The sequence below is a fragment of the Magnolia sinica genome, chromosome 15, assembly GCF_029962835.1.
Source record: "Magnolia sinica isolate HGM2019 chromosome 15, MsV1, whole genome shotgun sequence".
Lineage (NCBI taxonomy): Eukaryota > Viridiplantae > Streptophyta > Magnoliopsida > Magnoliales > Magnoliaceae > Magnolia > Magnolia sinica.
The window spans coordinates 19,098,517-19,242,695 of NC_080587.1; the positions used below are offsets into that span (position 1 = coordinate 19,098,517).

The 144,179-nt window shown below is 38.7% G+C and overlaps 2 protein-coding genes, 3 long non-coding RNA genes and 1 pseudogene across 6 annotated transcripts; 3 read left to right on the top strand and 3 right to left on the bottom strand.

Moving 5' to 3' along the window:
* Positions 1–40,219: 40,219 nt before the first annotated feature.
* LOC131227452 (uncharacterized) lies at positions 40,220–66,955 on the bottom strand. The gene is made up of 2 exons (XR_009162288.1): positions 66,747–66,955; positions 40,220–40,909 (listed from the first exon to the last, which is right to left on the bottom strand). It is a non-coding gene; the product is annotated as an uncharacterized LOC131227452 (long non-coding RNA).
* Positions 66,956–67,027: 72 nt separating this feature from the next.
* On the bottom strand, positions 67,028–94,313 carry LOC131227451 (uncharacterized). 2 transcript variants are annotated; one of them, XR_009162287.1, is made up of 3 exons: positions 94,008–94,313; positions 84,317–84,435; positions 67,028–67,451 (listed from the first exon to the last, which is right to left on the bottom strand). It is a non-coding gene; the product is annotated as an uncharacterized LOC131227451 (long non-coding RNA). The 2 variants fall into 2 exon arrangements; XR_009162286.1 differs by having other exon boundaries at positions 84,317–84,431; positions 94,008–94,309.
* Positions 94,314–99,198: 4,885 nt separating this feature from the next.
* LOC131226845 (26S proteasome regulatory subunit 7 homolog B-like) lies at positions 99,199–121,056 on the bottom strand (annotated as a pseudogene).
* Positions 121,057–126,060: 5,004 nt separating this feature from the next.
* On the top strand, positions 126,061–134,955 carry LOC131227873 (uncharacterized). Its single transcript, XR_009162556.1, has 3 exons — positions 126,061–126,264; positions 133,539–133,681; positions 134,536–134,955. It is a non-coding gene; the product is annotated as an uncharacterized LOC131227873 (long non-coding RNA).
* LOC131227872 (uncharacterized protein At2g29880-like) lies at positions 131,483–133,018 on the top strand. Its single transcript, XM_058223704.1, has 2 exons — positions 131,483–131,939; positions 132,010–133,018. The coding sequence occupies exons 1-2, from the start codon at positions 131,745–131,747 to the stop codon at positions 132,571–132,573; spliced, it is 759 nt and encodes a 252-aa protein (XP_058079687.1). The 5' UTR covers positions 131,483–131,744; the 3' UTR covers positions 132,574–133,018.
* A 2,600-nt stretch (positions 134,956–137,555) lies between the features above and the next one.
* LOC131226846 (uncharacterized) lies at positions 137,556–138,203 on the top strand. Its single transcript, XM_058222565.1, has 2 exons — positions 137,556–137,960; positions 138,066–138,203. The coding sequence occupies exons 1-2, from the start codon at positions 137,556–137,558 to the stop codon at positions 138,201–138,203; spliced, it is 543 nt and encodes a 180-aa protein (XP_058078548.1).
* The last annotated feature ends 5,976 nt before the right edge of the window (positions 138,204–144,179 follow it).

Below are 144,179 nucleotides of genomic sequence, written 5' to 3' on the forward strand. Positions count from 1 at the left end.
ACCATTGATATATATTCTCAAGCGTCAGTGATTTTAAGAATTCAATATCAATGAGATAATGAAAATCAAAGAAATATAACAGGTTGATAACCTCTCTTATCTAGAACCTCTCCTATCTAGGAAATCTGATTGATCTAGGGTAAGCCTATCCATTAATGTGGATCTCACAAGAAGATAAAAAACAAAACCTAAATAATAGATACCATGCATACACCATTTTTCTCATCATTAAAACAATCAATCATCATAATCTTAAAGAATTATGAAACCCATGTGCTTCCCTTCTATCTTGGGCTAGAAAGAATTTAAAAAAACATAACTAGAATAGAGGAAAAAAGAAATAAGAAAGAATAAATGCAAATAGAAAAGATCTAAAAGAAAAAAATAAATTATAAAACTTAAATAAAATTGAAAACCCATTAAAAACCCTAAATATTGCTCTTGAATGCTTTGAATAATGTTTAGGAATGCCTTAGGAAGCCCTATTTATAAGTAGGGAACTCCAATTTTCATACAAAGTTGAAAAATCCTAGAAATCGCTTCAAATATACATATTTTTTCAAAATAGACTTCTTACTGCATAGTTCATTTAAAACAGACTTCCTGCTGCGCAGTTTTCAAAAATAAACTTCAAAGCTTCAGAATACACTTTTTCAGGACGATTCCAGGATTCTTCAATTCAAATCTTCGATTCTTTTCATTCCTCACTTGGTTTTCTTGGATCTTTGGTATGTGAATTCTTCAATCTTGGTCTCCTAAGATTCATCCCTTACCTTAGTGATTCTTAAGCATCAAATCCATGCTTTTAGCACCATTTTTCAATCCAAGCTCTTAAATTCACCTTGCAACACATACATGAGTAAAATAAAATATTAAGATGATTTATATTCATAAAACTAAGATATAAATGGGAAAAATTATGCAATATTTGAGTCTCAACACACCCCCCAACCAGCATTTTGCTAGTCCCGAGCAAAATAAGTGAAGAAAAATAAAAATAAAATGAAAATGAAAAAAATTCTAACTACACTTTCACAGGTAATCTCGATTGCATTTTGCATATGCAACAAGCCTTTAAACCCCTAGGTTTTTCCTAGTGGATGAGTTATAGTCTCGTGAGGGTTTTCAGAAATGTTACCCACAAATATTGAAAACAAGAAAAATATTTCAACACTAAAAAATTTATACAATTATACCCCCATTCATCATATGAATTCCAAAACAAAACAATACTTAACCTAAGTCTGAAGTTAGTTAGAATCTCAATTTTCTAATCCATTACATCCTTGAGTTTAAAGACCTAATCAAAATTTAGAATAGTTATGATCTAATATCCTTAGGTGCTCCGTGACACTAGTCTAACTTTGAGAAATATGCATGTTCCCTATCCTAACTCCTTTCAATCATCCCAAGAATATGAAATCTCTAGTTATCTCATTTTCTTCATGTCATTTCTTCTTTTATCATCATATCCTCATTATTATAGACCACCCTTAGATGAAGATTCCCACCGGGTTTGCTTCATAACATAAGGTATCGTACTTGTAATGGTAACAGTAATGGATACTTAGGTATCCTTACTCCGGATTACTGACACGATTGTTATGGTCATTGCATTCATGCTCTATAATAAAATTTTCTTTTTCCATCATTTTTTTCTTCAATATTCTCTCTTTTAAGCATATATCAATGGTACTAGTTCATTCAACCTTGTTTGAATTAAAATTTGTTATTCTAGTTCACATATCATATTCCTCACTTAGTTAGCTAGGGTGTATTGTGAATTCAGTACATCAAATTACAACTCACTTTAAACTAGTGATTAGATAATTGAACTCAAGTTTATAATTTTCAGTTGTCAGAATTCTGACTACTATCAACCTAGAATAAATATTAACTTTGCCTTTGGAATTCGCATAATATCATGTTTACATTCTTGTATATAAATATATTATTTTGAAAATGTTGAATTTTTTTTTTCTATAAACCTTAAAAAAAAAACAAAGAAAAAAAAAAAAATAATAATAAAATAAACTGAAACCCCCCAAAAAAAAAACCTTCACATGAATCGATGACTATCCACACCCCCCCAACCTAAAATCTACATTGTCCCCAATGTAATGCAAAGAACATAAAAATAAAAGAAAGGGTGGATAGTACCTACCATGAAAAACTTACCTGTTATGTGACACTTAAAAAATTGAATATGATATAAATCCTATACAAATGTTCCGTCAGACTAGGAGTATCAATCTAAATATTCTGGCTCATGAAGAGGAAAGGACTCCTCTCCCAAATGAAAGTTTTTCACATAAGGCTTCAATCTCTGACCATTAACCTTATACACATTGCCATTACGTGGATTCTCAATTTCAACAGCCCCATGAGTATAAACATTCTTCACAATGAAGGATCCTTTCCATCTTGATCTTAACTTTTTCGGAAAGAACTGGAGACAGGAATTGTACAATAAGACCTTTTGCTGAGGTTTAAAATTTTTCCTCAAGATATTTTTGTCATGAAAAGCTTTGGTCATCTCTTTGTAAAATTTAGAATTTTCATAGGAGTCTCTCCTCAGCTCCTCTAATTCATTCAAATCTAATTTTCTTTGTCCACTTACTTGATCCATATCAAAGTTTAATTTCTTTATTCCTCATTATACTCTATGTTCCAATTCCATAGGCAAGTGGCAAGCCTTCCCATACACCAATCTGTATGGAGACATTCCAATCGGGGTCTTATAAGCAGTCTTATAAGCCCATAAAGCGTCGGATAGTCTGAGGGACCAATCCTTCCTATCTGGCCTTATAGTTTTCTCTAAAATGTGTTTGATTTTTCGATTAGAAATCTCAGCTTGCCCACTCATTTGTGGGTGGTATGGGGTGCTCACTTTATGCTTGATGTCATATTTCTTCATCAAAGCCTCAAATGTCCTATTACAAAAGTGAGACCCGCCACATTAATGATGGCCTTTAGAATTCCAAATCTAGCAAAAATATTTTTCTTGAGGAATCGTATGACCACTTTATTATCATTGGTTCTACTTGGAACTGCTTCAATTCACTTTGAAACATAGTCCACACCAACAAATATATAAAGAAATCCAAAAGATAATGGAAATTGGCCCATAAAATCAATACCCCAACAATCAAAAATCTCCAATGGTAAAATTGAGGATAAAGGCATCATGTTGCGTCGGGACACTCTTCCCAACCTTTGACATTTATCACAAGCAACACAGAAAGCATGGATGTCTTTAAACATGGTGGGCTAGTAAAAACTACACTGTAGGATATTTGCAGTGGTTTTCTTAGCAGAAAAATAACCACCATATATATGCTTTCATGTGGACAAAGAAAATAACACTCTGAACTGGGAAACAACGTCTAAAAATCTGATCAGTCCCATATTTATATAAATACGGGTCATCCCAAAAGAAGTTCCTAACCTCGATTTCAAAACGCTTCCTATCTTGTGACTTCCAATGATATGACATTTTTTTTTTCATTACAAGATAGTTCATTATATCCGCATACCAAGGTAAATTGGAGATCGTAAATAATTCTTCATCAAGAAAAGTGTCCTGGATATGCATCTCCTCAATGGAATCATCTAACCAATTTGTAAAGGTAATCGGCCACTACGTTTCTACTCATTTCTTATCTTTTATCTCTAAGTCAAATTATTTGAGTAGGAGGATCCATCTCAAAAGTCTAGACTTTGCATCCTTCTTAGATAGTAATTATTTTAGAGCCGAGTGGTCCGTGAAAATGACTACTTTGGATCCCAGCAAGTACGACCTAAAGTTATCCAAAACAAAAATTACTACAAGTAACTCCTTTTCAGTTGTTGAGTAGTTCACTTGAGCCGAGTTTAGAGTTCTACTCATATAGTAAATAACGTAGGGTCGTTTATCTTTCTTTTGGCCCAAAACAGCCCCTATGGCATAATCACTTGCATCGCACATTATTTCAAAAGGAAGTGTCCAATCTGATGGACGCATGATAGGTATAGTGGTAAGGGATGATTTAATTTTTTTTATGTTTTCAAGGGAATTAGTCTAATCATGTCGGGCTAAAACTCTTAACTAAGGCTAAGAAGTGAAGCTTATAGCGTGATGGGAGACTTTTTGCTTATGCCTTTTGTTTAGATTGGACTGATGTTGATTTTGGTTTAATTAAGGAAATGTTTTTAGTTTTTAATGGTCTGTTGTGACTAAAATTACAATGGGTCTGTGATAGCTTTGAGCATGTTCCTTTCCTTTTTATGTTTATGACGTCAGGAAGCCCTGTTGTTTACCATCATCTCCTGAGCATGGTCGGATGACGGTATCCTTCCTAACCTTCATACATTGTTGATTGGTTGGTAATTAGTTTAATTCTGTTGTTTAATTTGTCTCTTGGGCATGGTTTGGTGATGAAATCCATTCTAATTCATATACATTTCATCTCTTAAAAACTATATCAAAGGAAGTTCAGATTTGATTTTCATGGTATATCTTCCAACTGGATGAAAATGGGACTCTAAGTCCAGTTAAGTTCTTGAAGCAGGCATAAGATCTCTCTGATCTCTACAAGTGGATCTTCTGAATCCCTAGTTTCCTTTCGCTGAATTCTTTAAGTTTTAGATAATTATTTCATCATTATTTCTCAAATTACAGTCGAGTTAGATTTCATCTTAGTTAGTTCTAGTTCTACTTAGTTTTAGATTACGTACAAGTTTCAGTCCCTTGGAATTCGACTTCAGTCTCACCGAGTTTATTATTACATCACAACCCTATACTTGGGGAGTGAACAATAACGGAATATGAAGCTTTATTGCTCGGCCTTCGACTCGCAGCCAGTTTGGGTGTTACTCATCTTAGTATTTTCAACGATTCACAATTGGTCGTCAATCAAGTTACCGATATATATCAGACACGTAAAGAGCAATTGAAAGCTTACATGGAGAAAGCCAAAGAATTAATCGGTAGATTTCAATAGTGTGTGGTTACTCGGATACGTCAGATAGAAAACGTCAAAACCGATCTACTAGCAAAGCTTGCCTCTACCGACGAGGACGACATACCCAGGTTCGTCCCGATCGAGTACGTTGTGCAACTAAGTATCAAGAAGTCAGTTTGCTCGATCATACATGCAATCAATTCGGAACCTACTTGGCTTGACCCGATCATTCTGTATCTCGGCAGTGGAGAGTTGCCCGACGATCGCGCCGAAGCCCGTCTGTTGAAGATCCGAACATCTCGTTATACCATACTCAATGGAGTATTGTATAAAAAAGGATTTTTCGCTCCTCTGCTATGATGCCTGAATCCCAATGAAGCTGATTATGTATTACGGGAGATCCACAAAGGTATTTGCGGAAATCACTCAGGAAGACGATCACTCACGCACAAGGTCTTACGTCAGGGATACTACTTGTTGACCATCCAGCACGACGCTCATAAGCTCGTCCAGAGATGCGATAAATGCCAACGGTTCACGGCCATTCCGAGGCAAACCCCAGAGGAGCTAACTCCTATGACTGGTCCCTAACCCTTTGCGCAATGGAGAATCACATCATTGGACCACTCCCTATGGGAAAAGGTCAGACCAAGTTTGTTGTTGTGGCAGTGGACTACTTCACAAAGTGAGCCGAGGCAGAGCCATTGGCGAAGATAACTGAACAAAAGATCACGAACTTTGCATGGAAAAACATTATTTGTCAGTTTGGGATACCCCGAACTATTATTACTGACAATGGGAAGCAGTTCGACAATAAGAGCTATCGAGAGATGTGCGATAATCTTGAGATTAGAAATGTATACTCATCGCCCCATCATCCTCAGACCAACGGACAGGTTAAGGCGGTCAATAAGATCATCAAGCAGCATCTCCGAACTAAGCTCGACCGAGCCAAAGGAACATGGGCTAAAGAGCTCTCGAAGATCTTGTGGGCATACCGAACCACGGCTCGAACTGCTATGGGAGAGACTCCCTTCTCCCTTGCTTATGGCTTTGAAGCCGTCACCCCAGTCGAGATCGGATTGCCTTCAGCCTAAATCAGTTTGTTTAATGAGGAGGATAATGAAGAACTCTTAGCCCTTGGACTCGATCTTGTCGAAGAATAAAAAGAAAGAGCTCAACTATGAATGGAGGCTCGACAGCAACAAGTAACTTGGTTCTACAATGCCCGAGTCAAGGTCAGGTATTTCCGAGTCGGAGACATGGTTCTCTGAAAAACATTCCTAAATACCAAGGAAGTTGGTGCAGGCACACTGGGACCCAATTGGGAAGGACCCTATGTCGTTTCAAGAACCATCCGACCTGGAACGTATCGGCTGGAAAACCTAAATGGGCAGTTACTACCTCATCCCTAGAACGCCGAGCATCTCAAAATCTATCACCCTTAGGTCGGCTAGTCGAGTGTTAGGAAAGGTTCAAAAGAGTAAATAATGAAAAAACATGTAAACCGAGTCAGTTGAATAAAATCAAGTATATTCATTTATCACTCCAAGTGATTTAGATCGGGTTACATCACGCTCTACTATAGCATTACATTGAGGAAGTAACAAAAATAAAGGGAGAGTTGTTGACTTCAACATAAGGAATCCTCTCTCGGTTGCAGATGCTCTCGAGTCAGCGCTGAAGATTGGTGTGCTTGAAGGGCTGGTGTGAGTGCCAAAACCAAGTGTTGGTGTGAGTGTTAAAACTAAGTACTGGTGTGAGTGCAAAAAATGGAGCTAACTCGGTAGGTGGCCCATATTCAGCTACTGCCACCACTTGGAGCAACCTCTGGAGCCGCCTCGGATTCGACCTCGGTACCAGCCACAGCATTAGCAAACCCGAAAACCTTGGCCTCCGGCCCCTCGGATCCAAATGCACCTTTATCAAATCCCAAAAGATCAAAGTCGGGAAAAGACCGCTTCATCGGGTGAATACAAGCTATATATCCACTCTGATACAAGCGATCCCTCTCTTCTTCAAACTCTTTGGACTCGAGGAAAGCCATTACGGCTTGGTCCTTGGCCTGCTAGGCCTGATCTTTGGCCTGCTCAATGGCTGCCTCAACCTGAACCTTGACCCGCTTTAGCCTATCTTCGCAAGGAGCATGAGCCATACAAAGTCGCCGACTCTCCTCCTGAGCCTCTTTCAGTAGCAAGACTACGTGGGCACACTCGGCCTTGGCATTCTCGGCAGCTTTTCTGGTAAGACCCAGGTCGCCCAACAGTATGCCGACCCAAGTCAGAGCGCCTTCGAGCTGCGTTTCCAACTCCGCAACTCATTTCTCAGCATCAGCAAACTCCGAGCTTGCCCTAAGAATGCAAGGGACAAACTGCAAAAAGAAAACTTGAGGTCAGAACTAAGTCGCCGAGACAAAAGGGAATCCACTTAAGACGATAAAGATAAGAGACCTTACCTCAAGCAGCACCTTCGAAAGAGAGTGGTACCGAAAGCCTGTACAAGTGGGGTCTATTTTTAAGTCATCGCGACTGTTGATATTAGACCTTGATTTGTATTATTTATGCACTAAAAATCACCCGAATAGGGGAAAAAAAGATTCTCAGGCCTTCCCACAGGTGGTCAACTAAGACATCCATTGCCAAGAAAGCAAGGCTATGGTTTATAATCAACCAATAAAATCCAATTATTCTATGGCTAGGATCTTCAAAACAGGAGGAATTTTGGTTCACAGGCCATCCAATCCGACGCCCATGATACCAACGGTTTGGATTATCAATCCTGGAACGTGTAGCCCACTGTGATTTATGTTTCTTACACCACCCCGTCCATCCATTTTGTCAGATCATTTTAGGGCATGATCCTAAAAGTGAAGATGATCCAAATCTAGAATGGACCACACCACAGGAAACAGTGGTGATTGAACTCCCACCATTAAAAACGTCTTAAGGCTACAAAAGTTTCGGATCAAACATATTGTATTTTACCTTCATTTAAGTCCGTGTGATCTTATCAATAGATTGGATGCCCAAAAAGCATTATAGTATCCTTAAAAAGTTTTAATGGTAAGTGTTCAATTACTGGGTCCTTACACTGGCTGTGGTGGTAGACTTTAAGGAGTTTCAACGCCTGGTCAAGAGTTCGAGTACCCATAGGTCGTGAAATTCATCTAGCGTGAGTGTGTGGGGGTGTGTGTGTAAGTAAAATAAATAAATAAATAAGTGTTCAATTATTGTTTCCTATGGTGTGTTCCACCTTAGATTTGGATCTGCTTTTTCAGTTCATGATTTTTTTTATTTTTTATTTTTAAATGATCTGAAAAATTGGATGGATGACTTAAGTATAGAACCCAAACATAATGATAGGCTCACAATAATGAATCCACCTAAGTTCTACAGTCCTGTTCACAGTATATGGCTCGATTTGATGGGGCCATGTGCTGTTGTCAAAGATAAGCCCATGCCTTGTGTGTTTGAAAGTTGTTAGAACACAGAAATGCATCCTACCCATTCTAAAACCGAAAATCAGTCCCATCCTTGGCTCAAGGGATCAGGGGACTGGAAACATGAGTGTGTGAGCATTTCCTGTATATACACAACTTCAGAGGATTGTCTAACCCATTGCTTATACCTCAGGAAGAGATTGGTCATTCTCCCTTAGCCTGATATGCCGAGCGATACAAGCATGTTATGTTGGCACTTGTACCCATATGTAGAGATGCTTGTGGGGATAGAAGAAATTAATTTCATTTGAGTGCATTTGGCACACATCATTGTATTATTTATATGAGAATGGTACTGTTCTTGAACTGTTTATCCCGTCACATCAACAGGTCATACTCATAGCATCGTTATCAATCAGACTCTGTGCCTTTTATGTGATCTATAATACATGCACGTATTGTCAGCCCCACTGGGAGCGGACCATAACAAGTACATAGCATGATGTGGCCCATAATTAGGAAAAGTAGTTTGGTTGGTTCAACTACACAGTGGTAGTTTACTTCCGTATGAATTTAATAGGATACTAATCTGAGTCTTTGACAAAGATCAAACGGGGCAGACAAGTGATCTAATGCATGTGCCACCACAAGTACCAGCATGACAGATGGGTGTAATATCAAAGCCATCCATCATCACATGGGCTTTGCCCTCTGAATATGACTGCCCAAAGATAAAGATGGTCCATCTGGTAGGTTAAAGGTGATCTATCCAGTAGGTGAGACATGACGTTAGATATAATTTGACAGTTCAGAAAATTTTCATATGATTTTTCACAACAGTCATTCAAAGCCAACTTAGTCCGTGGAAAAAAATGATGAAAAAGAAGTAGGATATGGAAGAGACAGAAACAGAAATATAGGTTTAAAGTGTATAAAAGTATACTTGTTATCTTTAAGCAATATTCATGATGGCCCTAAGAAGTGGATCGTTGAAAATCGTTGGCTTGACCTAGTTTTTCATGTGTTATTTTAACCAGGGGCTTTAACAAGTATACACAATTATAGAGAGAGAAAATTAGAAAAGGAGAGAGAGACCAAGGAAAAGGGTGTAAAAGATTACACGCAGGCTATGCAGAGTGAGAAGGAGAGATGTCTAAGAAGTCTTCAAACATTTTAGGGCCACCAGTTTGGGTTCTAGTAACCACACGGGCTGATCCAGAAGGAACCCCTTTAAGAAATTTAACTTATTGATCTGAAGGATCTCATTACCTTGATGATGTAGAGTGTTGGAAGAAATACATGAACAAGATCCCATCACATCAAAATCTTGAAGACCTTTGATTGGTGATTGGTTGAACTAAACTTTGAATCTAGTTCTTTTTATTCTCTTGATTCCAATTAAAGTATGGGGAGAAAGTTCTGACTGTACCAATACATTTATCTCTTCCGATTTTCGTCCAAGTTGTAGTTAGATTCACTTGGACATTGATCATTTTTTGGAATCTTCTTCAATGTTATAATCCCTCTTAACGACTCTAGGAAGATATCCTATTTTGGAAGGACCGTAAAAGACAACTTTCGAGAAAATTATTACTAGATTTGTGTTAAGAATTGTTATTTTCAGCAAGTCTCATATGGATGTGGTAGGCACATTGCCTCATTAACAGACATAGTAATTGTGGTTACTTAGCATGTCATGATTCACTCCCATGGAAGCAAGCCTTGGTGCTCATGTTTTCACACTTCTATTAATAAAATGCATATTGTCGGAGGAAGAGTGAACAGCAACTGTTAGTCGAGAGTATGTCTTACGTCAGTTGCAATTACATGACGTTGACATGTGGTAGCCTGTGATTAGCCCACGTGGGGGCACTAAATATAGGTGTAAACAACATATGGGCTATGCATGAAGAATATTAGGAGCAGACGACTTGTATTACAAAGAAGAAAAGTCGTACCATAGAAGTTAAAGATGAAAATACCCTCACTCGATAGGCAGGTCCATTCTAAAACTCAATATTAATCTGTCACCCACGTCCAACTGCGGCAGTAAGTTTGGCGAAATGCTAACCGTGTTGTATGCATAAAGATGGCAAGGTTTTGTATTTGTGTGGTTTTTACAGGATAAACCATAAAATTTGTGATGGATATAATAGACGGTCCAGATCAGTCAACTGGACTGTGCAACTGTCCCAATGCTGCTTCACTATAACTTGTAGTGCCACCTGAGCATTGCATCATTTCTATTTAAAATAATGTCCAATTTAATAACTTAAGTGCTTTGAACTTAGATGTGGTAGGTAACGAGAACCCAAAAAAATCAATTCCTATACAGGTCATTGCGGACCAAACGCAATTCTTATACTTAAATAAAGAATTTTGGAGCGTGACAACGATGGCAGCTATTTTAAATATAGACCATAGATTTCCTTAGCCCTTTCCTGTGATAGTATCTCAGCCATTAGCAGCTATTATACAATGCTCCTGCGAGAGATTATACAGTGCGGTAAGTGGGGCCAATTTTTAAGTCATTGAGACCGTTGTTTTTATGACCCTGATTTCTATTATTTATGCACTAAAAATCATCCCAAATAAAAAATAAAAAATAAAAAAATCTTAAGCCTTCGCACAAATGGTCAACTAAGACATCTTTGGGAAAGAAATCACGGCTGTGGTTTATAATCAATCATTAAAATCCAAGTATTCTATAGCTAGGATCTTAACATGAGTAATTTTGGTTCACAGGCGTCCAATCCAAGGGCCCATGATACCAACGGTTTGGATTGCCAAGTAGCTGGTCCCACTAGTACAAAATAAAAGCCTAAGCACATTGTACAATCTTCCTAGCCTAAGCATTGCATAAAATACCGCATGTTAGGTGTGCACCTAAATTCGTGGACTCAGACGCTATCTGTTGCTTAAAAATAATGACTATTCCTGTAATAGCCTCACGTGCTTTTGTATTCCACACGCACCTGCCTAACCGACCAATTTATGCCGACCATATTATTTTCGCATGACTTATTAGGTGGGACCCGCAATCAAGATCATTAAAAAAATAATGATAAATAAATAAATAAACCTTAGGACATGCGCCTTGGATTTCTGTGTCGTACGTGTACGGCCAGCTGATCTGTGCTATCTATATTCACCTATATGGTACACATCAGTAGGCATTTTTTACCCTGAGTGAGAATAAATATGTACTGAAATCCCCTCAAACATGATGTTCAAATATACATTATGATTTTCCGTCTTTGGAATTTGAATGCCATGTGGTGCACTCAGAGATGGACCCACATAAAACAAGTTTGAAGGGTACTTGGATTTTCTGCAAAAGCCTTGAGCATAAAGTTTTTGTGATGGGAGCATAGGCAAGGCTCATGGGGATGTTTGTGAGAAATCCAATTCATCCATCTGTTTTGCGAACTTATTTTAATATATGCCATAAAAAATTGGCCAAATCCAAGACTCAAGTGAGCGACGCAAACCAAAACAGTAGGTAAAGAAATGTCTATAATTGAAACATTCTTAGGTTCCACCTTGATGTTTATATGCCATCCAAACTATTTATAGGGTCATTTACATTGCATGAACTGAAAACACAAAATACTTAGCTTGACATAAAACTTTTGTGCCCATGAGAAATGAATAAATCAGAGGTGTTAGAAAAGTTGCAAAAGTCTGCATCACATAAGGGTGTAGTTAGGGGTGCACATGGGTCGGTTCGATCCGGTTCTGGGGTGAAACTGGAATCGAACCGTTCCTAACGGTTTTAGAATTTTCAGAACTAGAACCGGACAGTTAGCACCCTAGAACCGAATCGGAACCGTAACGTGAAAACCGGTTCGGTTCTGAATCGGTTCCATGGTTCCGGGTTTTGTAAATCCAGCCCAAAAACTTTGTAAAATGGATATATTCATGCAAGCCCATTTAGCCTAAAGAGGCCTAAAAACCCGGTCCATTTGTTCACTCCCCAAGTATAGGGTTGCGATGTAGTAACAAACTTGGTGAGACCGAGGTCGAATCCTAAGGGACTGATACTTATACGTTATCTGAAACTAGGTAGAAATAGAACTAGCTTAAGATGAAATCTAAATCCAATATAAAGTGATGAATAATGGTGAGAGATTAATCTAAGACTTAAGAAAAATCAGAGATAGGAAACTAAGGATTCAGAAGATCCACTTGTAGAGATCAGGGAGATCTTATGCCTACATCAAGAATCATGAAAATTAAACTGAACTCACTTGAACTAGTTTTAAAGAAATAAAAGGTATATGAATTAAAATGGATTACATCACCAAACCATGCCCAGGAGACAAAGTCAACAAAAGAATTAAACTAATTACCAACCAATCAGATGATTATGAAGGTTAAGAAGGGTACCGCCATCCAACCATGCCCAGGAGACGATGGTGAACAACAAGGCTTCCTGACGTCATAATCAAAATAAGAAAAAAGAAATACTCAAAGCCATTGTAAACCCATTGTAATTTCAGTCATAACAGGCCATTAAAAACTGAAAACATTCCTTTAATAATCAAACCACAATCAAGTTCAATTCACAATTAAATAGTTAAATCAACAAATAGAGTCTCCCATCTCACTACAAGCTTCACCTCTTAGCCCTAGCTAAGAGGTTCAGCCCAACATGATTGGACTAGCTCTCGAGAGAAATTATGCAAAGATACAGTTAAAAAATAATAATATAAAATTACACTTACTTTCTCTGCTCCACGTCCCAGCTCCAATTCCTCTGCTGCTCTCCTCCTCCCCTCCCTCTCTCTTCTCTCTTCTATTTTATACACGTCAGGGGCCACTTGCGTGCGTAGCCTTTACGCACAGAAGAAAAAGGTGCGGAGGTTTTACGCACTGTAACAGAAAGTGCGAAATAGAACTTATGCTGGATACTTGGTGGGGTCATGCTTGGTGTTACTTAACAAATCCAGTCCGTTCATTGGATTATGCATGGAAAACCAGCTGGACCTGATCGATTTTGGATCTGATTCGTGGTGGTTCACGAATAATCTTAATTCACCGTCAGTCGTCTATTTGGATGATCGAGGACTGATCTTCTGTGGTTTCCTAAATGTGTTACCTAGGTTAGGGAAATAGAGACCTTGGGCTCTTAATGGACAGTCCAGATCTAACCGATGAAGTACGGTGGTGGCCCACAAGATTCGTCCGCAAGCTCTGTTGCGAAACAGAGCCGCGTTTTATTGCTGTAATAGTCGGTGGACCCACAACTGATATCAGTTAAAAAATCCACACTGATCATTAAACTCTACTCGAAAAACCAATTGGAAATGGCTAGTTTTTTTATTAGAATCGGTGTGGCCCACGTCGTTTTCTATTCCGCCATCCATTCTGCAATTGACGGTTGGGAATATGCATACGCTTGCATGGTGGAAAAAGGAAACCTAGGCATTGGTCTTGGTCGTCTCCTACGATAATTTAACGGTTCAGATCATCTAAACGATGATGAGTGGGGCCCACAAGGATCAACCGACCGTTGGCGTGGAAGACGCTGGCTGATTTTGAACTTCTTTTTAAAGAAGAATCGGTCAGCACCTTCTAACCGATTTCTCGAGTTGCAGTGCACGGCTGGAGCATATACGCTATGCACATGCAATGTATAGGTGGGTCTCATGGTGATGTATATGAGAAATCCACACCATTCATCTTGTTTCTCTTATAATTTAATGGGTTAAGACCAAAATTGAAGCATATCCAAAGATCAGGTGGGCCCCACTTAAGGATTTAAGGGGCTGATCTGTCCGTTGGGACACTTTCATAAGGATCCAATGGCTGAATTTCGATGTGTACGGTAACTTGTGGTCCTCAAGCCATATATGAAGTTTCGAGCTGAACGGATGATGAAAACCCTGTGATCTTGCATCCTGGCTGACTTTCAGGCCCGTTTGAGCTTCAGTTTCTCAATTTTCAGAAATCTCTAGCATGTAAATCTGTCGATCTTGGTCCCCTGGAGTCCGTCGCTTGCCTTGGTGACTTCAGAGCATTAAATCTATGCTTTATCATCTTTTTTTTCAGTCTAAGCTCGTACGTACACTCTGCATCACAAACACGATTAAATCAGCCATTAAACGGTATTATGCTTATAGATCCAGGCAATAATTGGGGTCTAATATGCAATATTTGACCTTCAACACCATTATCCATTTCTACTTGATCTCACTCTCCTTTACTAGGCCTACTTATTGTCTTTGTTTGCACTTGTACAATGGCTAAAACCTCACTCTATCAGGCTTTTAAACGAGACAAACCATAGGCCCTTCATCCAAGCCCATTTTCATAAACATAACGCCATCTCTCACATATAGGGTTTTTGTTTTTTTTTTTTTTTTTTTTTTTTTTTAATGTTTTAATCACAATGGTTCGGATCCACGATTTGGATCGGTTCTACAAGCTCATAAACCGGAACTGAACCGTATCCAACGGTTCTTGAATTTTTGGAACCGGAACCGGTGCAGTCTAGAACCGGACCAAACCGGACCGTTGGATCGGTTCCGGTCCGGTTCCACGGTTCTATCGGTTCATTGTGCACCCCTAGGTGTAGTCTTTGGTCTGTAGGTGTAAGCTCATATTTTAGTATTTCAGATAATGAGGTTTAATGTATCCTGAAAGCAAAACAGATTTATTGAAACTCTGTTATAAATTGATTTAAATATTGAGAATGCGTGAATGTTGTTTTAAAGAGAATGACACTATAATGACTTTAAACCTATTTTTAATTTTATTTTAACTTGACCTAGTACATATATTTCTTCTCTTTCATTATTTTATACCGTAGCTAAATTTGCTTTAATTGAGTAAATGCTGGTTGTGAAAATTTAGCAAAAGTTTTCGATTTTGTCAAGGTATTTCTAATATCATGGCTCACCTATTAAATGAACCACCTTCATCTTTGGACAGGGGACATCAAAGAGATCAAAGTCCATGCGATGAATGGATTCGATATTTCAACCATCTAGCATGCTTAGTACAGGCTTCCATATTTCAACCATCTACCATTTATATAGGCGACGGCCCATGCATTAAATCACTTGGTTTGCCCGATTTGGAACTGAATTGCTTGAAATTGGAATTTTACATATTTTAGTTCTATATTTTTTGCATATTTTTAATAAATGACTCAAAATAATTAAATTACAGAGATATTTCCAAAAGTTGAAATTTATAAAAATAAAAGAGACTTTGAATCTCACACATAAAACCACGTAAGCCCTTTTATAGTGTTTTTCGTTAATTAAAACTACTCACCATAATTTATATGGAGACAGATTGGATATTGATGTATGTGTTGTATCCATACCGTCCATACATTTGGAGAGGTCATTTTAGGGCATGGTCCAAAGAATGAGGCAGATCCGAGGCTGGGGTGAACCCCCACCACAGAAAACAGTGGGGAGAATGACACCCACTGTTGAAGCCTTCCGAAGGTCCACCATGATGTTTCTTTGAAATCCAACCAGTTTATGCGTTCATGTGTTAACAAAGGCATGAAAGAAGTGAAAACACAAATATCAGCTTGATTGAGAACTTTTGCAACCCTGAAACTTTTTCATGACATGCATCACTCTCCCCCCACAGTTTTCTCTGGTGGGGTCCAGTACTTGAGCTTTGGATATGACTCACTCTTTAAATAATTCCCTAATATGATCTCTCCAAATGGATGGACTATGGATATAAAACATGCATCATGGTAGCCTTCACAAAACCTGATGACGCCATTTCGGTAACAAGTCTCCCTACTCGACCTGTCATGGTTAATCCGCGCCCAATTCATATTCAAAGTTGGTCCATTTTACTAGAGTGACCAAAATTTCAAACAATAATCACCGAGAAATACTAAGAGCCACAAATGGATTTTATTTTATTTTTTAAAAATTATATCAGAAAAACACAACAAATATTGCGGATCCCCACCACTGCCTTTGATAACGAACATGTGGTGAACATTGGGTAGCATCACATGTTGGTTATCAAAGGCAAATCTCAGCCATTGTATAATATAACCCACAAGTCAAGTTTGAGAACTGATTGAGGGAGTAGCATCGTTCCGTACAACTCTAATGTGGTTGTCCATTCAATCTTATGGCCCACCTGATGAAAACTCCGATTCGTAGAGGTTGATTAGCCGGATTTTTTTTTTTTTATCATCATAATACACGCACACCCCACACACTCACGCTGGTGGAATTTCACCACCTATGGGTACTCGATCCCTTTACCAGGAGTTGAAACTCCTGAGAGTCTACCATCCGAGCAAGAGTAAGGACCCTTGATTAGCCACCAAGTTATGTGGGCTAAACTATGATGTAAGTTTTGTATTCACACCGTTCATCCATTTGGAGAGACCATATTAAGGCAGGATCCAAAGAATGAATCAGATCGAAGTCTCGGGTGGACCTCACCACAGAAAACAGTGGGGAGAGTGACACCCACCATTAAAAAGTTCTAACCGCTGCAAAAGTTACCAATCAAGTTGATATTTGTGTCTTCCCTCATTTGATGTACGTTAACACATGAACAGGTTGGATCTCAAAAAAACATCACGGTGGACCTTTGGAAGGTTTCAACGGTGGGCGTCACTCTCTCTCCACTGTTTTCTGTGGTAGGGTCCACTCCAGACTTTGATCTGTATCATTCTTTGGTTCGTACCCTAAAATGATCTCTACAAATGTATTTGTATGAACGGTGTGATACAAAACATACATCATGGTGAGGCCCACGTAACCTAGTGACGTCACTTCAGTAACGAGTCTCGCTACGCAACCTGTCTGTAGCTTATCCGCGTCCGTAGAGCGTCTGCCACGTGCCCACCGCCTCTGGAACAGTAACATATCCTATAGCATCAGCATGACACGTTCGCCGCAAAGACAATCGCTAGATAACTGATCACGTACAGCCGGCTTCATCCAGATCACTTGGGCAGGACATTGGAGGCATGGAAACGGTGGCCCCACCGTGCCTGAAAATCAGGTGGTCCAATCATGGACGAACCACATTGTCTAAGTCAATGTATGTCTCATCAACATATATATGTGGCCCACCTAATGAGTACATTGGCCTGATTATCAGGACAGGTGATTTTGAATATTGGGGCCGGACCATTTCCACGGTTCAGATATCGTACACATGTGACACGTGGGCTGCTGCTAATTTAGCATGCAGCCAGCTCAACAGGAACGTCACCAGATTTTCTTTTAAGAAAAAATTGATACTTTGGGAGAGGATGATGGATTGTATACAGCCACATAAAAATTACATAGAACTTGCATACGTGGCACATCAGTAAATTGAAGCTAAACCGTCCGAATTATGTATCTCAGCTTATATGTATCATGAACCATTAATTAAGTTCATTTGATTATCTGACCATCAAATTACCGGACATTTATTGGACGGTCAAAATTGAAAATGAAACATATTCATTCGACTTCTTTCTGCAAATAAGCGTCAACAAATCAGATAGGATTGTTAAACCCACCAAGTAAATTCTTGTACTCAAGGTGACCCATTGAAATTCGTTTGGGTCTTAAAAAGCTTCGCATCAAGCTAATATTTGTATTACCCGGGTGTCAGACTCCCAGGAGTTTCAACACCGGGTCAAGGGTTCGAGTACCCACTAGTGTGAAATCCCACGGCGTGCGTGTGTGGGGTGTGTGTGTGTGTAAGCGTGTGTGTGGGGTGTGCGTGTGTAAAAACACACAAAAAAAAAAAAAAAAAAAAGGCTAATATTGTATTTTCCCTTCATCCAAGTTCATATGTCCTTAAGATGACAAAAATAAAAATAAAAAAATCATGGTGGCCCTGGAAAGGTTTCAACGGTGGGTATCAATGTCCTCACTGTTTCGTGTGATGTGGCCCACTTAAGCTTTGGATTTTTCCACTGGTAAAACGGATGAACAAAGTGTATATAAAACATAAAACACGTTCATCACCGTGGCCCCACAACGCCTGCCATCAGGGAATCCGCTTCCTCTGCAGTTTAGCAGGTTTAGTTTGAGCCATTTGTCCTACGTGTATCATTTTGAAATGCTTGTGCATCAAGCTTCACATGTAGCCAGAGTATCAAAGCTTTTCCTTCGTGCGTTCGTTGAATTGACCGTGATTGGAAAGGAATTATATCACACGGAACCGGCATCTTTTGCCCACGCATTTTGGACCGGAATCCTCTCCAAAGTTCTACGCAACGCCTAAAAGACGTGGGCCCCACACCAGTTGTACAAGTCCACCAGGTTCTGTCGGGAAAAAATTATCACTGTATACGCTTACCTTTTTTGCTTTTTTTGTTTTCACGGAAAAAACGGCCGAAACTAATGTTACAAAAGTAAATTTTTTAGGTACGAAAAAAGAGCTTTGGATCAAAATACCCTAATTTTTGAGTAATTTAGATTGGTAAGGTAGGTTTCATTATGGTCAAAAAGAAAGAGGTGAATAGAAAGCCAAGTTTATACTAAAAAAATTACCCAGTCGGCATCTATAGATATCATTGATAAAAAAAGGCCAATCCACGATACCAAGGAGAACAATGGGAATTTTGATGCCAACGGGAGATTCGCATGTGGGATCACCGTCGTGAGTATATTTCATCAAATTCGTTAATTGGCGTAACTCACTAGATGAAATCGGAGACAAAAATCAATCTTTTTAAAACTCAGGAAGACGACGCCGCATGAATTTATGGGTTTTAATAACAATTTTAATTTTTTTTAATTATTAAGGCCCATAAGAATTTTTATCAGTCTGATCTTTTTTCTGTACCGTTAAAATAAGGGTTAAAATAAGGGTCCCCACCTGTTGGACAGAGTGGATTTACATGTACAACAAGGTGATATCCAAAGAGCTGAGATGTTTTAGGCAGCTGCATAGGTATTGTCGACGATTCCGTTTTCAATTCTGCCAAATGGCACATGTAAAACAGACCATTTGTATTTTTAGGAGAACGTCAATATCTAATGACCTCAGATCTTTCATATTAAAATAATCTGCCGAAGAGTATTACATCTTTTTCATCGGAATGCGGACTGTTTATGTATTTGTCTTTTGACCGGACATCTGTCGCCCACAGTAAGAACACAATTCTTTAATCTTTCTTCAATATTTTCGAGGATTATGACATCTTTATAGCACTTGGTTGTTGACGCACAGGGGTCGCGGACACTTTCATGGCCAGCATGGATGCAAAATTGCCCGTTCGGTGACAAAAGTGATTCGAACTGTCAGGACTGAAAGCCGACATATCTGGAATGAAATTTTAGGTAGGATGAGCTACTTTAGCCACCCAAGCCTGCTATGACCGATTACCCACTACGAATTTGTGAGATTCCTTCATATCAACCGTTAAATTTCTGTTTTAATGCAGACTCATTTTTCATAATTGATTAAATTATTTCAAAATTTTTAAAATTATTTCTATTTTACTCTTCCTGGTGGAATCACAGATCCTTTGTGATGAGTCCGAACAGTTATCCCTTTAAGGAAGATGGTGGTCGATGAGTAAAAAGCTTCATCAGCCCAAATATGATGTGTGTTTTATCATAGCTGTTTATTCATTTTACCAAGTCATTTTAGGGCATGAGCCCAAAAATAAAACTTATTTAAATATTAAGTAGACCACACCATGGGAAATAGTGTTAATTGAAGGCTTATTGTTAAGAACCATTAAAAACTTACTAAAGCAAACGGTAATATTTATTTGCCATCCAACCAACCAACCCATTATTACGTTATATAAACATATATAAAAGAAAGACACAAATATCAACTTGATCAAAAACTTTTGTAGCTCTCAAAAAAGTTTTAATAATGGATATTCAATCACCAATGCTTCCTATGGTGGGGTTGCCATCTCATAAATTATACTTTTTTTATTAATGGGATTTGCTTATTTTTGTGAGCACATATATATTATAAAATTTGAATACTGATTGCTCATTTTTATGAACACATTTTAAAATTCGAATAGAATTTTCTACTCTAATATCATGTTAAAAATCACTTTAAAAGGTAAAACAGTTAGAAAATGATATACCACGGTATATCAAAATTAAAGAAAGTGGACGTTTATTGAACGGTTGATAATGAAATATATCCAACTGTCCTATTTCAATAAACATCTGTCAACGACTAGGAGGTTAGGTTTGTTAACCAATCGAAGGTTTGGACTATAGCCTAAGCGGCACAAACTAGTCCGACTAGTTTGAGTTAACGTATGCCGCGTGTATAATTTTTAAGTGCATGCGTATCCAGCTTCATACACAGCCAGCACATCAAATCTACCACCTACCATATGTGCGTGTAATGGCGATCGTGGATGAGGCGCCACTACCAAAAGTCAGCCCTAATTTTCAAGTAGTCCGCACCAACACCTGAAATTATAGTGCTGCTTCGGTTGAAACTGTTCTTGTATTTCCCAAGATGGAAAATTTTAATCAATCTAACGATCTTGCCCGTCCATTTCATCATTGGATTGATCTACAAGATGAACGGTTCTGATCAATGAGCGTTGGACTTTCAATTGTAAATTTTGTAAATCAATCCAACGATCTTGCTCGTCCAGTTAAATTTCATGAGGTGTGGCCCGCCTTAGTTTTGGATCATTTCCCTATCGCCCCTTCATCCTACTGAGTTACATCTGATTAACGGATTAGATAAATGATACAAACCAAGGTGGCCCCACAGACAACCTATGGTCGGCATCCCATTCCCAGTGTTGTTGTGGTGTGGTCCACCTAAGTTTTGGATCTGAATAAATCTTTCCCCCAATTACCAGAATAAAGGGTAAAAGCTGATGGACGGAGTGGGCCCCAGGGCAAACCTGACGTGATGGCTTCACAGAGTTTAGATGGTTTAAGTGCTGCGTTAAACAGGTGTAGCTGAGAAATCCGGTCCGTTAACATAGAAACAACGAGATTTTTACGCGGAAAATCTCTCTAAGAAATGAATGCAAGAATGAAGAAAATTCATTCATGGATTCTTCCCGATGGATTTACGGTAGATCCGCAATATGTTACAGCCATCTCTCCACAGTACACGTGGCAGGAGGATGTATCAATCGGAGCCCTATAATTGATGGCTTATTTTCTAATATATTGCCTATTAGACAATCCTATCTACTACTTTATTCAAAATTTCTCCACTGACCGTTAATCATTTTGGTTTTCTACATGGCTAGGATCATCCGATCCATGTGTATAGGGTCAGTCAAGAATCATTACAATGTCATTGATCTGAACCGGCCAACTAGTTGGAATGTAGATATTTATGGTATTTTCATTCATCCTTTAGTGTAAAGGAGAGCAAGTCAAGTAAAAAAAGTGCCCTCCCTTGTAAGCACTCGAAGAAAGTAACCAGCAGCTTCCTTTAGACCCTGTTTCAATTTGTGGAATTTTTTTTATAGAGAAAATGGTGTTTAAATATAAATGCCATTTCTAAAAAGCATACGACAAGCTGATTCTCTTTATTGTTTTTCAAGAAAAATTTCATGATTTTTATTTCATTGCCAAAATTATTATTTAGAAGGAAAAGAAAAAAAAAAAAAAAGAAGGAATTTTTCATGAAGATTTTACTCAAAGGCATTAGATGACATATCTCATAGAGCTTGTAATGTTATTCTTCAATTATTGTGCTTTAGAAGGGCTAATTTCATTTACCTCTATGTTATATGACAATTCAGATCTCTTTTCATTTTTAATTTTTGTTAAAGTCCTTTTATATACATTGTTACACCATTTTCTAATTGCGAATTTTTTTTTAGAGAAGGTGATTGTTTTACATTATATTAGAGCATATCTTAACAAAGAAGATATGCATCTAATTAACCTCAATTGTGATTGAGTGGTTAAAACACCGTGTTCTTGTACTGAGTTGGAGCACCCGTGTCTAAAATATTTCAACTTGCAAGGTCCTTGTTCTAGTCCATCCACCATTAAATACCTAAAGTGATGTAAGAAAAATCATCAAAGTGGGCTCCATCTAACTCTTGAAATTTCAGACATCAAGTGATGAGTGCTGTACAATTTTTTATTTTTTTTCTGATCGGTGCAGTCCGCTAAGAACTGCATAAACAACAATGACAGTACAAGAAGGCAACCCTCCCAACTCCTCGAGACTCACCGAGGCACCAGGCCTCCTAACCGACCATTGACCCCTAGAGGACAGTCTAGTCCTGGGCTTGAATAGGCTAGGGGACCTTTTGACCTGTCTTCTCCAGGTAGGAGTCACATTATCCATCCATAGTCCACAGTAGCCTAACATCTAGGTACACCTCTTCGGCCCAACTATCAACCAACTCTAACCCATCCCCCTTATTCAACCCGACTATCAACCAACTCTAACCCATCCCCCTTATTCAACCCGACTATCAACCAACTCTAACCCATTTTCCTTAATGGAACAGGTACACTTTCAAAACCCTCCAATCACAGCAATACTAACACATCCTCACCTTAACAAGAGTCAACGATAGGTCCTGGCAGAGAGCCAGTTTCCAGTCCACTTCCCTCCCCTTAACGGGAACCAACGAATGCTTCAGCCAATGCATTCCATTTAATCTCAATCCAATCAATCTCAACATCCTCCCCTTAACAAGAATTCTTTATTTTAATCCAGTCAACCACCACACATGCTCTAGTCCACAATAACCTGTACCTTTTATCCTTGTATATCCTTCTAATCAATCTCGTCCCCCTCTCGGGACTGCTTTCTAACTCCCTCATCCTACACATTGGTGATTGACCATCCACCATTAAATACCTAAAGTGATGTAAGAAAAATCATCAAAGTGGGCTCCATCTAACTCTTGAAATTTCAGACATCAAGTGATGAGTGCTGTACAATTTTATTTTATTTTTCTGATCAGTGCGGTCCGCTAAGAACTGGATCAAACTAGAACAAGGGCCTAGTAAGTTACACCAGAACAAGGACCTTGCAAGTCGAAACATTTTAGATACGGGTGCTCCAACTCAGTACAAGAACACGGTGTTTTAACCCCTCAATCACAATTGAGGTTAATTAGATGCATATCTTCTTTGTTAAGATATGCTCTAATATGATGTAAAACAATCACTTTCTCTATAAAAAAAAAAAATCGAGCCATTAGAAAATGGTGTAACAATGTATATAAAAGAACTTTAACAAAAATTAAAAACTGAAAAGAGATCTGAAATTGTCATATAACATAGAGGTAAATGCAATTAGCCCTTCTAAAGCACAATAATTGAAGAATAACATTACAAGCTCTATGAGATATGTCATCTAATGCCTTTGAGAGATGAAAATGAAAGCGCACAAGGGAACGGTGTTCCCGTTGTAACGCCTTGGTGGGTGTTATCCTTGCCATGGAGCCCACCTTGATGATTTTTTCCTGCATCCCCTTTAGGTTTTTAATGGTGGAATGCCAATCACTGTTGTTTCTTGTGGTGTGGTCCACCCGAGATTTGGATCTCCTTGTTTTTGGAAACACATCTTAAAATGGGCTGTAGAAATGGATGAACGGTGTTGATATACAGTATTACCCAGCTAACACCTAATCTGCTCCCTCATGGTGTGCACACACCTTGGTGGTGGTGTGTCGTGGCAAAGTTCTATTGGCCCCTCATATCCAAACTATTTTTTGAGTTCATATCAGTGCATGATCCCAAAAAAAAAATGAATCCAAACCTCAAGTGGACCACATCTCAGAAAACAGTGGAGATTAAAAGCCAACCACTGAAAAATTCTCATGGGCCATTGAAATTTAAGATCAGGCTGATGTTAGTGTTTTCGCTTCATCCATGTATATTTGACCAAATGAATATAGGTTGGAAGGAAAATAAACTTTATGGTGGACCCTAGAAAGGCTTCAACAGTGGGTGTCACTATCTCCATTGCTTTCTATGGTGTGGTCTATTCGCAACCCCAAGTGTAGGGCTGCGATGTAGTAATAATCTCGGTAAGACCGAGGTCGAATTCACAGGGACTGAACCTTGTACGTATTATGAAAGTAACCAGAACTAGAACTAGGAGAAGATGTAATATAAATCAGAGAGAATTAAGGGAATAATTGTAAATTTAATTGACTAAAATTTGTAAAATTCAAAGGTGGGAAACAAGGGTGCCAAGGATCCACTTGTAAAGATCAAGGAGATCTATGATTGATATAACCTTAAAAATCAAATCTGAACTTCCTTTAATCTAGTTTTCAAGAGATGAGAATGATGTGAGAATTAGACTTGATTCCATCACAAGACCATGCCCATGAGACAAAGTAAACAACATAATTTAACCAATCCATTTCCAATCTGAGATAATTATGAATGTTAGGAAGGGTACCATCATTCAACCATGCCCAGGAGACAATAGTGAACAACATGGCCTTCTGACTTCATAATCTCAATAATGAAAAGAACATGCTTAAAGCTATCGTAGATCTATTGTAATTTAAGTCACAACAAACCATTAAAAACTAAAGGCATTCCTTATAATCAAACTAGAATCAAAATCAGTTCAGTTTAAACACGAATCAAAAGCCATAAACAAAAAGTCTCCCATCACACTATAAGCCTCACCTCTTAGCCCCAGCTAAGAGGCTTAGCTAAAGTCTCTAAAAAATAACATCAAAAGGAAGAAAAAAAATCGATGAAGCAGGAAGAAAAGCTGAGGAAGGCCACGATCTCTCTCTTTCTCTCTTTGCTCCACCGTTTCCACGCCCTTTGATGATTTCTAAGCATTAAATCCATGCTTTTGGTATCCTTTTTCAGTCCAGGTTCCTAAATACACCTTGCAGCACAAACATGATTAAAATAGGGCGTTAAACAGTATCATGTTCGTAAAATTAGGTAATAACTAGGGTCTAATATGCAATATTTGACCCTCAACATGGTCCACTTGAGTTTTGGATCCAACTCATTTTTTTGGCTCATGCCCACATACATCATGGCGGGCTCAACTTAGATAGATGGTGCATGGTGGGCTACATAAGTACTTCCTAAAAATATCTTGTTAGCTGGATGGCAGCCACCTCTAACTCTTAAAATTTCAAACATTAAGTGACGAGTGTTGTATAAAATTTTTCTGGTCGGTGCGGTCCACTAAGAATTGGATCAAACCAAAACAATTGCCTTGCAAGTTATACCAGAACAAGGACCTTGCAAGTTGCAACATTTTAGATAGGGTGTTCCGATTTAGTACAAGAATAAGGTGTTTTAACCCCTCAATCACAATTGAGGTTAATTAGAGGCACATCTTCTTTGTTAGGATTTGAAGACTTGACCCTCCACTCTGATATCATGTAAAACAATCTCTTTCTCTAAAAATCAGCCATCAGAAAATGGTGTAGCTATGTATATAAAAGGACTTTAACAAAAATTAAAAACAGAAAGGAGATCTGAAATTGTCATATAACATAGAGTTAAATGCGTTTGGCCCTTCTAAAACACAATAATTAAAGAACAACCTTGTAAGTAAAATCTACATGAAAAATTCTTTTTCGTTTTCTTTTCCTTCCAAACAATAATTTTGGCAATGAAATAAAAATCAAGAAATTTTTCTTGAAAAACAATAAAGAGAAACAGTTTTCATTTGTTTTTTAGAAATGACATTTTCCTGGAAACACCATTTTCTCTATAATAATAAAAAAATTCCACAAATTCAAACAGGGTATAAAGGAAGCTGCTGGTTACTTTCTTTTGAGTACTACAGGGAGGGCACATTGTTTACTTGACTTTCTGTCCTTTACATGAAAGGATGAATGAAAATACCATGAATATCTACATGTCTGTCATTTAAATTAAAGGAATGAAATTTAAAAAAAAAAATTGAAAAAAAAAAAAAAAACAACTACCTACTTATAATAAAATTTACCTTCACGGTACCTTTCTAAAATGGTTTTCATGTTTAAAGGAACTTGGCAAGCAAAGAATGGTGGTTCAGATAGGAACCACCGTGATGTTTATGTGAAATCCACCTCAACTAACAAGTGCATCACCCCAAGTTAGGCCCAGGGCTCAGAAATTGGTCCCAATCGACTCAGGTGGACTATACATTGGAAATTGCAGACAGAGCAAGGCTTAGTATCCAAACTGTTTCCTTTGGTGTGGCTCATCTGAATCACAAATAAACTTAATTTTTGAGCCCCATTCCTAATTTTGGTGTGGCATCTAATAGTTGGAGTAGATTTCATATAATCATCATAGTGGCGGCCGTGTAAAAATAAACGGCGGACATCTCTCTCGCAATTCCCTTAAAAAGTAATCCAGAACTGTAACCTTGCCAGACCCACAGCAGCTGGGATATGAAAATATCTTGCTGGTTGTATGACACCACACCTTTGAATCTTGAATTTTATCAGCACCGCACGATGATTGCTGCACATTTTTTGCTGATCGGTACAGTCCCCAGATGGACAGACTGGATCACCATTTGCATTGTTGATTACCAGAATAGGGACCTTGCAAGTTACAATATTTTATTTGGGATAGGTGCATGGCATAAATCCTAAGGTTTTAAACACGCTTGTATAAATGGACCAAATGGTCTGTTTGAGTAGGGGATCAGCTGGGCACAATCAAGATACTGCCCTGATGCCAATTCAGGTGGGCCCCATATCTCCATGACAGATGCTGCACAAGAAAGTAGCATTTTAAACCCTTAATTACGATTACACAAAGAGGCTGTTTGGTATCTCTATTAATAAGTTTTTTTTTTTCTTTGAAAAAAGCTTGCTTGATAATAGTTTATTATGAAAATCTGACTTGAAAGGAAAGGGGCCCACCAAAATTGTGATTAAGGCTTAATCCTTAATAGTGATTTTGTGGAATCCCCTATATTCTTGAAACTAGTTATTTTAGAGATGACATTCGTTTTAAGAGTCTGATTCAAACTCTTAGAGAAGCAGAGAATTCAACTCCCCCAGCATTGTTTTAACAAAAGCAGAGAGAAATGCTTCTGCCATCTTTTCTTGTTTCCGTGAAAATCCCTAACAACTGAAAATGATGATAATGTGAAATGGAAAATATTGCCTATATGCTATTTTCGATCAAGTGAGAGAAAAAGTAGCCACGGGAGGAGGATAAAGAAAGCACATGGAAGGCGCCAAGAAGCTGCCAATGCTGTCACTTTCCTAACACCAATAGGGTGGACCACTTCCTTGAAAATGCACAATACTTTTGAATGCTCATGTTTCAATAGAAAAGGAAGAGGGCACCTCAAATTGTGTTCACTCCAATCTCCACCGTAGACATGTATGGTGATCGTGATTGCAACTAGTCACTTGATGGGGCCCATGTGGTTTGATTTTTGTTCCATGGGTTTGGTGATGGGATACAATTCAAGGTATCACCATAGACAAGTTTGCTTCATCTCATAGGCCCTCAAAGGGATGGGCCACAGCCCAAAAGCCTCAATGATCAAACAATCCTAACAATATGATTTTAGCCTCTCTTCAATGTAAATGGGTAATCTTGTTCTTTTTTTCTAATGCAGAACTGAGGACGGCTGATCAGATGATTAGAAACGTCCAATTACCAAGTACATAAACACTGGTCCACAGAAACTTGCAACAATTAAAAAAGTAATTCAAATATCCATCATCAAACTTAACAGGGCCCACGTGGTCAGGAGATGAAAATATCTTTCTAGCTGGACAGCACCACACCACTTGACTCCTGGAATACCTGACATTGCATGACAACTGCAGCATATCTTTTCGCTGATTGGTGCAGTCCATCAGATAGACCATCTGGATTGCCACCACATGCATTTTGAGTACCAGAACAGAAGCCTTATAGGTTACAATCTTTCTGAGAGATGCTTGACATACATCATAAGGTTTTAAACACATGTATAAATGGAACGAGTGGTCATTTGATAGGAGATCACGCCGGGCACAATCAAGATCGTCCCCTGATTCCAATTCAAGTGGGCCCCATATCTCCATTTGATTACTTGTAACAAGCATAACAGTTAAAACTGAAGATTTGGGCAGCTGCTTACATTATTGCCTTCGATCTCATGAGCATCTACCGCACAAAAAGTAAGAAGTTGATCATTTTAACTGAGTGGTGCCTAAGATGGCACCCTATTGTGAAGAGGACAATATATGGTGTAAGGAAGCTAATCAACGGTTCATATCCAACACGTATGTGTGGCCCATCTGATGATTGGAATTGCAGGATTTGTACATCTGGTTGTTCTTCACCTTTCAAACATATCGACACATAAGGATTCAAAAAAGACAACTATCCACATCTTGCTTTCAGAAGCCAATGGCACCCATGGCACCCATGGCTGAAGTTGCATTAGTTCATGGATACTTGAATCCTCATGTTCTGGTCAAGGAGGGTTGTTTGGCAGCTTAAATTTTCGGCCTTTTGGATTTGGATTTCAAATGGTTATCTTGCTCTTTCTATAATTCAAGTTGCCTAACACAACTTACATAATGAAAACCTCCATAATTTAAAATCTTGGATTTAGATTCTTTGTGAGTAGAATCTTTATGATTGTTTTTAAAACTTTTTTCTAACAATAATAATTTTGGCAATAAAATAAAATTCAAGAAAATCTTCTTTAAAAACAATAAAGGGAAATTGCTTTTCATTTAGATTTTAGAAATGGCATTTTCCACGAAACACCTTTTCCTCTAATTCTTTTCCACAAATCTAAGCAGGGTCTAAAGGAAGCTGCTACTTAATTTCTTTAAGTACCACGGGGAAGGGAACATTGTTGACTTGACTTGCTGCCGTTTACATGAAAGGATGAATAAAAATACCTTGAAAATCTATATTCATGTCATTTAAATTAAAGGAAGGGAATTTTATAAAAACTACCTGCTTAATATCAAATTTACCTTCAATTACTTGTTTTAAATGGTTTTTACGTATAAGGGAACTTGGCAAGCAAAGAGGGGTGGTTCACAAAGGACCTACCATGATGTTTATGTGAAATCCACTCCCCAACTAACAAGTCCTCACCCCATCTTGGGCCCAGGTCTCAGAAATCAGTCGTATCCATTATTCAAGTTGACTACTCAATTGGAAACGGTGTAAAGGGGGCAACACTCAACCCCCAAAATATTTCCCTTGGTATGGCCCACTTAAATTATAGATAGACTTAATTTTTGGGCTTCATTCTTAATTTTGGTGTGGCAGCTAATAATTAGAGTGTATTTCATATAACCATCATGGTGGACCCTATGAAAATAAAAATAAAGGGCAGAAATCTCTCTCCCAATTGTTTCCTTTGGTATGTCCCATCTGAATGACATGTCAGCTTGATTTTTAGGCCCTGGGCCTAACATAGAACTCCGCATCCAATGGCGGAGTGGATCTCACATATACATTATGGTGTGCCGCTTCAAAATCAAAGGTGTGCCTAGTAATTTTTTAATATATCAGAATCTAAGAACAATTGGATGCACATCAATTTTATACGGACTCACAAAATATTGTGTTAATTAAATCCACTCTGATCATTAAATGTGTAATCTCACTTTAGTACTAAGACTAAAAACTCAGGTTTACCAAAGAAAACAGACGTTCAATTTTAATTTTTGTTTGGCCCACCATGATATTATATAAAAGCCACTCCAACTGTTAGATGCCAAATCAAATTTAGGTATGGTGTCAAACATCCGTCCCATCTATGATTTATGTGAGCCACACTAAGGGAAACAGTTAGGAGGGTGAGTGTTCAACTGTATACTGTTTTTAATCATGCCGTCCACCTCAATCAGATTCACATGGGATGATGTTTGTGCCTTGGGTAACTTAGGGTATGTACCTGGTGGCAGGGATGAATTTGACATAAATATAAGCAGGCCCCACCTGAGCCTGCACCCCTTTGTTCGCCTATTTTCCTTTAACCAAATCTAACTTTTGATGATGATAATTACTTAATGGTGTAGTTTATTAAAAATCTTTTAGCAAAAGGCATGGCAATGCAGGTTTTGTATCAAGTAGTTAGTAATTTATAAAATTCCTTTAACTAATCCAGACAGTCACCAACCCTACGATGCCTACTGCAGTTGTGAGATGAAAATATTTTGCAAGCTGTATAGAACCACATGACTGCTGGAATTTCCAACATGACATGATGACTGCTGCTCTTTTTTACTGACCCATGCGGTCCCCTAGATGGATGTACAGGATCAACACATGCATGTCAAGTACTGGAACAGGGACCTCGCAGGTTACAACATTTCGGATAGGTGCATGGCATAAATCCTAACGTTTTAAACACACGTGTATAAATGCAACATAGTGTCAGAATGCGTTTTTGGTTTTTTGGTTCTTAATAAAATAGAGTACGTTAATGCATCTGGGGGGAAATGTGAGTAACCACCCTGAAGTAAAAAAACAGGGCACTTTTGTCATTTTTTAATGGATACTTTTGGCACATAATTCGCAGAAATAGCTCCAATATTGGCCATGTGATCTTTCAAAACCAATCAAATCCATTTCACTAAATTGAAATGGAAAGGAGTTCATGATGTTGACATGTAATATGATATGGAATAGGACTACTTGTTATCATCCAGGTTGTGTTTGGACAAATGATGAATTGGATTTTGAACATCCATTTAATTGCAGTGGAATTGGACATACAGTTCAATATATATGCTAAGAAACACAATCATGGTTTGATTATTTCCACTTTATTAGGCCAGTCTTTGTAATCAACTCTATGGTGCATAGCTAAGATTGATTGTGAAATTAGAAGGAAAAGATTGATTGTGAAATTAGAAGCATAGCTAAGATGCAATGACGAACCAATGGACGTCCAAGTCTTAGGAGTCTTCAAAAACCATATTAGCTCCTATATGAATCTTATATTGGAGGCCAAAGAGGGGTGCTTGTGAAGGATGTCAAAGAAGAAGTTTTGTGCTTTTCCAATTTTCTTTTACTTGTGTGTGATTTTGGTAGGGTTTTCAATTTTCAATGATGCATTTGTTTGTCGTCATCGTTGTTGTTGTTATTCTATGGATTTGTTGTTGGATTTCTAAGATCTCATTTGGATGCATTATGGAATTAAATTGCATTATTTTTAGTTATAAATAAAGTGGAAATGATCAGATTGTAGTTGCCTTATTACTCGTGTCAAGGGAATTACAATTTCAGTACTTTAAGCTGGACATTGTAGCAATGTAACTACAGTTTGAGGGCAACATGGTCTCTCTTTTTTATTTTATTTTATTTTTATTAGTTAAAAAGTATGGTGTTGTGAAGTGAAAATGGTGATAGGAAAGTGTAATTGTGTCGGGTTGGTGGATACACAGTGGAGTAGAAGGGAGACATATCACTAGTGACAGTGAAGAGGAGCAGGAAAAAATAAAAATAAAGCTAGGATGTTCTATTACTATCTAATATTTGCACAAGACCTTTTTCATTCTTAAACATTATTCTCTTTCTTGAATTATCAGTCCATCTGTTTTTACTAGGCTGCAGTTAATTGGTTTTCTATGTTAGGTTACTTCCTACTTTTGAATCTATTCCTAGATGAAGATCATATATTCTCTTAGTGCACTTGAATTCCAAATTTTATACATAGGCCAAATCCTATAAATTTCAGCTTTTGGGTTTTGGCTATAGGTTTCTAAATTGTCTTATGTGATGCTTTTATGTTAGTTTGTATGATTTATTTATTTTTTTAATGCAGCACGTCGTCGTGTTGTTCCGTAGAATGGATAATTTTCTTTATTTTCGCTTGCTTTCATGCCAATACCATAACAATGGAAAAAGAATAGTAAAATATGATGGGTTTGATGCAAAAGTGACACCTATTTTACTATTCATTTTTTATCCTCACCACTTCATAAAATGTCTACCATGTTTTTCTGCTAGGCTCAAGATGGGGCTGATGTTTCAGGTGTCTTGACAGTAATGACTCTAGGGATGTAAGTTAAAACTGCTCTTGTGTAATTTCCAACATTCACTGGATGTATACAATCTGGCGATAATACACTTTATGGACAGGTTTTATGCAGCAGTCGCTAAAACAGCTTTCAAGGGTGACCTATGGCTAGAACTTCATATCTTTTCGTCTTGTACTTGAAATATGATTCTTTTTTTCTTTTCTTTTCTTTTTTTCAATATTAATTGTTGTCGGCCTTAAACACAGGTTGTTACTCTTATGCAGGTTTCAAAAGATGGCTCAAATTGAGCAGGCTAGAGATTATGAGATCTACTATTTTTTCCTTCCACTTCTCATTCACTTGTTATTGGGAAGAATAGAGGGAGGGAGAAAATTCATATAAGGTAATGGCGTTAGATTTTAAATTCAAATTTCTCCCTGGAGCTGAATCTAGTACTTGGTTCATGGTTTTTTAGCATTTGTTGGTTTGGTTATTCAATTGGGTTTCTCCATATTTATCGGTTTCTCGCCAATCTATGATTTGTGTGCATCTGTTTCTTTCTTATCCGAATTGGGTTTTTTTTCCAAGTTAAATTGGGTTTTATTTGTTTAATCTTTGGATGAATTGAAATGTGACTCTTAGATCTACTTCTACATTTTTTTTTTTTTCACTTCACATTTCATTGTTGCTAGAAAGAATTGAGGGAGGGGAGCAAATCCATGTAGAAGGTGATGTTGGTAGATCTGAAGTTCAAATTTCCTTCTTCATGCATCATAGCAAGAAAGCAATGTCTTGTAATACTGTCTCTATATTCAATCTCCAAAACTTGGTTTCTAAAACTAATCTTTGGATTCCTGATTACATTACTAAGATAGGATTTGTGGTAATTTTTAATTGTACTGCAACGTTCTTTAGGTTTCAATTTTTTATTATTTTTTTAAATACAGGTTCCAATAATTTTTTTTAAAAAAATTATTGGCTTTTGTGCACTGCTTTTACCGGCCCTTCCTAAATAAGGAAGGGTTCCAAACTGTTCCTAAATAAGAAAAATACCATTCCCAAAAATGAAGGATTTAGAAATGTGCTAAAATTTTTAACGGGTTTTCAATCGTCCCTAATTTTTGCGTTGCTTTATTTTAGGAACGATTGAAAACTATTCCAAAATTGAAAATTTACGACGGTTTTCAACCGTCCCTAATTTTTTGCAACGCCCTACATAACAATGGTTGAAAAATGTTCCTATGTGGTTCAGGAACGGTTGAAATATGAATTTTGGTGTAGTAACAGGTCAAAATTCCACCTGAAATTCCAAATTGCTTGATGGCTGATTTTTATCAGTTTAAACAGGTCGAAATACTGTTTGACAAGTCAAAATATTGTTCCAGATTGCTTGCTGGATGATTTCTGACATTTTAGATAAGTCGACAGATCTTGTCAACATGTTGAAATCCAGTTCAGGTCAATAGATTGGGTCATAGGTTGAAAATCACAAAATTTCTGGTTTTAAATCTTTGGATACTTTTTGGTTGTGTCAACCTGTTGACTAGATAGGTTGACGATAGGTTGATGGGCAGAAGAAATTTGCACATTTTTCTGAAATTGTTTCCTTAATTGATTAGGACTCTTTGATTACAATTTTAGGATATGTTTAGAGTTATTTAAACATGTTAAACTCTTTTATACACACACACACACACACACACACACACACACATATATATCAATTAAAATTTCTTAAAAATTCTATTTCTTATTATGGATTTAGGATTCTCTTGTGGATTCAAGGTATTTATCGATCGAGGAAGACGGTGATCGATCTCATCACATCCTCCCCTACGTCAATTACTTAATCACTTTAGTGTTTTTTTTTAGCTTTTCTACTTTTCATAAGTTTCTGAAGAGAGGCATCACTAGAGATGAAAGAGAGGAGAAGCTGATAAATGTGTTGTTTACCAAACATACATATATGCTTAATAAGTAGAAACTAAGATAAGCCACTTGAGGCATAAGTAGCTTATGTTAAGTAACCTACAACCCAAACGTCCCCTAATTGGGGCATCTGGTTTGGTTTTTGTGCCTTGGGTTTGGTGATGAGACAAATTAAGGTACCACCAGTGACATGTATGCTTCATCTCATGTGCCCTGCCATAGATGGGCCATAACCCAAAGCCTCAATAATCAAACATTCCTAACAATCTGATATGCAGCCCCTCTTAAATATAAATGGGCAATCATATTCCTTTTCTATCTCCATGCTAACACCCACAACAAACTAGAGATTTTCAAAGGGAAAGGAGAAGGATCACATACAAGTAAGATCAGTAAAATCACGTACAAGATTATCCTCTATTATTGCCTATATATGTTCCATTTTAAGCAACTGTAATAGATTCTTCACCATATAACTATTTAAAGTGATCCAGATAGTCATTAACCCTGCCAGGTCTACGCAATTGGGAGATGGAAGTATCTTTCTAGCTCGATGGCACCACACCTCTTGACTCCCAGAATTTCAGACATCACATGACAACTACGTCACATTTTTTTGCTGATCAGTTTGGTCCACAAGTTGGATGGACTGGATCACCTTGCAAGTTACAACATTTCCAATAGATGCATGGCATAAATCATAATGTTAAACACACATGTAAATGGATCAAATGGTCTGTTTGGGTAGGGGAACATCTGGGGCACAATCCGGATCATGCCCTGATAGCAATTCAAGTGAGCCCCATATCTCCAGAACAAGAAAGCACCATTTTAACCCTTTAATCACAATTATTCAAAGTTTCAGAAAAAAAAAATGATCTATGGTTGTGATTAAGCCAGGAAAATGCTACTCCACATACAAATACGATGTGGAGGGATGGGGCCCACCAAAATTGGGATTGAGGCTTAATCCTTAATCCCGATTTCGGAGGATCCCTAAATTCTTGAAACCTGTTGCTTTGGCAATGGCCCACCAAACATGGTATGCCTGCCCCAACTGTTTGGCATTGGCAAATTCTGAGTAAATAGAGAGATAACCAACCAAACAGTAAATACAATGCAGATGGATTCCTTGAACATACAAGTATTGCACAAAAAACTAACCCTTTTGATTACTTGTAAGAAGCATAAATACTAGAGACTTGGGTAGCCGCTTCATATGCATTCTGAAATATATTAGACCTCTGCTTTTTCATCTACTCAAACAAACATTCATGCATGCAACAAAAAAGGATAGTGCTAAAAATGGCCCCTTGGCATAGATTTTAAGAGGTCTATTGGTCCATTTTCTGTTTGGAGCCCACCCTCTTGCTTGATTAGGCCGCGTGGCTCATAAGTGGACTAACTGATCTGTCAATTTCATGAACCCTGTGGTTGATGGGAAATTGTATAAATATCAGGGCCATTGGATGATTCTATGTGTCCAAGTAATGGTCTTCAAATGAATGGATAATGAAAAAAATTGGCCTGAAGTCAACATTCAACAGAAAATATCGGGTAGCTAGGATTCTCCCATCTGCGTGTTTTTTATTTTTTATTTTTTTGGGTGAGCTTGTGGGTGGTTTTGATTATCTTATAATGCAACCAAATGGGATCCATCCATGAATGGACTAAGCAACAGGCGGAAGGCCATCAGTTGCAGCAAAGATAATTTCTACTTTAATTTGCATCGCATTTCTCTCCATGCTAATCCAAAAGCAGAGAGAAATGCTTCTGCCATCTTTTCTTGGTATTGTAGAAATGCCCAACAAATGAAAATGGTGATAATGCGGAATGGAAAACAATGAAACTGTGGCCTATATTCTATTTTCCATCAAGTGGGAGAAAAATGAGTCACCAGAGAGAGAAAAAAAAAAAAAAAGTGCATGGAAAGCATCAAGAAGCTGCCAATGCTATTGCTTTCATAACCTTGAAATCAAGATATTGGGATTGGACTTCTCGATCGATTAATAACCATTTTGATAGAAAAATCAATATATGTTCGAAGTCCCTATGATGCTTTTGCAGGAGTACATCTTGGATCTGTCAATTATGCCATGGTTGGAGTCCTAATCATGGCGACCTGGTCTAATTGGGAGAAGCAGTAGGTATTATTGTGGGTCAATCAATCAATGTGGCAGACCACCTTCCTTGACAACGCAGGATACTTTTAGACTGCTCGTATTCAAACAGAAAAGGAAGCTCTCCCTCAATGGTATTCATTTTAATACTATTACAGACATAGACTTAGGTAGCTGCTTATGGGCATTTTAAAAGAAAGAAAACCTCTGCTTCTTCCTCTACTCAAACAAACATTCACTGTTAATGATCATGTATTAGATATGAATATCTCTACGCATCTACCAAACACGGCCTTAGTTGTTTATTAACTAGCATTTGCTGCTACTGGGATTAGTATCATCTCTTCAAGATACAGATTGATGGCCCCTGCCACCTCTTCAACTGCACTTGTATGGATGTATTGTTTACATTATTTCCAATGAAAAGATGTGAGAGCATTGGAGTGACACACATCACATTTTGCAAGCCATGTGCTTTCTCCAATAAAAGGATTCCACTTCATATTTCACTCATTGTGAAGTTCTCAATTTATAGTCTGATGTCCCGAAAAATAATAGAAATGCAGTTGACAGGATGTAGAAAATCAAAATTTGACTACTCATGATGGGTTCATATCCAATTGGAATAATAGAATTTCCAAATAAGATTAGCTCCTAAGTAGGTGATCTATGTCTGATGGTTCAGATACCTGTTTTCCTGTCCTGAATATCAAAATATCAAACAGCTAAGACTTTTCATTGGATCTAGTATATATAATGGTTCAATTCTAATAGATGGGATCTGTTGGACATTACTACAGATTCTTAGGGCTAGTTTGGTTACCTTCGAATTTCAATTCTGATAGGCTAATGATGGATTTGACTCCTCAACATTGAAGAGAAGCAACCGAAATTCACTCAATCAGATCCTGAAATATATATATATATATATATATATATATATATATATATATATTTTTAAAGTAGGGATACTTTTTCCTGATTTTTGCAGTATTTAGACACTTTTTTCCGGTTCTTGATTTTCTCCAAAAATAAGGGATTTGATTCACGAAAATTAAAGATGACTCTAGTTGAAATTCAGTCTCGAACTTTATCCCCAAATATATATATATATATAAAATTTCTGATTTTCACAATATTTTAGCAATTTTTCCCTTCTCAATTTTCCCCCAAAATGAGGAATTTGATTCACAAAAATTCAAAAGTGGTTGAAATCCACTTCCTAACCAAATCACCTAAAAATTTCAAAATAAATAAATAATTTTTCTATTTTTCGAGTTTTTTTTTTTGCAATTTTTTCCTATTTATGCACACTCTCCCTTGCACATGCAATAATATCATTGATAGTGGCAATATATAGGAGAAATTACAAAGTGCTTGCAGTAATATTTTGGCAATATTATTGCCCGCCCATACAATAGTGGAATTTCATCGATATATTGGTGATATTTGGAAAAAAAAAAAAAAAGAAAGAAAGAAAGAAAGAAAGAGACTCCCAGGGCTTTTGGCCTGCGATACCGGTGATATCGCTGATTTGGAACAGTGGTTATCAATACTTGTGTTAGAAAAATTGATTTGGGATGGTATAAATCTGACATGGAGGGCATGGGCCCGCCAAATTTGGGATTGAGGCGTGATCTAGGATCCCTTAAATTCTTGAAACCTGTAATCTGGCATTTGCCCCCCAAACTTTTTATTCTTATCAGAGTTGTTTGGCATAGACACATTTGTACGAAGAGAAGGTTAAACAGAGAGATGAATATAATGGCCTATAAATTACTTAACATAAATATAGCACATAAAACCCATATCATTACTTGTAACAAACATAACAGTTAGACTACATATCCATTTTACGTGCTTTCTTAAATAAATACAACCTCTCCTTCTAGTAGACATTCATTTATTCATTTCTAACTTAACAAAAGGATACAGCTGCAAAAAGCAAGTGACCACGGCTTCCTGAAACATATTACGGAAGCCTAGCAGCTGATGAACTCACAAGCCAGGAAAAACATCCATGCTCGATCCTATGGTTGACATGGAGCTGTATAAATATCACATCAATTAGACAATGCTGTCCTTCCAAGTAACAGCCTTCAAGCAAAAGGGTGGTGACAAAAATGGGCCAATAGTCCACATTAAACAGAGAAAATCAGGCATCTAAGATTCTCATATATGCATAATGTTTGTACAAACACCCTCCAACAGTTTATTCCAAATTTCACTTTCTTTGACAAGCAACCACTCTCTTTCCTCTGCTTTAATGCACATCATGCTTCTGAGCATCTTTGCCGCCAAAAGGACACCAACGCAAGAGTGACCATGATTGAAGCAACTTTTTCACTACGGGTAGTTACTATGATCTTACTACCCCTATCACCTCCTTTGAGAAACGGTTTCAACCGATCTCAGTTCTCGGGATTTTCATTCCATACATCATCCAACACAAGTAAAAACTTCTTCCCACTCAGCTTCTCTCGGAGGTGACATTGTAGTAAATCCAAATTTTCAAGATCCCAATTACTATTGGTAATAGACTCTAAAATTACTTTTGTTAGCCTCTTTGCATTGAAATCATTAGATACACAAACCCACATTCTTAGCTCGAAATGCTATGCTGCTGTCTCGTCATTGTAAGCCAATTGAGCAAGTTTGGTCTTCCCAAGGCCCCTCGTACCGACTATAGGGATGACCATAACATCCTCTCGGCTATCCTCACTGATCAGTAATTCCATTATATATGTGCAATTTTTATTTTTATTTTACTTAAAAGGAATCTGCTGGTGATTTTCTCAAGTAGCGACTTTACTTGATGACCTTTACAAAATCTCATTCAATGTGCATCTTTTTCTTAGAAGAAGCTGATGATGATTTTCTTTAAGTACGACCTGACAAGGCACGATGTTGGATTGACCTACGTGAAAGGATAAATATCAAAATACCCTGAAAATCTTCCTGTTCAGGTATATAAACAATGGTCCACTTACAATAATTTAAAAAGTGACCAAGACAGCCATCAACCCTGTGGGGCCCACTGCAGTTGGGAGATGAAAATATACTGCTAGCTAGATTGCACCACTCCTCTTGACTCCCAGAGTTTCTGACAAGATGTGATGACTGCTGCACATTTTTTGATGATCAGTACCATCCACCATATGGACGGACTGGATCACAATGCGTATGTCGAGTAACACAACAAGGACCTTCAAAGTCCAACATTTCAGATAGATGCATGGCATAAATCCTCAAAAGGTTTTAAACCCATGTGGATAAATGGAACAAATGGTCTGTTTGGTAGGGGATCATTCGAGCACAATCCGATCATGCCCTGATGGAAATTTGGGTGGGCCACATATCTCCATGTCACATTCCTCACAAGAAAGCAGTGTGTTTTAACCCCTTAATCTGCAGAATTGGCCATGGTTTGATGACCGAGAGCCATCTATCTGATGAGCCCAGCCAAGCATACATGGTCCATGCCACAACATTAAAGTAATGAAAAAAGTGCCATCATTACAATTAATCCATGGTCAAATGCAAATGTTTTCAAGAGATAGGTAAAAGAACTCATACTCATTGTGCCTTTCCATTACATTGCTTTGGTAATCCTCAAACCAAACTGATTGACAGAACGTTCACCCATTGAAATCAACAAACTAACACAAAAGTCATACAAAACTGATGATCCCAAGGGGTCGTCTGACAGCTTGAATATTCAGTCTTTTCGAATTTGGAATCCAATTCCAAACCAAAATAGTGTTTGACACCCGGGAATTTGGGTGATTCGAAATCTGAGGTAAAGCTCACGTTTCAACTCCTCTCTGAAAGCTAGCTTACAAAATCGATGGATTGCACACGCATGCGCTGCGCACACAAATATAATGCTTATTTAAGGAAGGCAACAGCATCTCCTCTCAACACCTTCCCCTGCATCCAAAGACAGTTTCTAGATTCCATATATTGAAAATCCGAACTGCCAAACAAAACTGACAGAATGAAAATCTCAGCCATACAAAATCTTTGATTCGGTTACTTAAAACTCCAAACTCAACCTTCCAAACGCCCCTGATACTTCTTTTACAGCAAGACAGATGGTTAGGATCTTCCCATCATTTAAAAATTTTATTTGATGGTCGAGTTCAACAGTCCCTCTCTCCAATCCCTTGTACTCAAAACAGGACATTCAAAGTCCCTTAAAAATTCGTCAGTAATAGGCCACACTCAAAAGAGATATTGGGTTTTGAAGGTCTCTACTTAAATGCCTATGGGATTTTGACTTGCATTTGTAACAATAACTTCTCTATAAACACTGATACAAAAACAAAAACATCCGTGTTGGATTTTGTTATGAGACTTTTGTCATTCAGGACAATAGCTACAAGCACATTTTTCTCTTTTGACCCTTTGACGTCATCGTTGTAGTGTTCTTTGAAGTACGGGAAGGATCCTTCTTCACAGGTTGTTCCTTGCTTTCCACATCATTGCTTCTGCATTGTATATCTCGGTTCTGTCAGTGGACTTCCTCTTTTTGCAGCAATTTCCCACTTGTATAGAGTTTTGAAAATTGATCTCGGAGCTCACGGAATTTCACTTTCTTGGAATTCAAGACCCCAACAAACTAGAAACCAAGAGGGAAAAAAAGAAAGAAGGAAAGACAAAACATGAACATTGGCAGGGTTAGCCACTCAAAATTTCAAGGATGCATTTGGATGGATGGTTTAATCGAATTACTATTTACTAGTCTATTGAAGTGGAGATAATCAATCACATAGAAATTCCCTTTCTTCACATACATATTGAGGATCTGTCTCCAAATTTTAAGAGAAATTCTTTATTATGTATACTAGGAAACATTTAAACTGAATGTTTGCATTTCAATTTGATTGTGCATCCAAAGGCAGCTTAAAAGATCAATGTGAATAAAAGCGACAGTGACTATAATGACAATGATTGCAAATCAAAGATAAATCTGATAAAGAATAAAGGGGCAATGCCCAACTTCACAGCTCTCACTGCCCAGACAAGGCGGGCAGGAATTCAACATGTATACTAAAATGCTATCTTTCATATTCTGAAATGGGATTTTCAAAATCCATTTCAAGTGTGTCAGGATACTTATTTGTACTGATAGAGGTGTCCACTAACTGTCGGTGCACACGATCTTCTCCTCAAGAACAAATCACATGAAAGCACAAAAATAAAAAATAATAATAATAGTAACAAATCTACAGCTTATATATATATATATATATATATATATATATATATATATATATATATATATATATATATATATATATATATGAGTGGGCCCCAACATACCATAGGAAACAGTTTCGAGGGTTAGCTTTTCCTACACACTATTCTCGATTGTGTGGTCTACCTGAAGCATAGATGGGGCTGATTTTCAAGTTCTAGGTGTAGCATGGGGTGACTTATCTAATGGCTGGGGTGGATTTTACATACAAGCCATGGTGGGGCCATCCCAAGCCAGCAACTCCTTTCCCTCTTTAATTAACTTTTCCATATACATCATTTATTAACATTAATTAGCATTTAATTCGGACAACTAGTTGGACGGTCCAACTAGTTGTGTGTGAGCATTTCTTCCTATATATATAATTTTATAAATTGAGACACTCCTCTACCCCCAATTACACCATTACTAAAAGTAGGAAAACAGAGCGTGTCTATCAAAAACATGGCGTGTATTTAACATTTAAAAAATCAATAATTCTGCATTGAAAATCTCAAATATATTTTATACCTCCGTTCTTGTGGCGCGGATTAGCTACTGACAGGTTGAGTAGCGAGACTCCTACTGAAGTGACGTCACTAAGTTTTGTGAGCCCCATCATTATGTATGTTTTGTATACATGCCGTCCATACATTTTGAGAGATAATTTTAGGACAAGATCCAAAGAATGAGTTAAATCCAAAGCTCCAGTGGACCCCAGCACAGAAAAGCAATGCGCCCACCATTAAAAACTTCTAAAAGCCAAGAGAGTTTTAGATCAACCTGATATTTGTGTTTTCCCTTCTTTCATGTATTTTTAAAATTTTGAACAGGTTGGATTTCAAATAAACATTATGGTGGGCCTTAGGATGGTTTCAACGGTGGGAATCACTCTCCCCACTGTTTTCTTTGGTAGGGTCTACTACAGATTTTTATCTACTTCATTTTTTGGTTCATTTTCTAAAATGATATCTCAAAATGGATGAACAGTGTGGATACAACACATACAACAAAGTGGGGCCCACAGAACTTGGTGACGTCACTTCAGTAGCCGACTCGCTACTCAACCTGTCAGTATCTAATCCGCGTCCCTGTTTTTGGCAGACCCTGGTACTACTCCACCAACAATAGGCAAGGGGATACGGTGGTGACCTAGGTGATGTTGGGTGCTGTGGGGCCTACCATGATGTATCTGTTTTATATCCATGCTGTCCATCCTTTTTATCAGCTCATTTTAGATTATGAGCCCAAAAATGAAGTAGATCTAAAGCTCAAGTGAACCACACCGTAGGAAACAGTGGGGATAATGACACACACCGTTGAAACCTTATTAGGGCCCACCATAATTTTTATTTGCCATCCAACCTGTTGATAAGATCACACGTACTTGGATGAAGTGAAAACACAAATATCAACTTTATCCAAAACTTTTGTGGCCCCAATAAGTTTTTAACGGTGGATGTTCAATCACCCTTGTTTCATGTGGCTTTGTCCTCTAGAAGCTTTTATCTGCTTCATTTTTAAGCTCTTGCCCTAAAATGAGCTGGCCAAACGGTTGAATGGCTTGGATAAAACACATAAATGGATGGACTGAGAGGACGTCAGGTACATGGAAACGGATTGGCTACTCCCCCTGACACCAGCCCGGTTGCTGGTGGTCGGTGCTCTGTGGGCCCCACCATGATGTGTGTATTTCATCCATTCCGTTTATCCATTTTTAAAGATCATTTTAGAGCATATCCCAAAAATGAAAGGGATATAAATATCAGGTGGACCACACCACAGGAAAACAATAGTGATTGGATATCCATGATTTAAATCCTCGTAAGACCCAATGTACTATTTATTTGACATCCAAGCTGTTGATTAGATCATAAAGACCCAGATGAAGGGTAAAAACAATGATCAGCTTGATCCAATACTTTTATGGGTCCCAAAAAGTTTTTAATGGTTGACATTCATTCAACACTGTTTCCTGTAATGTGGTCCAGTTGAGATTGGGATATACCTAATTTTTTGTATAATGCCATAAAATGATCTAGAAAAATAGATGGACGGCATTGATGTAACACATACATCATGGTGGGGCTCACAGAGCACCGACCAGAGTAGCCAATCCGTTTCCAAGGTACATAAATCACGGTGGGCTCCACAGGGATACACCGACTTTTTCCATCGAGGGATCACCAAAACTGCACCCTTGGCAACCCAACAGGGTCAGAGCTTGGGCCCTCCTTAACTAAAAGTTGGTCCAAAGGCCCAAACCTGAAATCTGGACCTTGTAATTGGACCAGGGCAGCCCAGCACTAGTGATTAATGGTCCTTATCTAATCATTAAGTGGGTAACAATTTCAAAACGCTTGATGAATTTGATGATGTAGGACTTGCAACATGAGATGATGGATCTGATGGATGTGAGAAACGAAATCCAAGAATCTCTCTTTAGTCAGCTTATATCGTGTGGATTTTTAATTTCCATACCTGGTGTTTGTGATCAAATGCCTATGAATTCTGCAATGTTGATTTCTTTTTCTTTGTTTCTGGTTCTCTTCTTTTAACATCACAAAGAAGCTTGATGCTTTGGAAGCGGACATGGGAATAGAGAGATTCTGAGGGCGTGCTAGTATATCTTCAACTAGATAAGGAGCCAGATTTAGATGCTAAACTTAAGTTACCTTCCGCACCATCAGGGCATGCAGCGGGTTCCAACATACATTGTTGATAATTTTATCTTACATCATTGTCTTAAAAAATTGATGGAGATTTTTCTGGTAGCTGCTTCTAGTTGTGGGTGGTTCAGATAATTTGTTTGTGGGTCCCACTGTGGACGTATCATACATTAAAAACATCCTCAACAGGATAACATTAATTCCCACCCTTTAGACCAGTGGCCTATCAGTAGGTGGTGGAGGGAAAAAAAAAAAACTGCAATGACCCTCATCCAACTGAAAATAAAAATAAAAATAAATAAAGGCCCTAAGATTGATTGCTAGGATCTTCTTACCTACTAGTATTTTTGGGCATGTTTCCCTCATTGTGGGTCCAAATTGGCCAATGGTTTGGATTACCGAACCATATGCCCCATTTATTCAATGAAACATGAGATTTATGTACAGTGAGGTTTGCTTACCCATGTGTAATAGTAATTCATCCACATGCCACCCATGTGCCTACCTAGAACACGTGTGAGAAATGTAAGCGAAAGTATTCGCATGGTCGGCAGTGTTGTGTTATGCTGCTCCATTCATAATGAGGTCTGCAATGTTTTAAATAGATGAGTGGCTTAGAAAAACTGGACCAAGAAACTGTCCATTTGTTTCATAGATTATGACACACCTCTTATCGGTGGACCAGCTTGATTTTTGGACAGGTGCATCTACATGGTTGGACCCACTTGGTAGACTATGAGACACCTTTTATAAGTGAATCCACTTCCATTTTTTGTCCTTAGAATCTTTAGTTTCTATTATATGTTTCTCAATCATTATTTTTCACACTTTCAATACGGCGAATATATCGGATTTATTTTTCAAGAATACTTTCCTAAAATAATCATGTATGAATGAAATAAAAAAATGATGACTCCCAGCGGAAACAATGGGCAACGGGCCCTATATATATGAATATACATATTCAAGCACTCCTTTACATACACGCTTTTTAGTCTTAAAAGTTAGATGAGATTGTTTACCATATATACAATGTTCACATGTATAAAAATCAATGCTTTTAAAAATAAGAATCAAGCTACGATCAGAAAATACCTTCATACCGTGCTCACTCATGTAGCCTAGACATGCGTGTCAATAACGTGCCAATGTGGACTCCACTACAGACGTTGCGGTTCTACCCGATACAGTATTTCCCATCAACTTGTAAATATTGTTGATTCCGCTGCGCTTTCATCGCTATAAGTACCCCTTTAAAAACTTTAAAAGCCCGATCAAAACCAATAAACTTGTAACCAAGTGCCTCGAATGCCCTAAGAGAGATAAGATTCTCCCTAAGGTCAGAAACTCGTCTCACATCCATCAGGATATGCTCCACCCCTGCGAACATCTAAATGCGCACCAAACTGATACCAACCACCTACAGGCAATTTCATTACAAAAAAAAAAAAACCTTGCCCACCATCGTACTCATTGTAACTGGTAAACCAATTTATGTGAGAAGTCATATGGTATAAGGCCCCCGAATTCAAAATCTAGTCATTTTGAGGTAACTAGACTTGGGCGCGGTCAAGACATCACCCACCATCCACCTCCTCATTAGATTATGTTGCATTGGCCTCATTTAGCGTATTATCAGACTTCTCTCCATTCTGTATCTTAGGATTCTAACGATCCTTCTTCATATACCCTGTCATCCCACAAATTTAGCACTTCATCTAGTCTTTCCCTTTCGATATGGATCCCGATCAAGGATTTCCCTTCTCCCTTTCAATGTTCATTTCCCTGGCAACCAACACATCCGAGATTCATCTATTACTATTTTTCTTTCTCAACTATTTCTCATGAAAGGTTGATATGACAGTCTCCACATCGATGGTATCATTACCATTGATCAGTATGTCTACTAGATTCTCGAAAGATGGTGAAAGCAAATTCAAGAGAAGTAAAGCTTGATCTTCCTCTTCGATCTTAATATATGCATTTGTTAATTTATAGAGTAATTTGCTAAATGTTCTCATGTGTTTGCTGATATCAGATCCCTCTATCATCTTAAGATTGTAGAATTATTTCTTAATATACAAATGATCGCCTATGAATTTCTTCATGTACAAACTATCCAGTTTCATCCATATCCCTACGACAGTTTTTTGATGCAAGACATTGTAGAGAATGTTGTTTGCTATGCATAATTGGATCAAGGTTGTAGCCCACTCATCAAGTTCATCTCACTCTTTATCACTCATACATGTAGGACGCTTCGTCTTACGAAGGGAGTGTGTTACAATCTTTATTGAACTAAAATGTCTCTCATCTTTATCTTCCATAATTCAAAATTATTTCTATCAGTGAACTTCTCTATTTCATACTTCACATTAGACCCTTTCGTCGACATGTTTCATATTAGAACTCGAAATCCCAATGTTAGGTCTGATACCACTTGTTGGGGATTGCGTGGAAGCAAACCCAAATTCAATCAAATAAGATGAAATCAAACGCAAAGCAAACACATAGAGAACATGCGATTTTTACATGAAAAAACCCTCGTAGGAGAAAAAACTATAGCACAAAGTGACAAGCAATCCACAATGAAAACAATATTACAAGAGATGAATGGACTTAATAATCCAAATAACATTAAAAACCTTGTTGAAAACCCTAGCTTTGCTCTTTAACCCTTAGGAATAACTTAGAAAACCCTTCCCATACCCTAATCCCAATTACACTCGATAAATATACTATCATGACCGGAATAGGAAACAAATCGCGCACTTGTGCAGTTTCACGCACGTCGTCAATGGGACCTTTGATGGTATCAACAGCCATCAAAGACCATTTGAAGACATTGAAGCCACCTTCAATGACATCAAGTAACATCTCTAAATGGTTCAGCAAGCAACTGAGATTTTTTCAAATTTTCATGATGGCATTGAGCGATTTGTCAATAGCATTGACAGACCTTGTTTCAGATAGATTTATGTAACGCCCCGGTTCTCGAAACCTGAGTATACTACTCGTTTTATGAAAACTCGAGTGTTAACCTTTAAACATAGTCCAATTTCATGTATATAGCCCACTATAAAATAAATATATATATATATATATATATATATATATATATATATATATATCTTTATTTTTATTTTTAAAGTGAACAATTTAGAGGAAGAGAAACAAATCAAGCATAAAAGAAGGTTTGCATACACATTTAAAATATACAATGGCTGCTCATATGGCTTATATAAACCAATGTGTCAATACTAATAAATACAGGAAGGAAATAATTTAACATAGGAAAATGAACAAAATGCAACTAAACTTGAGCTGCAACATTACGCAGCTTCTCTTAGAGAAGACGAGATCAAACATCCTTGATATCTGTATCCTACTGCTCACCAGTCTAAACATAAATATCTTTAAAGTCACATGTATCATATGTACAGTTAGATATTTAAAGAATGAGTGGCCAGCTTAATGTGAATTTTTCTCAAAATTACACACCACTGCATTAGTTAAGTATAGTTAAACAAGCAGAAATAATGGTTCACATCGTACGAAACATTTGAGAAGTTTTGTTTAAATGTATGAATGCATGCACATGCTCACGGACCTGGGATGCACATACAACTGATAAAAAGGTTGCCCAATGAGAACTAACCACCAGGAAAAGTATTCAAAGGTACGCCTAAGGAGAATTAGCCACCCTAAAAATACCATGTAACAATGACACCCAAGGCGAACTAGCCTCCCGAAAATGTACTCTAAGGTACGCCCAAGGAGAATTACACACCCGAAAAAGTCCATGCAATGAGGACAACCACTAATAATTCGAATACACACGACATTAACTTAGGATCAATCAGTAAAATACTCTATGGTACAACCCATAGTGACCCAAGAAACCTTGCGTCTTACATCGACCACTCGGTAAAGTCCGCATGCCATGAAATGCATGATTAGCCTAACTATTATTATTTCAATTGAAAACAGTCATTTTAAGAAAGCTCAAAAGTCATTATGGGGGGATCATCACCTAACATAGGCCAACAACTCGGGCATAGTATTCCATACCACCATTTTCGGCTCATGAGACTCTAACATTAGAATGTTTAATGGTAACCTCTTCAACTAATGATCAATCATAGTTTAACAAGCGGGACTTATTATCACTGGGTTATACAAAAATAATCCATCAAGCTACATGGGGCAAATATTCAATCAAAGTCACATGGGGCAAATATTAAATCAAAACAATGTGGGGCAAATATTCCATCAAATGATGCGATAAAAATGGATTATCCCCAAAAGCCACATGGGCACAAACAATACACAAGATAGTAAGTCCATAATTTTTTTTTATTTAATCTAACACATAAAATGACCACTAAATTGAGGGTCCATTGTAATCACAATCAAGCAAGTTACATCCCAAATCTGGATATACATATATAAGTGGGGTTTTCTACTAATTGATGTAACAATTCAAGTTTCATAAACAATCCACAAGCATGAGGAGATATTCAAGTGCAACATGTAAGTTCTTGTACTAGATAGATGTTAAGCATGTGATTTGAGGATCAATTCCAATAACTAACACAAGTAATCATGAAATAGAGATATCAATTATCAGTCGAAATTAAAATATAAACTATCACTTAAGTTAACAAGAAAGCGGAAAGCCCAATGGAAAAAGTCATCACCTTATGAGTTGAATCACCTACCAATGGGAATGGGTGTGTCCTAAAAGTCGAATCCTATCACGAATTATGAAATTGTACAGTTAGAACAAAGTTCTTCACGCTACTTATAGTTAAGATCATAACTTAGGGTTTGAGTTACTTAGATTTGTAGTTTTGATGCAAAACTAGGGTAGTTGATCTAGTGTTTAGATTAATCCTAATAGAACAAATTAATTCACTAAAATTGAATTTGAAAATAATTTATAAGAGGGTTAATATACCTCAAGCACCCGAGTCGATTCGACACGAAATCGAACCGGATCGTGACTTGGACTCCGTGCACTAGCTGCTGCAAGACTGAACTAGAGAAACCCCAAGATCGGGCCTTTCCCTCACAAACTCAGTGAATCAAATTGAGTTGACTCAGCAACGATAAGAATCAACCCGATCCACTCAATTTCAAACCTGAGATCAACTCAACCAGCATCGATTCATATCACCTGATTCAGCCCCCAATGATGAACCAAATCTTACTCAAACTTGACCCAACTCGACCCAACTGAGTCAACTTAGTCCCAACACGATGACAACCCCACTCTCACTCTCTTGCTTCTATTTTCTCCTTCCTCCTTATTCTTTTTCTTTCTTTCTTCTCTCTCTGTTGGAAAATGTTTCCAAGGTGGCTGAACAAGCCCGAACCTCACTTGACTCAGTGAGTCAGCGCCATGACTCTATTTTAAATTGAGTCGACTCACTTCCACTCTCTCTCTCTCTCTCTCTCTCTCTCTCTCTCTCTCTCTCTCTCTCTCTCTCTTTCTTCTCTCCCTCTCCTCTATCTTTTTCTTCTCCCTTCCTCCATTTCTTTTCAGTCTGACTAGCAAAGAGGCTGGACCTACCTAGACTCACCAGGCATGACTCAGATGACAGCCCCCTGACTCGGCAGTGAGTCCATCTCCAAAACTCGGCTCAACAGAGGCCGAGTCCCTTTCCTCCTCTCCTTTCTTTCTCTCTCTTTCTTCCTTCTCCTTTCTCTCTTCTGCTTCATACTTTTTCTTTCTTCCTCTCCCCTCTTGCTGGAATGTCTAGCAACACCTCTATCTTGAACCAAACTTGGATAGAACTCAGAAAAACATGCTGCCTCAACTTGTTTACTCGACTTGACCAAATGTGGTGCGACTGTGGGAGAGGCGGGGCTCCCTCTCTCTTCATTCACTTTATTTCTCTACTTCTCTCTCCCTCTCTCACAACCAAACAAGGTCTGGATTTGGACCAAACGCGCTCAGACACAGCCTGAGATTCGGTCCTTAGTGCATGACTTGAACCGAGTCGACTTAACTCAGGGTAAGCAGGGAAAACAACATTCTATCTGTCCCATTTTAACTTTCTATTTTTGGAAATGCATGCCGTAAAAAGTATCCTTTTATAGGCTCCTCTAAATCGATTCTAGAGTTTTCGAGTGCAACTAATTGCCGGATTAGTTAGGATATTAAATGTCTTAACAGTTAGTTTGAGATGAGATCGAAGTGATATCCTTATATTCTTTTTACATGGGTAAAATTAAACATTATATATGGATTTCTGAGAGCAATGCCTATCAAATGGATGACTCTGATCCAGAGATGGGATCAACTTAGAGGACATGGGTCTTTCAGCTCAACGGGGAAGATAATCCAGTCGTTAATTGTGGATCATCAGTCAATGGTTGATCCGATGATCAACAACACATGGATGGTGTGGATAGGTTCAAAGATCACTGTGGGACCAATATCTTGGATGAAAAATCTTAATTTCTCGGTGGTGAGTGTGATGATAAGCCGCAGATGGTTTTCTCAAGATAACGAGTTCTCTCGTGAGAACTCATTGCTACTATGGATGAGGCTGAAAAAGCCCTAGGTTTAACGTGTAGGATGCATTAGAGAGACTTCTAAAAGGAAAACGAGTGGTTGAGATTGCGTCAACACACAACCACTCGCAACAAGGCGAGATTATTTTCGCATTTCTAACTACGAAAGGAAGCCGTAACATGGAGGGATGGGATTTGATACAATGAAAGGTTAAGATGAGGGGAGAGGCGTGCGGATGGATCGCCCGCACGATAGGGAGAAAAGTGGGATTTTCATTTTTGGCAACCCACTACATGCAGTGTTGTTGCGCTTATGACTGTGCATTTGCACGTGGGAGTTAACGTGTGAAGGTCGTTGGGTTTTAGTCGAAATGAATGGATGAATTGGATTGGTTGAAATATCATGGTGGACCCCACCTTAACCCATGAGAGTACACAACATGTGTGCACTTATTGTGCATTGGATCACAACACGAGTCAAACTTGTTTCACTCGTGATTTTCCAAAAAATGGACAGAATCTCTCACTTTCTCTCAATTCCCCACCAGCATCCGTTTCAAACAGACGAATGTCGCTTGCAAAGATGTGGCCCACCACCAGCTAATATCTAGATGATTTGAACCGTTCATCTAGTTTGGGAGAAGGATCCGACCAAAACCCAAGTATTTCATATTCTGGAAAGCACATGTGAGCGCACGACGTACACCCTGATCCATACCTTAAGTGGGACTGAGTGAAAGACACCTCGTTTCAACACTGAGGTCTTGGTATCAATTCCTTAGTTGGGGTGGCTAACAGTGAAGTGTGAACTGACAGTTGGTGTACTAAGATGCTAACAAAAAAAAAAAAGCGCACGACGGCAAACATCAGCACTACTTGCACGGACGAAGTTTAAACAAACAACGACTGTTCAATCATCAGATGGCCCACCATCTGTTATTGCATCAGATGATCCAAACTATCTATTATGTGGGGCATGGAGGTCTGATCAAAACCATATCGGGATGCTCATGTGCGCACGAACTCCAGTGCAATCCGGTGCCATGCACGATGTTTTGCAAAAATGGAATGATGTTGCACTGTCAGCTTGTCAATCCGCATAAGGGAGGATTGTCTCATCCCCGCCGCTCATTTTGACGAATCCAAATTCTTAGGACTAGGGCCTTTAGCCATAAAGGAGGAGAATCTTTTCGGTTAAGAGAGAGAGAGAGAGATAGAGAGAGAGAGAGAGTGTGTGTGTTGCCCTAGAATAAATCAGGGTCATTCATGACCAAATTTGACGTTTTGTTTTTATCAAGATGGTCGAGTTCGAATAAAATAAAAGAATTTGATATTTTTCGATCAAGATGGCAAAGTTCAACCAAAATGGTTGAATTTGACATTTTCTAACCAAAATGACCAATTTTGGTGTTTTTCAACAAAGATGGCCAAGTTTAACCAAAATGGTTGATTTTGATGTTTTTCGACTATGATGGCCAAGTTCGACCAAGATGATCGAATTTAATATTCTTTGACCAAGACAACCGAATTTGATATTTTTTTATACCAAAATGGTCGAGTTAGACCAAAATGGCTGAATTTTTTCAACCAAAACTGCCGAATTCGACTACGATGACCGTATTTACTGTTTTTTTACCAAGATGGCCGAGTTCGACTAAGTCGGTTGACTATGATGTTTTCTAGTCAAGATGGTCAAGTTCGATCAAGATGGTCGAAATTGATGTTTTTACATGGCCAAGCAGTCACATTTATTGTGTCAAACAATGAATCAACATCACATTCACCTTTTGCCAAAGGCCTTCGACATAGGGGGCAATGTTGTACCTTATTTCTTATTGTTCTTGAGAAACTCAATTGAAAATGACACGTGTTATCGCAAGGAAAAGATACACCATTTAAAAGAACTTTAAGGATACTTTGACTGCTTTTTATGGAATCACAACTAACAGGATTATAAGATAGGGAGTAGCTAAGAAGTATTAATCAAAAGTAAATCAAATGGCCAAAAGACATTCAGGAGACAGCCGAGAGGTATCCAAAAGCAGACTGAGTGGCCGAGAAATGTATAGAAATGGAACACGACCGAGGCACGATCAAGCATCCAGAAATAGATTGCGGCCGAGAGACCAAAGTGGTCGAGCATCCTGAAACAGAAGGTGACAGAGAGACACATAACCTAACCGACAGAAGAGGAACAATCACAAGAGGAAACGTAACAAGAGAATGATCTAGATAAGAAAAGATCTAGAAAGGCTTTTAAACTATTGTAGTCATTGCAGTAATGAAAGAAGGATCTGGAAGAATAAGCTGCAATAGAAATCTATAAATAGCAGAGGAATGCGACAAAGAGAAATATCAAAACAAAATCCCAACAATAAAAAACAACTAATCAAGTTTGTTAATTTACATTATCTCAACTTATCTTAAGAGTACCGATAATCAAGTAGTGGTAATTTTAAATAGTCTTTAGTTGTAATCCAAATCTATGCTCAAATGCTAGATTTTGTTTTTAATCTAATATTACGCAGTTCTTTCATGAGACATTCTTAGAGTCACTTTTAGTGAAAATGACTGATTGTGAGTTTTCTTTTTGTTTGATTGCATTGGTATTCTAAAAGTTCTTTCTTGTGGAAAGAATAAAGCCATCCATCTTCAGAGGAAGAAGCCCATCCTCCAATTATAAAATTATTATCTGATTGTTATAAATTTTTACAAGTGATGAGCAAGTCATTGATCTTCTCATAATATAGTCATATATGTTCATACATATACTTCAGCACTTGGGGTTGAAGTTGATCGGTTTGGATCGAGCCGCTTTATTGATTATAGCATGCCAGCGCACACTATACATGATAGAAAACAAACCAAAGTGCCAACAGAAACATTGAAAACTTGGGAAAAGAATGGGCAATGATGACTTTTTTAGGCTTTAATGGCCATTTTCCCAACATTCAGTTAGTAAAAGTCATACGTCAAAAACTAACTAGTAATATATAAATATATATATATATATATATATATAAGTGGGTTGTTTTCTGTCCATGGCTCAATAGATGGGTGGTCAAATGCAAAAATTCCTAAAAATCTAGGTCAAGGGTGACCAATCACATCTTTTGAGGAGTTTTTTTGAAACACGGAGGTCCAACGCTTGCAAGGTCTTTAGTTGCACGACACATGAATAGACTTTGAGGTCTATCGCTTGCATTTATCACAAAAATGTTACATGTATGTCATGATGTAGTCTGTCCTTTGGTGGACTGCACCGATCAGAATAAATTTGTGCAGTAGTCGTCACAATGTTGTCGAAAATTAGGAGTCTAAGGCATGGGGCCATCAAGCTAGAAATATATTTTCATCACCCAACTGTGATGGGCCCCGTAGGGTTAATGGTTGATTGTATGACTTTTTAAATTGTTGCAAGCTTATGCAGATCATTGTTTACATACTTGGTAAAATCAAAAAGTCATAATCATCTGATCATTTGTCGGCGGTTCTGCATTAGAAAGAGGAATATGATTACTCGTTTATGTTAAAGAGAGGTTGTAGATCGAATGGTTAGGATTGTTTGATCATTGAGGCTTTTGGGTTGTGGCCCATTCATAGCAAGGCATGAGATGAAACATACATCTAATGATGGTATCTTGAATTATTTCCCATCAACAAACCCATCACACAAAATCCTAACCAAGTGGCCCTATCAAGTGACCAGTTGCAATCACAATCAACATACATGTCTATCGTGGAGACTGGAATGAATACAACTTGAGGTGTGGTTGAGGGAGAGCTTCTTTTCATATTGAAAAAAGAGTAGTTAAAAAGTATCTTGCATTATAAGGGAAATCAGCCCACCACAATGATGTTATGAAAGCGCCGTTATTAGCATATTGGTGCTTTCCATGTGCTTACATTATCTTTCTCTTTTGACTCCTTTTTCTCCCACTTAATGGAAAATAGCATATAGGCCACAATTTCATTATTTTTCACTCCACATTATCAACATTTTCAGTTATTTAGCACTTACACAGTACCAAGAAAAGATGGCAAAAGCACTTCTCTCTACTCTTATTCAAACAATGTTGGGAACTTGAATTCAATACTTTTGCAAGAGTTCGTGATGTAGGACGTGACACCGATACATTCCTAGCATGGTTGGACCAAACGAAAGTCAATTGTAAATTGACCATAACTTTTGATCCGGATATCGTTACACGGCGACCAACCTATCAATGTTTACGGCAATGGGCCATCCAAAATGAACCTACCATTGACCCACAAAGTGGGTTGCATCTGTCCATTTCGCCAGAAAACACGTGCTTTCTGCTCAAAAATGAAAATGTAAGAAAAAATTACTATTTTTAGTAATTCTGATTTTCGTAATATTTTCTTATTTTTAGAGTTTTAGATTTTTTTCTTTTTTAAAAGTAACTTTTAATCATGCTAGGACTCTTCTAGCAAAAGCTTATTTGGAATCTTTATTTTTAGAAATTAAGTTTTAGAAAAGTTTTACAAGAATTAGGATTTTTATCAGAGTTAGATTTTTGCTATTTTTGGTAATTACGATTTTTTTTTTCCTTTATTAATGGTGTAACAAGGACATATACACATTAGATAATTATCAATCAATTTACTTCAGATTTATTTTGAATTTATTTCTATTTCATATCTCTCCTCGTGGATTCGAGGAATTTCTGTGAGGAGTCCATAGAAAATCTGTGGATTCAGAGTAATTATCCCTTGAGGAAGACGGTGTCGACCTCATCACGTCCATCCCTGTGTCAGTTTGAAACAACATGGAGTGTCAAGAAAGAGTTGGGGAAGCTCGAGAGCACATTGTCGATGATCCGTGCAGTGCTTCTAAACGCGAAGGAGCAAGAAATGAAGAGCAAGGTGCTAAAGGATTGGCTAAGCTTAAGGACGCAGCTATGATGTAGATGACTAGATAGGTGAGTTTGCAATGGAAGCCTTTCAGCAGAAAGTGAGAACTCAATCTGCTATGATGAAATGGTTATGCAAAGTCTCTTCCTTTTCGAAGTCACTTGTATTTTATAAAAGAATTGGGAGTAGGATAAAGGAGATTGGGGAGAGATTAGATGTTATTGTAGCAGAGAGGTCAAAGTTCCAATTGAGAGAGGGATTTGTGGATTGGCCGGTCAATACTGACACAGGGAAGTTCCTCAAATCCACAAGGGATGAAAATAGAAATAATTTCTAATAATTTAAAATAAATTGATTGATGATAAAAACACGAAATTAAAATCCTTTAAATAGTGAACTCAAACTTAGGACGGAGTTTCATACTCAAACTCCCTAAAAATGTGACTTACTATAAGTAGTAAACTTACTATTTATAGATGGTTATGATTCCTACTAGACTTGATGGTTTTTGGACAAAAATAGTAAGTGTCCAATTTGGCCCAACCATGTTATTCTCCTAAATTTTCTAAGCCCTTTTCATTTTGGGCACGACTCTTAAAACTCAAAGGATCAAAGTTATGATCAAATTAAAACTTACTATTTATAGTAAAAACAAAAATAAGATGGACTTTCGACCGTCGATCTGATGGAATCTCGCAAATCTGGTGTAGGCAACCCAGTATAGTGAGGTTAGTTGGCTAAAGTAGCTTCTCTTACCCCAAAATCATAAATGAAACATCAAAAAACTCATTTCGGTTTGCGAGATATGACTATTTTAAGGTTCTGATGGTCCCGATCACTTCTGCCTTTGATCGGGCTTTCTCTGGTCCATCTTTGCCATGAAAGTGTCTGCGACCCACTCTACATCACTCCCTCTATTTCAAAAGAACTCGACCTCGAGTTCTCATCTTACTTCGGTTCATGATACTCGGTCAGGTCCGCAATGTTGAAAGTACACGAGATCTCTATGTCATCTGAGATCGACAATGTAAGCGGTAAGGTTGATCATTTGGAGGATCGGTACCGGTCTAATATTCTTTTTCTTCAACTTGTTGTAAGCCCCTATCGGAAATCTCTCCTTGCATATATGGACCATACCATGCTTGCCTATCTCGAACACCTTATATCACTAATGCTTGTCGGCTTGCTCATTGTAATTATTGTTCAAGGCATGCAACTTGGCTTACATATCCGCATGAATGCCCACGATTCGGTCTTACAAATGTTCTATTGCAATGCTCATATGCCTGAGAGCTTGGGCAAATGGACCAAGTCAAGTATGTGGCGGGGCACTCGAGCATAAACAATCTAGAATGATGACTTGTCAAGCGGTTCACCATGTTCTTGAATGCAAACTCCTCTTAAGACAATGCCAAATCTCATTGCTTTGGTTAGTAACTTGAAATAGATTAAATGAGATTTCCCAATATACGATTCACAACTTCAGTCTGCCCATTAGTTTGTGGGTGGCAAGTACTACTGAACTGAAGTTACATACCAAATCGATTCTACAAAGTCCACCAAAAGTGACTAATGAAATTCATGTCTCAATCATAAGTAATAATCCTAGGAACCGGGCCCTTGTAATTGCACCTCTCTGAAGAATACATTCAATATGTGTATTGCATTGACGGTCTTCTCAAATGAGATAAAGTGCACCATCTTCGAAAAACAATCTACCATGATAAATACCAAATTCATGTCATGCTGTGTTCTTGGGAGATCAAGCACGAAGTCCAAAGATAAGTCCTCCCAAGGGCCGTCAGGCACAAGCAACGAGGTGTAGAGGCCCGTATTCTAAGACTGCCCTTGGAGATCTGACAAACATGATAGTGATGTACTATTTTACCCACGTCACGTACCAATTACGGCTAGTAATACCACTCCTCAACAAGAGCCCACATCTTGTCTCGCCCAATGTATTCACCAAGGCTACCTATATGTAGATCTTGAATAATTTGTTCCCTCAGAGAACTTTGAGGGATGCATAGTTGATTCCCTTTGAAGAGAAAACCGTCTTGTATATGTAAGTCACTATGATGACCCTCTTGACACTTCATCCATGCATCTTTGAAGTCCTCATTCTCAGCATACAGCTCCTTGAGACGGTTGAAACTAACCACCTCATTGGTCACCATAACAAGTAGTGATGCACGACGACTAAGTGCATCAATTACCTTGTTCTGCTGCCCTGACCTATGCTTCATAACAAACGTGAATTCCTACAAAAATGCAACCCATATAGCATGCACATGATTCACGTTAGCCTGACTATTAATAAACTTTAATGCTTGATGGTCGGTGTAGAGAACAAACTCTCTCTGAATCAGATAATGTCGCCAATGTCGCAACGGTTGAGCAACTGTGTACAACTCAAGCTCATATGTTGATCACTTCTTTCAGGCTTGGTTGAGCTTCTTGTTGTAAAAGGTTACTGGCTTGTCTTCCTTTGATAACACTCCTCCAATTCAGACACATGAGGCATCACACTTAACCCAAAACAGCTTGTCAAAACTAGGAAGAACCAAGGCCGGTGTTGTGGACAATCAATGTTTGATTTCAGCAAAGCTTTTGTCAACCTCGTCGGTCCACTAAAACATACATTTTTTTTCATGCAATCTATAATGTGTGCAACTAAAGTGTTGAAATTCCACACGAATTAATGATAGAAAGTCATTAACCCATGGAAACTCCTCACTTCATGAATGTTCATCAGGATTGGCTATTCCCTAATGGCTCGCACCTTTTCATCATCCACATGGATGCCCATGTACGTCACAATATATCATAAGAACAACAAGTTGTCCGTTAAAAAATTACACTTCTCTAAGTTGAGGTACAACTTGTTAACTACCATGACTTGTAACACTTACCTGAGATGTTCCATGTACTCTATCTCACTCTAGATATATATCAGGACATCATCAAAATATATTACCACAAATCGGCCAATGAAAGGCTTCAATACTTGATTCATCAGACGTATAAAAGTACTTGGTGCATTCAATAGACTGAAGGGCATGATCAGCCACTTATACTACTCTTTCTTGGTCTTAAATGTCATTTTCCATTTATCACCAGGCTGAATACGAATCTGATGGTACCCACTCCTTAAATCTAGTTTAGAGAATACCTTGTCACCTTCTAGCATATCGAGCATGTCCTCTAACCACAGTATTTGGAACCGATATTTAATAGTAATCTTGTTAATTGCCTGATTGTCGACACACATGCGTCAGCTCCCATCTTTCTTAGGCATTAATAACACTAGCACGACACATGGGCTCATGCTCTTTCTCATAAGACCCTTACAGATTAATTCATTCACCTTTTCCTGAAGTATCTCACACTCTTTCGGACTCATCTGATAGTGAGGACAGTTGGGCAAGATAGTCTTGAGGATGAGATCTATGTGATGTTGGATGTCCCGTATGGGGGCAATCCATCGAGTAACCCTTCAGGCTAGATTTATTTGAATTCATTCAGCAACATCCTTAAACTTAAAGGAATGTTTAAGTGCTCTGATTCATCGCCCTTTACCACAGCGGTGTACACCTCACCAGTTTCCTTAGATTCCTCCATAAAATCTTGAATGGTCAGGAGAGAGTTCTCCTCCACTTTATAAGCTTCGAGGTGGTTCTCTGGTGTCATAAGGGCAATGATAGTCTTTCGACGGTCCTTGAAGAAGACGTAAAAATTGTCTCGTTTATGAATCGTCGACAACGTGCTCTCGAGCTTCCTCAACTCTTTCTTGACATCCCATGTTGTTTCAAACTATTGCAGAAGTATTGAATTTGAAGTTCCCCAACACTGTCTAAATAAGAGAAAAAAAAAATGTTTCTGCCATCTTTTCTTGGTACTATGGAAGTACCAAAGAACTGAAAATGGTGATAATGTGGAGTAGAAAATAATGAAATTATGGCCTATATGTTATTTTCCATCAAGTGGGAGAAAAAGGAGTCAAAAGAGAAAGATAATGAAAGCATATGGAAAGCACCAATATGCTAATATTGGTGCTTTCATAACATCATTGTGGTGGACCAATTTCCTTGATAATGCATGATCCTTTTTAACTGATCAGGTTTCGATAGGAAAAGCTCTCCCTCAAGGACACATTAAGTTGTGTTCATTCTGGTCTCCACCATAACCATGTATGGTGATTGTGATTGCAACTGGTCACTTGATGGGGCCATCTAGTTAGGATTTTGTGCGATGGGTTTGTTGATGGGACACAATTCAAGATACCACCATGACATGTATGTTTCATCCCATGCCCTACCAGGGGTGGCCACAACCCAAAAGCCTCAATGATCAAACAATCCTAACCATCTTATCTACAACCTCTTTAACAAAAACAGGTAATTATATTCATCTTTCTAATGCAGAACCGCGGACAAGCGTTCAAATTATTAGGACTGTCTGATTTTACCAAGTATGCAAACAATGGTCCGCATAAGCTTGCAACAATTTAAAAAGTGATATAAACAACAATCAACCATGAAGGGCACACCATAGTTGGGAGATAAAAATATATTTCTAAATGGTGGCCCTACGCCTCTGGCTCCTAATTTTCAGTAACATTGTGATGATTATTGCACATTTATTTCTGATCAGTTCGATCCACCAGATCGATGGACTGGAGCATGACATGCATGTAACATTTCTGTGATAAATGCATCGCGTAAATCTTTGCAACTGATAGACCTCAAAGTCTCTTCATGTGCCGTACAGCTGAAGACCTTGCAAGTGATGGACCTCCATGTTTAAAAAAAAATCCTTCTCAAAAGACGCAACTGTCAACCTTGACCTAGATTTTTAGGAATTTTTGCATTTGGTCACCCGTCTATTGAGCCAGGGACAAAAAACAACCCACTTTTAAACTATTTTTTTTAAAATGACTAGTTTTTTACATATGACTTTTACTAACTGAATGTTGAGAAAATGGCCATTAAAGCCCAAAAAAGTCCTCATTGCCCATTCTTCTCCCAAGTTTTCAATGTTTCTGTTGGCACTTTGTTTGTTTTCTATCATGTGTAACGTAGGCTAGCATGCTAGAATTGATAAAGCAGCTCAATCCAAACCGATTAACTTTGACCCCAAGTGCCGAAGTAAGCAGATATTGGACATATATGACTAGATTTTGAAAAGATCAGTCACTTACTCAACCACTTGTAAAATTTTATAACTATCAGACAACAATTATATAATTGGAGGGTGGGATTCTAACTCCAAAGATAGCTTACTTTATGCCTTCCACAAGAAAGAACTTTTAGAATACCAATGCAATTAAACAAAAGGAAAAACTCACAATTGATCACTAAAAGTGACTATAAGAATGTATCTAGCTCCTGAAATAATTGTGTGATATTGGATTTAAAAAAAGAAAAATCAAATCCAACATATGAGCATATATTTGGATTACAACTAAAGACTAGCTAAAATCACCGCTACTTGATTATCAGTACTCTTACAATAAGTTGATATAATGTTAATTGACAGACTTGACGGGTTGTTTTTTATTATTGGGATTGTGTTTTGATATTTATCTTTGTCGCATTCCTCTGCTATTTCTAGAGTTCTGTTGCATCTCGTTCTTCCATATCCTTCTTTTATTACTACAATGGTTACAATAGTCAAAGATCCTTTCTAGATCATTCTCTTATTACGTTTCCATTTTGTGATTGTTCATCTTTTGTCGGTTAAATTATGTGTCTCTCAGTCACCTTTCATTTCAAGAAGCTCGAACGCACTTCGACCTCTCAACCACAATCTACTTCTGGATGCTCAATTGTGCTTCAGTCGTTTTCCGCTTCCGCACGCTTCTCTTCCGCTTGGTCTACTTTTGGACACCTCTCGACTGCCTCCTAAATGTCTCTTGGCCACTTGATTTACTTTTGAATACCTCTTAGTTGCTCCCTGTCTTATTATCCCATCAGTTGTGATTCCATAAAAAGCACTTCAAGTATCATTAAAGATCTTTAACATGTTATATCTTTTCCGTGCTATAACATGTGTCCTTTTTAATTGGGTTTCTTAAAAATGGTCCGAAATATAGTAAAACATTGCCCCCCATGGCGAAGGCCTATGGTAAAAGGTGAATGTGATGTTGATTCGTTGTTTGGCACAGGAAATGTGACTGTTTGGCCGTGTAAAAATATCAATTTCGACCATGATTTTAAGCCTTAGGCCCACCATGAAATGGTGCATCTAACTGATGGGGTAGATGTTCAACACGCACCACACTGGGCCCACACAACTCGACCTCATGGGGAGTTCCCATGAGTTGGAGCACATAAAACCTGTTGCTATATATATATATATATATATATATATATATATATATATATATATATATATATATATATATATATATAACGTTGAATTTGCCTTCTTGGTCCAAAAACATTAAATTCGGTCATCTTGGTCGAAAAACATCAAAATCGGCCAATTTGTTCGAACTCGCCCATCTTGGTTGAAAAACACCAAAATCGGTCATTTTGGTCGAATTCAACCATTTTGGTCCGAAAACATCAAATTCAATCATTTTGGTCAAACTTAGCCATCTTGATTGAAAAATGTCAAATCCGGCCATTCTATTCGAACTCGGTCATCTTGATTTTTAAAAAATGTCAAATTCGGTCATTCTGGTCAAATTAGGCCGTCTTGATCGAAAAAATGTCAAATTCGGTCATTCCAGTCAAACTTGGTCGTCATGATTAAGAAACGACAAATTCAGTCGTCTTGGTCAAACTTGGCCATCTTGATTGATAAATGACAAATCCTACCATCTTGGTCGAACTTGGCCATCTCGATCAAGAGACAATAAATTCAATCGTCTTGGTCGAACTCGGCTGTCCTGATCGAAAAAATGGTAAAGTCAGCTGTGACAATGAAAACAATCGTTCAATCCATTCCGAATATGGCTTATGGTTGACTGAGATAGTAATACAACCGAGAACTTGGCCTGTTACTTCCTAGACCATTTGAATAACTTGATCATAATTCAAATGGCGAGATTCGGCTATTGAAGGTGGTTTAAAGCCTACCTATTTTTTTCTTCCATGATATAGTGGATTCCCAAGGAAGGGCTGCCCTCAAGTATACCCTGGTTTCATTCTTCATAACAACATTACCAACCTCCTGTTTCGGTCGCCTAAATTTAGCAAGTGGTGGAAGATTGTGTGTTTCCTACACTAGAAGAGGCATATTCTGTTACGGAAGAGGTATATTCTGTTGCGGAAGAGGTACCCGTAGTTTCAAATGTGGTGTTGGCGTCAAAGGTTGTATCGGTGGTGTTGGTGTCAAATTTCTGGCAAAAACTAGTATTGACTTGTTGTCAAGGCACCATAGGTGTTCTTTTGACAAAGAGAGTCATCATCTAATTCATATTTTCAACATTAATGGTTATCCATCTAGCTAAAATTTCAGCCTGAACAAGTAACTTTTTGACGATATATTGAACTCCTGGTTGCCTATTTAGCATTAAAGTCGACATAATCTCAATGGGATCTATTGGGCATCTTGCTTTCACCTAACTTTCATAATGGCTCATGTTGTACTACTTTGAATACTCATAATGGCACATGTTATAATCTCCTTGGGCGTGCCAAAAATGTTGGACACTTGCAAAAATTGTTGCATCATCAGTGCACAATGAATTTCGTGGCAACCAAGTAGTTTATTGTCCATCGGGCGTGCAAAAAATGTTAACACATCAGTTTGTTTTTTTGTCACATGTAGTGTGTGCTGGCGTGCCGAAATCGATAAGGCGTTGAAATAAGCTAATATGTCCAATATGAATGCATATGACTAGATTTTAAGAAGATCGATCGCTTACTCGACCACTTGCAGAATTTTATAATAATCAGGTGATAATCGGCGGGTGGGATTCGTCCTCTGAAGATGGGTTGCTTTATTCCTTCCATAAAAAATGACTTTCAAAATACTAGTGTAATCAAACAAAAGGAAAAACTTAGAATCGGTCACTAGAAGCAAATGGAAGAATGCATCTCTTGAAAAAACTATGTGATATTGGGTATAGAGTAAATCCAACATACATATGAGCGTAGATTTCGATTTCAACTAAAGACTATGGCTAAAATTACTGTTACTTGATTATCACTACTCCTACGATAAGTTGAGCTAAAGTAAATTGATAGACTTAATTGGTTACTTTTTATTGTTGGGATTATGTTTTGAGATTTTTCTTATCTCATTCCTTTGCTATTTATATAGTTTTGTTGTAGCTTGTTCTTCTAGATCCTTCTTTCATTACCATAACAGTTAACGTAATCGAAAAGCTTTTTCAGATTTTTTTTTCTTGTCTAGATCATTCGCTTGTTGCGTCTTTTGTAACTATTCCTTTTTTGTTTGTCAAGTTTTGTGCCTCTTTATTGCCTTCCATTTCTGGATGCTTGACCATGCTTCGGTTTCTCGACTGCAATCTACTTCTAGACGTTCGATTCTACTTTGGTTGTGTTCCTCTTTTATACACTTCTTGACCACTCGATTTACTTTTGGACACTTATCAGCTACTCTACATTTGAATGCCTCTGGGCAACCTCCTAGATGTTTCTCGACTACTTGATTTACTTTTGAATACCTTTCAGTTGCTCATTATCTTATTATCCTTCTACCATGATTCTGAAAAAAACACTCCTAATTATCCTTGAAATCTTTAGAATGTTGTATCTTTCATTTAGTATAACACTTGTTATTTTTAATTAGGTTTTCCAAGAATTGTAAAAAAACATTGTACTATAGTTTCAACCTCTCATGTGTGAGACCATATTTACCCCACTTCACGCGCGGAACATCACTGGTGTGCCCACTGCATCGTCACATCCACTTTATCCATCCTTAGTCATGATCAGGCCCCCACATGCAGCTTGTGGGCCCCATATTAGACAGAGCAAGGAAGCGGATTGCGTACTGAGTAAACTCTGTGGGGTCCACCGTGATTTATGTATTTTATCAACCCCATCCATACATTTTAAAAGATAAATTTAGGGCTTGAACCCAAAAATGAAGCATATCCAAAAGCTCAAATGGACCACAACATAAGAAACAGTGTGAATTAATGTCTACCGTTGAAAAATTCTTGGGGGCCACACAAGTTTTGTATTAAGCTCATATTTGTGTTTTCCGATCATCCATGTTTTCGTGATCTTATGAACAGGTTGGATGACAAATAAACATCACTGTGGGGCCTAGCAAAGTTTCAACGGTGGAAATCATTATTCCCACTGTTTCCTTCGGTTGTCCACTTGAGCTTTGGATATACTTCAATTTCGAGCTCAACCCCTAAAATAAGCTGAAAAAACAGATGGACGGCTTGAATAAACTACATGTATTCACGGTGGGACCAACATAGTTTACTCAGCACCATAAGAGTGTACCGAGTAACTCCATAAGCAATCCGATTTCACGGAGCAATGGATGAGCATACCTTCCATTCCACCGTGTATACACGGCGCAGACATACTGCTAGTATCCAGACTATTTGTACAAGTGCAGCCTATGGTTCAGTGATGTAGATCACTTGATCTTTTGGGCCAGCTAAAAGATTTGAGGCAAAGGATGAATTCACATCTATTGGAGCGTTGAACTGAAAAATATCCAACAATTCTTGTTCAGAAAGCAATGTCCATGGTGCAGAAGCTGAGATTGTTTGTTGAAACAATCTAATTTTAGTACTGTAGCCTAAGTGTTTTAAAATTTAGGCGGTTTAAATTTTAAATAGTGATAATTTAGGTAGTTGCAGCCAGAAGATAGGATCATGCAGTCCACCAGTTTCACCAGATAATTTGAAGCCATGAACCAAAAAATGAGAGAGATATAAGTGGGCTAGACCACAAGAAACAGTGGGTGCTCTATACCTACTGTTGAATTAATGTCTGCCAACCGTTGAAACAGTAAATGGGAGAGACAAGTGGGATGGACGGGAAGAAACACTATGCGTATTTAAATTAATGGCTCGTCCACCATTGAAACAATTGGGGCCCACTGTGATGGTGGAGAGAAACCCACCTTGTCCACCAGTTTTATCAGATCAATTTAGTAAGTGAGCCTAAAGGTGAAGTAAATACAGCTTGAATGGTGGGTATTGTATGCCCACGGTTAAAACGTGCTCACTAGTTTCTGCTGAAAAAGTCACATGGTCCACTATGATATCATTTTTGTCCGTTCATTTTAGGGGGTGGGCCTAAACATTAGGCAGATCTAACACTCAAGTGTGCCACACACCTTACAACAGTGGTATTAAACGCAGACTGTTGAAATATAGCTAGCAGACTAATGAAACTTGTGTGGCCCACTATATATATATATCCACCCAATTCACTAATTTTTCTATCTTATTTTAGTTTGTTGGTCCAAATATGATGAAAATCTAAAACCCAGCTAGTAGACCATCAATTGCTGTCAAGATAATCTGTACTTCAATTTGCATCACCATCTCCCTCTTCTGAAGAATGAATCAGATTTCATAAGTTCGTGACATGCTGACACATGGGCTGGTAAGTACATGAGCTGTCTTGTACGGGCATGTGGCATAACAAAGCTCTTTTAAAAGAACCAGTCAGGGTGTAGAGGTACCGACCAAGATAAATACTCATGTAATATTAGCTAAGGACTCCTTTGGATGTACAATTGAAATAAATTGAGATTGAATAAAGAGTAAGTGAATGATTACAGTCATTTTCCAATCTGTTGCACTCCATAAGAAGGATTAGAGGAACACGTGCCAAATGACCCTAATACCCTCTATCAGGTACAAGGAAAGTAGATAAGAATTGGACCATAGCAGTGCATGTATGGCATCTAAACTGTCCAGAAAGGACGCTCCACCATAAAAATTGGACACCTAAAAGATCAAACTAATCTAATCATTAAGTGGGCCATGACATAAGCCTCCAAATTCGCATGTTGGCCCACTTAATGGTTGGATTGGCATGATTTTTGGGGCATCTCATTTTCTTGGAGTGAGATGGCTTTGGATCCTTTGGGTTTAAACATGGAGGAAACTTGGCATTTTGAAGAATCCAATTCCATGGAAAACCCTGATAAGGTTAGATTTGTAACAATGATATAAACATGGATGGTTAAGATCTTACCTTGGTGCTGTTACAACCGTGTGGATAGATTCCTATGATAAAGAGTCCAATGCTCATCTTCTAAACTAAGAGGTCTCTCCCGGTTCTATTGTAGGTGAATTGAGCCATGGGAGCACTGTCAAATCCTTTGGTAGGGATGGAGAATGATGCAAGCCATCTACACAGGTGGACCACACGACACTTGTGATGAAGAAGAAGAACAGGAAAGAAGTTGTACTCTTTTCTCTCCAGAGGTGGAAATGCCCAAGAAGTGAAAAATGGTGATAATGTGAAATGGAAAATGACGAAACTGTGGCTTATATTCTATTTTCCTTGAAGTGGGAGAAAAGGAGTCAAAAGATAATGATGAATAAAGCACATGAAAAGCAACAAGATAATGTTGTCGCTTTCGTAAAATCTTTCTAGCTGGATGGCACATACTTCCTCCTGAAAGTTCCTACACCGTGTAACCACTGCTGCACATTTTTTGTTGAACAGTGTGGTCCACCAGATAGACGGTCTGGATCACCACATACATGACGAGTACGAGAACAGGGACCTTTAAGTTACAATGTTTAGGATAGATGCATGACATAAATCTTAAGGTTTTAAACACAAGTGTATAAACGGAATAACTGGTCTATTTTGGTTGGAGATCATCCACGGCATAATTAGGATCATACCCTGATGCCAATTCAGGTGGACCCCATATCTTCATGTCAGATTCTGCACAAGAAATCAGCGTTTAAAACCCTTAATCACAATAATACAAAGTTTCAGGAAAAAAAAAAAAAAAAATCTGTAGTCTGATTAATACAGGAAAATTCCTCTCCACATGTACAAATATGAAGTGGAGGGCATGGGGCCCACCAAAATCGGAATTTATGGCTTAATCCCAAATCCTAATATTGGATCATCTAAATTCACTTAACCCGTTATCTTGGCAAGAGAGATATCCAACAAAAAGGTAAATACAATAGTAGATGGATTCTTTTTTTACGTAAGTAGTGAACATAAAATCAAACCATTTGATTACTTACAATAAGCATAATAGTTACTACTAAGACTTGGGTGGCCACTTAATATGGATTCTGAAATAAATACAACCTCCCTTCGCTCCTCTACTCAGATAAACTTTGGCGTATGCAGTGGAAGGATAGAGCTACAAATGGTCCCTTATGCTTGAGTAGGTCCGTGTGGCTTTTGAGTGGATCAACTGATCCATCAATCTCATTAACCCTATCATTGATGGGCAACTATATAAATATCAGATTAATTGGATGATCTTATCTATCCAAGTAACAGCCTTCAAACGAATAGATAATGATAAAAATTGGCCTAAAGTTCACATTCAATAGAGATTATCAGAGAGCTAGGACTCTCCCATCAGTGTCTTTTTTGGTGTAATTGGATGAGTGGTCTTGATCATCTAATCATGCAACCAAGTTAGCTCCATCCATGAATGAACTGAGCGACAAGTGCTAGGCCATCAATTGTGGCAAAGATAGTATCTACTTTAATTTGCATCTCCATATCCCTCCATGCTAGTTCAAGCTCTTGGAGAAATAGAGAATTCAGGTTCCCTGACATCATTTAAACAAAAGCACAGAGATGCTTCTGCCATCGTTTCTCAGTGTTGTGGAAATGCCAAACAAAAGAAAATGATGACAATGCAAAGTGGAAAATAATGAAACTGTAGGCATACATGCTATTTTCCATCAAGTGGGAGAAAAAAAAGTCAAAAGAGAATGACATAGAAAGAAAAAGGAAAGCATAAATAAAGCATGTGGTAGGCTTCCCTGATAATGCAGATACTTATAACTGCTCATGTTTCAATAGGAAAGGAAGCTCTCCCTCCAGGACATCTCAAATTGTGTTCACTCAAATCTCCAACATAGACATGTATTGTTCCACTTTTAGAAGACCTTATGTTGTATCACCTGATCTCGATTTTTCATATATAATGTAATTAATGTCTCTCCTTTGTAAAGGATTTCTCCATAATGGCCAGGGACAGTTGCCCGGGGAGTGGTGGAATGAGGTGTGATTGCAACTGGTCACTTGATGGGGCCATCTGGTTAGGATTTTATGTCATGGGTTCAGTTATAGGACACAATTCAAGGCACCACCAGTGACATGTATACTTCATCTCATGTGCCCTGCCATTGATGGGACAGCCCAAAAGCCTCAATGATCAAACAATCCTAACAATCTGATCTGCACCCTCTCTTTAACATAAATGAGTAATCATATTCCTTTTCAATCTCCTTGAGAACACCTTACAATAAACTACATATATTCAAAGGGAAAGAGAAGGATTACATACAAGTAAGATCACATACAAGATTAGCCTCCTTTATTATTGCCTACATATGTTCCAATGTAGGCACCTGTAATAGATTCTCACCTTGTAATAATTTACTATTTTCCATCAAGAGGGAGAAAAATGAATCACCAGTGGAAGACAGAAAGCAAAAGGAAAGCATAAAGAAATTATGGGGTAGGCCACCTTGATAATGCTAGATACTTTTAGGAAAGGAAGCTCTCCTTTGAGAACGCCTCAAATTGTGTTCACCTCAATCTCCACCATAGACATGTACGGTGATCGTGATTGCAACTGGTCACTTGATGGGAGCCATCTGGTTAAGTTTTCCCTAGGTTTGGTGATGGGACACGGTTCAAGGTATCACCATTGGCATGTTTGCTTCATCTCATGTGCGCTGCCAGGGATGGGCCACAAACCAAAAACCTCAATGATCAAACAATCCTAGCAATCCTAACAATCCTACCCTTGTTCTTAAGTTTCTATTGCTTGACATGGCCCATGTGGCTCGTGAGTGGATCATCTGATCCATCAATCTCATCAACCCTATGGTTGATGGGCAACTTAATAAATATCACATCAAATGGATGACCTTCAAATGAAACGGTATTGATAAAAATCAGCCTGAAGTTCATTCAACAGAAAATATTGGGTAGCTAGGATTATCCAATTAGCATGTTTTTTGGGGCAAGCAAATGGGTGCCCTTGATCATCTAATCATGCAACTAAGTGAGCTTCATTCATCAAATGGACCAAGCAACAAGCAGCAGGTAATCAATTGCAGCGAAGATAGTCTCTACTTTAATTTGCATTTCTATTTCCATCCATGCTGATTCAAACACTCGCAGAAGTAGAGAATTCAAGGTCCCCAGCATTGCTTGAACAAAAGCGTAGAGAAATGGTTCTGCCCTCTTTTCTTGCTATTGTGGAAATGCCCAACAACTGAAAATGGTGGTAATATGGGATGAAAAATAATGAAATTGTGGCCCATGTGTAATTTTCCATCAAGTGAGAGAAAAAGGAGTTGCCGGAGAAGAATAAAGAAAGCCAAAGGAAAGCATAAAGAAAGTAAGGAAGAAAGCATAAAGAAAGAATGGGGCAGGCCACCTTCCTTCACAATGCCGGATATTTAATTACTAGGTACGCAAGCTCTCCGTCAAGGACACCTCCAATTGTTTTAACTCCAATCTTCACCATAGACATGCATGGTGATCATGATTGCAATTGGTTACTTGATGGGGCCATTTGGTTCAGTTTTTGTGCCATTGGTTTAACGGTGGGACACAATTTCAGGTACCACCAATGACATGTATGCTTAATCTCATGTGCCCTGCCATAGATGGGCCACACCCAAAAGCCTAAATGATCAAACAATCCTAACAATCCGATCTGCAGCCTCTTTTCAATGTAAATAGATAATCATTTTGCTTTTTCATCTCCATGCTAACACCCCACAACAAACTAGAGATGTTCAAAGGGAAAGAGAAGGATCACATACAACATATCCTCCTCTATTATTGCCTGTACATGTTCCAATGTAGGCACCTGTGATAGATTCTTCAACATGGAATAATTTAAACTGATCTAGACAGCTATCAACCTCGCGGGGTCCATGCAATTAGGAGATGAAAGTATCTTTCTAGCTGAATGGCACCACACCTCTTGACTCCTGGAATTTCCGACACCGAGTCACAACTGCTTCACATATTTTGCTGATTGCTGTGGTCCACAATATGGATGTACTAGATCACCAAATGCATATTGAGTACCAGAACAAGAACCTGGCAAGTTACAACATTTCGGATACATGCATCGAATAAATCCTAAGGTTTTAAACAGTGTATAAATGGAACAAATGATCTGTTTGGGTAAGTGATCGTCTAGGGCACAATCAGGATCTTGCCCTGATGGCAATTCTGGTGGGTCCCCTATCTCCATGTCAAATTCCACACAAGAGAGCAGCAAATCAAAATTATACTAAGTTCTAGAAAAGAAAAACAAATGATCTATGGTTGTGATTAAGCCAGGAAAATGCTGCTTCACATGTACAAATCTGACATGAAGGGCACTGGGGCAACCAAAATTGGGCTTAAGGCTTAATCCTTAATCCTGATTTCGTGGGATCCCATAAATTCTTGAAACCGGTTATTTTGCGATGGCCCACCAAACTTAGTATTCCTGCCCCAGCTGTTTGGCATTGGAAAATTCTGAGTAAACAGAAAGATACCAAACAAAACAGTAAATACAGATAGATTCCTTGAACATACAAGTATGGCACGAAAAAAATAAAAATAAAAATCCATTTGATTACTTGTAAGAAGCATGACAATTAATACAAAAGACTTGGGTAGCTTTTTAATATGGGTGCCAAAGTAAATACAACCGCATGGCTCGTGAGTGGATCATCTGATCCATCAATCTCATGAACTCTATGGTTGATGGGTGACTGTATAACAATGACATCAATTCAATGATCCTATCCATCCAGGTAACAGCCTTCAAATGAACTGGTAATGATATAATCAGCCTAAAGTCCACATTCAACAGAAAATATTGGATAGCTAGGATTCTCACATCGGCGTGTTTTCTGAGGTGAGTGGATGGGTGGTCTTGATCATCCAATCATGCAACCAAGTGGGCTCCATCCATGAATGGACTGAGCAACATGTGGCAGGCCATCAATTGCAATGAAGTTAGTGACTACTTAAATTTGGATTTTCATTTCCAACCATGATTATTTGAACTCTTGAATAAGTAGAGAATTCAAGTTCCCAACATTGTGCAAATGCTTCTGCCATCTTTTCGTGATATTGTGGAAATGACCAAGAACTGAATATGGTGATAATGTGGAATGGAAAATAATGGAACCGTGGCCTATCTGCTATTTTCCATCAAGTGGGAGAAAAAGGAATCAAGTTCCCAACATTGTGGAAATGCTTCTGCCATCTTTTCGTGATATTGTGGAAATGACCAAGAACTAAATATGGTGGTAATGTGGAATGGAAAATAATGAAACTGTGGCCGATATGCTATTTTCCATCAAGTGGGAGAAAAAGGAATCACCAGTGGTGGACAAAGAAAGTGAAAGGAAAGCATAAAGAAATCATTGGGTAGGCCACATTCCTTGACAATGCAGGATACTTATAGGAAAGGAACCTCTCCCTTGAGGACACTTCAAATTGTGTTCACTCTAATCTCCAACATAGACGTGTATTAAGGAACCATCATATAACAATTTAATATATCATCAGGTGGGCCACTTTTTTTCCATCATCATCATCAGGTAGGCCACACTGTCAGAACAAATGTATAGACAACAGTTCGACTCAACAAATAGGAGTGGCCCATGTAGTAATCTGATCAGCCTGATTGTTTAGAAGAGGGGGGGCTATGGTTTTTCATAGTACTGATTTCATACACAAGTGGCCTGTTGGCAATAAAGATGTTGTAGACTTGTAGTTAGGGGTGTACACGAACCAAGCTAGCTCGGTTAGCTCGCTCGACTCGACTCGAAAAAGCTCGATTCGACTCGGTTCGAAGTTGAGTTCAAGCCGAGTCGAGCTAATTTTTTGAGCTCGAAAATGAGTTCGAGCCGAGTTCGGGCAGGCCCCAGCTCGACTCGACTCGGATCGAATCCAGCTCAAATCGAACTCGGATCGAACCAGTTCGGTGACTCGGTTACTTTGCCATTGATGTTGCTCACCAACTGTTTGATAAAATGACTCAACGAAATGTGGCTGGTGGCAAGGAAGGTATGTACATGAAACAAATACCCTTTTTCTCTTTGTTTTTCTTGGTTTTCATGTTGCTTAGAAGGCGTTTGATAAAATACCTATAAAACCATTGCCTCTGTTTGTAAAACAGTGGGATTTTGAAGTTGCAGTTCAGGTGTTTGTGGAAATGCCTCAATGGCGAACTCGGCCCGAGCTGGCCCGAGCTGCTGACTGAACCGAGCCGAGCCGAGCTGGCCAGTCAGGCTCAAGGATCGAGTCAAGACGAGTTCAAGCTGAGGTCAGCCAGTGGCCGAGCTGAGGCCAGCTCGACTCGATGTACACCCCTACTTGCAGTACAACAAGTAGTGGTAAGGTTGCTGGTAGGTGATCAATTCTCAATCATCCTTCCAGCAATATTCAATAAGATGCGATGATCAAAACCAAAGTTTCTTATATGAGAAGGCGAGAAGCATTCAAACATGTGTACAAAACATATAAGCAGATAAAAAAGGGTTAAAAATAAAGAAAAAAGATTAGAGAAGGTCACATAAGTTTGGCTACAATCTTGTTCTGTGAATGGGTTGATTGGATCTAACCACCCTCTGTTGTATGACAATCAGATGTACTTACAGTCAGTTTTCCATTTTTGCGTATACCTCGTCTCCACTAGCCTTCATCACGTGCAAAGACACTAAAGAACAACTGGACCCACTATGATGTATGTATGGCATCCAACTAGACACATGGCCCACACCAAAAAAGCTATTAGCAACCACCCAAAACCCTCCAAATTCATGTTGTAGCCCACCAGCTGGTTGGATGGGCCTTTTAAAAAAATATATATTTTTAGTCCATTTTATGGTGGGGTGATCTAGTTGGCCAAGATAGTTGGCATATAACCACCATTGTGGTACCACGCTCATCAATGATTAGGTGCCTATGATATAAGGGTACGACGGTCATTTTCTGAATGATAAACGTTCTAATTGAAGTTGGTTTCTTGCCTTGGGGAATCTGCAACGGATCCATGAAACAGAGGTGAAGTATCTACTATAATTAAAAACAACGGATAAATATCTCAAGTTGTCATGTAACAAAGGAAAGGATGATGCAATTAACCATTTTTAAATTCTATCATGATAATAGTGATGAAGATGGCGATTTGAAATTCAAGATCCATGGACAACATCATCGAATTCTTTCCAATATGTTTAAACAAGATATTAATGGATGCAAAGAAGGAGAAAACAATCCATACAAAGAGCCATACCACGAACAAAATGAGTAGTGAAAAATGCTCTCATTTGACTAGGATTTTAAAGAAACTGTCCCTTGCTCTTCATAATTTAAAGAATATTGTATCAAAAGTCCAACCATCCTTTTTGTAGGGGCATGTAACTAACCCTTCCAAGCCTAGGTAGGCTTACTGTCTCAAATGGAACCAATTTAGAGAACTTGTGTGCTTTTACATAGAAGATCATGCTAGATATTTCCGTGCGCATTTTAATTCAAAACAATGAACTTGGAATTCATCGTTGGCGCACTTATGCTGAGTGTGCGCGTAACGTTGTATAATTGATACCACACCATGCACTCAGTGACACGTGGTCATCAATTAGAACATACATGCATGCATTTTAGGTATGATTTAATACAAAATACATTTCATTGTACAAAATTACAAATATTGTATCTCTACAGCTAATGTACGAGTATTAGCCACTTTGTGCTCATAACAACCATACAATATTAAGATTTGCACAATGGATCAATGGACACTTGGCAAAAACTCCTTAATGAGATTGTGATAAAATAGAAAAAGAAAACTTGGCGAAAGGCAAGGTGTTGAGTTGGCGGACAACCCTAGGTCGAAGCCGTGTGATAAATATCGGCAAGATTTTGAGAATATCTCAATATTTTTGCAAAAGAAAAACTAAGGTTGCTTTTAGTTACATTTTAACAATATCTCATGATGTTATGCACCCAAAAAAAAAAAATCGTTAAATGAAATTTCGGGATATTTGTTGCGGTCAAATGCACCCTAAGGGCCTGTTTGGATCCTACCAAATAAGTTACTTTTTCTACTTACAACAGTAGATATGTAACTTATTTCAGATAAGTAAGTTTGGTTTATTGTTAGTTATAAATTACTTTTTTACTTAAAATTACTTAATCACTTTAGTTTTTTTTTTTTAATAGCTTTTCTACTTTTCATAAGTTGCCAAAGAGAGGCATCAAAAGAGACGAAAGGGAGGAGAAGCTGATAAGTATGTTGTTTACCAAATATATCTATCTGCTTAATAAGTAGAAACTAAGATAAGCTACTTCAGGCACAAGCAACTTAAATAACTTATGATCCAAACACCCCCTAAATGATATTAATGCGTTACAATGGGGGAAATTGAACCCATGGCCTCAGCCATGGAAGTACTTAGAAAGATTCTCTATCTTATATTACTTATGCTATTTTTAAGTAAGGTAAATATTAATTCCTATGCTCAACATCTTTAATTTATTAGGTTTTGCAAGCATCCCAAACCTCTTAAACAGAATGCAGGGGACCTATTGTAAATTTGAAACATTCATTCATTCATACAACTAGGAGCAAGCCATGGTGCAACAATCACACCGACCCTTCGAATGGGGCCAATTTGTTAACAACCATCCATTGTTTACAAGCCATAAATTTCATGGTTAAAATCATCAAATCAAATTGTTGCTTTGTAATAATAAGAAATACAATGTGTGATTTATCTACTGGATGTGTCAAGATGACGATTGGATGTATTTTGTTTCTCTGGCCAATTTTAACTGTCCATTTTCATACTATTGTTCGGAAGCTTAGGATCCACTAAATGACATGATTTTCGCACCATGGCTTGATCGGAGTTGTATGTACGAATGAACATTTATAGGGACATTAGGTCACCTCTTGTGCCATTTAAAAGGTTTGGAAATGAGTCTGGTGGACTCTTGATGTAGGGAAGGAAGTGATGAGGTTGATCATTGTCTTCCTCAGAGGTAATTACTCTTCCTCGAATTTACAAGGGATAAAAATAAAAATAATTTCTAATAAATTGAGTAATGATTAAAAAAATGAAATTACAATCCTTTAAATAATGAGCACAAACCTAGGACGGAATGTTAGACTCAACTCCCTAAAAATGTGACTACTATAAGTAGTAAACTTACTATTTATAGACGGTCATTATTCCTACTAATCTTCATGGTTTTTGGCCAAAAATAGTAAGTGCCCAATTTGGACTAACCACATTATTCTCCTAATTTTCTATGCCATTTTCATGTTGGCAACGACTCCTAAAACTCAAGGATCAAAAGTTATGATCAGACTAAAACTTACTATTTGTAGTAAAAACAAAAATAAAATGGACCTTTGACCGTCGATCTGATGGAATCTCGCAAATCTTGTGTGGGAAACCTGATGTAACTGGGTTGGTTGGCTAAAGTAGCTTCTCCTACCTCAAAATCATATATGATATGTCGAAAAACTCAGTCCGGTTTGAGAGATACGACTGTTTTAAGGTTTTGATGGTCTTGATCACTTCCGCCTTCGATCGGGCCTTCTCTGATCCATCCTTGCCATGAAAGTGTCCACGACCCTCTCTACATTAGTCCCCTCCGCTTCGAAAGAACACGACCTCGAGTTCTCGTCTATCTTCAGCTCATGATACTCGATTAGGTCTGCAATGTTGAAAGTACGCGAGATCTCCATGTCATAAGAAAGATCAACAATGTAAGCATTGTCAGTGATCTTTTGGAGTATCGGTACCAGTCTAATCTTATTGTTCTTCAGCTTATTGTAGGTCCCGGTCAGAAATCTTTCCTTGCGTAGATGGACCATAACATGGTCGCCCATTTGCTGTCAATGCTTGTCGGCTTGCTCCTTATACTTATCGTTCAAGGTATGTAATTTGCCTTGCACATCCTCATGAATTCCCACAACTCGGTCCGCCATATGTTTTGCTGCAACACTCATGCCTGGGAGCTTGGGCAAAGGGACCAAGTATGTGGCGGGGCACTTGACCATAAACAATCTGGAACGAGGACTTCCCTGTCGAGCGGTTCACGATGTTGTTGAATGCAAACTCCGCTTAAGACAATGTCAAATCTCATTGTTTCGGTTTATCACCTGAAATACAACATAAGCGGATAATGAAATTCGTGTCGTAGTCAGAAGTAATGGTCTTGGGAACCCCGTGTAACCGCACGATCTCTCTGAAGAATAGATTCACCACGTGTATTGCATTGATGGTCATCTTACATGAGATAAAGTACGACATCTTTGAGAAACGATCTACCAACACAAACACCGAATCCATTCCGCGTTGTGTTTATGGGAAACTAAGCACAAAGTCCATATATAAGTCCTTCCCAAGGACCATCAGTCACAGGTAACGGGGTGCAGAGGCCCATATGCTGAGACTGCTCATTGGAGGTAAGACATATATGACAACACTGTACTGCTTTACCCATGTCACGTACAATTGTGGCTATATGACAACACTGTATTGCTTTACCCACGTCACGTACAATTGTGATCAGTAGTACTACTCTTCAACAAGAGCCCGCGTCTTGTCTCGGCTAAAGAATCCACCAAAGCCACCTCCATGTAGCTCTTGAATAAGATGCTCCCTCAAAGAACTTTAGGGGATGGACAGTTGATTCCCTTTGAAGAGGAAACCATCTTGCATATGTAGGTCACTGAGATGACCCTCTTGGCACCTCATCCATGCATCCTTGAAGTCATTATCCTCGGCATACAACTCCTTGAGACAATCGAAGCCAACCACCTAATTGCTCATTGTAACAAGTAATGATGCACGATGGCTAAGTGCATTAGCCACCTTGTTCCGCTGTCCTGACTTGTGCTTCAGAACGAACATTAATTCCTGTAAAAATGAAACTCATCTAGTATGCACACAATTCACGTTAGCCTGACTATTAATAAACTTTAAGGCTTGATGGTTAGTGTAGAGAACAAACTCTCTCTGAATCAGATAATGCCGCCAATGTCACAACGCTTGAACAACTATGTACAACTCAAGCTCATATGTCGACCACTTCTTTCGAGCTTGGCTGAGCTTCTCGTTGTATAAGGCTACCGGCCTACCTTCCTGTGATAAGACTCCTCCAATTCCGAGATATGAGGTGTCACACTCAACCTCAAACAACTTGTCAAAACTGGAAAAAACCAAGATTAATGTTGTGGACAATCAATGCTTAATTTCAGCAAAGCTCTTGCCAGCCTCATCGGTCCATTGAAACGGGCCTTTTTTCATGCAATCTGTAATGGGTGCGACTATAGTGCTAAAATTCCGCACAAATCGACGATAGAAGGTCAACAACCCGTGGAAACTTATCACTTCATAAATGTTTGTCAGGATCAGCCATTCTCGGATGGCTCGCACATTTCTATTGTCCACACGGATGCCCATGGACGTCACAACAAATCCTAAGAACAACAGGTTGTTCGTTAAAAAACTGCACTTCTTCAAATTGAGATACAACTTGTTAACTGACAGGACTTGTAGTACCTACCTGAGATGTTCCATGTGCTCCGTCTCACCCTGACTATATATCAGGATATCATCAAAATATACCACCACAAACTGGCTAATGAACAACTTTAACACTTGATTCATCAGACACATAAAAGTGTTTGGTGTGTTCGATAGATTGAAGGGTATGACCAGCCACTCAAACAACCCTTCCTTGGTCTTGAATGTCGTCTTCCACTCATCACTGGGCCGGATACAAATCTGATGATACCCGCTCCTCGGATCTAGTTTAGAGAACACATTGGCACCTTCTAGCATATCGAGCATGTTGTCCAACCGTGGTACTGGGAACCAATATTTAATGGTAATCTTGTTAATTGTCTGGCTGTCGACACGCATTCATCAACTCTCATTTTTCTTAGGCGTTAATAATGCTGGAACAACACATGAGCCCATACTCTCTCAGTAGACCCTTACGGATCAATTCCTCCATTTGCCCCTAAAGTATCTCACACTCTTTTGGACTCATCCAATAGTGAGGGAGGTTAAGCAAGCTAGCCCCATGGACGAGGTCTATTGATGTTGGATGTCCCGCATGGGGGGCAATCTATTAGGTAACTCTCCGAGCCATATTTCTTTGAATTCATTCAGCAATGGCCTTAAACTTGGAGAAATGTCTAAGGGCTCTGATTCCTCGCCCTTTACCACAACGATGTACACCTCATCAGTTTTCTTAAATTCCTCCACGAAATCCCGAATGGTCAAGAGAGTTCTCCTCTACTTTAGAAGCTTCGAGATGGTTCTCTGGTACGATAGGGGCAAAGATCATCTTTCGACCATCCTTGACGAACACGTAAACATTGTCTCATCCTCGATGGGTCGCAACACGGTCCGATTGCCATGGTCGACCGAGTAACATATGACATGCTTCCATGTCGACCACATCACAAAGTACTTGATTATTATAATTCCTACCAATGGAAAACGAGACAGTGCATTGTTCAATTACCTTGGTCTCGTTCACCTTTTTTATACAGCCAATCGAGTAAAGGAAATAATGCTTTGTCATAGGTAGCCGCAACTTATCCACCATCACCTTCGAGACGATGTTCTTGCTACGACCACTATCTATGATTATATCACAGACTTTGTCGTTGATGGTACACAATGTACGGAATATATTGTGCCTCTACGGGTGCACCTCCTTCCTTGGAGTGTACAATAATCGCCCATGATCCTTAGCCAACCATTCTTCATCACCAGCTCCTTCCTCATCGGCTTATTCATCTTCATCAAATTCACAGCCTTCTTCCATTGCATCACCTTCAGTGTGCCCTTCGTTAATGGCCAAGTGAGCTGCGAGGCGTTGAGAGCAGGTGTTTGATAAGTGGCCTGGTTGGCCACAACAGTAACAATTGTTCAGCCTTGGCCAACCATAAGGACTTGAAATCCTGCTCGAATTCGCTGTTGTGGGTGCCACACATTGAGGCCTAGATGGACCGCTACCCATGTTACGGTTTACGGTTGTAGGAGGTTGAGGACACCCTCGTACTGGTTCCTTTCCTCTGGCCAACGCTGAATCCTGCGTGGGACCTGTCATGGGGAGTTGAGTTAAAGGATAAGGCCAAGTAGGGACTCTTGTAAACTATGTTTTTGCCCTACTTGCCAACTGAACCGCTTCATCTACAGTCCCAATCAGGTGCATCTAAACTTGGTCCTGAATTGTCGATCATAAACCGCCTATAAACCGTGTTACCTCTGCGATTCAATCTCCGACAAGTCATTCCATGTTGCCAACTGTTGGAATTCTTCGGGGTAATCTGTGACAGTTCGATTCCCATGTCAACAATTTTGGTATTGCTGGAACAATACGTACTCGTAATCACTGGGGAGAAATCATGATCGACGAAGGTGTCTCATCTACGGCCATGATCGGATGGGTCCCTTGTTCCGCCGGGCATGTAAGAGTTGTAATTACTCCCACCATGCAGAAGCACCATATTTAAATTTAAATGCTACTAATTTCACTTTTTTATGTTCAAGCATGTCCATGTAATCAAAGTATTGTTCTACTTCGGCTAACCAATCGATGAAGTCTTCTATACGCAATAAGCCATTAAAACTGAAAAATCCAACCTTACCTCAATAGTCTCTTTCAACACAATCTTGTTGATCATCTCCATGGACCGGTCGTCGGGGCAACGACGCCACCGATATTCTCCCTTCCAAACAAGGGTGATACTGGTAGCCAAAGACCAGTAACATTGAGCGGTTTGCATCTGTATGGCCCTTGCATCGCCCTCAGAGACATGTATGTTCTGTTTCGTTTGCTACATGGTGTGTATACGGTCTGCTGTATATACCCCAAGGTGTTTATTGCATCTACTCCCGTTCCACCTATGCCTATACCTCTGTTGGGGTGAAAATGAGGGAAAATCTCTAACGGCAAGAATCCAACATTGGGATTTTGCAAAATCGGGGTGGTGTGTGTGGAGGAATGGAAATGACGGGTGCATGCGCCACAGAATCAGATACACGATTCTGACTGTGGCTTGTAGAATTTTCGATTTTTGGAATGCTTCGGTTTATAAAAATTCATCCTTCGTTTAATCTCTTCAAAGGATTTATGTATTTGGAAAGATTTCCTATTCCCCTAAACATGCTCTGCATCTTCTAAGTTGATTGTGAGGTATTACACTCCTAAAACACTTGTTCCTCTATATTGCACTCTCTCTTTTTGCATGCTATCGATTTATTATGGCCCTTTTGGAATAGCGACTATTAATATCAAAGGTCATATGAAAATATGTTTTCGATTTTCATCATCATCTATAAGGCAACCAAAATTCATGCGTGCCATGAAAGATTTGTATTAAACTTCCATCTCATTAATATAATGTCTGTTTATAGTTGAATCAAAGCCTAACGCCTAAATCTAATCATCACCTAGCCATTTTTATCCGATTGCATGATGTTCACTGTTAGCTATCTACACATAACGGTGGGCACGAGTTTCTATGATATAGTAGAGAAATTGTTGACCATCCGTACATGTTGTATTGAAATTTGTAAGATTGTACAATACGCAGACATAATACGTCCTATCCAAACAATCCACCTCCACGAGTGCTCTATGGAAATTAGGGTTGTGCCGTACAGCAACCACGGGCGGCTGAGCATTGTCTTGGGATTGAGGCAGAATCAGCGCATCTGCAATACAGTCGAGTGTTGCCTGCAACCCTTGCATGGTCAACTAACTCTCCCGATGAAAAGATTTTATTCATCCCAATAGATAACGAATCCTTGGATCACCGTCCATAGGATTTTGGTCCATTCCATCGTTACTTTCCATCAGTCTGAGGGGAGTCCTCGCTTTGATACCAATTGACGCAGGGGAGGACATGATGAGGTTGATCACCGTCTTCCTTAGGGGTAATTACTCAAAAATCCACAGAGCTCTCTGGACTCCTCACAGAACTTCTTCAAATTTATGAGGGATAAAAATAGAAATAATTTCTAATAAATTGATTGATGATAAATAAATTTTTTTTAAAAAATGAAATTACAATCCTTTAAGTAATGAGATCAAACCTAGGACGGAGTTTTAGACTCAAACTCAATAAAAATGTAACTTTACTATTTATAGACGGACGATCATGATTCCTACTAGACTTCATGTTTTTTGGCCAAAAGTAGTTAAGTGTCCAATTTGGCCTAACCACGTTATTCTCCTAATTTTTCTAAGTCCTTTTTATGTTGGGCAATGACTCCTAAAATTCAAAGGATCAAAAGTTATGATCGAACTAAAACTTACTACTTATAGTAAAAACGAAAATAAAATGGACCTTTGACTGTCGATCTGATGGAATCTTGCAAATCCGGCGTGGGCAAGCCGGCATAGCCAGGTTGTTAACTAAAGTAGCTTCTCCTCCCCCAAAATCATAGATGATATGTTGAAAAACTCATTCCGGTTTGCGAGATACAACTGTTTTAAGGATTTGACAGTCGTGATCACTTCCACCTCTGATTGGGCCTTCTATGGTCTATCTTTGCCATGAAAGTGTTTGCGACCCACTCTACATCACTGATCGACCCCATGTCGCTAGAAAAGAAGGGAAAGGGGGACCCAGTCGACCCCAAGACAGGGAAAGGGGGACCCAGTCGACCCCGAGCTGCTGGACAAGCTGACCCGGTCAACACTGTCAGGACCACTGGTCAGCAATGGTCAGTTGTGGACAGTTGTGGAAAGGTTCAGTGTATTAACTTCAAAAATTCATATCTATTTTTTTTAATCAAATTTCAAGGTTAGCCACTCAAAATTTCAAGGTTGCATTTGGATGCACTATTTAATCGAATTGCCATTTACTGGTCTATTGAAGTGGAGATGATAACATGAAATTTCCCTTTCTCCACATACATATTGAGGATCTGTCTCCAAATTTAAATCGCTCAAAACCAAAAATAATAATAATAATAATAATAATAATAATAATAATAATAAAGAAACATTTAAACTGAACGTTTCCATTTCAATTTTATTGGGCATCCAAAGGCAGCCTAAAAGATCAATGTGAATAAAAACAACAGTGAGATATAAAGACAACTAATTACAAATTAAAGATAAATCTGATAAATAATAAAGGGGCAACGACCAACTTCACAGCTCTCACTGCCCAGAGATGGTGGGCAGGAATTAAATATGTATCCCAAAATGGTATCTTTTATATTCTGAAATGGGATTTTCAAAATCCATTCAAATGTGTCAGGGTACTTATTTGTATGGACAGATGTGTCCAGCAACTCTCAGTGCACACGATCTTCTCCCCCAGAACAAATCATAAGATGGTTTTCCACCATGTTGCTACTTTTCCAGTATAGGTAGTTCGAGGTTTGCTAGTGCCGCTTATGAATGACAAGCAGCTGCTTCACCACATACGAACAGAAAAAGTGGACAGCTAAAAGGGACACTCCAAGTTCCTTTTAAACTGCCCATCATTTTCACTGACAGTGACAGCCTCAATTTTTGGATGAGGCCATCTACATGATGGGCCCCATCTGATACACAGCTTGTATCTTCTGTATACATGCCAGTAGATGTGCATGTGGAAGGGGTGGGAGTGGGGCTAGCAAGTCTGTAAGGAATTCATCAAAAAATAATAAAACAGAGGTAGCAATAGCTACACCAAGGATTAATATCTCATTTTACTTGACTTTGAAGAACCATGTGCATACTTTACTAGTGCCTAGGTTCCACAAGCCTTAGAGGCCTTCTGCGTTTGACTTTGAGAGTGATAAGTTTGAGGTGTCAATCTCCCTAGGGTGTGTTTGGATATATGATGAATCCAAGGGAAAAATATGGGGGAAAAACAGATTTTTTCCATGCAAAACTGTTGAAAAATGAATTCCATACTTAGAGGTCTGGTTTGTATAGCAAGTGGAAACTTAATATTTATTAGACAACAACATCGTAGTTTCTTATGCCAGAAAATCATAAATACAAATGTGTACTAATTACTTTGTGGAATCCATGTATCCAAACAGCCTAGATGTCTTTTCAGTAGAACAAAATTTCCATTTCTGCACGGATTCTGCATGTACAAATACACCCTTCGGGAGATAGATAAAATAGGCGCTAAAATGCCGATTCAGCAAAACCAAATGTGATTTTTTTTTATTTTTTTTTTTTTTTGTCTTTTAAATTATCGAAAAAGCAGGCTTGAAACCTCCTATTTCGCAAAACACCCTTTTCGAGGAAGTGCATTCGAAAGGGCCCTAAGAAATCTTGCTGCCTTTATTGATGATGGGGGATGTGTGTGCCAGGCTGCCAGCTCATGGTGCAACACTATGAGCACACAATCTTTTCCTTTTTTCTAAACATTATTAGTTTTGTCGTCGTCATCATTGTTGTTGTTTTAGTCGGTTTAGGATCATCATTATTGAAGAGAAAAAAACACTCCTGAGCTCAAACAGAAGAATCAGTGAAATCAAAGCATAATATTTGGATAACGCAGGAGTGACGCAGGACACAAATCACACCTTTGCATAGATGACAAATTCAAATTCTGCCTTCTCATCTTTGAACTTCTCACTTTGTGCTAAGCATTTTTCAGCTTCAACTTTCATCTGTCAAATGATTGGGTCTTGCTAACAACTTCCTACATGACATCAATCAAGTAAACATGTCATGGCATTATACATAACAGAAATGCAGTCTCTACAAACATAAATTCATGGAAAAGCAAATAAATAATCAAAGAACAATCTTTCCACAAAGCAAGGCAGTGACATTCCATCAATTATGATTTCCATTAATTTTAGAACACCGGTCCAAAAAGACATGATGGGTTGAAACCATGAATTCTAATGAAGTTAACTGATGCGGAAACCCCTTCCCTTAGGATGAATGCCCAAGAAATGCTGGAAATTCCAACAATTCCATGCCAGTCAAATTCTTCATGTCCATTAACTGGAAAATAATTCAAATAATGTTGCTCCCAAGAAAAGATGAGGAGAGGCCTGTATTGGGATTTGCTAAAACTCATATGCATGTAGAGCACAGTCCATCATGTGCCAGTACAGCAACCCTTGATGGGATCTAAGCTTTCCATGAGGTGGGCTACACTGATTAGGTATTTTAACTAAAAGAAAGGGTTTTCACTCCTAGGTGGCCAGAATGTACAAACAATGGACAACTGAAACAATTTTTTTCCAGCCGTACATCTCTTTACACCATGACGCACCTGAGGAGTGAGTTCAGAGTTCTAGGCCAGAAATAGAAACAGTATAGCCTAGCCCACCTGATGGAAAACTGGGATCTCTCACATGGTTCCATATTGGCATGTGCTTGCATCTTGAAACTCACAGCTCTATGCAATGTGGGTTACCAATTGTCTGGCTCAATGGACTTTTTTTCTTGTACACTGGCCCACCTGAGGAGTTGATGTAGGACGTGGCACCGATACATTCCTGGCATGGTTGGAACAAAAGAAGGTGAACCATAAATTGGCCGTAACTTTTTATCCGGGTATCACTACGGGTGCACAACCTATCAATATTTATCATAACGGGTCTAGGTTCAACTGACCCACAAAGTGGGTTGCGTCAATCTGTTTCGCAAGAAAATGCACACTTCCAGCTCAAAAACGAGATTTGAGGGGGGAAATTTTTTTTTTACTTTTTTTAGTAATTCTAATTTTTGTAGTATTTTCTTTTTTCCTTTTAGAATTTTAGATTTCCATCTTTTTTTATAATTTATTTGTAATTATGCTAGGACTCTTCTAGCAAAAGTTTGTCTAAAATTATTTCCATCTTTTTTTATAAATTATTTGTAATTATTAGGGTTAGAATCTTTCTATTTTTGATAATTACGAATTTTGATTTATTTTTAATGTATTAATATTGTAATTGAGAAAATTAGACATTAACAAACATTTTTCAATTAAAAAAACTTGAGTTTTATCTCTCTTTTTTTCTTATGGATTCCAGAAAATACCTTGTGGATTCAAGGTTTTTATCACTTGAGGAAGACGGCGATCTTCCTCATCTTCCATTTCCATGCTCTCCCCTGCATCAGTTGGTATCAGAGTAAGGCTTTTTCCTTAGTTCGATGGCATCTAACAATGGTTCGAGCAACAATCTCATGGACGGTTAATGCAGGGGCATTTTCACACCGGGCTCAAGTGGGGTGGCCTGTGGGATGCAGGGGCACACTCAGGGTGGGTGGCCCACATAACCCATAGATTTGGGGCCCGTGGAGGCGGGTGACTCATGTGAGGCGGAGCCCATGGATTTGGGGCCTACAAAGAGGGTTCGGCCGAGGACCTAACCCATGGATTTGAGGCCTGGGCTATGAGAAAAAGAGATTAATTCACCATGCTCTAACAGTTCGAGCTTTTAGAGCAAGTGGTTAATTGTCCTGCATCAAATTGGTATTAGAGCGGGAGGTCTCATGTTCGAGACTCCTCACCAGGGGTGATTAATGCGGGGGCATTTACACACCAGGCTCGAGTGGGGTGGCCTGTGGGATGCAGGGGCACACTCAGGGTGGGCGGCTCGCATAACCCATGGATTTGGGGCCCGTGGAGGCGTTTGACTCGTACGAGGCAGAGCCCATGGATTTGGGGCCCACGAGGGGGAGGAACCCATGGATTTGGGGCCTACGAGGAGGGTTTGGCCAAGGACCTAACCCATGGATTTGAGGCCTGAGTTATGAGATAAAGGGATTAATTCGCCATGCTCTAACAGTTCGACCTTTTAGAGCAAGTAGTTAATTGTCCTGCATCAACGGTGCTCCAGGGAACAACCCTATGACAGTAACGGCATTTGAAGCTTTTCAGCGAGAGAATCGGCGAGCAATGCAAGGACTGCAAGCAACAATCAACCGTTTGACTACAGCTTTAAGATAGACCCATGTTTGTAATGATGAGTAACATAAAATTGGCAATGGAGTTCATGATCATCCAGATCATCATGTTCATGGTGCGAGATCAGTGATGAATTGCAGGCCACCATGTGATAGTGGTGAATTACAGACCACCACTCCGGTCGTGAGGAAGCTGTTTTATATGTCGAATGAGGAGATAAATCTGCAGTGGCACAACATGAACAAGTTGCAACTAAAGATAGAAAAGCACCCCTCCATAAACAGTTGGATGGAGAAAGAAGGTCAGCAAAACGAAGGTAACTGAACGATGTCATATTCCATTTTTCATTGGTAAATATTATAAGAACGAAGTAGTGTGTGAAGTGTTTGATATGGAAACTTGTCACATGTTACTTGGTCAACCATGGAAGTGTGATCGTGATACTATGCATAGAGGCTGGGATAATATTTTTATTTTTGTTAAAGATGGTAAAAAAAATTGTCCTCGCCCCTATAGAAACGAAGAACCAACCCAAGTCTTCTAAAATGGAGGGGTGGTCTCTCGTAACCAAACATGATTTCGTCAAACAATCTGAGGAGATGGAGAGATAAATGCATTAGTTGAAAAGGATAAAAGATGTGGAGCCCGTGAACATCCTAAGGGATTTGAAACCAGTATTGCAAGAGTTCAAGGCAAGTGTGCCCAATGAACTTCCTACGGAGTTACGTCCCATGCGAGATATACAAAACCACATTGATCTTGTTCCAGGGGCAAGTCTACCTAATTGCCCACATTATCAGAAAGAATGTGAGACGTAAGTGGAGGAAGTAATACATAAGGGCCTGTTTGGGAGCGTGGATTTGGAACCCCCTGGATTCGAAACCCCATGAATTTGAAACCCCCTGGATTTGAAATCCTCCTGTTGTGTTTGGCACTCTAGATTCAGAATCCCTTGTAATCCAAAAGTAGTTATGCATAGTATATTTACAGGGGTTTGAATTTATTTATTAAATCAACTGTAATATCTCTAATTAGTGTAAGTATGTAATGTTTGATGCAATAATTGTAATAAGCCCGTTAAAATATATACTTTGCCTGAAAATGATGAAATTCCAGATCTCGGATGGGCCACAAGCACGAGATCACGTCCGAGTGACTAACTCGCGATTTTTAACCATTGATTTACATGGACAATGTTTGGACGACACAGATCATCATATTAAAGTAATTGTAGTGATGCAAATGATAATCTGATTGTTTTGGGATATCATCAGTGGGCCATGTGCCCAATAGATTAATAGCTTGGTGTCACACATGTTACACATGCAATTCTTGGAGGGATTTTAGATGTAATCCAAGCTTTCGCCTTGGATTTCAAACCCCCTGGATTTGAAACCTCCAATTACTTTATGGTGTTAAACATACCAGGGGATTTGAAATCCCCTCAAACCCCCCCAAATCCATGGTGTCAAACGACCCCTAAGGGTCAATTCAAGGAGAGCATAACGGCATAAGTACATGTGCTATGCCAGCTCAGGGGCCTAATATGCAAAGTACAATGAAAAGGTTGATAAACATCGACGCCAGAAGTTGTTTGAGTATCATGAGCCAAATCTCTTGAGTAACTCAAGAACGAGTTTTTTTAAAGTAGAGGGGTTTAATGTAGGACGTGGCACAGATACATTCATGGCATAGATCCAATTAGCAGGTATTGCCATAGAACCTAATATTTTGATAGAAGGGTGTTTCTCATTTTAAGGTGAGGAATTCATCTGGGCTCTTCCTGGTAGAAGAAATCTTAATGATGAAGAGATGGAGTTATTGAGGCTTTTGTAACTCTTGTCAAGTCGACATCCATTACCCTTGGAGGAAGATACATTGGTATGGCTCATCAAAAAATCCAGAAAATTCTCGGTGAAGTCCTTTTACAAGAAACTAGCTGGGGGTGCATGCTAAGCAAGTTGTATATCATACAGCTCACGCATGGCTTTATGGAGCTCCATCCAAGGTGGCGGCATTTGCCAGGCTAGTGGGCAAAAAGAAGGTTCTTATTGGCAATTTATGAAGGCGAGGCATGACAATACCAAATGTGTGTTTACTATGCTATAACAACGAGGAGTCAGTTGATCACTTATTTATCCATTGCTCCATTGCAGCTTTAGATCTGAATGCATTCTCTGCCTTTTTGAAACCTTATGAGTTAATCCGAGGTAGATTGATTAGTTTGTCTTCGCTTGGCATAGTGGGGAGAAAAGTAAAGGCAGGAATCGAATCTGACATCTATGTTTATTAGGAGGTCTTTGGTGTATTTGGTTGGAGAGAAATAATCAATGTTTCAAGAATCAAAGGGTTTGTCCGTTGGAAGTTCTCAATATGGCAAAACAAAATGCAATAGAATGGGTGCATGCAGCTAACATTTTGACTGCTGATCAGTTGCCTGTTAGTTGGCTAGAGTTGTAAAGTTTTTTTTTTGTCATTTTGCTTTTCTTTGTCTTGTATCCTTTATATTCTTTGGCCTTTGGCCTTTCTTTTAATAAATTTCATTATCATTGCTTCCCGAGGGGGTAGTGTTTACCCGAAAACACCTTAATGCATGCGATATTCCTATAACGTGCCTTGACATTCCATATTTACAAAAACATTCCTCCAAGTATATGGATGCAAAATGAAAAGTCAAATTTACCCTTACAATAGATTTTTGCGTAATCGGGAGACCCATCTCTTCCCACTGCGGAGAGATATTACACTTGGAAAAATCAAAAGCTATATGAGCCTTAACTTATTGTGTATCTGAAAATCCAAGCCGATCATTGGTTGCATGACCTAATTTTACACACAGGTAAAAAGAGCCATGTCTATGATTTAGGTGGACCATACAATTGAAAATAGTGTACACGATGATGGCCACCCTCCAAATTGTTTCCTTCTGTGTAACCAATCTGATTCATGGATTGTCCTGATTCTTGGGCCTTAAGCATAAATGTTATTATGAAATCTAATAGTTGGAGTGGATTTCTTATAATATTTATGGTGGGCCCTATAAAAAATCAACATTATCCCAACTGTTTCCTTTGGTGTGGCCCATCTAAATCAGAGAACAGCTTGATTTTTTTTTGCATGGGCCTAATACCAGATTATACAACTAATAGTCAAAGTGGATTTTATATATAGATCATGGCCTGGCCCATCAAAAATTGGCAGTGCCGTCCTTTGGCAATGAGATTTAGGTTTGGCATATGCACTTGTATCCTCAGGAAGAAATCAAGCTTTTAGCTTCTTTTAAAAAAATAATAATTAATAAATAAATAAATAAAAATAAATTGGTAGGTACACTCAAGCCCACCTTAATGCATATATGAAATCCACTCCGACCATTAGTTGTGTAATCCCACGCTAGACCTGAGGCCAAAAAATTAGGCCGCCCTATTATTCGAATGGGCCACGCCAAAGGAAACAATAGGGACAAATCTCCAAAGTTGATTTTTTTATGAGGTCCACCATAACAATTATAAGAAATCTACTCCACCCATTAGATTCCAGAAAAACAATAAACCACAGATGAGACTCATTTTTAATACCTACACCCAAAAGTAAGTCATGCAACAAGGGATCGGCTTGAATTTTCTAAAACAAAGCATGGTGGATCCCATCCCATGCGACCGACCCATTTGCTGGCACTGCCATTGCAATAGGAGTAGCGGAGTGCCCCTTTCACAAGACTATGTGGGCCACCGTGATGTCTATGAGAAATCCACACCATCCATCAGTTTTTTCAAAACATGTAAGGACATGAGGCCAAAAAATGAGGTAGATGCAAAACTCAAGTGGGCTTCATGAAAGGAAACGACGAGGAATGAACTTCCACTATTGAAACACCAGTGGGGCCATGCAAGTTATGGATCGGGTTAATATTTTTTTCTTTTCAGAACATCGTAGTAGGAATGACTTTATGAATGGTATGGATGACATATAAACGTCACAATAGACAGTGTGGATAACATCACAATGGGAGCCACAGAAGTTGTGGATCAAGTTGATATTTATGATTTCCCTTCATCCAGGTCTATATGACCTTATGAACAGGTTGGATGACAAATAAACAACACGGTGGGCCTTAAGAAGGTTTCAATGGTGGGCTTCATTGTCACCGCTGCTTCCTATGGTATGGTCCACTTGAGCCTTGATAAATTCCAAACATCACAGTGGGCCCTATAGAGGGATGCCTGGACGGATTAGCATCCAGCCAGGGGACAAGACGCAATTCACTTCTGTCCCGGTGGAGTAGTACCCGATCCGCGCTCGAGACATTTTACAAATTTTTTAGCGCCGAGTATGTATTTGCCCATTTGCAACCGGTTTCCAACATGAGAGTATGGATGAAAATGAAAAGGTAAAAAAGTCTTTTCACCTCTAGCTATAAGTTAGGAAGAATGATTTCATAAATATAAGACATAAAGGAATCTTACGGTAAAACTAATATCTACGAGGAATTTTCGGGTAACTCCCCCCCCCCCCCCCCCCGAAAAGAAAAAAGAAATCTGCAGCCAAGTTTTTTTAGTTGTACATTTGTTTTGTTAAGATGTTGAGGTTTAAGTATAGATGTTGAGATGGATGAGTGGCAAGGTAAGGCAGTAAGATGAGACAAAGTAGACTTAGGGACCAAGAACTCCAATGGTTAGGAGGGAGTTGGTACAAGTTAAGGGCTCTAAAAGGGCAAGGGAAGGCCCAAAAAGATGTGGGTGGAGGTAATAAGAAAATACTTGATGACCTATGATCTAACTGCGGCTATGGTCCTTGATAGAGTGGAATCGCAAAAAAGGATTCATGTAGCCAACCCCAAGTAGTTGGGATAAGGCTTAGATAATGATGATGATACAATGACCACATTTGTTTCGTTAACAGTGGACCGACCTGATTATTGGGCGAGATAATCCACATAATGTTACACCTTTGATGGATTGGATCTCATATCAATTTCTAATGCTAGCACGTGTGGCGTGTACAGCTGCCTCCTACATGCATGTGGACTTAGCAAAGCTCTATATGCAAACTTCAAAAGAGCAGAAAAGGAATAAAAATACAGAAGTTCACACGAAAAGCTGAAAACATTTTTTTATGATGATAGGGTGTCCCTGCCCCCTTTTTTAAGGCAAGACTAATCCCTGTGGATAAATGCAATCACCCACAAACCACATGCATCGGGTAAAGCACGGAGAGGGAAATTGAACTCAAAAACTAAATAAAACTGATGGACAGCGATCAAGGACGAAAGGCCTTACACTCGATCGTAATTTGCATCCATATGAAAATCCAGCATTCCAGTTGTAGTTTGCTTCCTATCAGATGAAGCCTGGCATATTCATCGCCATTTTAACTTTACTCCTTCCTTCTCAAATGTCCATGACAAGTGCAGACATTGCACACAAGTACCAGCCCCACCTAACAAACAACAAATACCATGCATGTATTTGAGTTGATCAAGGCCCACATGCCAAATTGACTACTTTTTTACATTTCAACCATGCATTAATGTCCACCAGTTTGGTTTATAACCCATCTAAAGTAAGGCCCAGAATTTTGACAGTTTGATTTAGAGTTATAGATGTCTAAGAACCATCACATTCATACTAGAGTATCATCATTTTTCTCATAAAACAAACCCAATTGACAAATAGCATCCACGTTTTGAAGCATAGTTCTAACACTAGCTAACTTGAGTCGAAACCCAGCTGAGTCAACCCGAATTGGCAAGATATTGAGCCAGATCAACAAGAACTCGGTTCTAGAAGTGGTTCGTTTCTGACTCAAAGAGACTCATCAAGTCAATCCACCGACTCATTTGACTCAAGTCAACTTGCGGTGACTCGAACCGAGTCACTTGCCTTGTTAAAGGTTTTATTAAAACATATACATGGAAGGGCTGTGCAAATCGGCCACTTGACCTCTAGCACAAAAAGCAGCACCCTTAACCTGCATCCTATATTTCAGTGTCTAGCTGTTTGTTTCTCTATTTTATATTACGTATATACTAAATATAAGTATTTTACATATTTACTACCATTTTTTTTTTTTGTTTTTTTTTAAACTATTAGATATCAAGTCAAGTAAAGTTTTTGGGTTTTTGAACTATGCTTTGAACAAGACATCCATTCCACCATCCAAAGACATATCTCATTGAAATGAAACAGATACAAAGAAAAGGGCAAGGATTACTGACTCTTCTGTCACCATTCTCAGCATCTATGAATCGGTACACTGAACCTGGCTGTTTATACCCAAGGCAGCGGCCTCGATGTATTCCATAACCGGCTGGCGCCACTGATCTGCCCTCTTACAGGCCTCCAATTCTGACGCTGCCCCCCAATTTTATTTTAAAAATAATAATAATTGATCAATAAAAAAATGGAGCTGATATCTACAGCCTATATGTTTTATAAATTGACCCACTCTTCTACACCCTACTACTCTATTACCGAAAGTAGGAAATAAGAGTGTGTCTATCAAAAACATGAGGTGTATTTAACATTAAAAAAATCTAGAATTCTGCATTGAAAATCTCAAATATATTTTCTACACTCATTCTTGTACTTCTTAGTATTAGAATGGTAGACCCTTGGTACTACCCTACCACTAACAATAGGGAAGCGGATTGGGCGGTGACCGCAACACCACCCAGCTAGGTTGTTCTGGGAGGTGTTGGGTGCTGCGGGGCCAACCGCGGTGTATGTGTTTTATATCCACGCCATCCATCCTTGTTGCCAGCTCATTTTAGGCTATAAGCCCAAAAATAAAGCAGATCAATCTCAAATGGACCACACCACAGGAAACAGTGGGGATATAATGTTTATTTACCATTAACATGTTGATAAGATCACATGGACCTCGATGAAGGAAAGACGCACATATCAACTTTATCCAAAACTTTTGTAGCCCCCAAGAAGTTTTTAATGGTGGACGTTCAATCACACCCTGTTTCCTGTAGTGTGGTCCCTTTGAGTTTTTCATCTGCTTCATTTTTAAGCCCATCCCCCAAAATGAGCTGGCCAAACGGATGGATGGCGTGGATAAAACACATACATCACGGCGGGCCCCACAGCGCCCAACACCACCTAGCTAGGTGGTTTTGGGGTCACCACCCGCTCCGCTTCCCAAAAGTAGATAGGTAGGGCGTGTCTATCAGAAACATGGGGTGTAATTATGTTATCATTTGAAAATCAAGAAATTCGTTTGAAAATCTCAAAACGGAAGAGTAAGAGATAATGAAACAGAACTAAAATTTGCTTTTCTTTTTTCTTTTATAATTACCATTGCAAGTTCAAGCATTGAATCCGTCTGTAATGGAAAGATCGAAGTGGAAATCGAACCAGCTGCCTTCGATGAAAATTACGCTTTTGCCCTTACCTTCCTCTCCTTCTATCACCATCCTGAGACTGGTGTTTTGGAGAATCCATGGCTCTTTGCTGAAGGAGTGAATTCAAGGTTTTCAAGGGGTAAAAGTGGGGTAGCCCATTTGGGGCCAAATCTCGAATTTGGACGAGCGGAGCGCTAGTTCGCTGGATTTGAACCCGATAGTTAAACGGGGCCGGGTCTGGGTTTTGATATGGACATAGGCTTGGCCAGCAACGGTGGCAATGGGCCAACCGAAGGCCAGTTCGGCTTGGGTCACACCCTAGCCTGACCCTAGTTCACTATGCCCTGCCCCGGCCATATCCCTAATCGGTCCAAAAAGGCCTCGTGTGGACCCTGGCTCAGCAAGCCTAGGGCAGGCCCTACACCAAAATAGGGCAAAAGGATTAACAAAATAATTTACCAATTTGGAATTTCTATTCTTAGAAGTATTTCACACACACACAAATATATATATATATATATATATATATATATATATATATAAAACTTGGGCTCTTTTTTGTTGTATTGGTAAGAAAGAGCTCTTTGATACCACCTAGTATTTTTCCATGATTTTTAAAATTTCTATTGCAAGTGAAAATCCTAAATTCATTAATTATTTTTCTCCTAGCTTGAGCCAAATGCAACTTAGGTTCTTTTTCATAGTTAAGATCCTATATTGTATTTTGTTTTAAAATAGAATTAAAAAAGAATTTCAAATATTTTAGTTTCCCTCCAAAAAATGGGAATCAAATATTTTGGTTTCCCTCCAAAATTGAAATTTTGTGTTACTTTTGTATTGTGGGTTTACTCCATCATTCAATTTACCTAATCTTTTCATATTAACAAGATGGGCTTTTTACTTAGGGGCTTGAATCACTTTCAAGAAACATGTAAATTTGGTCATGTAAGAAGCTATATCAATAACCCTAGTCTATGCCATTGACTACATGCACCGAGCACGAGTTTACATACACACTACGTTGGGCAAGCCATGGCTACAAGTGCTAGTATACTCATGGGACTTTATCTTATACGAGAGTATACTCACACTTGCTCCTTTTCAATTTTAAAATTAGAAAGAGGCCTGGTTGGTTGGTTGGTTACACCTGTTGGGTTTAAACCCAATGGACAAAAACCTTTAAAATTTATGCTTAACGCATCATTTCAAAGTCTATATAAGGATTCCCTCATTTCATTTTAAGATCATCAAATTCATTTCTTCTATTCTTTAAAAACTCTTTTTGTTCTTGTTGTTTAAAAGTTTTGGTTACTAAGTTCATTGCTAAGTTAACTCAATACTTTTGGGTTATACTGCAAGTGGATCGAGCCTGCATACAGTGAGTGCTTTGCTAAATCGGGTCATAATTGTTGTATCTTAAAGGTCAATTGCTCTGGAAACATATTTGCACTTGGGATGTTGTCCAAAGGGAGTAAATTCAATTTCAAGCCAAGTGACTCATGTCACGCCTCAACTCAACTCTATAAGTTTTCTATCTCATTTTCTTTATTTTTCAGTTTTATTTTCTATTGTATAGTCTATTTGATTTCAACCAAATATTCTAACATCTTAAACCAACTTGGTCCATTTTCTTTTTGGTCTAACCTCTAGAAAGTGGGCATATGGTGTCTTAATTACGATGTTCTGTAAAGAACTATTTCAATGGAGTAGATGATGTAGAACATGCAAGATGAGATAATAGTTCTGATGGATGTGAGCAACGAAATCCAAGAATCCATGGGAAGAAGCTACAGTGTACCTGATGACATTGAGTCATTGACGAGGAAGAACTTTTGAGCTGTAATATGAGATACAGTCATTTAGGATATTACTCTCTTCAGTCAGCTTGTATTGTGTTGAATTTTATTTTTCATTCCTGGTGTTTTTGATCAAATGCTTATAAATTCTGCAATGTTGATTTCTTTTTCTTTTGTTCTGGTTCTCTGCTTGATGCTTTGGGAGTGGACATAAGAACGGAGACAGCCCAAGGGCATGATCGTGTATTTTCAACCTGATAAAGGAACCAAATTTGGATGCTGAACTTAATTTACCTTTGACGCTAGAAGGGCATGCAGCGGGGCCAAAGTGGTCGACATGGTCGGCAGTCTTGTATTAGGCTGCTCCACTCATAATGTGGACTGCAATGTTTTAAACAGACGGGAGGCTCAGAAAAACTGGGCCAAGATTATTCAGCCGTCCATTTGTTTCATAGACTATGACACACCTTATCAGTGGACCAGCCTGATTTTCAGATCAGGGCATCTACATGGTTGGACCCACTTGAGAGACAGCAGGGATCTCTCACCCATGTGCAATGTTGGCACGTGTGTTGACTGTGGGTGGGCTGCCTGTGATTAACAGGCCTCTAACCATGCATAGCAATTTGGTCAATTTTTTTTTTTTTTTTAAATTTTAATATGAAGAATAAAATTTAATATTGTAAACGTTCTAAAACCTGTATCAGACTGGGTCAGACCGTTTGCTCGAAACCAGCCAATAAATGGTCTTGGTCACCTTAAATCCTGGTCAGTTATTTGATAATCTTTTGTAAATAAATAAATATAAGCGACTTCATCCATCAAAGCTCAAAGCCACAACTTACTGCTATGAAATCAAACGCTCTTAACCACTAGGCTAACAGCAGATTGGCTTGGTATCAATCCCTAGTGGGGGTGGCTAACAGTGAAGTGTGAACTGACAGTGTTGTGTACTAACAAGCTGACAGAAAAAAAAAAAAAACACAGCAGATTGGCTGTTAGTTCTCCCTGCATTTCATGATTTTGAATGAAGTAGATTTCCAAGCCAAAACCAACCTAGAGCATGTGGCCAGTTGACTGAACCACCAACAAAAATAGGGTCGAGATACCGTCCACCAGTTGTGACAGTTCACCACCTTTTTGTAGGCTGTGGTTTCTCATCCAAGCTACTCTGCACTCTAGCAATTTAATCCAAACTAGCCAGGTGGTACGGCCAATTGTGAATGGATCATGACCTGAAAATCTGACTGTAGCAACCCTTTAAAAAGGTGATGGTCAGCGGTCTAAAATAATTCAAGCATTGGATGGTTATCATTGTTTGATCTGCTTAATTTTGTAATAATGCTCCAATGGGGACAATTCCACCGTCTGTATGGATGTATATATGCCATGGGCCACACTCATGCGCCAGGAAGCCCATTCGCATGCCATGCATGTAGAAAAGTGGCACATGTGTGACATCCAATCCATATTCAGATGGGTCCCACCGTGTAGATGCCCTTATTAAAAAATTGGGCCTGTCTAACAATTACTAGAGTTACGATTCATGAACTTAAAAACCTAAAAAAATAATAACAATAATAAAAATCCAACTTTTTAAACACCATCATTTTGTTTCTAACAGAATGCCTGTTTGATGAGTACATTAGGCTGATGTATAGGCAGAGCCATTTATACAGTGGGACCCAACGGATGGATGGATTGGATCTCAAACACATTTGCCACGTTGACAAGTGGGGCGGCATATATAAATGCCATTGCATGCGTACAAAATGCAAGCTTTTGCATGAGATGGGCCACATTTCTTAGATTATCTGGTCTAAAGATCAGTGCTTTCACTCAAGTAGGCTCTTCTATCTGAAAAAAAGGAGGTCTAAATGATCTTTTCCCCTATCCATCCATTGTTTTGTTTGTGGTAACCCACGTTGGGTGATCTAAAAAATGTGGCCCATCTCATGGAAAGCTTGATCTTGTATATGTGCCATATTTGCATCTGCAAAGGCATGTATACAAGCACTGTAAACACCTAGGGGTTATTAGACAGGACTCATTACACCAAAAAAAAAAAAAAAAAAAAAAAAAAGCCTTTACAAGATTTACCGGTGGTCAGACAAATATAGGCAGAAAAGGGCGTTGCTAAATCTTTTAGCGGCGCTTTTTCCCGTCCGCCATTATAGAGTATCGTTTGCCGGCGGCCATCAACCTTTACCTGAACTTTAACTGGCCGCACGCTGTAGCCTGGAAAAGCACCAGTAGAAGTCTGCCGAAGCGCCAGTAAATGCCGAATGAAGCACCAGTAAAAGGCCTTGACCAAGCCAAGCACCAATAAAAGGCATTACAGCTACCTGTATATGCCATGGAAGTCGCCGGTAAAAATGGTTTTTTTTTTTTTTTAATCCATTTCGTAATTCATATTTGATTGGAACCTCTTTTTTTTTTTTTACATATTTGAAACCTAGAAAATTTTGCACAACACAATTAAAAAGGAATATTAAAAAAATTGTATTGCTTTATAATAAAAATGTATAATATTTACAATGATAAATTGAAAATGGTTCCAAATACATAAAAGATAAAAAAAAATAAAATAAAATCCCTCCATCCAGCCCTCATCCGTCTCTACCTACAACCTGCAAAAAAAAAAAAAAAAAATTAGATTCCAAATAACCAAAAAGCCTTTAAATATCAAAATTGACTAATGAAGATAATCAATTATTTTTCCAAATAAAAAAAATGCAAAATGTGAAAAAGCTTGAATATTAGGAAAGACCTTGTGTCCCTGGTGTTTTTGTGTTGAAGAAAATAATCCCATCACATACATCTTTATTTGACCAGCACTTTCTTATAGTGTTTATGTCATGGAGTTTTGCTAATCGACATGTTCTATTTTATATTTTATGATTGACAAATTTTACTTGAAGTTCTTGATTGAGAATGGGGCTACGATTAATGCATGTGGCAAAAAAAGAAAACATCCTAATATAGTGAAGAATATCCTTGATGGTAAGAAATGTGCTGGAATATACTTTAGAACTGACCCTAAGAGAAAGCATAGTCTTGAACAGAAAAATGAATCAACACAAAGAGAATGCCTTATCTTTAAAACTTTTCACATGTTATATTAAAATAATAAATTGAAGAAGGCGACACTGCTGAATACACATTATTGGATGGAGCTAAACCCTCGAATTTCATTCGGTCAACTGAAAGAGATTTCACAAACTAGTTATATTTCAAATACAATATGAGAGTCAATAGATAAACCATATTTAAAAAGAATCTTAGGCTGCCCAGTAGACATGGTTTTTGAGATTTTTTTAGATATACCAACCCTCTTACCTTGTAGAAGAATATCAGAATGTTGTGTTACAAATAACCCACGTGGCAACCAATGAATGGATGCCAGCACATTGCCCCACCAGGACCAAGTCAAGAAAGGTTAGGGGAGGGCAATAAATGGTCTCAGTTAGTTGTAGACCATGTACTTGGGAGTTGCACTGAATTTCTGATAGCCTTTGATGTAAAAGAAAGAAAAGAATACTTGCCTTTGAATGAAATTCTATTGAATTAAGAGGTGTAGCTTTATACAAGACATTTCCTATAATCATGCTGATCTATTCTAGGTAGTGTAAGCATAATAGGCAACTAAACAACTAATACAATATTTTGTCAATGAATGACCGGATATTTTGTCAATGAATGGCAAGATACCATTGATCTTCTCAACACTCCCCCTCAAGTTGGAGAGTGAATGTCAAGAACTCCCAACTTGCACATCATAGTTGAGAAAGCTTCCTTTCCTAATGGCTTGGTGAACACATCTGCAAGGTGATTTGTTGAAGCAACATGTTTGGTTACAATTGAGTCATCTTGTATTTTGTCACGAATAAAATAACAAGCCATCTCTATATGTTTGGTTCTTTCATGGAAAATGGGATTGGCTGCTATATGTAAGGCGGCTGTGTTATCACAATATAACAATGTTGGCTTCGGATGCAATATTCTCAAATCTGTCAATAATGAGCGCAACCAGGATAATTCACAGCATGTACTTGTCATGGCTCTATATTCGGCTTCTACTGAAGAGAGAGATACGGTTTTCTGCTTTTTTGTCCGCCATGAAATAAGAGAAGATCCCAGAAAAACACAGTAACCCGTAGTGAATCTACGAGATATTGGACAACCAGCCCAATTCGAATCAGAAAAAGCTCGCAAAGATAAATCATTCTGAGAAGGGAAAAACAAACCTTGTCCTGGACTACTTTTCAAATAACGCAACACACACAAGGTAGCTTCCATGTGTGGTTTTCGTGGTGCATGCATGAATCTGCTTAACACATGGACCGAATAGGTGATATCCGGCCGGGTAATAGTCAAATAAATTAGGCATCCAACAAGTCGCCTATACTGAGATGGATCTTTAAGCAATTCTCCTGAATCCGAGAGCTTTATGTTTTGCTTCATGAGAAAGTTCACCGGTTTAGAACCTAAAAAACCACAATCTTTTAGAATCTCCAAAGTATATTTTCGTTGTGAGATGGAAATACCTTTCTTCGACCGAGAAACTTCGATGCCCAGAAAATACTTCAAATCACTCAAATCTTTAATTCGAAAATGACTATGCAGAAATTGCTTGAGAGCTAATATGGCATTGATATCATTACCCGTAATAAGAATGTCATCAACATATATCAACAAAGTTGTAAAAGATTTGCCTTTCCAACATGTGAATAATGAGTAATCTGCTTTGGATTGAACAAATCCAATGGCTTGGATAGTTGTAAAGAACTTGGCAAACCATTGTCGTGAAGCTTGCTTTAAGCCATATAACGACTTGTGGAGGTGACACACTAGATTCCCCCCCTGTCGCCGAAGACCAGGAGGTGGAGACATAAATTTCTTTATGGAGATCACTATGAAGAAAAGCATTGTTGACATCAAGTTGGTGAAGAGACCAATTCTGGGCAGTTGCTAAAGCCAATAAAAAACGAACAATAATCATTTTAGCAGTGGGAGAAAAAGTGTCATGGTAATCGTTGCCTTCCAGCTATGTGTAACCTTTCGCAACCAAATGAGCTTTGAAACGCTCAATAGTGCCATCTGAGTGCCTTTTGATTTTATAAACCCAACGACAACCAATAGGCTTCTTACCAGGAGGAAGAGAAGTGAGGGACCAAGTGTGGTTGGCTTTTAAAGCGGTCAATTCAGATTGCATTGCTTCTTGCCAACAAGAATGAGAAGCTGCTTCGATATAAGATGTAGGCTCAATATCTTAATTGATGGCAGCAGTAAAGGAGCAATGCTGTGGTGAGTAACGATGATAAGAGATAAAATTACAAAGGGGATATCGCGTACCTTTTTGTGGACCTGATGACAAAGGTGGCAAATGGTTGGGAGACGTCACGTAGTTGCAAACATAATCACGTAAAGCCGTGGGAGGGTGATGAGGTCGTTGAGAACGACGTAAAATGGGTTCAGAAGGAGGACTAGCAAGTGATGGCCGAGGAGAAACTGGATTCGTAGTGAGGGTTGTTGGACGGGAGAAACTGGTTCTAGTGGTGAGGGTTATTGGGCTGGTGGGTAAGGATCAGATACAGAAAGAGGAATCACGGGGGCTGAATCTGAGGAAGTGGATGGATTGGACTCATAGGAAAAAAATAGTTTCATGAAAAACAACATCACGACTAGTGAACATTTGATGGGTTGCAAGGTTATAGAGCTTGTAAGCTTTCTAACCAACTGGATAGCTAAGAAAAATACAACGTTTGGCTCGAGGAGCGAATTTGTGGGGAGGCGTGCACATCAGTAGCATATGCAAGACACCCAAAAACTCGAAGATGAGAATAAGAAGGAAGCTTGCCATAAAGTTGTTCAAAAGGAGTTTGGCGAGAAAGGAGTGGTGTGGGCAAACGATTAATTATATGAACAGCAGTAGAAACACATTCTGCCTAAAAATATAAAGGAAGGTGGGCTTGAAAATGAAAAGCTCGAGCTGACTGAAGAATATGGCGGTGCTTGCGCTCTACAACCCCATTTTATTGAGGGGTATAGACACAAGAATGTTGATAAGTGGTCCCTTTTTGTTTTAAAAAATCCTGCATAGAGAAGAATTCTCCACCATTATCAACCCAAATATTGGCTATAGAAACATGGAATTGTGTTTGGACAAATGAGAAAAAATTGACAAGTAAATGTTGTGTTTCACTTTTGTGATGCATAAAAATTCCCATGTGAATCTAGAATAATCATCCACAATAGTCAAAAAATATTTCACACCAGAAAGAGAGACAATTTTATAGGGGCCCCAAATGTCACAATGAATTAATTCAAAAAGTCTAACAGACGAAATTGAACTAACAGAAAACAGAAGTTGACTTTGTTTTGCAAGTGCACAAACATCACAAGCATTATTAGACTGGAAAGGGAATTGTAACAAATGTTTTGCCATAAAATCTAATCTAGAGGAAGACAAATGTCCCAATTGGAGATGCCACAAAGCAATGGAGGTGACCTGAGAACTGGGTGAACGGCAAGAAGTGGCTGCTGCGGATGGAGTTTGAGGTTTTGGCTTCTCTGATGCTAACGCAACCAAGTAATAAAATCTGTCTTGTTGTTCACCCAAATCAATCGTCGTCCTCGTCATCAAGTCCTACAAAATACACCAATGAGGGAAGAAAGTTACTGAACAATTGAGATCTCTGGTAACTCGACCCACAGACATTAAATCCACCTTAAAAGATGGCACACCAAGCACATTTTTTAAAGTAACAACTGAATTCAAAGGTAAATTCCCAATGGATGTAATCGGAGCGTATTCTCCACTTGGCATAGCAACTGATGGCAAAAGGGTGTTTTTACTGCTGTTGACAAGCAAAGTTGGAGATGAAGTAATGTGGTCTGTTGCACCACTATCGATAATTAATTGATGGAGGCACAACCATGCTTGTAACAAACCTAAAGAAGTACCAGCAACATTAGCTTTAGGATTGGCTGATTGTGTTGTCCCTTTACCCTGTATGATAGATAAAATTGGCTGGATTTGCAAATCAGAGAGCCCATTTGTTACCAACGGCACTTCTTGCATTATTGGACCCTCCTTGACATTGTTGACTGCAGATTGATGGCTATTGTTGCGCTTAAAAGGAGTACTTCATTAATTGGACTTGGTTTATACACGTTTAGGGTGTTCGGGCGGATACCCATTCAACTTCCAACATATTTCTTGCACATGATGGTCACGGTCACAATAAGAGCAATGCAAAGGTTTTCGATTATATGAGTTGGAATGAGAAGAACCTTGTCCATGTCGAACAGCCAAAGCCACCGGTTCACCCCTTCGGACAGCCATGGCCGAGTTCTCTGTTGTCTCACGTGTAGCGCCCAGGCTTCGCTGCTTCTCTTCTTGTACAATGGAAGAGTAAGCCTTGGCAACATCAGGTAGTGGATTCATTAATAGAATCTGCCCTCGGATTGCACTGTAGGACTCATTAACTCCCACGAGAAATTGCATTAATTTGCATCTCTTATGGTCTACCCCACAAGAGCAAACGGTGTCATTATAGGATCCTAGTTCATCCCATAATTTTTTTTAGCCTTGTGTAATAAGTTGCAACAGTCATTTGATGTAACGTCTCAGAAAAATCCGTACAAGGACCCGAGTACCACCTCAGGCAAAAATCACCCAGGACCAAATCCTTTAAAAATTAGGTTAATATTAGCAAGTGTTAAACTAGAGTGCTTATGAAATTAACACTAATCACTTTAAATATGATCTGCAAGACCCAAACTGTACAGTATTATTGATGCTACATTACCCCAAAATCTAGAATCCGTCCTTAAACTCAATTGCTCTCAGGAGCATCTTGAAACTTCGTATCGGACCTGGACTGCACGTCGAAAGTCCGATAACCGCAAAACTATAGAGTTATGACTGCATTACTGGACTTGACAACCTCCTCGAAAATCAAGTCTCAATTGTATCTAGAAATGCACAACTTGAGCCCGGAGCGAAGAGTGTGAGAAACGTGAAAATATTTAGAAATAAAATTCGAATTTGAGTAATCTGAGTCGTGTCGCTTGCGGGCCAAATATAAGGATTTAAACCGTCAGAATCTGACCCAAATACACCCTCAGATCAGGGGAAATGTCCCATGCATGGTCATGTACTTGTGGCCCTGTTCGAGTGCCCGTGACCGTTGAACTGAAATTGGTCCGCCACGGCTGATCTGTAAATCCGATCGGAACAAAAACTCAGCCTGACCTAGATCCAATGTCAGGGAGCTTAATTCCAACCACACATGGAAAAGGGGCCACTAGAAGTGCTTCGTTGGACCGGAATGGTCCGTATTTGGCTATATCCTAAGTATACCTTGGCCCTGGGGCCATTTCCATCAGTCCTGGGCCTATATAAGGACCTTAACCACTCTCTCCCATATTCCATACGAATTTGAGAAACCCTAGGAGAGAGAGAAGAGAAAAGAGAAGGGAGAAGAAAGAAAGTGAGAGTGAGAGTTGGAGATTCTTCCTGGGATTCAATCCCGCTACTCCACGCAATCAACCGCCGGTCCTGTATCGCTATACAGGCGATTCCGACTCTGTACTTGGGTAAGAAAACCTAACCCTAACTTGTTTTAGGATTTTCGACTAGCGTATTAGATGAATTAGCTAACCTATTCCTTGTTATAGGTTATTGTGGTGCCGTAGACAAGACTTAGCTTTAAAACTGAGTTCGTTGCGAGTCTACCGGCAAAAGGTGCGGACTATAAATGTATAAGTTATGGTTTTCAAGGCTTTCAATGTCGGTTAATAGTTTATTACTGATGTGGGTGCTATTTTATATGCCAAATGCGATGTTTGTTTCGCGTTTTAGATATATATGAACTATTTGGAGACTAGTGTATTCCATGTATTTGTAGAACGGGTCGTATACGTATGGAGTTTGAACGTGTGTTTGCCATGATTAATTGTCTTGTGTTTATGCTAGTTGTATGTGTAACAACTCCTTGGTAAAAGGATTTGCCCTAAGACATGCTATCATCAACATACGTCATGTATGTTGGAATATGTAGTCTAAGTGTTTGTAGAAATGTCTGAATGAACAAGTGTGTAATAAATTGTACGTTATATGCGCGTTGAGAAGAAATTCTCAACTATCTTAACGATGTGTATGATTTCCTCCATGTAACTTATATTCTTTGTCTGCTTTATTTAGGGACGGCATATGTGTGAATTCATGTTTAAGTTGAAATTCATCAAATGCTCACATGCTTGTATGATTGGAATTGTTGATCCATTACTGTTCTGATTAACTTGCATGATTATCTGTTAGAATTGAATGTGTTTGGGACTACGGAATAGTCCAGGCAATCGGTAACAGGTATTGAATAGGTGGCTGAGGTTGTCTCGCCACATAGGACGTGATCGATGAATCCGAGCCGTACTTAGGATGTCGGCAGTGGTTAGGCCACACGGAGTGCTTACGCACTTCATGTTTTATCAACTCAACGTGCGCTCGTACTAGTCGAGCTTGTCAAGTAACCCGATTGACCCGATGTATGTTCACCATGTATGGACGCTACTGCTTGAATCTAAGGTACCAAACTCACCAGTGAAAATCCTTTTAAACCTTGGTACCTCAATCCGCTAAGACTCATGAGCCGGGCATGGTGGTATGGGACACCGTGGTCGAGCTGTCGGCTTACGCTGGGGTGACGAGCTTCCCTGTAGTGTCCAGTGAGCAACACAGTCTCGTGAGCCGAATATGGTGGTATGGGACACTGTATTCGAGCTGTTGGCCTACACTGATAAGGTGACGAGCCCTTTATAGTGACCTCGAGTGTACCCTAAGACTGCGTAGAGGCGACGAGCCCTTACGTAGCAACAGGAGTACATACTAGGCCTGCACTAATAAGGTGACGAGCCCTTTGCAGCAATCTAGAACCGTAACATCGTATGAGATTTACTAGGATTGATGACCCTAGAATGGATCATTGTTTGGGAATTGATATAAGGGAGGTACCTTAGCTTCCCAATCCTGATGTATGAAAAGAACTAATAAGAACTTGGTAATGACGTTCATGCACCGCACTACATGTGCCGTTTGGCATTGGGCAGAGCACTGAGGAAGTGACTGACATGCGCGACCGTTAGATGAAGATCGCAGAGGGAGTGCAGGCGAGGGCATGCATCATTTATACATACCATTCTTGCATTAACCAGAGTACTTAGAAATATATGATTGTATTGCTTTATCATTACTGCTTAACTGAATTGTAACATGTTAACCTTCGCTTTAATGTTCCACTGAGTTGATCACTCACTCTCACGTTACGGGACGGTGTTGTACACACCAACCAGACTCTGTCTTAGATGCAAATGGAGGCCTGACTGATGAGGCAGAGGCGGACTTCGCAGACGATGAGGATGCTTTCTCATATATGCAGTATTCAGGTGGATTCATATAGGCCGTTCTGATCGACGGGGCTTCAGGGTTACACTTGTAGAGGACTCTCACATTTTTGACATTTTGTAACTTAAAACAGTATTTGTAATATTTCACCTGGGAGGTGTTTATACTCTGGAGATGTACCACGACTTATATGCTTTATATCCATCTATTATAGTCTTCCGCTTGCGTAATTTAACTGTCTCTGGAGTATGATACGTTGTTTTGGTATGATCCTATCCATGTTTTATGCACTAATATAGACAACATTTAATCATCATTAAATATGTTGCATAAGTGATGCGTTGGAACTCGGGAGTTGGACTTCTACTCGACCCTCGATTTTCAGGGCGTTACATCTGATCTTGAGTAAGACAAGCAATGTCCCTCTCAATCTGAAAAATACGAGAGGCATTGCTTTGAGAAAAATAATCCCGAAGGTCTTCCCATACCTCCTGGATGGTGGTCGAAAAAATGACGCTGTCTGCAAGATCCGGTGTGAGTGAATTGAGAATCCGAAAGAGGATCATATCGTTGCATTTTTTCCACGCAGCATAGTCGTTTGGTTTGGCTATGGCAGATGGCATTGTGGTGGTCCCGTCTATGAAACCTAACTAGGATTTGGCGTTCAAAGAAATCGTCATGGCTCTACACCATATCAAATAATTATCCCCATTGAGGGGCTTGGAAACAAGCACCATTCCTGGATGATCGGAATGGTGAAGAAAATATGGATTGGTAGCATCAGGCTTGCCTCCATTCGAAGGTTGCTCGTTTGCCATGATAATGGGAAACGATGATAAAAGAAAGGCAAAAAAGGAGGGCAAAGAGCTAGGGTATCGTTCCTAGCTTTGATACCATGTAAAAGAAAGAAAAGAATACTTGCCTTTGAATGAATTTCTATTGAATCAAGAAACGTATCTTTATACAAGAAATTTCCTACAATCATGTTAATCTATTCTAGGTAGTCTAAGCATAATAGGCAACTAAACAACTAATACAATATTTTTACAACCAATACAATATTTTGTCAATGAATGGCAAGATATCATTGACCTTCTCAACATTTGATGACCTTGTTGACCATATGAAGGAAATCTTTCTTTGTCACCGTCTTCCTCCTCACCCAAATAGCAAACATCCCCACCTAAGTGCATACACTCCTGATGTCTGCCCCTGAACAAATCCATAACCAAAGTTACAAAAAGTAGACGAAATTTTGGCTGGAAGTGAAGGCCCAGAATGCAGGAAACTTTCATGAACACCTGAAGATGCATTGAACCTTTGTGCAATAGAAGACTGAAAGAAAGGCTCGAAATAGGAGAGAACACATAGATGATGGATGTCTTGGCTTAAATGGGGTGGGGAGGAAAGGACAGCAGGGAACTTTTGTGTGTGCTCGCATGGGTAGCAACACTACCCACATGCAAATACAAAGATCATTAGTTCCTGTTTCTACTTTTTAGCACTCCGTAAATGCAAGTGTCTTCTATGAGGCTGTTTTATCATTGATTTTTTAATTTTTAATTTTTTTTTAAAATTTGATGGATGTATACAATTGTCTAGTCTTCACATCTAAAATTGCAGGCATAGGAATGAAGACCCAATTGATGCCATTTCTAGTGTTGAAAATGGAAGATTTTTAGTTGAGCTCAAACTATTGTTCATGGGAGTTGTATGTACTTGCTAATACTCTGAAGACCAACTTGTGCTTTCAATGGTGCAGGAAATCCTCAATATTTATGCCTGTTTCTAATTGTGGCACTCTGACATACAGCTATCCAGACCATTCAAAATGTGGGTGTCATAGAGGATGGAGCATGTCTCTAAAATCACATTGACCAAGCAATGCTAACCACCCAACTAATGGCCATTAAGTGGATGATTAAAATTAAAAGGGAAAATCAGATGGTTATTATTATCTTCTCAGTGAAATTTTTAGGTTACACTCGGCCTATTGTTGGGTCACCGATTTGGATCGTCTGGATTGAAAAGTACAACCGGACATGTTTCTGCACCATTTTCTAAGTTGTGTAAAACTAGAATAGGAGTCTTGCCCAAGGATCAAGCTCACACCCAATGTATTCACAAAAAGTTTTGGCAATGAGTTTGTTGTAAAAGATACACTGAATGTACAAGAAAACAAGTCTAAAGACTCCCTTAGATAGGGTTAAGAAGATATTGCATTTGACAAATTGATTACTAAGAGGTCAAGGCATTGTCCAATGTAAATAGGCCGAGGCATACAACATAACATTGCTTTATTCAAAAGATTTTATGATACAGTAGCGTGGCAGAAAAGAGTATAAGAGGGGCTCTCAGCATCATTTGCCAGTTGAGTTGGGGCAGAGGCGAGCAAGAAACTCAAACCAGATCTCTCTTGCAATTCATTGTCCGTGTGTGGATCTTGAATATTTGTGTCCTGCTCTCCAAATCAGGCAGACCAAACTCAACCTGACAATCTAGTCGTCCAGGATGCGACAATGCTGGATCTAGTGTGTCAAGCCTGAAATGCATTGAGAAAACAAAAGGCAAATGGGTGAGATGCATCATCAGCCTGCAGGTTATAGAGAAAATTATGATTTTATTTTAGCATTCATCAGAATTCCGACTCTATAAATCATTTCAAGATCCTATTGAAAACTTAAAACAGGAATTTCCAATTTTCTTCCACAATTGGGCTAGACTCAGCTCCACCCAAGAACCATAATTTACAACAGATTATCATGACTCTTAATGACAAGGTTACAGTACTTGAGAAATTGTAGAAACAGATGGCATCATAGGAAACAGCAAATGCAGACACACTCCTATTGGAAATAAAGTTGCCATTGGAAAGAGAGAGAGACAGCAGATGCACACTTCAGCATCAGTGTTAGGCACACATACTCATCAGAAATTTGACAAAGTACCGGCACGATTGACCGCAGGATAGAGCAGAATTAATATGTGGGCAGACATTTGGACAAACTTTGATGCCATCAATGATGCTAACCAGTTTGTGGGCAGAAATAATATGTGGGCAGACATGTGAATAACAAGTAGAAGGCTATTTGACAACTAATGCTTCTAACATGTTTGTTGCCATCAAAAATTTGATGTTTCCTTGAGCATCAAAGCCATCGAGCTCATTCAGAATTTCAAGCATTGTATGCTGGACCTCATTGTCTCCACCCACACCATCATCAACGCGAGCACCACCTATCGCGTCCACATCATCAAAGAAGACAATGCAAGCCTTTTTCTGAACTTGCCATCTACAGAATATAAAAAAGATTGGTAAATGGTGACAGCCAAAATGAACTAGCAGAGAATCTGAATAGAACTAACTGTAAGAAAACCTTCTAATCTCTGTTAAATAAATTCATTAAATGTCATAGTAGCAACCTACGAAAGCTCATGAACCATCTGGGCTCCCTCTCCAACAAATTTTTGAACAAGCTCATTTCCAATAACACAATTAAAGCAGGCATCAATTCTGTTGGCTACATCTCTAGCTAGTAATCTTTTGCCTGTTCCTGGAGGACCATAGCAGAGCAGCCCCTTCCGAGGATCATTGCCAAGCTTCACGAATTTCTCTGGATGGAGCATGGGGAGTTCCACTACCTAAACAAAAAAAAAGAAAAAGAAAAAAGAAGACAACATCACAACAAGAAGGAAACATACTAACAATAAAGTGTACCTGGAGTCATCATCATTGTCTAAGCCTTATCCCAACTAATCAGGGTTGGCAAAGTACACCTGGAGTGGTATCCATAAAAAAATTAGTGGCTGCTTGATCATTGCAAGGAAAATATACCCTGGTAAAGACAACCACACTGAAATTTTCATGTTGTCTAGCAACAAAACCATGGTGAGAAAAAAAATCAGGAAAAAGTTGTTCCTTTTCTACATTGGGGAGTAATGACCAAATGCACCCCTTAACTCACTAGGAGCTCACTGATTTCTGCCTCAGTATGTGAACAAACAGCAGCTCATATCTTGCTATCAAACTGTAGAACTCACTTTGAACATTAAACAAAACTGCAATTCTTCTTCTTCCCCAGGATTCAAGAATCTGGAGTGATTCTGATCCTAAACCAGGCATGGACATGGAAAATTAGGGTGAAACTTGCCCTGAACTGGGAATGGTTGGTTACCTGACCCAGCCAGTCAATGACCAAGTAGTATGGACATGGAAAACTAGGGTGAGATTTAGGTTGACCAGCCAGGTTTGAGAACTATGCCTTTTTCAGTAATCTTCATGTGAAACTTTCAACATCAATCATTTGTGCATGAGACTACTCGGTTACTTAAAAGTGTATTATTTGCTATTTTCTTAAGAATGACAAGATTCTATGCAGCAATAGCGTCTTAATTCCCGTTTGTTAATATCGTGTCTAGAACATCCCAAAGGAAGATTTGTACTAGTGGACACCTTTTGAGCTAGAGAAATGATCTCAACACCCATAATCTTTAAAGGAAATTCACATAAGAGACATTGAAGATGAAAAGAATATTTCAATTTAGATTATCCAGATGAGTGAGTAAAGTTGACTCGGGTGTCTTAGGCCCTGGTTGTGAACTATGCTTCTTACAATCTTCATGTTAAACATTACTGAAAAAATAAATAAAAATAAATCTTCATGTTAAACTTCACACATCAAATCCTTTTTTGTGTAAACAAAGCAAAAACAATGAAGGCTTGGAGGAAAATGATTTTCCTTTCTTTTCTGTGTATTTGAGACAACCCTGAAGGGTTGAATATATAGAGTTTTACAACGGCTATACAAGGCAAGATGATAAATACAAAATCTTCTATTTATACATCGTCTATCTATAGAATCGGCTATACAAGGCATGTGGCCTATCTAACATCCCCCCTCAAACTAATGCGGATCATCGACAAGTAATAGTTTGCTAACTAGAAATGAGTGTCGTGCAGAAGTGAGGGATTTCGTGAGAATGTCGGCAATCTGATCATGGGAAGCGACATATGGTAGCAAAATGAGTCGAGACTGAAACTTCTCGCAGATGAAGTGACAGTCAACTTCAATATGCTTTGTCCGTTCATGGAAAACCGGATTAGAGGCAATCTGAATGGCACTCAGATTATCTACATGGAGTGGAGTAGGATCGTGTAGATGAACGCCCAAGTGAGAAAGAAGTCCACGTAACTAGATAATCTCACTACAAGCTGCTGACATTGCTCTATACTTGGCTTCCGTGCTTGATTTGGAAACAGTGGTTTGCTTTTTACACTTTCAAGAGATGAGAGAAGAACAATGTGAAATAAGAAAGTAGCTTGCAGCCACAGATCAGAACAACAAACAACAAAAAAAACAACAGACCAATAGATTGGGACGTGCAGTAGTAGGTGTAGCAGGAGATGCTGCAGTAGGGATCGGATGTAGCAGGGATTGGATGCAGCAGGGATCGGATGCAGCAAGAGATGATGCAGATGCAGTAGGAGAAGAAGAGGGAGTAGGGATCAGACGTAGTAGGAGATGATGCAGCAGGGATATGCGTTGCAAGGACGTGCATAGGTGCATACGCAGGGACGTGTAGCAGGTGCGTACACAGGGTCGAGCGCAGGGAACGTGTAGCAGGGGTGTGTGGACAGGCCTGGGACGATCGGATGAGCTTGGTGCGCATGGGACGATCGGACAGAGCTTGGGACGATCGGACGAGCTTTATGAGGGCCGTATCTGACAGGGTAGGGTCGGATCTGACAAGAGAGGAGCTGGATCTGACAGGGAAGTGCCAGATCTGACAGACGGTGGTGCTGGTGATGAAGAAGATGCTGGATTAGGATCGGTATGGCTTTGATACCATGTAAACAAAGCAAAAATAATAAAGGCTTGGATGAAAATGATTTTCCTTTTCTTTTCTGTGTATTTGAGACAACCCTGAAGGGTTGAATATATAGAGTTTTACAACGGCTATACAAGGCAAGATGATAAATACAAAATCTTCTATTTATACATCATCTATCTATAGAATTGGCTAACAAGGCATTTGGCCTGTCTAACATTTTGAACATGAGAATACTTGATTACTTCAAAGTGTACTATTTGATCTTTTTTGAAGACTGACAAGATTCTGTGTAGTACTAGACTTCTAGTGGCTTAATTCCTGTAGGTAAAAAAGTTGCACCTTGTAGGAAGACATGTGCTAATGAGCATCTTTAGAGCACTAACATCCATGACATTTTAAAATGAAGTTCCCATAAGAGACATTGAAAGGAAAATAATATTTTGACATTGATTATCGTAGTGCTACAATAAGGAGATTCAAAATCAAGATATTTGGTACAAACAGAAAAAGGTGCAAGAATCATGTTTTATGCCATCAAATGTATCTGGAAACATAGACCAAAAGGATGAATGTTAATACATTAGTTCAAGTCATCAGTTTTACTTTGGAACACTACTAGTTCAATCACTGAATATCATGTGGTGACACAACAAATATTATTGATCATCGATGTTTTACATAATAACATTGAATATATGTCTTGGTATGCATGTATGTATCTATAAAAAAAAAAACCACATATGCATAAATATCTTTGGTAACTGTTCACTCCCCAAGTATAGGGTTGTGATGTAGTAATAAACTCGGTGAGACCGAGGTCAAATCCCAAGGGACTGATACCTGTACGTGATCTGAAACTAAGTAGAATTAGAACTAGACTAAGATGAAATCTAAATCGATTGTAATTTGAGGAAGAATGGTGAAATAATTATCTAAAACTTAAGGAATTCAGGGAAAGGAAACTAGGGATTCAGAGGATCCACTTATAGCAATTGGGAAGCTACCTTGCATTGATTCAAGGACACAACTGGAATCAGAGTCCTATCCTATCCAATTGGTAAGAAGAGATTTGTCAGATCTCTGAACTTCTCATGGATCTAATCATCAATAGATAAGAGTGGTAAAGATTTGGAAGTGATCTCGTCACCTAACCATGCCCAGGAGACTATGGCAACCAACAGCAATTTACCAAACCCACAACCAATCATAAGAGAATTGTGAAAGTTAGGAAGGGTTCCATCACCCAACCATGCCCATGGGACGATGGTGAACAACAGGTCTTGCTAGTTTCACAATCTCAATAATGGAAAGAACATACTTAAAGCTATCACAGATCCATTGTAATTTAAGTCACAACAAACCATTAAAAACTAAAAGTATACCTTCATAATTAAACTAGAATCCGAAAGAGTTCAATAAAACATGAATCAAAACCAAGCAAACATCCCAATCATGCTACAAGCTTCACCTCTTAGCCCTAGCTAAGAGGTTTAGCCTGTCATAAACATGCTAAAATCTCATAAAAAGGAAAAGGAAAGAGGAACCAAAGGAAGAAGAAGGAAGAAGGCAGATGCGATCCACTCCACGTCCAAGCCGCTCCACTTCTCTCTCTTTCCACGTCCGGTGCCTTCACGGCTGCCCAAGCCCAAGATCAGATCAAAAGATCCCCTCTCTCTCTCTCTCCCTTTTATACGGCAAGGAGGTCGGTGGCTGTGTTTACTCAAGGAGAGGCGGTCATGTGTAATCTTACACAGCAACAGATTTAGGAAGTCGCTGAGTCGGCTGACGTCCTTTGCAAGAGGGTTCTTGCGGACGAAATCTGTTGAGTGGCTCGATCGAGTTTGGTGTGGAAGGAGTGGGGATGTGCTCCGTTTTATCCCTAGAATATGATGGACGGTCTGGATTTCCTCGACATCCAACCGTGATGGCCCACCTGGGTTGTCAGTTCCGTACGCAAAATAGAGTTTGCGTAACCTCTGCTTGCGCTGATGAATGGCGGGGTTCAGAATAAACGCCTAAAAGGAAATCCATTCCGCTCATTGGATTCTGCTCGCAAAAAATGTCGGAAATGGTGCGGTTCGGCTCGGATTTAGTGTGGACCACTTGGACTTTTACTCCACCGTCCGTCTTGCATTTGAACGGTCGGAAACAGATCTCCATTGTCTTCCCGGATTCTGTCACTAAAAGATGGTTATAACCCCCCTATGGACACAGTGTACGGTCCCGATTGTCCATGTGATGGACGGTGAGGGCCCACTACGCACTTCAGCGGACGCACGTCCGCTTTCTGGCGAAAACGGAATTCCCGTTTTAGAAGGAATACGGGTCAGCGCGGTTTGACCGCCCTGACCGTTTTGATGTAGCGCGTGTGCGCTTGCATTGTGTGCACGCCAAACATTATATGGGGTCCACTGTGATATATGTGAGGGATCGAATCCGTCCATACGTTTTTTTCATCCAAATTAAATGGTTGAGACCAACTTTGAAGCATATCCAGATATCAGGCAGTCCCAAATCAGGGATATGGGGGATGATCTGTCCTTTGGGACACTTCCAGAGGGATCCAATGGGTAAAATTTGACGTGTACGGTTATTTTAGTGTCCTCAGCGCATATATGAATTCTCTAGCCAAATGGACGGTGGGAACCCTATGATCTTGCATTCTGGATGATTCCCATGCCTCTTCATCGTTGATCACGCGATTTTCTTCGATCTATAGCGTGTAAATCCTTCTATCTTGGTCCCCTGGGGTGCTTCCCTTACCTTGGTGACTTCAGAGCATTAAGTTCATGCTTTTAGCACCCTTTTGTAGTCCAAGTTTCTAAATACACCTTGCATCACAAACATAATTAAAGCAGGGCGTTAAACAGTATAATGTTTGTAAATTCAGGTAAAAACTGGGGTCTAATATACAATATTTGACCCTCAACAGTAACTTGTGAATTTGAATGCTATATCACACTTACAGCATTGGGTCACCAGGTGCTTTTCCTAGAATGGGAAAAACGCTTATACAAAAGCTTTCTTATATGAGAATTAAAATACTCATTACTCACTTCTCGCATAATGTAATTTCTACTTCGAAAGCATTAGCTGAATGCATTCTAGATTAGCCTTCAAAACTAATATTTCATTTTTTTGTTGTTGTTGTTGTTGTAATGATGAGTTGATTTTGGTAATCAGTTTTTGATCTATCTAATTCTACTCTAAATAATGTGGACCTTATGAGAAGCATTCACCTTGATTTTCCTTTTCCATTTTCAGTTTTCATTTTTGGTGCAGTTTTATGTTTTTGCGATTACAAATGTTGGTTTGTGCTTCTTGCCTTGTTTGGTTGTGTATGTTTTTCTAGCACCACCTCAGTGCCTTTCAATGAAAGTTTCTTGCTATCTTTCAAAAAAAGTGGTGTCTTGTGCTGTGAGTGATGTCAATGTGTGGCTCTACCATGGCTGGTCCCAAAGCTAGGGTAAAAGAGTAATAGTCATGTCAATTACAATTGCATGTCTTATCATGAAGGAAACATCCTAATTAAATCAAAGATGAACAAAACATTGGAAAGTCATTTCCAAAAAAATAAAAAAGAAAAAGAAAAAGGAAAGAAAGTCAAAGAAATTAATAAAGAAAACTATAAAGTGGAAAATTGAACTTACCTAACACGTATGCCTTCTTCAATATCTGTTGGTGAAACTTTATCTCCCAAACCAACAGCAAACAGCAGTTACAGAAAGAATTAGGTCCATCAAAATGTGCCAAGTTTCTTAAGTTATACCAAAAATAACAAAAATCGCATAGAAAATATACCTTGGCAATTTTCTTAACATTTATTACATACTTTGCATCCTCTGAATTCTGGTTTATTATTTTTGTGCATCTTCCAACCTGCTCAAAACATGAATAAACACACATGTAAGGTCAAACAACATGCCATGTATTCATAATCACAACAACTGGCAGCACTCTTAAAGATTACCTGAAGAAGCTGCTCCTCTTGCATCATTTGTTTATCAGAAACAAGATTCCCCTAGCTGGGTGCAGCTAATCCAGTGTCTGACTGTTTTATTCCTGTTGTTTAAATGAAACAAAATCTTCCTATTCAAAAAGTTTTATAATGCAGATAGAGGGGCAAATGCTAAGAAAAGCCCATAATGATGGAGACAAGGAGAAATGCACCGAAAAACTTCTTGCAATGAAACTTCGCGATATCAACTGACACAATGAAATGCCTCAATCACAAACTAACTATGCAATGATTTTCCATGTTCCTTAATTTTTCTAATGCCATTAATAAATTATTTTTTTTAAAAGTGCCAAAAATAAAACCAAGAAACATACCACAAAGTCATAGACCTTCTTGGCCATTTCTTTGATTTCCTTCTCCACTTTCTTTATGCTGGCAGAGTAGGGTCCCAAACCCTGCCATCAAAAAATTCCAAATATCACAAAACATGATGCAGGCCCCTATTGAACACTAAACACAACACCAATAACCCACATGACCAACAAAGTGAAAGAAAGAAAGAAGAAAAAGCTCAATGCATTTGAAACCAAAATAAAAAGCCATTATGAGTCAATGGGACACAGATCCAAATCTAAAAATAATAGATTCTTAGATTTGTTTTTTCTCCCAGTTTGCAAACGCAGATATTAGATTTTTGAGAATATTCTCAATACTCAAGGGATTCCGTTACTTGGGCTTGCCCGAGGGAATGAAGAAACTGGGTCCTGTTCAGCAACAAACTAACATATTTGAAACCGTTGTTTGGTTATTCAGATCAGTGATCTGATAGGCCTCTCCTTAGAAGATGTAATCTACTATCCTTCAAAATTCTCTACAGGACTTGGACTTCTAGCACTTGTAACACTTTGATCAGGGCAATCATCAAAGGGTTGTGATCTTCAATGAAGAAAATGTTCTGCCCATCCCTATTCCATATAAGGTGCATTAAATGAAAAACTTGGATCCCCACCCACTGCCCCACATGTGCAGAGTATTGTGCATCAGAAAACAGCACCATTGCTTAGGATCTGAGACCCAATATTTGTTGAGGGGCATGCAACTGCACATGCCAAGGTGGCATGCAAGAAACAAGCCTCTCCTTAATGAAATCATACTCAGGTACAGAGAATTTCCAAGGTAGGGGCCACGCCCTCTTGGGTGAGTCCCGAGTCTCACCTAATCCGCTCCCAAATCATACTCGTTAGGTGGCCTTTCTTAACTTACACATGGCATGTGCCTCAAATCCTAATCGCCCATTAATGAAATCATCGTTTGAAAAATCTGATTGATTAGACTATCCTCAAATCATATTAACCAGCATTTGTTTGTTGAATAAGGTTTGCTCCAATACATAGCCATTGGATCTCTGATCATATTCAATTATCCAGATTGTGGGTCTGAAAATGTATAGACAAAGGCGGTTGCCTGAGAAATCTTTGCTGTGAAAAGATTTAAAACTTTAGAATCAATGGCCCATAGGGCATGGGTCAAAGAGACAGTCCATGTTCAGTAAAAAAATAAATTAAGGGACTCATTTAAATGACAATTTTAGTTTTAGTGTAGATAAGAATTATATTTATCCATACACATGTATGACATGTTTCCACATGCTACATGTGTGACCATCTAAGAACAAACATCCCACATGTAGATATCAAACAAGCAAACAGTTATAGCAGCAACCTTTTGCCCTTGATCATGGGCTGAAATATATGACTAATCCTTACACTAAAATGGCCAGAACTGGTACCATGAAAAGTTGACATCTCAATGGAGCCAAAGGACCCATACATGTATACCTGTGACTAGAACAAGTCACTTACTATGAATGAAGTCCATGGCTTTGTGAATATCCACAAATGAAGGAGCAAAGAGGTTGTCTCGTGTAGAAATCACTAGGTGGTCAATCCCATGAGCCTGCAAACACGAGAAATAGCTTAGGGTGATGCTTGCAGAAACTTCTCTTCATGAAAACAGTACTACCAGCATCTACTAGAGCAAAAAGAATGAATGTCGAACATTGGACATCAAAGAAAGACCTAAGAAGAAACCTACCTTTTTGTGGAGAAGAAACCTATGTTGCAAGCTGTTCAGCCATAACATGTGGTTCACTTACTCAAAACTGTAGTTTCTTGTCTCATATTCCCTTCCTAGGAGCAAAAATAATTAATCAACATGATATTCCTCAAAGCCACTCAAATCCCAAAATAGAAAATAGCAGATTCCAAGTAAGGAATACAAACCAATTATATTCAAGAATAACATTAGCCTCTGCGATTACTGCCTTAATTGAATTTTCAGCTCTTGGGTTATATTTCATTGGTATAATCCAAATGCATTGGATACACAAGAGTCAAAAGTTCAGCCACACATAATAACACGAATCAGAAGGACGAGAAGTAAGTACAACCCAAGTAAATCTAGTTATGAGAACATCAATACCATATAGGAAAAAAAGCACTATTACAATGTACACTATCAAAATTAATGCATCGTTACTGAAACACCTACTGCAATACCTAACCCAAATCACCCACCAATTTGAGATATTGATGAGATTCCTCAAAATTTCAAATACAAACCAGGACTCGAGATACCATTTTAGTGGACGGATGACATAGAACATAAACACCATGATATGACATCTTCAAGGTCCAATAACATATGGACCATTGTTTCAAGTCGCTTTCAAATGAGTAAGATTTTCTTTGTGTGGACCATCTTTAGCACAAACTTTTGGATGAACAATCTAAATCATCACATAGTGGGGCAGCAGGGGAGAACCCTGTTAGACCCTCAAATTATGTAAACATGGTGTTCCACTGCGAATATGAACTTCCAAAACTCAGTGTAGTCCACACATTGGTTGCGCCACGCTAGTAATAGAAAAATGGAAAGTTGGCAAAGAAAATAACCATGGGTTCACATTCAACTTACACTTGTCACCCACCTGATATGTAGACCGGCCTGATTTTTGGTTCAATATCAATGGCCTTAGTCTCCCACAAGCATACAACATTGGGATGTGTGCTGCTAGGCCCCTTCTCCATCTCATTTGCATTGAGTCCCAGTCCCATTCCTCAATGAAATGATGGTATTCTGCTTGCCAAAAAATCAGTTAACCATATGAAGCAATTCAGGAACCATATAATGCATAGACAGAATTTTTATAATGCATTTCATTTTCAGTTTGCATAATTGGGACTTATATTTCCTTGGAATTTACTTCACTATAGGGTGTGTATAATCATGGTAAGTGTATTATTGGATAATAACATCCATCAATGTATGGTTGTTGAGCTTGGAATTTTGGCTGATCTAATTCCTCGGACAAGCCAATGTCCATAAGGACGATCTGCCTGTCTGTTTGCATTAGTGGAATCCCAAAAATAACCATGAATAAGAAAGAATTTTCTACTGATGTGATGTTTCATACTGGTTGGAATAATAAAGTAAGATGTGAAAAAACTATTTTCCTCTTCACAAATTTCCTTTAAAAATGGCATTTTTATTTTCTTCCAAAAACCTTGATAATCTGCATTTCCGCACTTTTTGAAAGGCATTTCACTTTTTGACCATTGAGATTCCATATTTCTTTGAAAATCACATAAACTAGAAGAAAATACCTTTTTAGAATTATTTTTCAGGAGTTTCCTTATCCATTTTTTTCCTAAGACATTACATTTTCCGTTTAAAATCTACTTTTTAGATTCTAGCAATTTAAACATGCTCTACAATACAACTTCTAATTGTAAAACCATAATTGGCCTATATGATGGTCGGATAAAATAATATAACCCGCATTATTTTCCATTGTTTTTTTTTTTTTTTTTTAAATTATTATTATACCCGGGCATTAGTGACTTAATTTCACTCCAACAATATTTTAATGAATACTCTGAAAGTCAATTACCCTATATTTGAACCAATTATCCATCATATAACTTCAACCATGCAAGCACTGGAGGTAGCAATGGACTTAGATTATTACAAGCTCTTGAATTGTCTACAGTGCTTGATGCCCATGTTTATCTCCATTGCATTCCTGAAGTTCAATTAATTGAAATGATAATAAGTCAAAGATGAATAAGTTATAAATTTTTATTGCAGAGTGTAGAAAGTTGAAAAAGACAAATGCAAAACGAATATTTTAAAGGAGGAATTCAATTTTTTTAATTTAAAGATCTGATTACATCTTAAATAGAAAAGCATAAACAAACTAACCAGAGAAAATAGGAACCAACTAGTTCCACGATTGGAGTACTCCTAAAGAAATGGGATGCACTAAACCATTTCAACAGACTTCCTATAGAATAGGACAACCCAGACTTATGCAACATTTATCCAAACAAACCTTTAACACCCTCCCTTAAACTGAATGTCCTAAAGACATCAGTTTAAAACAACTTCAGCATGTCATTTCTTCTTCATTAGCACTATCACAAATTGCTTCCTTCTTTGAACAGACACCGAGCATATCTCAAAGCTTTAAAAACACAGCAGGCTTGAGGGGCTCAGTCATTATGACTGCAATTTGATTCTCACTCTTACAGTATACCAAATCGATAGCATCATCCTTACATAAATCACACAAGAAATTGTACCTGACATCAATATGCTTGCTCCTCCCATTTAGATCTGGATTTTTTGAAAGCTTTATGGCAGAAACATTATCACAATATATTAAAGTGGGACCTTGCTGCTGACTGTGTAGAATGGTAAGTAACTGTCATAACCAAATAGCTTGACAGGAGCTTAATGCTGTAGCAACAAACTCAGCTTCAGTAGTCAACAAAGTCACTATCCGTTGCTTCTTAGATGACTATGAGACAGCTCCATAACTCATCATGAACACCAATCCGGATGTACTCTTTCTATCATCAAGATCTCCAGCGTAATCACTATCTGAAAACCCAATTAAGCTTGAATTTCCACATTTTTGATACAAAATTCCAAACTCTGCAGTACCTTTCAAGTAGCGAAAAATTCTCTTTGCAGCTAAGAGACGAACTTCAGTTGGGTTCTCCATGTATTGACTGATTAAACTGACATCATGCATGATATCTGGCCTTGTTGAAGTCAAATACATAAGACTCCCAACAATTTGCTAATAAAGAGTAGCATCCACCTGCTTCCCTGACGCATTCTTTGTGAGCTTCAAACCATGTTCAGCTAGGGTGGAAACTGAATTGCAATTCTTCATTTTGAACCTGTCCAAGATCTCCAGAACATATTTTTTTTGTGAAATAAAGACACCGGCAGATTATTGCACTACTTCGATACCAAGGAAATAGTGCATCAACCCCAAATCTGTCATGTCGAATTCATTCATCATTGATTGCTTAAAATCATCAAACAAGGCTCTATCGTTGCAGGTATAGATAAGGTCATCAACATTTAAGCACACAACAAGTATCTCACCTTCATCTCCAAGTTTAGTATAGAGTGTGTGCTCATAAGGACATTTAAGAAAACCTTCTTTGGCAAAGTAAGCATCTATATGACTGTACCAAGCTCTCGGTGCTTGTTTCAGTCCGTATAGAGCTTTCTTTAGCCTGTATACCTGATTCTCATGACCTTGTTTCACATATCCAGGAGGTTGATCAACGTACACCTCTTCTTCCAAATCGCCATGCAAAAATGCTGACTTCACATCCAATTGATAAATAGGCCAGGATTTTTGAGCAGCAATGGATAACACTAATTGAATAGTATCTGACCTTGCAACTGGAGCGAACACCTCTTTGTAATCAACACCAAATTCTTGCTTGTACCCCTTTACAACGAGCCGGGCTTTATACGTGTCAATGTCGCCATCTTTCTTTAGCTTTGTTTTACAAACTCATTTGACACCAATGGATTTTTGCCCTTTGGGAAGATTTGTCAACTCCCAGGTATTGTTCTTTTCAATGGATGTGATCTCCTCTTCCATAGCTTTTTGCCACTTTGTTTCTTTGATTGCTTCTTAGAATATTAGAGGAGTATTGTTTGCAAATAAAGCAAAGTAAACAAGTGGATCATCATAAGAAAGTTCATCACCACTTACATAGTCATTCATCTAGGTTGGTCTCTTTCTTGTTCATGGACTTAGCGAATTTGTTGGTTGCGCTTGCTGCTCATCAATTGCTTTTTCTACCTCTTCTTTGTCGAAGCTCACAGGTATTTGCTGCTGTCCTGTGCCTTTTTCAGTCCAATTCCACATGTTCTCCTCATAAAAAACAACATCTCGATTGGTGACTATCTTCTTTGTGATAGGATTGAACAACTTGTAAGCTTTCGATTGGTTGCTGACCCCAAGAAAGACACATTTATCGCCTTTGTCATTGAGCTTCTTTCTTTTCTCATCTGGAATGTGTGCATATGCAATGCACCGAAAGATTTTGAAATGATCGACGGCTGACTTCCGTTCACTCCAAGCTTCCTCCGGTGTCATGTTTTGAACGGCTAATGTGGGACTCCGATTCAGAATATGGATGCTCCAATTCACTGCTTCTGGCCAAAAACTTTTCAGAATTCTCCCATTTGACAAGAAGCTTCACACCATGTTCAGGATAGTTCGGTTCTTCCTCTCCGATACACTATTTTGCTGCGGTGTGTAGGCTGTCGTCAATTGCCTTCAGATACCATGCGTATCACAAAAATTTACAAATTCTTGTGACATGTATTCTTCACCGTGATCAGTACGGAGAGTTTTAATAGCTCTCCCAACTTCATTTTCCACGTGAGCTTTGAAACTTTTAAATGCTTTAAAAGCTTCAGATTTCTCCTACAAAAAATGGACGCAAGTTTTCCGACAAAAATCATCAATAAATGAAACAAAATATTTCTTTTTTGCCATTGGATATCGGATTAATGGGACCACATATATCAGAATGGATCAACTCCATTGGTCTCTGTGCTCTCCATGCTTTTCCTTTTGGGAATGGCGTATGATGTTGTTTACCAACAACACACTCTTCACATACTTTGGAGGGAGGAATGATCTGAGGAAGGCCGATCACCATGTTCTTCTGAGAAAGCGTCTTCAATCCATTAAAATTCAAATGGCCATAACGAAAATGCCAAAACCATGTTGGATCATTCACTTTGGCCATAAGGCAAGTCTGGATGCTTGTGAGTCTTAGCGGAAACAACTTGCTTGGTGCCATCTTAACATGAACAATTAGACCCCTTTTTGGATCATAGATTTCACAAGCACCTTCTTTTATTGTAACTACATATCCCTTATCTTGTAACTGTCCCACACTCAACAAATTGCTTTTCAAGTCAGGAATATAAAAGACATTTGAGATAGTCTCAATATTATCTTCTTTAGTCCTGATTTGAACATCACCCTTTCCCATAACATTAACTATAGAATGATCACCAAAACTAATAGTAGTACAAAATTCTTCATTTAAATGGGAAAAGAATGACTTACTACCACACATATGATTGCTGCAGCCTGTATCCAAATACCATATGTTTCGTTCTGGTTCTTCCTTGACATGGGATGCCATCAAGAGTGTTTCTTCTTCCTTGTTCTCAGCAAAATTAGACCTTTCCTCCTTTTCTTTGTTCTTCGGCAATTTGGCGTAGCATTTGGAACTGTAATGACCAAAATTATGACACCTGAAGCATTCAATATTGGACTTGTCATATTTTTTATATCATGACAGCTACCTCTGCTTTGAGAATTTGGGGTGTGATGATCGTTAGGCTGCTGCCTACTTCCATCTTTTTGCGCAGCACGCTAACAACGCAGTGAACCGAGATCCAATCTCCGGTCTCACCCATAAACGATAAACAGAAAGAAATATGATCTAGAAGTAGAATCAAAGCATACCAAACAAACCACAAGACAAGATATACGTGGAAAAACCCCAAACAAGGGTGAAAAAGCACGGGTGCAAACTTCCACTATGAAGAAAACAAGATTACAAGCAATATACTAACCTTTTCCCTTGGATGTATAGAGAAAACCCTTTGCCCACACTTTAGAATATCTCCTATAACCCTAGAAAAGCCCTAGGGACCCCTATTTATAGTTTAGGCAACTTCTCTTTCACACCTATGCGAAAACCGACTCAAAAATCCGCAATCTGTGTAAAATCCGGAAATGAATCTGTGTAACCTCGACTGGTTAAGTAGGCTGCTCGACTGGTTGAGCGGACCCTCGACCGATCGAGAATAGGCCTCGACCGGTCGAGCACCTCGGAACCAAAAAACTGATGCTCGCTGGACTTTGAGTCGAGCCAGTCCTCGACCGGTCGCCACTCGACAGGTCGAGCGGCCCTATCCAAATGTGACTCCACATCTCAACAATCTTCCACTTGGAGACACATCACCATAAATCTTCGTCTTCTACATCCAGAGTGCACCACCTCCCCGTCTTCAAGCCTAAAGACCAATTAAAGCTGAACAGAGCTTTAACTTCTCCCGTGTGACTGCCTTAGTCAGAATATCCGTAGGATTCTCACTTGTATGAATCTTCTCCACAGCAATCGATTCATCTTCCAGTATCAAACGTATGAAGTGATATCTGATGTCAATATGCTTGGTCCTTGAATGAAAGACTGAATTCTTAGCCAAGTGTATTGCACTCCGACCGTCACTGTACAGTTTGCAATCTGCTTGCTTCTTACTCAACTCTTCCATGAAACCTTGCATCCACACCATCTCCTTGCACGCTTCTATAACTGCAATATATTCTCTCCCTTTGGACAACATCCCAAGTGCAAATATGTTTCCAAAGCAATTGACCTTTAAGATACAACAACTATGACCTGATCTAGTAGAGCACTCACTGTATGCAGGCTCGATCCACTTCCAGTTTAACCCAAAAGTATTGAGTTAACTCAGCAATGAACTTAGTAACCAAAACTTTTAAACAACAAGAACAAAAAGAGATTTTGAAGGAGAGAAGAAATGAATTTGATGATCTTAAAATGAAATGAGGGAATCCTTATATAGACTTTGAAATGATGCGTTAAGCACAAACTTTAAAGGTTTTTGGTCCATTGGGTTTAAACCCAACAGGTGTAACCAACCAACCAACCAGGCGTCTTTCTAATTTTAAAATTGAAAAGGAACAAGTGTGAGTATACTCTCGTACAAGATAAATTCCCACGAGTATACTAGCACTTGCAGCCATGGCTTGCCCAGCGTAGTGTGTATGCAGACTCATGCTCGGCGCATGTAGTCAATGTCATAAACTAGAGTTATTGATATTGCTTCTTACATGACCAAATTTACATGTCTTTTGAAAGTGACTCAAGCCCCTAAGCAAAAAGCCCATCTTGTTAATATGAAAAGATTAGGTAAATTGGATGTTGGAGTAAACCCATAATACAAAAGCAACACAAATCTTCAATTTTGGAGGGAAACCAAAATATTTGATTCCCATTTTTTGGGGGGAAACCAAAATATTTGAAATTCCTTTTTTATTCTATTTTAAAACTAAATACAATATAGGAATATTTGAAATTCCTTTTTTATTCTATTTTAAAACAAAATACAATATAGGATCTTAACCATGAAAAAGAACCTAAGTTGCATTGGGCTCAAGCCAGGAGAAAAATAATTAATGAATTTGGGATTTTCACTTGCAGTAGAATTTTTAAAAATCATGGAAAAAATACTCATGTGGTATCAAAGAGCTCTTTCTTACCAATACAACAAAAACAAGCCCAAGTTTATATATATATATATTCGCGTGTGTGTGAAATACTTCTAAGAATAGAAATTCCAAAATCATAAATTATTTTGTTAATCCTTTTGCCCTATTTTGGTGTAGGGGCTGCCCTAGCTTTGTTGAGCCAGGGTCCACGCGAGGCCTTTTTGTACCGATTAGGGATATGGCCGGGGCAGGGCATAGTGAACTAGGGTCAGGCTAGGGTGCGACCCAAGCCGAATTGGCCCCTGCTTGGCCCATTGCCACCGTTGCTGGCCAAGCCTATGTCCATATCAAAACCCAGATCCGGCCCCGTTCAACTATCGGGTTCAAATCCAGAGAACTAGTGCTCCGCTCGCCCAAACTCGAATTTGGCCGAAATGGGCCAGCCCACTTTTAACCCTTGAAAACCTTGAATTCACTCCTTCAGCAAAGAGCCGTGGATTCTACAAAACACCAGTCTCAGGATGGAGATAGAAGGAGCAGAAGGCAAGGGCAAAAGCGTAATTTTCATCGAATACAACTGCTTCGATTTCCACTTCAATCTTTCCATCACAGACGGATTCAATGCTTGAACTTGCAATGGTAATTATAAAAGAAAAAAAAGAAAAGAAATTTGTAGTTCTATTTCATTCTCTCTTTCTCTTCCGTTTTGAGATTTTCACACGAATTTCTTGATTTTCAAATGATAACATAATTACACCCCATGTTTCTGATAGACACGCCCTACCTATCTACTTTTGGGAAGCGGAGCGGGTGGTGACCCCAAATCCACCCAGCTAGGTGGTGTTGGGCGCTGTGGGCCCGCTGTGATGTATGTGTTTTATCCACGCCATCCATCCGTTTGGCCAGCTCATTTTGGGGGGATGGGCTTAAAAATGAAGCAGATGAAAAACTCAAAGGGACCACACTACAGGAAACAGGGTTGATTGAACGTCCACCATTAAAAACTTCTTGGGGGCCACAAAAGTTTTGGATCAAGTTGATATGTGCGTCTTTCCTTCATCCAGGTCCATGTGATCTTATCAACATTTAGGGCCTGTTTGGATGCCTATAAGTTGGGTAAGTGGGAAGTCACTTACAGGTGGTGTTTGGGGGAGAAAAATCGCCTATAAGTAACAACCTGTAAGTCACTTATAGGCAAATCTACCAAAAAACTGCAGGGCGAGGGGGGTGGGAAGTCACTTCCCTGTAAGTCACTTACAGGCTCAACGGTCATATTTTTAAAAAGAGGGGAAGAGGGAGAAATGCACCGACCCACCAACCACCATTATAGCCATGAAGCTCCAGCCAATGAAGAGGAAGTAGCAGCCATTGAAGGAACTCCAGCAAGCCTTGCAGCAGTTCAGCCAATCCACATCCTACAACACTATTAGCGCAGCAAAGCTTCATTATTACCGCACCAACAACTGCCATTTACCACACCAACAACCACCATTGATAAGCTTCTATAAAAAGGGGATTGCAGGTTTCGTCTCTCCATCCCAAGCTCTCTCTCTCTCTCCCTCTCTGCAATCTCTCCCCCCCTCCCTTTCTGCAATCTCTCTCCGTCTCTGCAATCTCTATCCGTCTTTGCAATCTCTTGCTGCGTAGTGCCTTCCGTCTTTTCTCCTCTCGAAATGGTAGGGTTTCATCCACCCTTTTTTTCTCCTTTGAAAACGGGAGTGGTTTGACGTTAATATATAAGGCACGCTGGCACACCTGCGCACGTGCGCATTTTTTCACACCTGTTATGGGCCTCTAATATGAATGGACCTTGTGATGCAGCATCCCATGAAAACGTTTAGGGACCAATTTGTGCCCTGATTTAAAACTCTGGTGGGCCATAGAAAAGAGAGATGCAAATCAAGGTAGGAAAGTGTTTTCTTTTTTCATGGCCTATCAATATTTTAGATCAAAGTATAAGTTGGCTAATGGGGGTTTCATGGGGTTCTGCATAACGTGGACCATTCGAATTTTGGACTCAAATCATGTATTATGAGTTCTCAAAAAGTTCTCAAAAGAACTCTTGCCAAATGGTGCACGGCTGGGTATTATGCGGGAAGGAATCATGTGCTGAGTAATGTGTAAACTTTGTGGATCCACCATGATATATGTATTTGATCCACACTGTCCATCCATTTTAATACTTAATTTTAGACGAAGAAATAGATGGACGGATTGGATAAACCAGTCCTAATTTGGGATTTCATTGAAAGTGGTCCTAAACATCAATGGTGCATCTTGAATATTTTTGCTTACATCTCATGAAACCAGTCCTAATTTGGTTTCATAGCCGATTGTTACATACTGGGAATTTCATAATTTGTTTCTGTTTGCTTGGTATTTTTCTTTCATGTTTGCATTGGTTTCTGTTGCAGTTCTCTATTTTATTGGTTTTGCCACTTGTTTCTACTCACTGTATCTCTTAGTTTCTTCCTTTTCTTTTTGCATTATTTTTTGCTTGCCTTCTCTTGTTTTCTTGGTTTTTCATTAGTTTATTTTCGCTACTTTCTCATTCTCTCTCTTAGTTTTTCATTGGTTCACTTGTCATCTTAGTTTTCTTCATTAGTTTCTGTTCAGGCATGTTTTCTTCTTTTCTAGATTTACTACATTAGTTTTGATCATGTTGGATTTCTTTATTAGCTTTTTTTCTTCGGCTCCTGGTATGGGTTCTCCTGTCCACAAGATTTTCTTTTGCTCTGTAAATCTTCAGGGTCTTGAAACCATTTCATAGCCGATTGGATAAATCATGTGCTAATTGACCTTTATCATATTTATATATGCTATTTGGGAACCTTGCTTGAAATGCAAACTTTTAACTTTTCCCATGATTAGAAATTGTATGAATTCAGCACAATCAAACATATAGTTTCTTGTTTCCATTACGTATTAGCATTAGTTTCTTAATGTGAGGCTGCCTATTGCATTCTCCACTTAATATGTGGTGTTCATGAAATCAAGAAGCATGTCTGGAAGTTGTCATGTAACCGTCCAGTGTGGACCATCCAGCAAGTTCATACCCTTTAAAATGCTCCCCTCTTCATGTCTGAACTGACCATCCAGCAAGGTCATACCCTTTAAAATTCTGGTATACTCATTTTATATATTGCGCCCCTCTTCATGTCTGAACTGATGTCCAAAGATTCTGAACATGGTTTGATGCTTGAAATCTTTACTTGGGAGGACTTTGAAGATATGGGATCTTTGACTTCTTTGGAATTACTTGTCTCTGTGCCAGCATATGATGTAGAACAAACCTCATCTTTGCCACCATTGACGCCCATCTGGTAGAAAGGTTGCATTTGCAAGGCTTGTGCTTGTTTCAGCAGTGGGCATCTTTTAACATGTGAATCCAGATTTTCTTGCAGTATAGAGTTGGAAAAAAAAGAGTGAAAAGATAAATATCAGGAAAGGGTAAGTGAGCTTGAGCATCAAGAGCAACATTTCACAAAAAGAAAAAAAAAAAAAAGGTTGCTTTTGGATGCACAAGTGAATTGAACCATGACCATTCTCTTTAGTCAAGAGGAAATAACAAATACTAATGGTGTTATTGTTGCCTAGCATTCACATCGAAGAAGTAGCCTCAAAATGCAGTTGCATTCCTTTCAAGTCCAACTTGAAGATAATTTAATTGCATTCCCTTCAAGTCCAACTTCAGAATTCATAATATAAAAACAGCTTGTGTATAGCAAATTTTTTTATAGAAAAACATATACTATAGAACAATAACACTACATTCACCTGACAAGGAAATCATGAAAAATAGAAAGTTAGAAACTAAATTACTTTATCAGATCATATCATCTGTGAGTCTGTGACTGAAGTCGAACCAATCTGAAATGCCGAGTCTGTTAGAAAAAACTGAGAGAAAAAAAACTGGAGGACTTGAATAAATTACTGGGGGCGGCCGATTAGTTATGGAATCAATGGATATTCATATCAATAGAAAACAAAAAACAAAACAAAACAAAACCAAGATTCATAAACTGATTTTGGATAGAAAAAAGTACACTGGTTAACAATAAAAACTACTTTCAACATTGGAAAAGGATAAACTGAATGACTAGAATTACTGAGGATGGGTGGAACAATCAACTGAAATTCCCGTCATAGCCAAAAATGAAAAAAAAAAAAAAACACACAACTCTTCAACAGATTATTGCAGATAGAAAAAGTACACTACCGAAAATAAAGAGTTCTCAACAGTAAAAAAAGAGCAATAGAGCTGAAAAAACTGCTCAAACATGTTTGAATTGAGCTAGATGGAAAAGATAATTGCCTATTTTTTGAAATTACAAGAAAAACTTCGGGACTAAAAAAACCTAACAGGGTCCACCACATGGAACCAACCTGAACCCAACTGTGGTCTCTTTGTATGGTTCTTTGTGACCTTGCCAATCATTTGTTTCAATCTTTAACTTATCTTACTATATATTTATTCTTTGATTTTTAGATCTATTTGCGAAATGGATTCGGATTCTGAGATGGATTTTCATATTATGTCTTCAATGACTACGGCTTGTGCATTAATGACTGTTTGGCTTGATAAAAACAATATGTTAGAAGAATCACAAGAACATCAACGAAATTGGACAGGCACACAGGCTGCGAATGCGATTATTAATGGACCGAGGCCAACATGCTTTAACTACATTCGTATGCACAAAGATGCTTTCTTTAGCCTTCGTGATATGATACAAGAAAAGAGTAACCTGCGAGGCACATTTGGCGTATCACCAGAAGAAGAGTTTAGTAATTTTTCTTCATATAATTAGCCATAATATTAAGAACCGTGTCATGCAACATCATTTTAACCATTCTGGGGAAACAATTAGTCGTCACTTTAACAGAATGCTTAATGTAGTTGTACTTTTACAACGCAATATTATAAAACCACCTAGAAATGGTCTACCACCCGAAATAATGAATAGCACGAGGTTTTTCCCGTACTTTAAGGAATGTGTTGGAGCCATAGACTGCTCACATATTCCAGCGATGATTATTATAAAAGAGCAAGCCAAGTGGCGTAATCGAAAGGGATTTATTTCCCAAAATGTGTTAGCAAGCTGCTCTTTTGATTTAACATTTCAATATGTACTAGCAGGGTGGGAGGGATCGGCTTCAGATTCACGAATACTGGCAGATGCTCTTAACCGACAACACAAATTGATTGTCCCAGCAGGTATTGATCTAAGTAGACATATAAATATATATATATTAATTAATAAGCAGATTACATTTACATGACTTTTAAAGTGTGTTTTTTTTTTTAAAGGCAAATATTACTTAGTAGATGCTGGTTTTGCGAATGCGCCGGGCTGTTTATCACCATTCCGTGGCGTTCGGTATCATCTAAAAGAATTTAGGCAAGGTTGTCAACCTAGGACAAAGGAAGAGTTGTTTAATCTTCGTCATTCCTCATTGCGGAATGCTATAGAACGCGCTTTTGGAGTATTGAAGGCATGATTTCCCATATTGAAGATTGCTTCAGGCTATCCTTTAAATACACAAGTCAATATAGTCGCTTTATGTTGTATCCTACACAATCATATTATCAATGAAAAACGTGATCAAGAGCTTGATTTTGAAAATAACGATGATATCGGTGATGGTGAAGATGAAAGTGAGATGCATGAAGATGAAGGTAATGAGAGTAGTGAAGAGGAGAATGAATGCGACTTCCGAAATGAATCTGCGGCTGCTAGGAGGGAAAAACAAAGATGGAGGGAATTTCGACTTGGACTTGTGTAGGCTATGTGGGAATCATATAAGTCAGAACAAAACATCAATTAGTCATATATATATTTAGAATGTGGATGCTAATAGAAAGATTATTGCAATTTATAATATTTCTACATCTATTTGCAATTTATATTATATTTCTATATCTTATGTGGCTTTACATGTTTTTAATGTTTAAATGTACAATGTTTTAAGGTATGTCACGAAATGCAAAGGCAAGCAGCAGTGGCCGAAAGACACAAATTAATTGGACATCATACATGGATGAATGTATGGCAAACGCCTAGTTGAGGAAGTATCGCTGGGAAAAAAAATCTGACAACGCTTTTCGAGAAGCTAGTATGAATAAAGTAGCAAAAATTGTGATGGAGACATTTTCTGTGCAAGTGGATGGAGAAAAGTGCAGGAATCGGTTACGAACGCTTAAAAAGAAATATAACTTGGCAAAGCTTGCACTTAGCAAAAGTGGCTTCGGTTGGGATGAAGAAAGAAAATGTGTTACCGCTGAACCAGACGTTTGGGATGAATTCATCAAGGTGAAGTTCATTCAAAACTTGAAGTCATTCATATACAGTGAAAACTAACTAAATTCCATTTATTTTATAGGCAAAACCTGAAGCTATTCATATCAGAAACAAGCCATTTCCACTGCTAGCTCAGTTTGATATTATATGTGGGGACAATTCTGCTACAGGAAACGCAGCACGAACTACATCCGATCTTGAGGAAGAAGTCCTCCATTCATCTCATTACATGGATGCCATCCCATTGTCCTCATACCCCTCTGAATCATATACACCATTTGCACCACCCGATGATGTATATTCCGACGGAACACAAGGTCAATATCAATATGGCGAAGGAAGCGGTCAAAGGGATGTGAGAAACTCTGCTCCAAGGCCATTAAAGAAGAAGAAGAATGGCTCTATTGCATCAACTGTTATTGAAAAGTTTGAATGCGTACAGGAAACAATGGATGAATATGTTTCATTCAAAACTAAAACAACAGGAAGACTATGGGATGAGTTGGAGAATATGACAACCATTGATTCTGACATGATGTATAGGGCCTACACATTCCTTGCGGAAAGACCGCATTTTGCTTCTACGTTCCTAGATCATGTAAGTCCTATTCAAAAGAATGAATGGTTGGAGAGGATGATTCCCTAGTAAAAAATTTTAAATGTAATTTCTATAGTTAAAGAAGACATTGGTAATGTAATTTAATTATTAGATTTTCTATTAATATTTTTAAGTTTATTCTCAATGCTTAAATTGAGTTATTACTCCATATTATAGATATTTTGAATTTGTGGGCCCACTTTTATAGCCCACTTGATGATTGGTTTAGCTTAATAATTATCTCAAATATTCATCTTGATGGGCTTAACAAAATAACATATTTGATCCTATGTTTTTTTTATATGATTATAACATTTTAGAATGATTCCCCAATCTCAGCTCTGCTCGATGTGAATATACAGCTTTCTACCTGTAAGTAACTTACAGGCTATCCAAACAGAAAAACTAACTTACCTGTAAGTGACTTACAACTTACATCCAAACAGGTTACCTGTAAGTAACTTTCACCTTACAACTTAAAAGAACTTACAGGCATCCAAACAGGCCCTTAATGGTAAATAAACATTATATCCCCACTGTTTCCTGTGGTGTGGTCCATTTGAGATTCGGATCTGCTTCATTTTTGGGCTTATAGCCTAAAATGAGCTGGCAACAAGGATGGATGGCGTGGATATAAAACACATACACCACGGTTGGCCCCACAGCACCCAACACCTCCCAGAACAACCTAGCTGGGTGGTGTTGCAGTCACCGCCCAATCCACTTCCCTACTGTTGGTGGTAGGGTAGTACCAAGGGTCTACCATTCTAATACTAAGAAGTACAAGAATGAGTGTAGAAAATATATTTGAGATTTTCAATGCAGAATTCTAGATTTTTTTAATGTTAAATACATCTCATGTTTTTGATAGACACTCTGTTTTCCTACTTTTGGTAATAGAGTAGTAGGTTGTAGAAGAGTGGGTCAATTTATAAAACATATAGGCTGTAGATATCAGCTCCATTTTTTTTTTTATTAATCAATTTTCTTTTTCTTTTTTAATTGGGGGGCAGCTTTAGAATTGGAGGCCTCCAAGAGGGAAGATCAGTGGGACCAGCCAGTTATGGAATACATCGAGGCTGCTGAAGGATATCTCGAGTATCAACAGCCAGGTTCAGTGTACCGATTCATAGATGCTGAGAATGGTGACATAAGAGTCAGTAATCCTCGCCCTTTTCTTTGTATCTGTTTCATTTCAATGAGATATGTCTTTGGATGGCATAATGGATGTCTTGTTCAAAGCATAGTTCAAAAGCCCAAAAACTTTACTTGACTCGGTATCTAATAATTATAAAATAAAAAATATTAACATTAGTAGTAAATATGTAAAATACTTACATTTAGTATATAAGTAATATGAAATAGAGAAACAAACAACTAGACACTGAATAGGATGCGGGTTGAGGGTGCTGCTTTTTGTGCTAGAGGTCAAGTGGCCGATTCACACAGCCCTTCCATGTATATTTTTTAATAAAACCTTTAACAAGGCAAGTGACTCAGTGTGAGTCACCGCCAGTCGCATTGAGTCATATGAGTCAGTCGATTGACTTGATGAGTCTCTTTGAGTTGGAAACAAACCACTTCTAGAACTGAATTCTTGTTGACCCGGCTTGATATCTTGCAAATTCAGGTTGACTCAGCTGAGTTTCGACTCAAGTTAGCTAGTGTTAGAACTATGCTTCAAAGCATGGACGCTATTTATCAATTGGGTTTGTTTTATGGGAAAAACGATGATACTCTAGTATGAATGTGATGGTTCTTAGTATGAATGTGATGGTTCTTATACATGTATAACTGTAAATCAAACTGTCAAAATTATAAACCAAAAACTATACCGAACTGATGTCCTAAGTGGCTGGCTGGTGGACATTAATGCATGGTTAAAATGAAAAAAGTAGTCAATTTGGCATGTGGGCCTTGATCAACATCAAATACATGCATGGTATTTGTTGTTTGTTAGATGGGGCTGATACTCGTTTGCAATGTCTGCACTTGCTATGGACATTTGAGAAGCAAGGAGTAAAGTTAGAATGGCGTTGAAGATGCCATGCTTCATCTGATAGAAAGCAAACTACAACTGGAATCCTGGATTTTCTTATGGATGCAAATTACGACTGAGTGTAAGGCCTTTCGTCCTTGATCGCCATCCATCAGTTTTATTTAGTTTTTTAGTTCAATTTCCCTCTCTATGCGTTACCTGATGCACTGGTTTGTGGGTGATTGCATGCATCCGCAGGGATTAGTCTCGCCTTAAAAAAAGGGGCTGGGGCACCCTATTGTCATTTAAAAAAATGTTTTCAGCTTTTTGTGTGAACTTCTGTATTTTTTTTCCTTTTATGCTCTTTTGAAGTTTGCATATAGAGCTTTGCTAAGTCCACATGCATGCAGGAGGCAGCTGTACACGCCACACATGTGCTAGCATTAGAAATTGATATGAGATCCAATCCATCAAAAGTGTAACATTATGTGGATTGTCTCGCCCAATAATTGGGTTGGTCCACTTATCAGGTGGACCACCATTAAGGAAACAACTGTCGTCATTGTATCATCATCATTATCTAATATCCCAACTACTTGGGGTTGCCTACATGAATCCTTTTCTGCGATTCTACTCTAACAAGGGCCATAACTTCAATTAGATCATAGGTCATCAAGTATTTTCTTATTACCTCCATGGCTCCACCCACATCTTTTTAGGCCTTCCCTTGCCCTTTTAGAGCCCTCAACTTATACCAACTCCCTCCTAACCATCGGAGCTCTTGGTCCCTTAGTCTACTTTCTCTCATCTTACTGCCTATTAGTGCTACTCCTTAATCCCCTTGAATGTTTCATTTTTAGTTCTATCCTTATCTTACCACTCATCCATCTCAACATCCATACTTAAACCTTAACATCTTAACGAAACAAATGTATAGCTAAAAACACTCGGCCGCAAATTTCTTTTTCTTTTCATTTTTTTTTTTTTTTTTTGGAAGCGATGATAATGAAATTTATTAAAAGAAAGGCCAAAGGCCAAAGAATACAAAAGAAACAAGACAAAGAAAAGCAAAATGACAAAAAGAAACCTTTACAACTGATGCGGACATCAGTGGTGCACCTTTTAAAGTGTATCAGAGGAGGTGTCGTTGACAGAGTACCGGAGCGGAGGAGTTGATGTGGATGGACGTCGGGTCCATCAGACCCATTTTTTGACACGTTACGAGTGCAGGAGCGGCATGACTGCAGGCCCATGGGGTGGATTTCACACCCTGTTGCACGGGTGTTTTAGTTTTAAGTGTTTTTTGTTCTTTTCCTCGTTTTCAGGGGCTTTAGTGCACTTTTATTTTTTCCCTGGCTTATATATACATTGTGAGAAACCGTATTTTATCATAAAATGAATAAAAATTCGTATGTTTTTTTTTCCCATCTTTTATCAAAGATATTAGAGTTTCAAGATTGGCCCTTGGGAGCTCAGGATTCTACATCGGTTTTAGGTTTCCTTCTTTCTAGATTTTTGAGATGCAGGAAATGGTAAGAATTTGTCATTTTCTTTTCTTTGGTTCCCTAGAATCTGTACCTTCTATATCTCGAACCTATCTCTTCTTCATCCCTTTCGTTCATCTCTGGATATTCCCTTTTGGTTTGAACAGAAAAGAGGGATGGCTAGTTAGGAGAATCAGATCCAAACTTGACTGGGGACTGACTTATGATACATCTGGGATATCATCATATCTCTAGGTTCTCCCTTTTTTATTGTTTACGTGATTTTATGCTAAGGGGCATGATCCCGATGGAATGATTTCATCTCTATGTTGAGATTTTCTTAATCCTCTTAATTGAAAACAGTTAGTTGATTAATTAATTTATTTGAATCTCTTCATGCTGATTATACATGCATCTAGGGTTATGCCATCACATCTCCATGCATCAACAACTCAACCAACTAACAGGCAACTGATCAGCAGGCAAAATGTTAACTGCATGCGCCCATTCTATTACGATTTGTTTTACCCTATTGAGAACTTCCAATGACCAACCGTGCATGTATTTGAACACAAAACAAGCATGATTTGGTGAACGAGGGCCCATTACATTGAAATACAATAAAAAAAGAATATGAAAATATAAAAAAAGAAAGCGAAGGTTTACCATTCTTTCTGTTTTTTTTCCATAATGGTCCACTTCATTTTGATTTGTCAAATCCCATTCAAATTATTTGTTTTGATACCAAAATAGGTCTAGATCTAGCATTAAATGTGTTTTTAACTTATTCCATGGTTTAAATGAAGAAGAAGAAGAAGAATAGGAGGAGGATACATGAGTAAAATTTTGAAAAAAATAAAGAGCAAAATTAGGCTTTTATGGGCATATTGGTGTCGATACTCCTTGTAACAGCCAACAAGGGCTGATACAGGCTAATACGAGTTGGGTTTTTTTTTTTTTTTTTTGTCGGTTCGATATGACCTCATTTCCCATATCGTCTCGTGTCGATATGGATACGATACGGCCGTATCAGTTGATACGGTACCAATATTCATATCCATGACCCAATGTCTCTCTTCACAAGTTACCTTCCCTCTACTCCAATACTCTAGACCCACTTTCCTAATAGTGCCCTATCATTGCCTCCGAATCTCACAAGCTTACATGCTCTTGAACCATTGGTTTACACGCTTCTTCCAATTTTAGCAAATGGAATTTATGATTATCTACTGAATCTTGTCAAAGGAAGTTCCGCCTGATCTTTTTTAGCTTAGCCATGATGGATTTTTGCCAGGCTATGGTTTTCTTATCCTCCATCTGTTTCTAATATCATGGCCCACCTGCTAGATGGACTAGATTTATTATGAGGTGAGAACATCTACATAGTTAGACCCACCTAATGGCTTGGATATTACCTTTGTTGGCCCTACTGGCACTTGTGGCATCGTTTGCACAAGCCACTTGTAAATGCATGTGGGCAATTGATTTGGATTCTATAAATTATTATCCATCTACTATGAAGCTGTCTTTAATTTCTTAACTCACTGGGTGTCTTATGTCCTCTATGTATGGCCCCTCCACCGAATAACTTGAGGTGTCTTATATCCTCTGTGTATGGCCCCTCCATCGATTCTAGCAGAGTAGAATTTTGGGAAGAGCTGACCTCTCCTAGACAGTCTCTCTCAGGCCCATGTTGTGTAGTCGGGGACTTCAACATCATTAGATACACGGAGGAACACTTGCGCAGCAGAAAGGTCTCTTCAGCTATGAGGGCTTTCTCTGATTGGATAGAAAATCAGGAGTTAGTCGATCTTCCATTACTAGGAGCCAAATTCACGTGGACTAACGGGCGAGCGAATCCGATCCTTTCCAGATTGGATAGATTTTTGGTCTCTCCTAAATGGCTGGAAACGTTCCCTTTCATCTCTCAGTCAGCGAGAACAACCTCTGATCACTGTTCGATCTTACTCTCGGTTGACGACAACAATTGGGGTCCTAAACCATTTAAGTTCGACTCCTCCTGGCTCAAGATTGAAGGATTCATTTAGATGATTTCAAATTGGTGGATGGCTTTTCAGGTGGAAGGATATGCAGGCCATAGACTCCTCTCCAAACTTAAGACTCCTCAAAGAAAAGTTAAAGTAGTGGAAGTATACTCAGCATCACAAAAGGAATTCCGAATTGGACTCTATGTTTTCCGAATTGCAAAAGATTGACGTAGCCTCATAAAATGTTCCAATGTCTTCCGAGCTATTTTGAAGAAGAGTTCAACTTATTCAATCGATTTCAGCAAGGGTATTGGAAAACGAAATTTCCTAGAAACAAAAATCAAGAGACAAATGGATAAGAGAGGGCGATAAAAACACAAGCTATTTCCACAGTATAGCTAGTATGCGTGCCAAATCCAATAAGATCAGCAGTATTTTAGTGAATGAGGAACGCATTGAAGACAAAGATCAAATTGCACAGCAGACAATCCAGTATTTCAGATCCTTGCTTTCAGTTGAAGATTGGGACAGACCTCGGTTGGATTTCCTTCAAGTGGACAACATCACAGAAGAAGAATGCAGTTTACTTGAATCCCCCTTTACGGAGCAAGAAGTGAGGAAGGCAATTGACATGATGGATGGAGACAAGTCCCCTGGTCTTGATGGCTTTCCTATTTCCTTTTTCCATAGTTTTTGGGATGTAATTCACTCTGATTTTTCCATGAAAGAGGCAAACTCTTTTCAAGTATTGGTGCCTCCTTTATAGCTCTCATCCCTGAAGTGGCAGGCGCAGCTTCTTTTAAAGAATTCAGACCCATCAGTCTTATCGGAGGCCCGTACAAAATATTAGCCAAAGTCTTAAGCTCTAGATTGAAGAACGTCATCGGGAAGATTATTTTAGCCAATCGAAGTGCTTTTATTCTGGGTAGAGAGATAGTGGACAGGGCGCTCATAGCCAACGAAGTTCTCGACTCCAGTCACAAATCGGGATCGAAAAGTATTTTTTGCAAGTTGGACATTGAGAAGGCCTACGACCATGTCGATTGGGGCTTTCTTCAATACATGTTAAAACGGATGGGTTTTGGCTCTAAGTGGAGAAAATGGATGGGTGAATGTATTGGTTTGACTCACTTCTCCATCCTCCTTAACGGATCCCCAAAAGGCTTCTTCAAAAGTTCAAGAGGTTTGCAGCAAGGTGATCTCCTATCTCCGTTTCTTTTCGAAATTGTGGGTGATGCTCTATCTAGAATGCTCCTTAAAGGACAAGAAGAAGGCATTCTTCGTGGTATTAAAATAGCAGGTCTATCCAGTCTGATTTCCTACATTCAGTTCACTGACGATACATTGATTTTCTCTAAAGAGTCCCACGACAAAATCGATAATATGCGCACAACGATCCGATGCTTCGAGGTAGTATCAGGGCTGACAGTGAACTTGGCTAAATCTAAGATGTTTGGAGTGAATCTGGAAGAAGACGAGATAAACAACTATGTGAATCTCCTTCATTGCTTGGCTTCATTCCCGTCTACTTTTGTTCGTCTTCCCCTATGCATTGGAGCGCCCCCAAAGATGTTATGGGATAAGATCATTAACAAGTTCGAAAAATACCTTGCTAGGTGGAAATGCCGCTACTTATCTTTAGGAGGTCGGCTTACTCTTATCAGGGCTGCTCTCTCCAATCTTCCTTTGTACTTCATGTCTCTGTTTAGATGCCCTCCTTCAGTATTAACTACAATCTATAATCTTAGGCATGATTTCCTTTGGTTCAACAAGGAGGATAAGAAGAAATTCCATCTTCTAGATTGGAAAGAGGTGTGTAAGCATTTCAAAGAAGGTGGTGCAGGGGTAAAGGATCTTAAGACGATGAATCAGCCCTCTTAGGAAAGTGGATTTGGAGACTAGGAATAGAAGGAGGAAGTCTTTTGAATATCATCATCAAAAGTAAGTATGGATCATCTGAGAGTGGGTGGTGGACTAGAGATTCTTCACAATATAGGGCGTTACATCTTTGGAGAGGCATTCTTCGTATGAAAAAGGAAGTTATCAAAGGTATCAGTTTCGAGCTCGGAAAGGGTGACTATATTAGATTATGGGAAGACCAGTGGGAGGGAGACGAGCCATTAAAGTTCCGCTTCCCGAACATATATCTGCTTGCACACAACAAATCTGCCTCAGTTGCTGATTGCTACATAGTCACAGCTGGCAAGATCTAATGGACCATGAAATGTAGAAGAAATCTTCAAGATTGGGAGATCAGCGAATATGTGGACCTCCTCCAATGCACATACAGAGCAATGCCTAGCCAATCGACAACTGATAATCTAATTTGGAGACCAGAAAAATCCGGTAAATTTTTTGTTAAATCGCTCTATTCCTAGCTTCAAAGTATATCCGTTATTAAAGAAGGCCAAGAGACTTACATTTTTGGAAATACTCGGCTCATCTCAAGATTGTATGTTTCTGCTAGCTGATTGGCAAGAAGAAGATTCTTACAGTGGACAACCTGAGAAAAAGGGGGATGCAGATAGTCAACATCTGCTTATGTTGCATGAAAAACGATGAAACAATCGACTATCTGCTAGTTCATTGTCCTTTCATTTCGAAAATCTGGTCTGTCTTTTTCTTGTCCTTCGGAATCAGTTGGTGTTTGGCGGACACAGCGGATAATCTCCTATCACCTTGGGTCAGCCTAGACCAAAAAAAGGAAGCGGCTTTGGAGAATGGCAATTCTTGCAATTTGGTGGACTGTGTGGGTAGAGAGAAACGGGAGATGCTTTAGGAATACTTCCAATTCCGTGGATACGGTAGCTTCCAAGGCTAAAGGTTTTCTAATAGATTGGGCTGTCAATGTATCCTTGTTAAAGGACTATGACTTTCGCTTTTTAGGAGCGTAGTAGAGTTTGCTCTCTCAGCAGACTCTCTTTGCTCTTTTGTTTCTTTTTTGTCTTTTTTGTCTCTGTTTTTTCCTATCTTAATACAATTTTCGTTCTCTAATTTTTTTTTTCTTAACTCACTAGCAAAATGGATGATCCCACTTATTGTTCTTAGGGCTTGTTGTAGAACAAAGTCTTTGGTTTTTGATTAAGTAATTGTTGTGTTCATGTGGGTTTGAAATTCGTAGTGTATTATTTTGCTTATAGGCATTCTACATGATAGCTATAGAGTTTACTTCTCGAGGACCAATCAGTGGCTCCCTAGACCTTTGCAAAATGTGGTTGACCCCAGTTTCCACCATACATGGGCATGTTCTGGCAATCATATCCAGTCAAGAGGGATCCCTGCCATGGATGATTGATGGAAAATCAAACTGATTGTATGGTACTAACTAGTGTTCGAGTTGTCGATGTCGCTACAAGTTTCGCTGGCTGGAGATAAAGATGTAATATCGTTATCGCCGATAATATCGCCGATAACCGGAAATGCAGGGAAAAAGGGGGAAACATGGAGAAAATGGTGGAATTTTTCAGTGAAACTTCAGGACATGCCTAAATACATATATGTACATATTTAGGAATGAAAAATTTACAAAAAGAATACATTAAATTGAAAGTTTCCATTTAATGGGGGCCAAAAAGCATGCATTGACCCAATCAGCAAAATATCATTTTTGGAGCTTTCTATTTTTTGCCCAAAAATAGGAGTTGAGTAGAAATTTAAAGAAATTATCCCCATTCAACTGAACTAGGGCCTGCCTGGATGTTATTTTCTGATACAATGATTTCTTTCTAGCAAAAGTGTCACAATTGTACAAAATCGGTTACGTGCCAAAGGTGGACCACACCATGATGATCAACTGGAATGAAAATCAGATCAATCCACTCTTTTGGCTGGCACACATGTACACTAAGTATTCCATCGGCTGCCCATTGATTTTGAAGTTGTGGCCCACCCAAAAATCGGTTCATCTTGATCATCATGGTGTGTCCCACCATTTTCATGGATCTGATATACTATCAAAGACATGTTTACGGTAACAAAAAGAGGCGAGATATTCATTGGATGGCCCTAAAAAGTTTTATGGGCCCCAAAAAGTTTTAAATGGTCCATGTTCATTCAACACTGTTTCCTGTAATGTGGTCCACTTAAGATTGGGATATACCTCATTTTTGGTCTCATATCGTAAAATTATCTATAAAAATAGATGAACGGCATGGATGAAACATATACATCATGGTGGGACCCACAGAGTAATGGCTGGTGGCAGGGGAATAGCCAATCCGTTTCCGATCCGCGCGGACGCGGCTTAGATACTGACAGGTTGAGTAGCGGTCGGCTACTAAAGTGACGTCACCATGTTCTGTAGGCCCCACTACGATGTATGTGTTGTATCCACACCGTCCATCCATTTTGAGATATCATTTTAGGGCATGAGCGAAAGGATGAGGTAGATAAAAATCTGTACTGGACCCCACCACAGAAAACAGTTGAAGAGTGATTCCTACAGTTGCAACTATCCTACATAGAAGGAGGACCCCATCATCGATCTGGCTCGATGACGATGTCCAGGGAGGGCCTCCTAGCTAGAAGACAAGTTTTGGTTCAGAAAAGTGGCCCGATAGTCAAGAAAAGCCCACCATAGGATCTCATGATCGTGGCCCACTCGTCGGATTGGTTTTATATTTTAGGTTTTGCTTATTGTTATTATTTAGAACATCGTGAATGCTTTAGATTTCCTTATTTGGTTTTTATTTTAGTTTACTTCATCGCCAAGTAATAGGTGTCGCACATGGTGCGAGTTTTTGGGTATAGGGTTCTCCCTATAAATAGGCACCCCTTGTAGTTCTTTTGATTCATTGAAGTTAATAAAAAAATTCCTGCTTTATTTTTCTGCTCTCTTCGTGAGTTGTGGAAGAATTCAAAAGTGGGTGCGAAGCCCTCCCTTTTCGAAGGGTTAACTACCGTGGTGCGAAGCCACATCGATCCCAATTCACCCCCATCTTCAATCATCTTTTTTTTTCCATCTTCCCCTACCATCTATAATTCGAATTTGTCCTTTTGTTGCATCAGATTTCTTCGTTGAAGCAGGTTTCCAGATTTTGGCCCGCAGGCGAGCTGAAACTTCGGTGGAGCACCACGCACAAACCGTACATCGGATCGAGCTGAGATTTGGAGGTTTTAGAGTCCATCCCTGGCCGACCAGGGCCAAGGTGGCCTTTTTCTGAATAGTGGGCCCCACACACGTGCGGCCGGGATCACACGCACGTCCGTCTGGGCCACTGTTGCTGTCCACACGCGGGATCATCTTTTGGCTCAGGTTTTTATCCTCTCATAGCCGGTTTTCATGAATCCTAACACTAGATTACATGATCCCTAATTGATTTGCCCCTTTTTATCACCTTAGGGTTCCCTGAATTGAAATTAAGGAATCCCTTGGATTAGGGACTGATTTTTATGCATGAGTAGTTGATTTTATTTCCCTTTGACATCGTTTGGTTTATAATTTTTATTGGTCCAGTCCTAGCCTGTGTCGGCTTGGATCCGCATAGATTCCCCTTTTTAATTGAATGTTTGGATTTTCATGTGGGATGTGGAATTTGTGTGATTGTTTCTAAATTGGTAGGATCTAAGCCTGAAATCTTGCATATCATGTTTAAATTCACGTTCTGCGTCAAATCCCACCACAGAAAACAGTTCAAGAGTGATTCCTACAATTGAAACTATCCTAAGGCCGGCCATAACGTTATTTGAAATCCAACCCGTTCAAAAGTTAAAAATGACACGAAAGAAGGGAAAACACGAATATTAGCTTGATCCAAAACTTACGTGGCCCTCCAAATATTTTTCAACGGTAGACATTCAATTCAACTGTTTCTTATGGTGTGGTCCATTTAAACATTGGATATGCCTCAAAATTTTTTTTTTTTATATAAAGGCCTAAAATTATCTGTTAACGTGTATGGACGGAGTGGATAAAATAAATAAATCATGGTGGGCCTTACATGCGGTGGCCGGGCTGCCTTTATACACGCGCGGATTGTTTTCCGCGTAATGCGTTGATATACGCTCACTGCGTTCGTACGTAACTGGTGCGAACTTTTTGGTGGGCCATCCTACATGATGGGAGTCTAAAATCTGAATGGTCCACGTGATGCAAAACCCCATGAAACCTGTAAGGCCCAACTTTTACTTTGATCCAAAACTTTGGTGGGCCATGAAAGAAGAAAAATGTTTCATCTATTGATTTGCATTTCTCTTTTCTATAGC

What these genes read in the sequence shown, in the direction of transcription:
- LOC131227872 (XM_058223704.1), top strand. Translation starts at nt 131,745, where the DNA reads ATGAATAAAGTAGCAAAAATTGTGATGGAGACATTTTCTGTGCAAGTG. An exon ending in TTTGGGATGAATTCATCAAG is followed by an intron (nt 131,940 to 132,009) that starts GTGAAGTTCATT and finishes TTTATTTTATAG; the next exon opens with GCAAAACCTGAAGCTATTCA.
- LOC131226846 (XM_058222565.1), top strand. Translation starts at nt 137,556, where the DNA reads ATGGCCCCTCCACCGAATAACTTGAGGTGTCTTATATCCTCTGTGTAT. An exon ending in ACTGTTCGATCTTACTCTCG is followed by an intron (nt 137,961 to 138,065) that starts GTTGACGACAAC and finishes ATGGCTTTTCAG; the next exon opens with GTGGAAGGATATGCAGGCCA.